Source organism: Polyodon spathula, chromosome 8 (assembly GCF_017654505.1).
Source record: "Polyodon spathula isolate WHYD16114869_AA chromosome 8, ASM1765450v1, whole genome shotgun sequence".
In the NCBI taxonomy this organism is placed as follows: domain Eukaryota; kingdom Metazoa; phylum Chordata; class Actinopteri; order Acipenseriformes; family Polyodontidae; genus Polyodon; species Polyodon spathula.
In genome coordinates, this window is record NC_054541.1 from 35,205,768 (window position 1) to 35,308,981 (window position 103,214).

Consider the following 103,214-nt stretch of genomic DNA (forward strand, 5'->3'; position numbering starts at 1 on the left):
AGGGGTGGCGCTCAATTGGCACCACCCGGGGGGAGGGAGGGCTATAGTTGGCCAGGGTGTCCTCAGCTCACCGCGCATCAGTGACCTCTGTGGTCTGGCCAGGCACCTGCGGGCTTGCCTGTAAGTTGCCCAGGGCTGTGTTGTCCTCCGATACTGTAGCTCTGAGGTGGCTGTATTGTTAGTCTGCAGTGTGTAAAGAAGCGGTCGGCTGACGGCACATGCTTCGGAAGACAGCGTGTGTTCATCTTTGCCGCTCCCCAGTCAGCGCAGGGGTGGTAGCGGTGAGCTGAGCCTAAAAAAATAACTGGACACAACTAAATTGGGGAGAAAATAATCAAAAAATAATAATTGGTGACGACAACAATTAAAAAAAAAAAAAATAGCCAGCATTTGTTTCTTCTGGGCTGCACAGCTTTACAGATTGGTGAACTCCTCACCTTTTCACAAACAAAAACAGCAATATCTTAAAACAGTTTGTACCCCCATGGAACTCACATACCAAAAACAACAGGTAAGTGCATTTTTTTCTGTTGTGGGCGAGACAACAAAATGCTTGGCACTGCATGGTTGCTTTTATCTTCCTGGTTATGTGCTCTCTGTGTGTCATAAGTGCAAGGCTGTAGCAGCCCAAACAGACAGGTGCCTGGAGTCTGCCCTTCCCATGAAAAGGAAACGGCTGAATGAGAATGGAAGGCATCACAGAGACGTCCTCCAGCATGCACAGTATCAGAATGTATGTGGGGGCATACAAATCCACTTGCTCACAGACATCAAGGCAATTCCCTACAGGGGGATTAAATATGTTACCTGGCCTGTTTATACATTAAAAAAAAAAAAAAAAAAAAAAATCCTCTATTTTTTGGTGTAGCAAATCAGCACACGTATCCTAAGGCAATATGTGACATTGGAACTCAACCGTATGTGCAGCATACACACTATAGTTACATGTCATCGTAACAAACTCATGACAAATGTATCAGCATCAGCACAGCTCACCACTCCTTTGCCAGGATCAATGCAGATCGGCCTACATTACAGGTATTCATGTGTGAATTTTTCCCAGCAATTTTTGCTGATGTTGACAGTATCCTTGTTAAAGATGTAGGGCCTTCAGGTATTAGCACACGTACAAATAAAGGTCGATCTTGATTTCTTTTTTTTCCCCATGAAATGTGTAGGGTCATACCCTGGATAAGATCAGTTTACACAGATACGATGATGAGAGGAGAATAATGCCTCTTTATTTATCTTCTTTTTTTTGAAGCCTGGACACATTCAACAAGTCATAAGGTAATATATTATTACAGTACCTACTGTGGGGGAATAAACCAAAGCAGCATCTATTGTAGTCTCGTTATAGCAAATGAAAGATTAAACAATAAAAAAACAAACAAATAAATGTTGTATTAAACATAATTAAGGAACAACTGAAAGAACCTTGATCAGTTTAGCAAACACATTGAAGCCTGCAATTCATTTTCTGATTTAATATTTCTATATTTAATACATTTTGGAAAACAAATCCAACTTAAAAAAAAAAAAAAAAAAAAAAAAACTACCACCGCTGAGACTCTAATTTCATTCCCTTGGCAGTCTCTAGTACAGGATATCCACAGACAAACCGCAATTACAGTTATTAAAGCTATAAAAAAAAAAAACTGAAGTATAAAGGTTGTCGTCTAAAGCTCTAATAAAGACAATTATATAATCATTTATAATCATGCATCGTTTACAGGCATTTCACTTCCTCCTGGAAATGGGAAGCTATTATGTCGTGCAGAAATAGTCGTCACCACATCTATGTACCAAGTGGCTTTCTCATTAGCATCACAGTGATCCAAATATTTCTGTTATGATAATACTCTGTCTGAAGGCTGTTTTTTGGCAGCTGCATTTGACCTCTTGAGCTTTTCCACCCCTCACAGGATAGCAGTGGTTCTACAACCTGCTCTTTACGGTTTTCAATGATAAAATAGTTTGAAAGAGGCTCTTAAAAATGTAGTGGAAGCAGTTAGAAGAGTCATGGATGTCATGTTTCATGTTTTGAGAGCCTGGCATGGTTTGTTTAGTACTGTTATTATTCAATATGCTAGGGCTGCAAAGGTGGGTACATTTTGACCTTCGAAGGTTCGGAACACATTACTGAAGGAAGGTTCGAACCTTCTATGGTACTCATTTGCATAATTTACTGGTGACGTCACCATAACTACTTGTTTATATTTTAATGAAAATCCTATTATTTTACTGGTAATTCATACAAATGGAATAGTTTTGGTCACCTGGGCATTTAACAAAAAGACATTTCTTTCAATACAGCTTACACTGTACAATGCTTTGCAGTTGAGATGATGAATGAAGAAATTAAAGGTTTGCTTCTGGATAACATGAGCTGGAGGGGGAAGGGCGGACGGTGCTCAGTTTTCAAAATTAAAATTATTAGTGTCGGCGTATATTTTGTATGTTTCAATCAAATTCTACCATAGCACTTCTCTTACACTGTCTTGTACACTAGGTATTCAGTACACAGTTTACTGAAGCACTACAACTGCTATAGTTACCCCCAGTGTTTTGCATACTATACCCTGCTCCATACACAGCAGCGGCACCATAGAGTTGCTACGTACAACAATTTGGTAGTGGATTTGAATAGAACATTTGTTTATGTAATATGCATTATACAAATGAAAAGATCATTTTTTGCATGTCAGTGACATTTAATGCAAGATTTATTGTATTCACACATTGTGAAACGAAAAAAATAAATAAATAAAAAACTACCTTCAAATTCCTGGCTAGTGAACGACCCTTTGAACACAGCCCTACAATATATCATTCTAATTTATTTATCTACATCAAGTAATCCTTTTCCCTGCAGTGTGAAAGGCTGTTTTCTTAGTTACAGTAAGTAGCAATATGTGAGGGCTCACAGGTGTCTTCAGACATTATTTTAGGCTCCTACCTGGCTGATTTAATATGTAATTAGGGCATGAATTAAACTGACAGGGATTAACCAAAATAATAATAATAATAATAAAATAATAATAATAAATAATAATAATAATAATAAATAATAATAATAATAATTTGTAGATCAATGAATAGCAAATGTATGTTTTCAGGGAATATTTTGAATATTACCATTTAACTGTTCCATAACTCCACCATTTTACTAAACAATCAAACATATATCCAAACAAGAGAATGTATAGTTACCCTGGAAAAATACCCAGGACAGAAGTGATCATTTAAAATATATAGGATACATTATAATCGCATTATAACAATAACAGAGTTATCTACAGTATTAGCAACACAAGCCAAATAGTGTAGCTCCTACATTGCTTCTGCTTTGGAACCAGTGTAGGTAAAACATCAACCAATATCAATACATGTTTATACAGGAAACCTGCAAAAATTTCATGCTACTGTACAACTGAAAAAAATCAATGTTTTGGTTAAAGCTAGAATCTAAAAACAAAAAAGATTCTCCCTATTCCTGTTGTTCCAGTGGGAAAGCACTCGCCTGGAAACAATAACAACCACCCTTCATGGGTAAATATTTTTTAAACAAATGTGTTTTTAACAAGCTGGAGGTTAAGATATGTTAACGGCCTGTACTTGAATATCACATTTATCCCATGAGAAAAGCTCACCAGCTCCCCCAGGCACAAGTTAAGCATGGAAATGTCTTTTACGCAGTAAGAATCTGACCTTAAAAGAGTTTTTGCTTGTTTGTTTGGTTAATAGAAATGTTGTAAAACTCTCTGAATGGGTTACATTAAAAACAGTTTCAATTAGAATAACACTTTAATACAGGCCAGTATTTTACTCTGGTCAATAAATGGAACCCAACAATAAAGGGATTTTTCCTTATCATGCAAAGCAAGTACCATGCACTCTGTTCCAATGTATATGCCTACACCTTTAAGAATCAACTGAAATAAACTGGTTACACCACAAAACGGAGCATTAAAATGAACATTTTAAACATTTAGACTCATGCAAAGGGTGTTTTTTTTTTTTTTTTTTTTTTTTATATATATATATATATATATATATATATATATATATATATATATATATATATATATATATATATTCTCTTATAGTGACCCAATTGAACATAAAGACTTTTCAATTATTAGTTTAAGAAAAGGCCCTGAAGCAGTCTTAAATTTCTTCACAAGTAGTCTTTGATCTCTAACTGAGTTTATCAAAATATCTTTTTTTTTTAAATCATTGTGGAAGTTCAGTTATTATGCAAACAACAGTACTGCATTGATTAGAGCTATTTTCTGTTCTGTTTGCAGTATCAAAATTAAGCCAATTTTGTGTAGAGAGTATTCGCTGCAGATCTACCATACACTATTTCAGGGTCAGGAAATCCCTTAATTTATGTTTATGAGCTAAATTTACAAGGCAGAGGGTCATTGCAAGTGCAGTCTCTTCCTGGGTAGTCTGGTTAGACATGCAAGCCAGAATACAATCACCACTGGACTTACAAGCCAGGTGTACAGCAACCTGAAGTTAAAGTAATATTTAAAGTTCTCACTGTCACAATACTGTAGATGGAAAAAACACAGCTATTAATAATTTAATAAACTGACACACTTACATGTTGAAATAATTGCATACTAAAATTATTTTCCCCATTAAAAAGTGCCACTGTAGGCAGTATTCAGAGCAAAACCTTAGTCACTTTAAATGTACTTCAAAATGTGTGACTTACAGTATCAAGTTGTTGCATTATCGGATTAATGTTGGACATGAAACACGTGATTTCGATTTTTGATCATTTGAGATTTGGCAATATATTATTTCTTTTTAACCAGTTTAAAAACTACTGGATTTTAGTAATAATGAATAAAACAACATGATGCATAAAACATTTATTTAAAACTAAAGCTAATCTTTAACACAGCTTTATTAAATATTATCCGAAATGTGAAGTGAACTGTAGTACTGTACTTCACAAGCGCTACATTATAAAAATAATACCCATGGTTCACCGTCACCCTCACTGACCTGTAAAGTAAAATGGCAAGTCCCGTTTAGAATTGTAAATGAAAAAGCTGTGATAACATCAGTTGCACCCGGCTCAACGCAAGATGGATTTATGGAAGCTGTGGGTAACCATAGCATGTTCACTTGCAATGACCTCCAGATACACAAAAGTATAAAATGTCTTCTGACATTTTCTTCTAAAGTGACCTAATAAAAGAAGTCACATCCACGTTATATCCACACATGCTTTACATGTATTTCTCTTGGGGAGGGGGTGGCAACACAACAATACCGAATTGGTGCAGTAAATACTGAAAACTTTTTCTGCTCTCTGCAGTACATCTAAGCTGGGATAGTAGCTGGATTTTTACTGTAGATCACAGAAGCCCTGTCAGAAATGCAGATGTATGCAAACAAATGTTCTTTTGCCAAACACAGTAATTATACTATATGATTTAAATAAAAGTATGATTTTGTTTTTGAAAATGTCTTTAAAGTACTGCAATACTCACAGTCATTTAAAGTTTTGATACAGCCAATCAATTTAAAAGTAAATCCAAATCAATCCTGTAATGCCTACATAAATACAGATATTTCTGCTAAGCTATTAATCCCTCTGTCACTTCAGAGAATGCGATGTAAACTGATCACCACCAGCTTCCAACAGCATTTTCAATCCTGCTCAACCCGATTTCACTTCAGCAAACTGTACTTAATTTCATTATATCTGACTAGGCAATGAAATTTCCTCTAACCGGACACTTCCCTGGTTGTTGATAGACTCTTACATTTGAGTTCTCTGCTTCTCCACATTTATCAGTGCATTTATCACAGCATTTCCACCAGCGTGGATTCTGTGAGGGAGAACCGCAGTCTCAATGCGTTATTTGTATTCAGCAGACCAACCTTCACATTCTTTAGTGCTCCTCTGATAATTTTCTATGTTTCTGATAAAACTCCTAACTAGTGCTCTGAAATGCAATAAATCTAACAAAGAAACAAAGTAGTTACCTTTCTGGCCTAATTAAACTCACTTTAAAAAGGGTCTTTGTCCCTTTCTGGACAAACTATTTTAAATTAATTAAGCTGTTAATGTAACCTTTTTGAAATCCAAGAACAGATTGTTTTTCCTTTCAGACAGTTAGGTTAGCCAAAACATACTCCCACTATTTCCAGACTTAGAAAGCATGAAGATAATTAAATCTATCCAGTCTAACCTACTAGCCACCTAAATCCATATAAAATGGTGCTCTGAGTTACAAAAGAAAAAAAAAAGTTCCCCTGTAAATTACTTTACCTTAAAATCCTATACAAAATGAAACTGATATGAGAAGGCCTACTGTACAACTCAACCTTTTCTGAACTAAGTTGAAAACAGCCAAAAATACTTATTTTGTGCTCAAATTTGATATAGAATAATGAGTTGTAAAAAGTTGACAAGTCACACAGCATAAAATAGTACTTGCTGTACCTGCAGAATCTCTAAGGATCACCTGCCACATAAACCCTGTTAAGAATCCCCAATTCTGAATACATATTTTATTTGTTTTGTTGTTTTTTTTACATCCTGTAGATGATTTTAAACCTTGAATTAATGTGCTGTAATATACCATACAAAAGCATCAAAAAATTAGATAGGGTATATGGTATTTAATATAGATTTTATTGTAACAGATACAATTTATGCAGGTGCACAGGATCAAAAGATTCTTACAAACATTTTCCCTTTAGGACAATGTTCTATTTTATTTTTATGTATGTAAATTGTAAAATTTGCTAACGAACAAAGCCACACTATAATCGTTTGGTAACATTTTTTAACTTGGGGGAGGGATGAACCTAGTTTCAATTTAACAGGGATGTGAATGCAACTTATTTACAGGGCACATTACGATGTCATAATCAAACATTTGTTTCATATGTATGGGAAAACTAATCTATGACTTTCAACTCAAACTACAACTGAAAAAAAAAGACATTTTCAATTAATTCTTAACAATAGTGCATATTAAACGAATGTTCATCTATAAAGAGTTCCAGAAAACTGCAGTAAAAAAAGGATGTGTCTTAAAATATTTTCATTTGATTAAGCCGGCAGAAATCTATTGAAACCATCACAAGTTTAATGTACCATGCCTACCTTCAAAATATACCACTTATTTTATTTTTTATGTATAAATTACAGTAAGGAATCTCTTTATAGTGGGTCCAATATCTACTCAAAGCTAATTTCACTACCTGCAAAAGCAAGCGGAAATGTACAAATTACATATACTTGCATGAAAAACTCTACTGGCTACTGGTTGTGACATCATGGGAAAGATGTCAATTAACAGCCTTGTAGCTGGTTTTTACCCTGTGCACCTATTCCTCTCAGGTTTGTTTCAAAGGAAAATCGTTCTTAACGGTCCACTGGTCAAACACAACACTAAAAACAACAAGCACTAAAAAGTTAATTGAATGTTTGCCAGCAGAGGTACAGCTCATTGTAAAGGATAATTAATTTCTTTGTTTTTTTAAGATTTTTTTTTAATAGACTGACCGACAAGAACCCAGCGGGCATTTAGGGTTACCCATGTGAGGCCGCTCACTTTAAAATGACACCGTTCTTTCTTCCCCTTTTGACTTGGGGATCAAAGCAAAATAAAAGTTTACTGTAACGACCCTTCGGTCTCTCTATAAGCAGTTTAATACTGAAATTTAGCCCTATTCTAAATTATGAATGAACACTACTGTATCACTTCTGTTAGGCTTTAATTTCACGTTGCCATCAAAAAAACATTGAGGAGTTAAGAGATGTAAGCATCATTAAAAAAACTTCAGTTAAGAATCATCAGTTTTATCGTCTTATCGGTTCAGAGTTTATCATTTAATCAAAAGCCTAAGTCTTAAACAGAAGCCTAATGTAAGTACTAAGTACAAATATGTCAATGCAGTCATCAATCAAACATAATCATGAAAGTTTAAAATATTTTAAAAACACACATTGCCAGGCAGCTTATTTAAAAAAAAAAAAAGAAAGAAAGAAAAAAAAAGGTTTTACAATCCTAATTACACACTTTAAAAAATAACGGACACTACAATGTTTTTTGTTTGTTTGTTTTTAAAGGTAATACTATAAATGAGAATTTCCAGTGTCTACTTAATAAGCAGGTATATGAGCCAGAGGGAATTTTAACCCAAGTTAACACATATAAATGAAATGAGACTTCTCCACTGGTGCAATGTTCTCCAAAAGCAAGAACATTTGATTAGAACATTCAAGTTATTCTCCTTTAATATTACAACTAAAATAAAATAAGGGGAAAGGCTTTCCTTAAATTAGGCTATTTTTAAATCAACTTATGAACATTAAATGAACAAATCTCCCACTTTAGTTGATTTAACATTATAAGCATGTTGCTTTGAATTAGTTTGGATATATTCTGATAGCTTTAAAAAAAAAAAAAAAAGTGTCCAAACATTTAAAATACTGCTCTTTTTGACCAGTTTTAGGTGCAATAGTGATACTACATTTAATTATATATGGTGCGCATGGGGGAGGGGGGGGGGGGGGGGGGGACACACGACTTAACTCAACATGATCAAGTCTGCCTCACACGAGGTAATTTCACGTTTCTTTATACACATTTGAACATGCATTTTCACGTAAGGATTTGTATCCTGTAATTTTGCTATTTCTTTCCCACAAACATCACATCAAGTGGCTACTGTTTTACATAGGCCAGAAAAAAACAGCTCAAACAAACCAAGTTAAAGGAAATAGGGTCATTAAGAAGGGAGGCCATTAAGTAAAATGTCAATGTTTACCAAAGCATTTCTGATTACAAAATTATAACCAACAATTCCAAGCTCAAAACTCATTTACATTCTCCAGAGTCATATAATGAAGAAAGTCAACTGCTGTTGCTGCATCCCCCCCCCCATTTACCCTGGCAGCTGACCATTCACAACAAGAGTAAGCCCCAACAGATGCCACACTTTCAAAGAGCAAGTACACTATTTAGATGATTTTTTTTTTTAAATGAGGGTCAGAAGCTGAAATTATTTGTTTAACCCTCTAAGCTTAAAGCCCTCTAGGGAGGCAATTCAACTGCAATTGTACATTCTTTCTAGTCCGACAGGGATAAACAAATACTTAAATTAGTTACTATATGGTACTCTCAATTTTTTACAAAAAAAAATTCCATTAAACAAAGTGTTCGTGGTAACTACCCACACCCAATCAACATGTGACAAATGACAACTGGTATAACTACAACATAAAAGGCAATGAAAGATGGTTTCAAATAACATTTTAGATGGAAAAAGATTACAGGACAGGTAGGTGTAATCATCTATCTCTTCAAATTAGTTCCTTGGAAGAATGCAAGCCTTATTTCACTCTGTAACCATGTTTTGCATCTTATACTGTGTTGGATGGAATAATTAAAAAATGTTGTATTTAATTTTTAAAAAATGGATCACAGATTTTTGTTTGGCTTGTCATCAATAAAAAATAAATAGCCCTGTGGAAGCCCTAATTTACTGCACAGTGCGCATTTGACTTAACCACTGGGACCAACCACAGAGCAAAAGCTCAGGACTTCTGCCAAGACACTTATACTGTACATGTTCTTCGATGGAAACAAGCCAGTCTTGTGCCAGCATCACAAAGCTAGACCCTGAGTAGGTCCTGCAGGGTGCTCAATTATTCTACAACCATCTATATATTTGGCCTGCTACCAATGGTTGTTAGGAAACAGAATGAATCAACCAGACAAACTTACTTGCCTAATAAAATGCTTCTATTTATTGAAATTTAGGGTTAGGTTTACTATGGAGGCTATGTGAGAAACTAAACAGGTTTCATGTTTTTTTAATTCTATTTAAACCCATTTAGCAGAAATGATAAAAAGTAAAACATTTTAAATTAAATACAAACATACTGCAACACCACTGTTTACTATCAATTTATTAAAATTTCAAAACAACCCACGTTGTGTCTATATTCAAATTCTGCAATTTCAAAATCAATTATTTAAAAAAAAAAATCTCAGGGTGTCAATCTTTGGTTTTAAATGTAGCTGTATGATTTTTAATATAATTAGAGATTTATGACCCCCCCTCCCCCCCCAAATTAAATATGCACCATGCTCTTAACAGATAAAGTACATGAAGCTTTACATTCGAATACACTTCCAGTTACCAAGAATCTGCAGAATTCGTAAACGTGGTCCTTAAACAGTCTGTCAGTAGTTACTTACTAACTACAATTATGTGGTTACTAGGGCAATGAAGCACTTTGTTCCAGTGATTGACAAGCTTTCTTTAAATGCACGTGACCATTAGATACTCATTGCATTATAAATAATGTACATAAGATTTCCTCATTTCTACCTAAATAATGTGAGTAAAAACATGGCAAGTTTATTTTGGTTATACTATGAGTTACCAGAGTGTACTAAAAAACATGTTGTAGGTTGAAAATTAAAATGAGTCAGAATTCAACGAACAACCTTAAAAGTGAGTCAATATTCAATGAATAATCCTGCTTTTTGATGTGGAAAATATGATTAGGCCTACGTGTAAGGCCAAAGTATAACCTACACTATGATAATTTACAAAGTCTGATTCCATGAAAAAGCATCAAATGTTTGGTATGATTTTTTATTGAACTAGCACAACTGAACATTTAAACTAGTGCAAGAGAGCCATCTAGGTTACTCCCTATGGTAATGCACATTAACTACAGCTCCTTCCTTGTCCATAGATACACAAATACATGTTTTTTTTTTTTTGGCACAATACTAAAATGTGCAGTTATTGTACAAATAAACACAACTGAAACAGTTGGATGCACTTGTAAACAATTCTGCCTTTCATTTTAAAATAGTCACATCATTATCTACAGCATTTTCAGTTATTTGATGTGGTTAAAATTGGTCTTGTTTAAGGATGCTAAAGCACATCTTTATCTATAACTATAAAACAATCATTTGATGTAAATTCTGAAATACAAAAAGAAAACATTAGTAAAATTCAATGACAAGTGTTTTGACTAAATGTCTTTCTCATAGTCTGTTTAAGATTGTGTAATTTCAAAGTCAATAAAGTGCAAAATGTTAAAATGTCCCTCACGAATGTCTGTATTTACTTCAAAAAGAAAAACAGAAGATAATTTGCAATGTGGCATCCAGTTATTTATAATGAAAAAAAAAAACAGTATCTACCACATGGGTTAATTCATTGAGCAAAGATCACAGACTTTTTGTGAAGGAAAAATCTCATTTAATTTTCAAAAGATTATTTTCTTTGGATATAAGAGATGAATGAACTGATGGCACCAGCTTACTACGGACCAGAATGAGGCAGAAATTGTTAAAGCGAACAGCATGGTCTTTACTATTGTATGCAAATCCGATCTTCAAACACCAGCAATCCCGTACCACTTACAGCAGGTAGCTGGATGAAATTTTAAAAGGCTTGCCTTTTTGAAAACAGCTTGACAACCAGAGTAAGCAGTGCTGCTTCCCTCCACCCTCTTCACGCACACACATAAAAAAAAAAAAAAAACAACAACATAGAATTACTGAAAACTCACACATGCAAAATCAATTTCACGGTTCTTAGTCTTGGTTTTATTAAATATTATTATTTTGTTTTTATTTAAAACAAATACTGCTTTAATTAAAAAAAAAACGAGTGCTTTGAAACTTTCAAATACAAGGACCATAATAATAATAATAATAATAATAATAATAATAATAATAATAATAATAATAGCAAGAACGGGTTTGTCGTCTTTGTCAGATTATAAACGGCTAAAGTAAATGCTCAAGAATAGAAACTGTATTTAAGTTCTGTCTCATTTGGACCACAGTATAAACAGCTGGGTTACCTTTAGTATCAATTTCACTTAACACCAACTATTCTTTATTTTGTATGTATTTCTTACTTGAAAAAATGTTTCAGGTTGTGGATGTCAGTAGGAACACACTGCTAGCGACCCCTATTTGAAAAATTCAGGCTCCACTTGAACCAGCAAGTTGAGAAATCTGCCCCAGTCACACATTCAGTTCTACTTAGCAGCACCCTGAGGTTTGGGTCACAGGATGCATGCAGCAAAAGACCCAACATGGTAGTTCAAATTCAGCTGACCTTTGTGCTACAGTAACCACCACACAGCAGGTAAAATGCTGTGGTCTTTCAGTGAGATGCTTTCATTTTTTTGTAATTTTAAAACGTGAGCAGTTTCATACTCACACGTGCAGGGCTGAGGTCAGAAATAAAATGGTTCCAAAAGAATCAGGTTTCCTAAGAGCAGGATATTTAGTCTGGCACGTCCTTAGAATTCCAGAAAACAGTGACAAAAAAACAATAGAAAATGAAATTCAACCACTAGACTAAAAACTAAAACAAAAACACACAACTGTACGCATTAAAAATGTGCCCAGGTCTACTGCGTTTAATTTTTTTTTATGATGCACATTTCTGCTTCAGTACTAAAGACAGTAATATGAGCTGGCATAAATGGCTGCTTGTCTCATGTGTTCAGTGAGAGAAAACATGTTCACTAAAAACTTCACTTTAGGAATAACAAAAAAGGGTGCTCCCGAGTGGCACATCCGGTAAAGGCATTCCGTGTGGAGTGTAGGATGCTCCCTATAGCCTGGACATCGCCAGTTCGAGTCCAGGCTATTCCATTGCCGACTGTGGACGGAAGTTCTCAGAGGGCGGCACACAATTGGCCGAGGACTTAGGCCGGCCAGGGTGTCCTCGGCTCAGCACACACCAGCGACCCCTGTGGTCTGGCCGGGCGCCTGCGGGCTTGCCTGTAAGCTGCCCAGAGTTGCATTGTCCTCCAACACTGCAGCTCTGAGCTGGCTGCATGGCAAGCCTGCAGTGTGTAAAGAAGCGGGCGGCTGACGGCACACTCTTTGGAGGACAGCGTGTGTTCGTCTTCGCCCCTCCCAAGTCAGCACAGGGGTGGTAGCGGTGAACCAGCCTGAAAGTAACTGCACATTCTAAATTGTGAGAAAATAATAAAAATAACTGGTGAACACTAAATAAATACAAAAAAAGGCATCAAGTTTTTTTTTTTTTCATGACTAAACTATTGGTCAATGTAACTGGTGTTTGACTTGATCTTGAAAGGCAAAACTATTGTTTAATTTTATATTTTTAAAGTTCTCCGAACAGCCTTCTTGGCAGTGTAAAAAAGACAAATGAGAAAACTTAGAAAGATCTCTGTTAACACATAGCCCGAACAAAATAAGAGCAAATAAACCTGACTGCATTGATTCCAATCCACTTCTCTTATCTATAAAGATAGAAGTTCAAATTATCTTGACCTTGTCCAACATAAATAAAACTACAAAATACAGATAGCTTCCTCATGAGGGAAATGCATGGAGATAAGGGGGACAGAGATAATACTGTATTAGTATATCAGTATCAATGTCAAAATGAAGATGAACATCTATCTGTAGAGAAAAAAGACTCCCCTACTCCTTCTCATTGTGAAAGGCATGCTTTCAAACAGTAATGACAATTATCTGAATAAAGGTGTCTCTTCAGTCAGTGAATACCTTTACAGGATAAAGGCTAAACGCGGGGGAAAATTTTCTTTTATGAAAATAAAAAAATAAAAAAAGTGAACATTAAATTACTGATTTGATGACATGAGCAGCTTTAAAATAAAATGTTACACGGCTTATGTGGCTTTTAAAAAAACAAAGCCTGTACTTTTTTTTCCTTGCTTAAAACGAAACATACTTTCTAACCATATTTGCTCATACAAGTGGAAAAATATCTACCCATTCTAATTATTCATGCGATCACAGGTTGTACTGCTATTTACACAATTACTAGCATTTTCCAGTTTAACTGCGTAAGCAACACAGTCGATGCTGTGTTACTTACGCAGTTAAAATGTATTTTAGAACACTAAGATATTCTTTTTGTTTTTGTTATGTGTTTGTGAATTATTATTTTTTTTTTAATATATCCCTATAATCTTCAATAGGGAAAAACAAACAGATTTGATAATTGTATTGGCTTCCTGACAGAGGTAGGAAAACATGATTGTTTATGTGCATAAGTGAATGGGAGATGTTAACAATTTAGAATTTTTCTTAGACGTTTAACCACTGTCAATGATATACATGCCAAACGCAGATGTCAGCTGCAGTGTTTATACAGAAGGATGTGTGCAGTGAAAGGGTACTTATTCAATATAGTCTTTTACATATGAACATACATGTTTTACACATGCAATATAATCCACATTAATATTGGTTGGTTCCAAACATTTCCAACATGTACAAAATGTAATGTGTTTAATCATGAAGCTTAAATGTTTCAGGAAAAAACTGAATCTAACATCCCCAATGTGACTCAAAATAATACAAAGAGGGATAGAGACAGGAAAAGCAGTCAGAAAGGGGGTGCTGTCCTGTCCTGCTTAAACTATAAAAGTTAATGTGTTAATCGGTATACGTGTGTAGTTAATATAAGGCCTAATGTTTATGCACATCAAATCAGTAATACAATAACACCGGGTAACACTTTTTTTTTTTTTTTTTTTTTTTTGGTTCCTGGGTAGTAAGTGTTATTTCCTAATTGCTTATGCCTCAAAAGTATAGAAAATGGCTATTATTCCCCACAAACTTTGCTTTTGTGACCAGGACAGTGATATTTTGAAATTTACCTATTTTCCAGAACATTCCAGATAGATTCAGTGCTGAGTAAACTTGGAGTAACTTCTAGAACTTTCTAGAACTTTCCAGTAATATAAATAGTAATATAAATACAGGGGCCTTAAGCCCACCAGTTCAGTTTAGTTCCAGCTGCCTAAGTGGATACATATCTGCATTTTTCTAAGATGGCATCAAGAGGCTGCAATGGTGGCATTCCTGATGGGTCTCCAAGGCGGTTTTACCAAGTTTCCCTGCTATCTTTGCCTTTGGGACAGCAGGGACACCAAGGCGCATTACCACAGGCGGGACTGGCCACAGCGGACCGAGTTCTCTGTGGGGAGGAACAACGTCAAGTGGGAGCCACTGGCGGACCACCGGAAGGTGCTGATGCCACCATTGCACATCAAATTGGGCCTTATGAAACAATTTGTCAGAGCTCTAGATAAGGAGTCAGCAGCCTTCAAGTACCTTCAAGACTTCTTCCCTAAGCTGTCTGAGGCAAAGGTCAAAGCCGGTGTCTTCGTCGGACCACAGATAAAGAAGATCCTGGAGTGCAATGAATTCCCCAAGAAGCTCACTAGTAAGGAGAAAGCGGCTTGGAACAGCTTTGTCGCAGTGGTTCGGGGCTTCCTGGGCAATCACAAGGCCAAAAACTATGTGGAGCTGGCTGAGACTCTGGTGAAGAACTATGGCACAATGGGCTGTAGGATGTCCCTCAAAGTCCATATCCTTGATGCTCATCTTGATAAATTCAAGGAGAACATGGGAGCGTACTCGGAGGAGAAGGCGATCGCTTCCACCAGGATATACTGGACTTTGAACGCCGCTACCAAGGACAGTATAACGAGAACATGATGGGAGACTACATCTGGGGGCTGATTCGTGAAAGTGATTTACAGTATAATCGTAAATCTCAAAAACTACTCACTTCTAAATCTTTTGTAGTCATTTTTGTATTACTTTAATATAAATACATGTTAATTTGGATTCATATGCTGTTTTTTTCTGACTTTATGTGAACAAAAAGACACAAATTCACCCGTTTTCTCATTGGAAATAGGTAAATTTAAAAATATCACTGTCCTGGTCACAAATGCAAAGTTTGGGGGGAATAATAGCCATTTTCTATACTTTTGAGGCATAAGTAATTAGGAAATAACACTTACTACCCAGGAACAAAAATTGTGTTACATAGTGTAATACAACACATGCTTCAAACTGCATTCCATTTGCTTGAAACAGCACCCTCTATGGAGCAGATTTGTGAACCTATTGCAAACCCATTTAGAAAAAATGTTTTGCTGTGCTTTCACCCCACTCTACAAAACACACAATTAAAAAAAATATAGTAATCTGCCACCTTAAATATAATACTTAATGTAGAGTTTATCTTGGGTAATGATCAGTGGTAATTCAAAATTGACTCACATCTCCATTCCCTTAGCGTAAATAATAACAAACAAAAGGACAACAGATAAACACTTCCAGCCTTGGGTAAAAACAAAAGCTTGCTATTCCAAGTTAAGTCGTGTATTACAAGGTAAATAGTAATTCCAGTTTTTTTAATGGATTTTAAACAGATGGGCAAGCAACTTGATGATTTAAATCATGTTTGAACGGTGAGAATTTTAAATAAACAGCACCACCTGCAGGAAATACTTGAAAAATGAAAGACAAAAAATAAAATCAAAATAAAACCCAGCCACACTAGTAGATTATTTAAAACTGGAATTCCTATTTTGTTAACTTTTCTTTTAAGTGAAGTCTGAATCTTAAGTGTGCACTGCATTAGCCAAACATGAGGATCCCAATCATGAACCTGTAACTGTGTCAAAATCGGATCCCATGCCTGGTGTGTCCTACTTAAGCAGATACCAGCAAGGTCCTTTAAAACACCTTAGGTTAAACCCCAGATTTAACAGTCCTGAAAAGAAACCTTTTTTCCACCATCAAAACATCCACTCTCACTTTCTCCAGGCCTGTTACCTTCCAAGGATGAATGGCATATATAGTTGACGCAACCATTTTTCTTTGCAGATTTTCAATGTGGAATTAACCTTTTTCATTGTGTTGTTCAAGGTAACTTCAGACTCACAAAACAAACCAACTACATACAGAAAACAGGTACTGTGGTTCTTGTACATATGTATATTCTCATGATAACAACACATTATAGGGATGTGTAGAACTTTTGGTATGACTGGTGTCCACTGTTTAATTCATTTTGATATAATGCTAAAGAAATAGAGGATATTTAATGCTTTTTCAGGACATATCTTAATACCACAGATGCTTACATCGCAGTAAAAACATACTATATATACATATTTTATGCTGTTTTAAACCAATGCCATTGCACAAGTTAGTTTGTGAAGAACGATATAAAAATAAATATTTTGTATGGTAATTATGACATCATCACACTGAAATCAGTCATTATCAGTCAGAACTGATTACTACTGGTAGCCTACTGATGTTTTTAATTATTATTATCTGTAATTGTATAGGCTTACTAGTCACTAAAATACATTAAAACAAATATACTGGTTACTTTATCTAGTTATTTATCATATTCTATCGTAATGCTGTATGTCATAGTTTTTCATCATACTGGTATCTTGTTTAGTCCACGAATGTTCACATTTTTCTATAAATAAGATTTTGGTAAAAATACTGTAGAACCCTGAACTGATTTAGAGGTATTGTACAGTAATCGATTACTTTTTACAAGGCAATATTACAGAGTAGGAAGTATAGAGCTCTGGGTGTAGAGAAGTGCATTCTTCAGACCCGGTGTTTGAGGTATGACACAGGCCCGGTTTTTGGGATGGAACCACATAACAGTCTCGTGTTTTGATTGGTCCATGTCTGTCACGTAAATATTTTGTCACACGAGTGGAAAAGCTCGCAGGCATTTTTAACATTGCGATCAGAGAAAGAGAGCGAGAGATCTGCTTTCCACAACCTTTCAATTAAAATATAACATAGTATTTTGCTGTATTAATATAACAAACTATGGGTTATTACTTTATATGAATTATCATGTTATGCATGAATGTAAGAATTGTTTTTCTGTAGTGGTGTACTTTTTTTTTCTTTCAAATAGCATATATCTATAATCATTTGCGCAATGTATTTTAATATCAAATACATACACTATTGCAGTTTTGTTACAGGATACATTAGTTTATCTCTAATTTAATCACAGTTTTAAATATAGACTGCCCCTTGTTTTCATTTACTTTCAAATTCTGGGCTGCTTTGCTTTTGATAATGTCCCAAATTCTGGGCAGATTTGGTTTTTAGATAATTTTCAAATTCAGCCCAGTTTTTGGGACTCAGCTGACAGACAAGTTTCTAAGTGATGCATGCACAGTTTACCATAAACTGGATCGTGAATTAATTTAAGAGTAACCCTTAGTACATGAATCAAAGTTAATGTATTTTTTACTCGCCCCAGAAAACTTTTTGTTTTTTCATGAAAAAACTGAATTAAAATGTAATTGTTAAAAAACATATTTCTAATTACAATGAAGAAACTACATTGCACTGAAACATGCAAATTAATTAAAGCAGTCGTTTTCCGTTATTAAAGGCTAATAATAAACCACATTTGAGAAGAAACATGATATTCCAAAAAAAGGTCATCTCATTTGTTTATGTAATGTCCATCAACATATTGTAGCATTTCGAGTTCTTTTTGGGACAGAAATGAAATTGCAACCATGAATAGATAAAGGCTGTTTATTTTGACAATAATTAAATAATAACAAAATAAAATCAAAGTGAGAAAAGGGGACTGGGAGTCAAAAGTGAAAATAAATGATTGCAGTAGTTTTTCTTTTACCCTACCCTTCCCAGTCTTTTCCCTGCACCCCCTTATATGCCCTCACCTTCCGCCCCCTCTTTTGCGCCAAACCTGTACCCCACCCCCACACACATCAACATGTAACCCCCTCAAGCAAGCACCCACCATGCAACCCATGCACACTCACACTACCAGGCAACCCCTGCATGCATACACCCACCATGCAACCCCTACATGCAACCCTTGCACGTATACACACCCACCATGCAATCCCTGCACGCAAACACCAATATAAGCAACCCCTGCAGGCACTCACCTAGCTATACATATCTTGAACAAAACTGATCACTTTACACTCACTGTAAAGAATATGTAGTCACTACAGTACACAGCGCTTGTTTCATAAAATACATACATTCTGCCTAGAGAAGCACATAACAAATGCAGAATTAGCAAGAAACAATATGGAGATTCATTAGGTGTTTTAATTAAAAAGGGTGCAATATAAATCTGGTGATATGGAGCAATGAATCTGCTAGCAGGGGTCTCCAATCCTGGTCGTAGAGGACCGGTGTCCCTCCTGGTTTTTATTCCAACTGTACACTAAATTACTTAAGTAACAAACACGTGCACTAGGCTGAAAATTGCTACAGAGCACTTGTAGCAAATGCGGATAATGAATCCAGAAGCACCTGTCCTTTGGTGGCACAAATCACACTATCGCCTTATGCTTAAAGCCATCACTTTTAGTGCATATTTCTGGAACAGAAGCCATTCAAATGGTTCTCGACTCAGGGGACCAGCCTGAATGTAACATGCCCAGTTTTGTAGAAATTCTTTGCAACAAAAATTTCAGGATGTTCAGCCCCATTCATGTCTATGGCAGTGTTAAAAAACACATTTTCAGTCATATCTCTCGACCCAGAGCACCTACAACCACTGTTTGGAGGGTTCTAGACTCAGGGGACCAGCCTGAATGTAAAATGCCATGAAATTGTAGCAATTCTTTGCGAAAAATATTTTCATTCATGTCTATGGCAGGGTTGAAAAACACATTTTCATGCATATCTCTCGAACCCGAGCACATAGAACCACCACTGAAAGTGATATAGACTCAGGGGAGTGCCCCAAACCACCTCCTAAAGCGGCGCAGTGGTTCACCCAAAAACTTGAGTTGTAACAAAAAAATTTACTTCGCCGAGCCATCCTGGCACCTAGAACCGTGAAAATGGTCACTCCTTGTGCGGGGCCCCATGGGTCCCCGCCAAAAAAAATATCAAGTTCCTAACCTCCACAGAACCTGATACACGCCCGTAAAAAATGTCCATAAACAACCCTTCTCGGGGGTCACATCTCAATTACCCTGGGGCCTAGAACCCGGGTTGAACTTCCTAGGGTCATGTCTGGGGCCCCTCTTTCACAGGGAGCCATCCGTTTTCAAATGCTACATTTTCAACAATTTTTCACATTTTCAGCATGATGGTGTGTCAAGGTTGGATTTCCAATAACTTTTGAGCTCCAGGTTGGCAAAAAAAGTCTAAATTCCGAGATATAATAAAACACCTTTGGAGCAACGCCCGCCACCTAGAGGCGGGGTGGTGTACGAACCCGTGGCCAGTGATTTTCTTTAGCTGAGAGTCATGTGCACATATAGAGAGTGCTCACTAGTTCCTTGCCCCAGGGGTCACGGAGATATGAGGTACGATAAGAGGCCACTCCCTCCCTATGGCAAATCCCATTATAAAAACACTATCGGGGTAAGGCTCGGCAAATGGCGGTTGTGGGTCGTATGAACTCGAAGGAACCCAATTTCTTTAGTTAAGACTGCTGTGCCTCTAAAGAGAGTACTACCGAGTTCGTTGGCCTAGGATTTGTGGACTGATGGGTTATGACAGGAAGACGACACCCCAACTACCCCAACTACTTGGTAAGTGGTCGATATTAGCAGTTAGTAAAATATATTTTATTTTATATATATATATATATATATATATATTATATATATTATATATATATATATATATATATATATATGTATATATAAATTTTTCGATTGTTTTTATAGGGGACATGGCTTACATATTTATTTTTTTATATTCCACTAGTTAACAAATTATATCATTGGAAACAGCGACTTCAGACCTTTCTATTAATATATTGGGTTTTAAATTCTGATTTAAGGTTACCAAACAACAAGCAATAAAAGACACCATGTTCATCTGCATGTCCAAATATGGGAATTCTGATTAGGCGGCATATGGTTAATGGACGTCGGATGTAGTAGCCACTAGAGGGTGCTAAAGATGCGGTGTTGAAATAATAGTAACAGTTAGTTTAATAGTAACACAGTTAGGTTTAGGGGCAGAGATTACCTTAGTGGTAGACATTAAGTTTAGGGGAAGAGGGTAGATTTAGGGGTTAGGAGGCTAGTAGGTACCTACTGGCCCATTCATATTGGATGTTTTGCTTGTTAAAGTCCCATTCAATCGACTGATTCTAATCAGATCGGCTGGATATCCAACAACTTGCAACTCTTTTTGTGCTCCGATTGGATTCCAGCTGAGACAGGCTCCAACCCTATTCACCTCTCTCTAGGAGAGACATCTCAGAATAGTACCCTGTTCCTTTAAATGTAATCCAGCCCTTCTCTCTTTAAAGAGCTGAGGAAATGAAAAAGTCTCTTTTCTTTCTTCCTTCCTTTGGCACTTAGGAGTTCCTGAACGTTTATTGCCAGCTGGTTGAAACTATTATTTCCTCCCGGGCACTGCATAGCATGCAACATGCCTAATTAGAACTACAAAAAAGCACTTTAAATAAAAATATGTTACATGAATTTTATAATTATACAATTAATACTGTATTAAGAGTATAAGTATATATTAAGATTTTCATATTTCTGCTTGAGTGATTTGAGTCACTCTAACAAATACAGTAATGGCATGTCCTTTGTTAAACTTATATATTATTTGTTGTGGTGGGCAACGACATGAAAATTGTATATCGATAGATAATATCGAAGTCTTCCAAAACACAGAAATAGAATAACACAATTGCAACATCATATATATATATATATAGTAACCCGGCAGGGAGGGGGTTAATATCTTCCCTGCCAAAAACATGTGTAAATGCACATTTGTGTGTTCAATTGTTTTATTTTTAATTATCCCCTGCACCTGGCTATCATTGTAAATTAGAGCCAGGTGCAGGGTATTTAAAGAAAGCAGCCTTGTACTCAGGGCTGCTGCTGTGTGGAGGGCCTGGTTGATGGTGCTTTCAACCTTTAGAAAAAAAAAAAAGAAAGGTACTGTGTAAAAACCTTTGTTTTGTTATCTTGTGTAACAGGTAAACAGCTTAGCTGTCCTGTTGTATAGTTTAGGTTCCTGTTCATGTGTAGTTAGTGCTCGTAAGAGCTAGGTGTTTATTTTGTGTTTGTTTGTTTTGGTGTTTATTAAAAATAGCGCGTAAGCACTGAAACTTCCATTTCCTTGTCCTGGATCCTGTTTTAAAGGGGCAACAAACCTGTGTGAGTTGCAATTGTTACATATATTATATATAGAGAAAGAGATATATGTTAATTTATTTACATATGAAAAGCAATAACCTACTTTAACTTAGTGGTGCTTTGCTTCACATTATCCGTGGATAAAAACAAGGTCTTGTTTTACTATTCCACCATCAGCCACGTCAAAGCCAAATTATTTCTAGACTTCGGGGTTGTTCATTTTCTAGCCAATCCATATTAATTGAATCTTCAACTGCTCTAATATATAAATGCTTAAGTACTGTGTAATGCCGAATTTTGCATTATTTTGAGATGTGTTTTTATGTTTTAAATGTACATCTGATTTTTACTGAAAATTCACATTTTAAAAATACAATAATAGCGTAAGTAATCACACTGACAAAATCCATTGAACCGCTGACGCATGCGCGTATCTCAAAATAATGCCAATAGTGCTTAACGCAGCATGCAAATAGTTTGGTAACTAAACGATATGGAAATTATCAATATTGATATTGTATCAAAATATCTATAGGTGCCCATCACTAATTTATCTGGCACCCATAAAAGAATACCAACATTTAACGCTGCCTAAATTTTAAAGTCTATGCTACTGTCAAGCTTTTATAATAGAAAGCATTATATAGAAAAATGAGGACAATATAAATATACAGTAAACTCTATAGGGAATTACATTAAAAAACATTTTAGTCCTGGTTTGCTGCTTAATTGGTACATCAAATGTTTTAACAGTATTTTAAGTTAGTTTAGTCATGAAATAATTGATTCAAATATCCTATATATAGCTTGCAAAATTGCATTACAGTATGTTCTAAATTTTGTACCGGCTTCAAACCCCCTCACCCTTTACAGTACCTTTTAAAGATGTACTCTATTTTAGAGAATTCTGATATCATAGGTGCAGGGTGGTTGTGTGTGTGTTGTACAAATCTAACCTTCACGAGTTCTACCTGCCTTCCTCAAGCAACCTGCCTTCCATAAATGTAGTTTCCAACTTCCCCTAAGCCAGTATACAGACAGGTATTTCAGGGATTTAACTTTTGGCCAAAATTCTACCAGAAACACACACACATGCATTGCACTAACATTTTCTGGTACAGGGAAACTATTACAGACTATAGAAAGAAAAAAGTCTGGTTAAAATGTTTTTTTTAGCAGATTTGTCCCAGATTTTAAAGTAAAACTATTTTAGATATCATTGCTTATGTTTTAGTTAAGTTAGCTTTATTCAATGTTCTTCTAAACACCCAACAGATGCAAAAGTTTACACTAATTAGAAATCATTAACATTCACAATTGAATTCTCTAATGACACCAACATTTGAACAAAAGACATGTATTAACTTGTTTCAGTTTTAACTTGGTGAAACATTGGCTCAAAACTACCATGATTCATTAGCCTAGGTGATGCATGGTTACAGTCAGTAAGAGACTTTAGAACACATTATAGTACAGCAATGGAACAGCTCTGCTAATGCTATGTAAAGCATACCATATTTCCAGTCACCACAAATAGGCTTAAGTATCACACATGTATTTTGGACTTCAGCATTATTTCTGTCAGCAAGGAAGATTCCAAACCTTGTGCTTAACGAAACTACAATGTAAACATGTATCGATGCGGTGCGCCTATACCAAAACCTTCTGTATTTTAAAATAAAGAAAAAGCTAGATTGTAAAAGGAGTGTTGTCATTTTCTTCTCATTGCCTAGACAATGAGAAGAGAATTTTTTCTAGACAAGTTACTTTTAGTAGTAGGCTTTCTAAGCACTAATATATTGCCTGTCACTACACAAGCAATCAAGACTATGTTTTCACAATCTTTATATTTAATTTTGAGGTAAATAAGGATGTTACATCCTTAAACTTTTAAAATTAGACAAATTTGAATACAAAAAAAATTGAAACTTTAACCTGACATCACATAATGGCAACTTTCAAAGGGCAGAGAAAGCCACACTGATTTTAAAGAAATTGTTTTCAGAATAATGATAGTTTTATTTTTTTCTTTTGGTAAAGTTTTAGAATTTTTGAATATGTATATCTATACTTACTATATTTCCCCTTAGAACCCCAAATTAAACCAAGAATCCCCTGTGGCACACTGTAACAAGAGCTTTTTGCCCTGATAATCAGTTGTTTCAGATTATCAAGGTGTCATTTAATATACTTAATTACAGTGGGCTGCAAAAAGGTAACAGTATTATAAATGTGTTTGGAGAAGTCTATTCTATAAGTAGCAGCCAACATACAAGCAAACACATATGGTGTCAAAAGAGTAGTAAAATGAAAAGGAAACAATAATCCCACCTTCTTGTGAGGATACGATTGGTGGCATATAATCAGGAATGTACTCCTTCCTCTCCTCAGCATCCTGGGTACCTGGCTGGGGAAACTGCAAGACGTTGTTCTTGCTGACAGGGAACAATGGGATCTGATGTGCAAAGCCAACTGGTTCAAGATTGTGGACATAATCTTCAAGTTCATTTAGGTTCACTCCCATCAGTTTGAATGCTGGTCCCACATCATCTAACATGGGGTCCGTTCGGCCATCTGGAGAAGAGAAAAAAAAAAATCTAGTTTTATTTAAGTTTTTTATTGATTTTTGTGGAAAACTCCCTACATCGACATTCTCTGAACAACAGCAATCCCCTGGCTTTCATGAAATTTAAATTCTCTATACAGGAAAATAAAAGGTTTACTGTCTGCCAAACTCCAAATGTTACTTATGTAAAACAAGAATGTAATTTTGCCATTCTTAAGACTCAGACTCCAGTCAGTGACTTTATCATATGCTCCCTGTATTACAGATTTAGCTGGGATTGTTGCAGAAATTACCAATTTTTCAAAGTTTTTTTTTTTTTTTTTTAATTTATATTCTATAATATGACATGTGTTAACACAATCTCCATATTCAATGCAATGTATTTGATTATATCAATATACATTGTTTAATTTGACTTTTTTTTTTTTTTTAATTAATGAATAATGTGTGCCATCATACAGACACACTATTTCTGAAGTAAAAAACTAGCCAAAGAAAAACTTATTAAAAAAAAAAAGACAGGAGCTTATTATTGTGGCTATCTTGCGAGGTCCATTGTTGTTTGGACATGAACACACCCCTTTATAGACTAATGACGAGGACAACATAAACAACACACACATACAACCATTCACTACTAGCACCAAACACCGATGGACAGCATCAACTTGTACGGCTTCAGCAGCTACCTTTTTCTGAAATTAAATTCCAGTCAGTGTAAATAAAGAAACTTTCTGGGGTTCAGCAAATACACACACCAGTAGCAAAGTGAGTTAGAGTATAATATTATATATATATATATATATATATATATATTATATATATATATATATATATACACACACACACACACACACACACACACACACTTGGGAATTATTGTTGTACGTTATAATATTGTCATTCTGCAGTGATTAAGTTTCCATGCATCTTCTATCTAAAGCCTAGGCCTCATATTGGAGCCAAGTGCCCACAGATGATAACGTGATGTTCCACCAGAGTAAATAAAGAGGTAATGTACTCACAGAGCTCGGAGTATCGATGGCAGCCCCTGGCCAGCTGATGGATATACCTGTGTAGGACATCGGTCAGAAGATCGCAGGCGGTGAGCTGGACCGAATCCCAGCCGAGAGCTTGGCAGATTTGCGCCACCGACACCCGCAGCAGCGACCGGGAGTAGCTCTCACACATCCCGCTGGTTCTATTCAGGGGCTTTCTCCAGTTAGTTCCAGGTTCCAATTCTACTCCTCGTCCTCATGATGCATTAAATCCAATCGTATTGGAGAAATAACCGGTTAATAATGTTACTGTTGATATTTAAAAGAATAAACATGTTAGAGCTAATGCGAAAGTCGCCATCTTGATTTTCTTCATAAATAGTTCAGATCAATCCATCGCCGAGAAGGTCAATTTTGGGGGGCGGGGGTGCACATGCGCACATGCGCACTGAAGGTCAAACTCGACGATGCTTCAATCAACTTTTCACTCTGACTATGTGGGGGTTCCGTGAGTAAGGGAAGAATTTGCCTTATTATTTTGATGTTTGGAAACTGTACTTCACATCAGTTCACGATAACGGTGGTCTTTGTTTTAAATAAGGTTCTGTAGTTATTTTCTTTCTTCAATTTGTTTTCATCTTTAGATGCATGATTTGTATGCTGCCAGTGAGTATTGTGGTGTTGCCTTACGTATGTTTGCATGTATGCCTGTGTAGTGAATTGAAAATGCACAGCGCGCTGTGTATGAAGCAGCGTTGAAATGTTTGTTTGCACGATAAGAGGGCACTTCATTCAGTAGTTTCTAAGTTGAATCACAAGAAAGGCGCCTCTCCTTTGTTTGGCGGATATAAGAAGAACATAAGACGAGGAGGCCATTCGGTCCATCTTGCTCGTTTGGCCGTTAGTAGCTTATTGATCCCAGAATCTCATCAAGCAGCTTCTTGAAGGATCCCTGGATGTCGGCTTCAACAACATTACTGTGGGATTGATTCCATGGACTTCCCAGTGGCCCATATATTAGAAAGTTAAGTAACTACTTTCTGCCATATATTTAGTCAATATTAAATGGACGCATGAATCGTAGCATTGGCGGCAACATGAATGTTGTGAGAGTTCAGCTGATGTCAATTGCAGTACTAAACGGAATGGGCAAAGGCACGTTTTAGAACGACAGTATGATCAGATTCCGTCTTTGCAATGAGTAATACGAGTATCTAACTGATGTACTCCTCTGTTTATACCGTATGCACTTAACAAGCAGTGTTTTGTAGGGTTAGGGTTTACCCAAATACAATAAAAAAAATAAGTGTTTCCTTGTGAAAAAGATAACCGGATGTGTTAACATTCCAAGGATGGCAGCCCTCCTATCAACCAATATTATTATTTTCACATTGAGATTGAGCCACATAATATGCCAACAACAATGAATACCATTTTTTTTTTTTTTTTTTTTGTGAAATAGAAAATTGTTATTTTACTTACTTTTTTTTTAAACTAAACATTTTCTGTTTTTACAGGTCTCAATCTGGGAGATTCGGAGGTACAATGGTTTGCCTATTTATTTATTAATTAGCAGATGGCCTTTACCCAGGTCGACTTAGTTATATAAAAAAAATGCATATCAAGAATTACAGTGCAATTAAGAGCAAGATACAAAATACAATGACTTCAATCCTAATAAGAGCACGTTCATTGCACCATTTTTACTAAGAGAGTTTCCTCTGAAATTAGCTGTTAGATCAAAACAATTTATACTTGCGGTGCATTTTCAATTTATGAATTCATATAGTGATTAACGTGTAAAAACCTGTTATTGTCAGTGTTGAGCAAGAGTTGGAGGCTAGCGTGTCTACTTTAAATTAATTCTTGTAGCATAAGAGGGTCTACAAAAACAAAACTGCATGGATGCAGGAATTTCACCGTGAATAAATGTAGTTATTGTAACGGTGACTAACTTAAAATACACGTATTTTAACATCCATAAATTGGCAATGTAGGTACCCATTTTATAGTCTTTATCCCTTTTGTGATACAAAAAAGTGTTGCATCATCAGCTTGTTCTCTCCAGGAATAAAAGCTTTTTTTTTTCTAGTTAATTGGTTTAGAACTGTTCTGAATTGTTTAACTAAACTAATTAAAACTCTATCCAGACCCTAAAGTAGTTAATCTCACTATCTGTTAAACATGAAGTAGCATGACCCTCCAGGACTGGGGTTGGCCACCCCTGGTTTAGGATCAGCCCACCTGAACCTCTCATAATAAACTGATGAAGTGCTCAAATAAAATGCATCTTAAAATTTGTAACCAAACTGCCAAGTGTCTGTGCTTTCATTCTCAAAAACAGTTTTGCATCATTTTCTGTCTAGTGGTTTAGGACATTTGCCAGGCCTGTTCAAAGAGATTTTGTCAATTCAGCCACACTGGATGCCCAAATCTGTGTCCCTTATAAACAATAATATTAAGCATATTTAATACTAATATACTCTCAATAAATACACAACCCTTTCATTACTTTCAAATAATGATTTTCACTATTTTTTTGCATGAATATTTCAGTTCATGTGGATTATCCTGCTGAACCATGGCAACATCATTACACTTTGTCAAAAAGGGGACAACTACATCAGCGATGACAGCTTTTTACAACCAGTTTGTGAAGGTCTTAATGCTCTCACAGATTGATAATTTATTCAGATATGCATTAACAATGAAGAAATGGTACACTGTATCATGATCTACTCAGTATACAATTAATCCTTAACATCTGCTAAACCATTATAAATTCAGAGATAAAACCAAGTCAGTAAAGTTGAGCCAATTCCTTCGTTAGTGTACATGGATGAAGGCATTTAACCAAAACACATATCTACATGATGTAAGTTTCTATTTTAATAAGAATGAACAGTAGTGCTCCCTTGTTTGCTATCTGACACAAAGTGAAACACTGACAAACATTGAACTGGTGAAGTAAAATGTAGTACTTTTACAATTGACTGTCACATGGCAGAATTAACCAAATTTGTGAAATATCAAGGGGCACTTTAGATAAAATTCAACTGTGGAAACTTTTGGGCCGATCTGCATGCTTATTTTGAATAGTTCTTTCAGAAACTTGTGTTATAAATATCTAGATGCTCAGTTTTTTGTTCATTTAGGTAAACAAATACAATCACTGTTGATTTACAACACATGTATTTTATGAAAGTCAAATGGGATAATTCTGTGCAAGATGTTTATTCAAAGAATTTACAAAACAGACTGAAGGGTTTCCATAAATTCTTGACAAAACAATTGACCAACAGTTGTTAACATGAATAGCACAAGTCTGGAAAATAACTGGTGTTCCACATTTACCTGTAAAAAGAATACAAATATTAGAAATACGAATGTGATACAACATAAATAACTAAACCGTTAAACTAGCTGTAACTAGGTTGTTTGCTTGATTGTGAAATATGGTTTTACAGAATTGTTTAATTGACATTTTTTGTTAAAATGTATTTTCAAAGACAAAGTTAGACAATCTGTTAATCATATATATTATATATATATATATATATAATTATATTTGTATATATGTGTATATATATATATACCCACACACACACACACATACATATAGATATAATATATATATATATATATTTATATATATATATATATATATCGTATATACATATACATAACATGTACAAAATGTGAAAACGCAACAGCAAGTTTTACACCAGTAGCTCATTGGGTACATACATAGTTATTTACATTTTAAATAGTGAGCAGACAGGTTTGTTGATTGTCTGAGTAGTATTGTTCCTTGGGATAATAAAATACTGAGCTCAAGTCATGTGATATCAAACACCAGGTACTCAGTGTTTGGTATTTGAGTTATTAAAATTGCCAAAATGAGTTGATTAAGAATCTGCATAAATGGCCATTCGAAAAAGACGTGATTTTAACCAACGCAAGAACAGCAAAAGACACGACCATGCCCCGCTTGAGTAATGAAGATTGCCTGGTTGCTATTGGCATAATTGAAGGCAGCCTGCCTGCGAGAGAAGCTGCCCTTGAGAATGAGATGTTCTGCTTCAACAATCAGCAGACTAGTCCAGAGAAACCAGCTCTGCGGGACAGGCCACATCCTGGAAAGCAAAGGGTCACTACACCGGCCAAGGACCATTATGCTGACTGTTGCATTGTTCAGACAACCAGTGGGGTGGTGGAAGTGTGATGATGTGGGGAGGAATCGCCTTTAACACAAGAGCACCACCATACTGCTCAGCGATACAATAAACCTTTTAATTGTGTGGAGAACAGTGAAGATGGGTACCGATATCTCTAGATATAGCTCGATCTCTCTCTCTAACTATTTAGATTCTACAGTAGTTACCTTTTTAAGGGTGGGGACTGAAATTCCTTCAAGCCCTATTTTAGTTGAACATGCAGCATGAAAGTGAGCAATGATAATGGGAGAAAGACACGCATCTGATGTGTAATGGGCAGTCAATTTACAAATACAGTTGTTCAGCAACTTTCTAGTTTTAATTCACTTGTAAGCACTGAGTAATTTGAAAGCAGTCAAGACAGTTGCAATAGGCAATATTGGTATTAGTATATGAAATTAGCCTTATGATAATTAAGTTATGCAAAACAATTCAATCCATGCATTGCAATATTTTTAAATCCATAAGAAGCTATACAATTCTTGTCTGAATAAATAAAATGTGCATATTATAAACAAACAGTTTTGGTAATTAAGTTAAATCCAAGTTATTAAAATTGCAATAACTACAGAAATGAGTCACAGGCTATTTTATACTTACAGAGCAGCAGCACCAGAGATAATTTCAATAAGCTCTTTGGTGATGACAGCTTGACGAGTACGATTGAATGTAAGAGTCAGCTTGTCAATGATCTCAGCTACATAAGGAAAGGAAAAGGTATGTTAGGTACCAACAGTAAATAAGCCATTACAGGTTTCAACAGGTCACTGATCTACAAGCAAAGCACGCAGAATAAATTCTCACTAAAGCCTATGCATAGTTTCATAGCATGTGCATTAACGTAACAAGACATGTCATCGGTATAAAAACTGTACACCACCAAGTATGTCTATATGTAAATTACAATCTGTATGTACTTTATATGACTATGCGCCTCATGGCCCCATGGTCTACAAATCTACTATGCTCAATAAATTCTGCTAAAGAATATTCATAACACGTTTAACGACAATAATGAACTGAAAGCTCAGTGTTACATATAGGCACCACCACACTATCTATACACACACTTGCAGTCAAATTTACATACAAAATTACATGGAAATGTATAATTTCTAGAAATTGCTCAAAAACAAAATTATAGGAAAAATCTTTTGTAGCAAGTTTTGCTTTTGTGGATGAGGGAAAAAAAAAAGTCTACAATTAATTTAACACATTTTTTTGCAAAACTTAAAAAATGCTAATTCAAAAGGTATTCATACCCTGACAAGGAAAATTAAATTAACACATAATTGAGGCATCTTTAGCAATACTAATCTCTTAAACAATTAGGTTTCCAAAGATCCTCAAATGGATTGAGATCGAGACTTTGACTAGGCCATGCCAGAATCTTGATTTTATTCTTCTTTGGCTCAACAGTCGTTATGTAGATTAGATCAATTAATATATTTCTTACTTACAAAATAAAAGCAAAGGAAGAAAACAAACAAACAGTCTACAGAAGATTGTGGCCTCAGTTATTTTTATGTTGTCTTCAATAAAAAAAAAAAAAGTTATTAATTAGTTTTACCTTGATGTTAACATTTGACATTGTAAACATTTTAAATGACACAATTATTCTGAAATAAGTAGTTGGTAACGTGATAAACAATTATTGGGCAGGTGATTACTTATAACTTTGTTGAATAGAAAACAAATACAAATGAAACAATTAGGATGTTTGTCAATGAGCTTTTGTCATGATTCTTTAGTAATTTCTGGCCATTCTTCAATACAAAATTGTTCCAGTTCATTCAAATTCAGAGGATTTCTTTTGTGCACAGCCTTCTTCAACTCATTCCAAAGATCCTCAAATGGATTTAGATCGAGACTTTGACTAGGCCATGCCAGAATCTTGATTTTATTCTTCTTTAACCATTCTGAAGTAGATGTTGATGTTTGCTTTGGACTGTTGTCGTGTTGGAATGTCCAGTTGCACTTTAAACCAATTTTGTACCGGAGGGGTTTCGGATGATTGGCCAATATCTTTTGGTATGCTGTGGAATCCATTTTACCATGCAGTGAACTAAAATTTCCTGTGCAAGTAGAGAAACAGCCCTATAGAAGGATATTGCCACCTCCATGCTTGACAGTTGGTATGGTGGTCTTTTCTTTGTACGCCTCACCAAACTTTCTCCAAACATAACGAACATTAGCGTGACCAAATAGCTTGATTTTTGTTTCATCACTCCACAAAACCTTTGCCCAGAACTCATATCTTGTATTCAAATGCCATTTTGCAAACTTTAAGTGATTGTCCTTATGACGTGTTCCTAAGAGTAGCTATTTCCTTGGCCTGCTACCACTGAGACCTTCACCATGCAATACTCGCCCTGTGGTTGAAATGGAAACCCCAGTCCCACTTGCAGCCAGTTCACTTTGAATATATTGTTATTATCCTTCCTCACGATTCTTCTACTACTTCTTGGTGAAAGAGCCGTCTTTCTTCCAGACCGAGGGAGCGTTGTGACGGTACCAGGAGTCTTGAAATAGCTTGATAAATCTTGTATCTTTCACCAGCTTTATGACAAATAACTTAAAAGGTCTTCAGATAGCTCTTCACTTTTTCCCCCATATTGACTTATTAGTAATGACAGCAATCATCATGCCTAACCATTTTACATTCGCCAGGAATGTTCACCTACAATCTAGAATTTTCTAGACTTTTCTAGAATTAGGTTTTTCATTATACTGAAATCTCTAGCACCTTGTAGACTTTACTGCCATAGCATCAAAGGGTATGAATAATTTTGAATTACATTTTTGGAGTTCAGCCCAAAAAATTGCTGAAATAAAATAACTGTAGACATCTATTTATAACCACAGGATTACATCCAAGCAAATAACTCAAATTACAACCACTTACCCTCACTCCACACGCATCTTAAAACCTTTTTTTTTTTGGCAATATGTACAAACCCCCCCCCCCCCCCCCCACCCCCCCCCCCCCCCCCAAAAAAAAAAAAAATTAAGTCAATCTTACAAGCATTCTTGCTGGCATTGTCCATAGCAGTCATCCTGGCACTCTGCTCACTTGTGGTGGACTCCTTCAAGCTGTAGTAAATAATGTTGACCAAAGCAAACTCCTGGTAATTTCTCAACACGTCCGCATCAATGTCATCATAAATTCCCATGTTTTCTAAAATGATTAACAACTGTTACAAAGTAATACAAAAAGTACCAGCTTTAAAATTTGCATGTACAGTAACTGAAAATATTAATCATACATGGTTCCTTTAAACTTGGCTCAACAGTTGTTATGTAGATTAGATCAATTAATATATTTCTTACTTATAAAATAAAAGCAAAGGAAGAAAACAAACAAACAGTCTACAGAAGATTGTGGCCCTCAGTTATTTTTATGTTGTCTTCAATAAAAAAAAAAAGTTATTAATTAGTTTTACCTTGATGTTAACATTTGACATTGTAAACATTTTAAATGACACAATTATTCTGAAATAAGTAGTTGGTAACGTGATAAACAATTATTGGGCAGGCGATTACTTATAACTTTGTTGAATAGAAAACAAATGCATTTGTTTCCGAAAAGATTCGAAAATACTGTGTCTTGATTCTGTGTATTCAAAGACTTGTAACAGTTTTAAAAATGAATGTTTTGTATTTTGTACTAAACCAGCAGTTTGTCAGTCACAAACAGTTGACAAATGATATATTAAATAATAAAATTTGTTAATCAAATTAATCTGCCTTTTGTTTTACCTGTAGTACCATTTAGTAGAGCACAAATTGTAAAGGGATACAGCTGAAACATTGAGAGAGAAGGTGTACAGTTTAAAAAAAAAAAAAATGTTGAAAACCATCGATCTAAACAGTGACCGATTTAAACTTGAGATGAACACTGCAAGGAAAAGAAAGGAGCATAGCAATCAGGAAAGACCAACAAATCCATTCAATGTCTCCATGCTGGCTCTGGCACTGGGTATGCAAGGATACCTGACTACAAAGGATTGCAATACAAGTCTATTTTTGTCAATCAACTACTCTTACCTGAGTTTGCAATAGTATCAACAGAGAACACAGGCTTCTCATCAGTCTTGTATGAGATAACAGACCTGTTAATGATACACAAAAATGTCATTATTTATTATTATTTTTAAAACAAATGAACAAACATTTTAAAACAATCTTTAACATATCACTTACAAACAGGACAGTGATTCTCACCTGAATTTGTTGTAAATGACAGATCCTTGGTCAAATTCATATCCAGAATTTATCAGATTAGTGGCAATGACTGATGCATCCCCAAAGGTTGGAGGTTTACGTCCTACTTCCTTGAAATTAAGCAGAAGGTGGTCTTTATGAGTCCTGCAAAAATCAGTTTTATAATTATTGTACAAGCAGGTGTTGCTACCAATATGACATGGGTGACACTTAGATGCTATTTTGAAATGAAATGCAACATAGTAAAAAATAGAAATGTATGTTGAAGACAGCCATTTCATTGTTTACCATAAATGCAAAACAAGTAAATATTCCATCTTGGATGCTTGTTATTACTTCTAGCAGAGTCAACGCAGTATAAGTGATAACCAGAATTCAGTGTTGTAAAATGTTTAAAACAGGCAGCTATAGCTTACCCTGGTAGGGAATAGGTTGATCAAATAGAGCTAAAAGCAAAACAGTACTGAACCAGGAATGCAACTTTGACGTAATATTTAATTACTTATGGGTAGTATCCTGGATTTAGCAGACCTAATTTACATATTAAGACTGCAATTAAAAAAGTAAGACATTCTTCTAAGAGGTTACCTTGGTTGTGCATGGCAGCAGAAATCTGTCTCAAATAAGATATTTTAACCCCAAAATAGCAGTCGAACAGTCAATAAAGCCCTGCAAAGGTCTCTAAAATATTATATATTAAAGACACACACAGTGCCTATAGAAAGTCTACACCCCCTTAAACTTTTTTCACATTTTGTTGTGTCAGTGCCTCAGAGTTTCATGCATATAAATTTGGATTTTTTTCCACTTATCTACACACCATACTCCACACTTAAGGGGAAAAGTTTTTATTGAGAAAAAAATTATATATTAAATACAAAACTGAAAGATCATAACTGGATAAGTCTCCACCCCCATCAGTTAATACTTGGTGGAAGCACTTTGTCAGCAATTACAGCTGTGAGTCTGTTGGGATAGGTCTCTACCAACTTTGCACACCTAGATTTGGCAATATTTGACCATTCTTCTTTACAAAACTGTTCAACCTCTGTCAAGTTCCTTGGGGAGCATTGATGGACAGCAATCTTCAAGTCATGCCACAAATTTGATTGGATTTAGATCGGGGCTCCGATTGCGCCACTCAAGGACATTTACCTTTTTGTTAGCCACTCCAGTGTAGCTTTGTTAACTTCCGTCCCCGTTTCAGCTTTCTTACAGAGGGCAACAGCTTTTCCTCAAGGACTTATCTGTACTTTGCTCCATTCATTTTCCCTTCTATCCTGACAAGTGCCCCAGTCCCTGCTGATGAGAAACATCCCCATAACATGATGCTGCCATCACCATTCTTCACAGTAGGGATGGTGTTCTTTGGGTGATGTGCCTTGTAGGGTTTGCACCAAACATAGCGCTTTGAATTTAGGGTTAAAGTTAGTTCCAGTTTAGTTTTGTCAGACCACAAAACTTTTTGCCAGATGGTCAAATAATCTCTCCAGTGTTTTTTTGCATACTTCAAACGGGATTCAAGGTGGGCTTTCTTGAGTAATGGCTTCCTTCTTGCCACCCTACCATACAGGCAGATTTGCTGTGGAGTGCTTGGGATATTGTTGTCACGTGCACACTTTGACCAGTCTTGGCCATAAAAGCCTGTAGCTCTTGCAAAGTTGCCATTGTCCTCTTGGTAGCCTCTCTGATCAGTCTCCTTCTTGCTTGGTCATCCAGTGTGGAGGGACAGCCTAATTGAGGCAGGGTCCTGGTGGTGCCATACACCTTCCACTTCTTAATAATCGCCTTGACCGTTCTCCAAGGGATAGTCAAGGCCTTTGATATTTTTTTTTTTTATACCCCATCCCCTGATCTGTGCCTTTCAACAACTTTGTCCGCGAGTTCTTTTGAAAGCACCTTCGTGCTTATGGTTGAGTCTTTGCTTTAAAATGCACTACCCAGCAGAGGAAACCTACAGGAACTGCTGAATTTATCCTGAAATCATGTGAATCACTAAAATTTAACACAGGTGGAGACATTTTAATTCCAGGCTATAAGGCAATAAAAGGTGAAAAATTTGACAGGAGGTGTAGACTTTCTATAGGCACTGTATGTATGTATGTATGTATGTATGTGTGTGTATATATATATATATATATATATATATATATATATATATATATATATATATATATATATATATATATACACACACACACACACACACACACACACACACATTAGTGTTGATACTATAATTGCTGATAAAGTAGTTTTTAACTAGTGTTTCACATACTTGATGTGTAAATCCATGTTTTTTTTTTGTTGTTGTTTTTTTAAGCTGGTTAATGATCAGGTTTTAAGATAATTTTTATATGCTGAATTAATAAGCCATCAGTAAATGCTGTATGTAAACAAGGGGTGTTTCATGGCTACATCTAGAACATAAGAACATAAGAAAGTTTACAAACAAGAGGAGGCCATTCGGCCCATCTTGCTCGTTTGGTTGTTAGTAGCTTATTGATCCCAGAATCTCATCAAGCAGCTTCTTGAAGGATCCCAGGGTGTCAGCTTCAACAACATTACATCTGCCTATTCTGGAAAGGTTTTCAATAAATGAATTTCCCTTTCTGTATTCTGCTTAATTTACTGTACAGTGATTTTACATTTTGTTTATAGCTATACAGGTAGAGAAATGCATACATGCAAGATTTTTATGATCCAACACAAGGTTTTAGTAACATATTATGCTGCATGAACTCTGACAGTTTGATACTCTGTAACCAGCTAGTTGTAGTCATTGTTTACTTGCAAAGTTTTGATGAGAAAACTCTTTCTGTACAATTACAATGCCTTGCTGGTAATAAATAGCTGTTTTCATGAACCTCTCATTAAAGAGCATCTCCACTCCAGTTACCATGCTGGCAACAACAGGCTGCAATTTGTTAAAATACAATATTCGGTCCTACAGGGCTCAATTCTTGGCCCAACTTTGTATATGCTGCCTATGTTATGCGTAGCTATGGGGTTAATTTTCACTGTTACACTGATGATATACAGCTATATTTATTTATCCCCGAAACAGGGCGGCACCTTGGCTGTAAATATTTTGGGCACCTGTCTTGCTGACCTAAAAAAATGGAGGCTTAAACTTTTTAATGCTAAACTCAGAGAAAACAGAAGTGAGGATTCTGGGATCTCAGAAGCAACAAAGTACAGGCAATCCTCGACTTACGACTCTTTTGCATTATTACCCTGCTTCGACTTTACGATATCGATACGGCATTTATGACATGGCAAGGCATGAGCCATAAGTCATGTGTCCGAACTGCAGTACATGTATTGGTCGTCCTGACTCAGTCTAGCGTTTTTTTTGTTTTGTTTTTTTTTATGCATGCAACTGTTTTTATTTAGAATTTATTTGCCCTTAACAACAATGGCACTGGAACTATTTTTAAAGTGGAGGTCCTGAAATCCATTGAACAAAACTGTAACCCCTGTATATGATGGAAGCCATGCAAAGCAACCCCAGCACCCCTAGTTCCAGTGCCCCTGCTTAACAATGTCTGATAAGAGCAATTGACTCAAAACGAAACCTAAACTGTGAACTCTGTCACAAGATGAGAGGTTTAACTTCAGGTGACCGTAGTTCTGCATACTACGCATATACACTCTGAACACATCATTGGAAAGGCCCTAGTCTGTACTTTTAAACAAGCCAGGTAGGTGTCTCAGTAATATACGTGTAATCACCGGGCTGAGTGTAAAGAGTTAAATAAATATTTGCATGAGTACAACAGAACGGGTCATTTTTGTAAAACTTATCTGGCCAAAGAGTCAGGAACGTAACCCCAATTTATAACATTGTTCCTGTGGGAAAATATGCTTCGACTTACAACGCGACTTTCAAGAACCAATTGTGTCGTAAGAGCGAGGGCTGCCTGCAATACGGTGGCTTCTCTTATGAACTAGCAGACAAATTGAGAAATATTGGTGTGATTTTCGACCCAAATCTATTTTTTGAGACACACATCAGGAACATTACTGAAATGTACTTTTATCATCTAAGAAATATCATCAAATTGAGAAGTATTCTTTCCGATTCAGAAAGTGAGAGATTCATGCATGCTTTTTTATCTTCTAGAATTGACTATTGTAACACCCTATTCTCCGATACTCATAGTCAGATCGACTGCAAATTATACAAAATGCTGCAGCTAGAATTTTAACCAGGACTAAGACGAGATCGCATTACTGCTGTGCTAACATCTCTGCACTGGCTTCCGGTCAGATTCAGGATAGATTTTAAGGTGTTGCTTTTAACTTATAAGGCATTGCACAATCTTTTAATACCATATATTCAAAGATGCCCACTCAGATCACAGAATGCCAGGTTTCTTACTGTCCCACAAACTTAAAAAAAAAAAAAAAAAAAAAAAAAAAAACAGCTGGTAGAGTATTCAGCCAGAGGGCCCCAAACTCTGGAATGATCTGCCTAGCTTTAAGTCGGCAAAACTGGTTCATATGACTAAATGCAATACTAACTTAAATGATACAACAGTAAATGGTTTTAGAAAATAGTTGACAATCATTTTTCTAAAGTCACTGTGAAAAAAAAAAGTATAAATTGTTATCCACAAATTATGAATTACAAAAATTACTCAAAAACGAAACAGCATGTAAAAGACAGAGAAATGATTACCTGTAAAGCAGACCTCTCAGTTTGTCACCAACACTAATTACCATTATCTCCTTCCCAGCACTTGTCAGATTAGCGATCTCACTCTTGATAGCCTTCGCAACATTTGAGTGAATGGCACCACAAAGACCACGATCTGAGGACACTCCAATTATGATGTGCTTGTTCTTGTCTTCAGTGGCCTTGATCTCTGCTTTTTCATACAGGGCTACAAAAGATAAATAAGATACTGGTACATGTGATGTGCATTAACTAACATGAAGACAAAGGTCTACTGCCTAAAACACTTGGATTGCCTAGGAATCAACAACATGAACATTCTTGAAAATTCCAGGTCGGCTAAATGTTAACATTTATAAATGTATATCCCAGAGAAAGAAAGAAAGAAAAAAAGTCAAAGGTAATTAAGTTATTCTGTAACTAAAACAATTGTTGAATCTTTCTCATAGAATGCTTGAGAGACTGGCTGTGGTTCCAGACCTTGGTTTACGACCTTGAGCAAGACCCCTTTTCATTCACCCAAAGTATATCACAATTATTGAAATAATAATAACAGTAATAATAATAATGTGGGATAGGTAAAGTCTGTACCTAGGGCACCAGTTCCATACACTCGAGCTTGCTTCAGTTCTCTTTCAGCCCTTGCATACTTTGCTGCAGCAACCATCTTCATGGACTTGGTGATCTTCTGGATATTCTTGATGGATTTCAAACGCATGGTGACTAGAAAAAAATAAATAAAAAACACATGTGCTTCTTTTACTTTGAACAACTGTACAAAAAACATGGTACTTCACTCCTATTAAACGTTTTTTTTTTTTTTTTTCGTATTTATGGTGCGAATGTCTGACCAAGAAATAGCACTTACTGTCCTTCAATGTAGCCATGTTCCTGACTTGGCCACTGCAAAAAAAAAAAAAAAAAGTAATACTTAAATTGATTTCAAACTTAGAGAATTTGCTTGTTAAAATGTATGACATTTACCAAATAAAATATGCTGGAGCTTTTGTATTTAAAACCTTAATATTTTAAAATACTCGCGCAAATATTGACACTGTATGATGTGTCTTCTTCAACAATGCAGAAGAAAAGCTTGTTTAGGTGACAACCAATCAGACGTTTGTCTATTCGTGTTTACATTTTTATATATCAAACCGAAATGAACTATGTTGTACCAGTGTCGGCTTATATATATATCTATATATAGATATATATATATATAATCTATATAGATATATATATTATATAATATATATAGATAGATATATAGATACGTGCAAAGAAAACTTTGAGCATATTCAGTGTTATATAGATTACTCGGGTAAATAGATTTAATTTGTACCAACGTTACAGCCACATGATTTAGGATTACGGTCCTATTCCGTATACTGTAGTACAGTGTGACACTCATGACCTGTACTTGGGCAAGATCTTTTTTTAGTATAATAACATCACATACTAAAGCCTCTGCCTTTTCATATTTCTTTGTAGTTCGATATTGTCGATAAAGCATACAAGTTTCACCCCTGTAAAACACATTTCATTCAATAAGTATGCAGTGACATTGAAGCGCTACATACATTAAGAAAACAGTCCTGCTGCAATAACAAATACTAACTTCGTAAATAAAAAAAAAAAAGTCAAATCGAGTCTAGTATTATTATATGAATTAAAACAAATGTATTCCTGCACATCTACAGTGAACTTGGTCTAATCTGTACTACTGAAGTTCTGTAGGGAGGCCTGAGGGTGCACATTTTGTCCTTTTAATCATCGCTTTATCTGAACTGCTTGTCCAACAAAACAATCAGATTTCGCTTACAAAACATATACACTCACTGCTAAGTACATAAATAACATATGATGTTGTATTTAAAATGTTATTACCATTGAGGCTGGAAAACCAAAGTGCTGGTTCTGGCAAACATGGTGATTTCGCTGAAGGTCAGACGCCGCTAACTGCGCAGGCGTGAAGAACTCTCCAGCCTGTGAAATATCTTTCTAATCAGATTGTGAAGTCTCGCGACAGCTGGATACTGCGATACCGGAGGCTGGGGCGCATTAAAACATGACGACTCAATGGCGAACACAGAAACTAATGAGATTTTACGCAAAGGTCCTTGTTTGAGATGACGTAAACGTCAATATTAACAAGTGTGAGCAGTGTTACAGTTTTTGGAGAGCAGGCTTTTTAGTTTGTGTTTTATTTTGTTGTGTTTCAAAGTGAAAGAAAATGGGGAAAGCGGAATTCCTATCGCCAAAAGCCATCGGCAATAGGATCAAATCTAAAGGGCTACAGAAATTAAGATGGTATTGTCAGATGTGTCAGAAGCAGTGTAGAGATGAGGTGAGTCCTGTGTTTTCCGTGAACAGATTTCTCATGTATACATACTTTAAGTTTGTTTGGTTTAAAAAAATATCCAGCGTATCAAGACTTTTTTTATTTTATTTTATTTTATTCTAGTAGAGCTGAACTAGAATCTCTTGTGCATTTCCAGATTCTCACATATGGGCATTATTTACTAGTAACCATACGTTTCAGAAACTGCCCTACTGAGCACTTACTTCATGAGAACGTCTTCCTTGTTATGTCAATTTCATAGCATTCCCCAAATATGTAGTTGTAGCTGAAGGGATACAGGTTTCTTCTAGTTTTTATTCTGACAACATTTACATTAAAGTTGCATTTTTACCACTGTGGGCCACTCAATCGTAAAACTGTTTATCAGAACCAAACAATAGTGTTACACGTTTATATTTCCGATCCACGAGTGACGCATTATCATGTTTTGATGTATTTATTAGAATGGGTTCAAGTGCCACTGCATGTCCGAATCTCATCAGAGACAACTATTGCTTGCTTCAGAGAATCCTGACCAGTTTATGGACTACTTTTCAGAGTAAGTGTACATCTACAGGAGCACATTATTAAACTTTTTTGTTTGTTTTTTCAACAGAATTATTCTGTACCCTGTGTATCAGATAGTATACTTAGTAAAATAATCTAAAGGCTAGAAGTCTGTTGCATATTCAGCTTTATTAATCTTGAATAATATAACACTGGATTTTAGTGTATGTATATGTGATCTCTCTCTCTCTCTCTCTCTCTCTCTCTCTCTCTCTCTCTCTCTCTCTCTCTCTCTCTCTCTATATATATATATATATATATATATATATATATATATATATATATATATATAGAGAGAGAGATTTATGCATTTATTTATTTTTTTCCAGGGAGTTCAAGAATGAATTTTTAGAGCTGGTTAGAAGAAGATTTGGTAAGATTTGTTTCATACAGAATCTCCGCTGTAAACAACATCCGGCACTTTTACTTTTCTTTCTTGTTATGGTGTTAACATGTTGTTAATTGATCATTTTAGGAACAAAGAGGGTACACAACAATATTGTGTATAATGAGTACATCAGTGACAGAGAACATGTCCATATGAATTCCACACAGTGGGAAACACTGACGGATTTCACTAAATGGTTGGGCAAAGAAGGTAGGTTTTTTACTCCGATTAATGAAACATATAGTTCCTTTTTTTTTTTTTTTTTTAAATGGCTGAAATTAACCTTCATTTCAAATCTTATGTGTGTTCTATTCTGCCATTCTGTTGTATTGGCAGTAGGCCTAATGATCTGTTCCTGTATGTTTAGGCTACTGTAAAGTGGATGAAACACCCAAGGGTTGGTACATACAGTATATAGACAGGGACCCTGAGACCATTGCAAGGCAGCAAGAACTTGAGAAAAAGAAAAAACAGGACTTGGATGATGAAGAGAGGAGTGCAAAATTCATCGAGGAGCAAGTTCGGAGAGGAAAGGAAGGAAAAGAAGGGGTATAAATCTCTATTTTATATTTCACACATTGAGCAAAACTGCCTGTCCCACAATGTGTGCAAACATAGATCATTTTCTGTAAAATAACACAGAATTGAATTTTCTATAAATATTTTAGCAGGGCTGAAATGTGTGGTCTGCATTTAGGAACAAAGAGGGAAATCTACAACATTTAAGATAGTTTAGTCATACTAACTAGTGCATAGTCTTTCAAGGCATGAGCCTAATCTTAAACTACCATTGTGTAATGCAAATGGTAAGCAGTGACAATTATACTGAAGCTACTGAGCCACTGTTTCTGCAGCAGGAGGCCTGCTGGTGCACATTTTCTCCTTTTAATTGCTTTATCTGAATTGATTGTCCAAAATTACTCGGATGGTCCGTTTTTGTTTAGAAATAAAACAGTTGCATCGTTTCCTTTGGTAAACTTAAGCAACATTATATTACCAAGCTACTCAGCGTTGGCATGGCCCAGTCTGGAAAGATTCCACCTAGATTTGTGGGCGCCTGTACAGTAGGGTTCTATGTGAACTTCAGCGGATGATTTCCCTCTCAATCAGAGGAGCGCAAAGTTCAGCATTGCATCATGTGGGCTCCAGGCTTGGTCAGCAATTTTAATATTTGTTCCCCTTAGGAAACATCATTTTTCACAGAATTAAAAAGAGAAAATGAAGAAGAAAAAGGTATGTTGAAATGTCTGTTTGAATTGTTTGTTTATTTTTTATTGTATGCATCCTTTACTCAGAAAGGCATTCATATATGGACACAGGAGATTATGCAGCTGAGACTTAGTTCTACTCGTTTATTTAAACTGTGCTCGTACAATCCTGCCTGTTGTCCTGTCAGTCACACATTATTTTAAAAGTACTTTGCTGGTTCATACTAGCTTAAAATTTTGTTTAATGTGAAAAATGGAATCTTTTATTTACCTTTTTGAATGCTTCACTTTTTATTGTTTTATTCTCTAGTTGCATTCAGTTTAAACAAGGGACCAAGTACATCTGCTGCAACGTCTTCAAAGTCAAGGTAAGAAATGTGTTGCAGAATTATGTTCCATACACTAATTGGTTTCATGTCATGAAGAGATTTGATAGCTAGTTAAGTTACTGTATGGTCACTATTTTCAAAATGAATAGTGTTTCTAAATTGATGGGTTTGTTCGTTCCTCAACAACGTGTATCTGTCTTTTTAGTACTTCTCTTGGTCCCAGTGCACTGCAGGCTGCAACTGCATCAGTGAAACGAAAGGAAGCAAGCCACAGTTCTGAGTCTAAGGAGAAAAAGAAGAAATCTGCCCTGGATGAAATCATAGAAGTACATGTTTAAAATCCATCCCTGCATGTTATTTATAACACAACTTTTTTGTTATTCTCTTAAACATAAGTAATAATGAATAAAGGACTGTTGCATTTATTTACTGTTTGCTGCTCTAGAAAGAGTGCAAAGAAGAGCGACCAGAATTAGTCCGGGTTTAAAAGGCACGTCGTATGCAGACAGGCTAAAAGAATTGCATCTATTTAGTCTTGAACAAAGAAGACTACACTGCATTCTGATTCAAGCATTCAAAATTCTAACACATATTTGACAGTGCCGACCCAAGGGACGTTTTCGACCTGAAAAAAGAAACAAGGACCAGGGTTCACAAATGGAGATTAGATAAAGGGGCATTCAGAACAGAAAATAGGAGGCACTTTTTTACACAGAGAATTGTGAGGGCCTGGAACCAACTCCCCATTTATGTTGTTGAAGTTGACATCCTGGGGTATTTTAAGAAGCTGCTTGATAAGATTCTGGGATCAATAAACTACTAACAACCAAACGAGCAAGATGGGCCGAATGGTTGCCCTCATTTGTAAACTTTCGCATGTTCTTATTTATGTACATTTACCATTAATTAAAAACAATAATTAGTTAAATTACTCATTACTAGATTTCTTGTTCATTTTAGATGGAAGAACAAAAAAAGAAAACATCCAGAACAGACTATTGGCTGCATCCTGTAAGTATTCTGCAGAAGCACACTAATGCACCTTTAGACTAATACAACTTAAGATTAATTAAAGTCAACTTAGGTCTTTAAAACCTTGCATTCCGGAGATTTTATCAGGTTAAACAAAGTGATTACTGTAAGCTGTCAAAAATGTAAGTTTAATACTATATTGTGGAATCACAGCCATCATATTGTACTGCAGATGTCAATTGAGTCATGAAATCAAATAATATTTTGGGTGTTTATTTATTTGTTTGTTTGTTTGTTTGTTTGTTTGTTTGTTTTTCCACCAGAATATTGTTGTGAAAGTATTAACCAAAAGGCTGGGCGATAACTATTACAAGAAGAAAGGACTAATAAAGGTAACATATAAGCCCAGATGTGGTTTGAGAGTGGAATAAGGTAGAAGACATGCACTGGTGGCTTGTGAGTTATGTACACAAAATGTAAGGTTTGAAAGAAAAAAAATTGACACATTGTTGTAATAATGAATAGGATGTCCAGGGGAAGTACACAGCGATTATAAAGATGGTGGATTCTGGTGACAAACTGAAAATTGATCAGGCTCATCTGGAGACAGTCATTCCAGCACCAGGTAAAAACAATAGTAAAATATTCAGAATAAACAAATACTGTACTAAAGAGTTATTTTATTTTGTATACAAAAAGCTGCCAATGAAGCATATAAACTTGCTTTTATCAAGGCTTGTTAAATGATCATTTTCTGCTTTTTTGCATTATTATGTATGCTGTACCTGTATGGGATTTTAGTGGAAAAAGTAGAGGTTGTGTTGCAGTGTAATTTTGTATATTTGTATTACTAGACCGATTTATCTTGTATGTTTGGTTGTTTTTTTTAATTATTTTTTTTTATATGTAATGTTTATTTTCTCAGGAAAACGAGTACTGGTGTTAAATGGTGGTTACAGGGGAAGCGAAGCCATCCTCGATTCTATAGATGAAAAGAAGTTTACTGCCTTAATAACTATTGATTCTGTAAGTGTTATGAGTGACAGCTGCCATTTTGCCCCTTATACATGTTTGAATAGTCATGTCCCTTTTTAAAGGAAGGGGTTCAGATACTGTTGAAATGTGGATAGTAATGATCTTATAGCTCGTTGTAGTTCACAAAATGGTTCTTGAATGTGTTCTAGTTTATACTCATTGTTTAATGATCATTCGATCTTAAGTATCCTGCAAGTAGCGGATACGTGTAGTATTGTAACCTGCATACCATGGGATATATCTAGGGCTTCAAGTTTTCTGTGGTTTTGTTGATCACATGACGTCCTGTGGCAGTGTGCCCGCCCCTGTGCATATTTATGTTTATATGTTACGTGTTTTGTCTTAATGTTGGTGTATACTCATTGGTACACGGGATATAAATGGGACTGTGTGACACGAGTGATTTAAAATGTATATTTGTATTTAGGCACGAGGATTGCACAACACTTCACATGCAGGTAAAATGTAATATGTGAGCATATTATTACATATACATATATAACCATATATTGGAACAGTGAAGGCGATTGCCCAGCCTGACCTATATAGGGTACGTTTAAGTTTCTCTCTCCTCTCGCTCTCCCAATTAACATTTAAAGAGAGGTAGAGATTTGGAGAATAGAATCCAAAAAGTTCAAGCCCTGTATACATCATAGTGTGAAATGAGTGTGTCGTTACACCCCTAGTGGATTGAAGAAATTACTTTGCAACTGATGCTCACAATGTTTTGATTTTAGGGGCGCTTAAAAGGACGGAAAGTTGATGTCCCATATGAAGATATTTCCAAGCTGGCTTGAATAATACGTTTCACATATTTTCTGAAAGACCTAGACACCATGATGCTATCTTAGCTTTTCAAGATAATAAACTCTACTATGTCAGAGTTATCATTATTTGCACTGAATAATGCTTAACATTGAACTCTTGAAAGTTTAATGTTTCTGTTATCACTATGTAAAGTCTTCCCATGTGTGTGATTGTGGCATGAAAAATAAGTTTATTTACATTTCTCATATTACATTTTTTTCCCAAATACATAATAAAATGTTTTCTCTCACCTACCCAGTGGTGTTTGGGTTACAAGTAGTCAAGATCCAAATCTTTGATTTTAATTGTTTTCCGATTTAATATAATTCTTGCACTTCTTCCTCCTTTTCTGCCATAGCCTCAGTTCAGAGCACTGCACCGTTTGTTAAAATATCCTTAAAATACCTTGTTAGAATATCCTTTATTCATTTCATTCATATATAACTTTTTATATTGAGAAATGCATACATATTTCAAATTGTTCTAGTACTAGTTGGGATTCTTTTTGTCAATTTTGAATGTGCTTACTCGTGTTTATTTGATTTTTTGTAAGTTTGACTTTCGTCTGGTCGATACTGTGAGGGTGCAAAAGTTTTCAGCAGTCTTGTTGTAAAGAGTTATAGCTAACAAATCTAGAATGGTACCAGATATAATTTTATGAAAATTAAAATACATGCTTTCTGTAACATGCAAATGTAGGACCTTTGCTATGACCCCTTTAATATAATATATACTGGAATTCCTCAAAGTCTTCCCAGCAGACACATGGTGCTTCGATACAGCTGGTCAATAATGTTAGGTCTGACTATGTTCCAATCGATGACTTCTATTACTGCTAGGGATTCCAATCACTCTATACAAACACATTGTATAGGTAAGTTGAGAAAAAATAATTCAAACCAGAGACAGTATAAACATATGAATATACATTTTAAACCAACATTCAGAAATCTAATATTGTTGAATCAGTATTGGAATGAACTGAGGTGTTGAATTTGATAAAATGCCAAGTGATTTTTAGATTTGTATGGTTTTTTTTGTTTTGTTTTTTTCCCCCAAGAATAGTTAATATATTCAAAAATAATATAACCCAGTTGTGTACTTTATTAAATTGTAAGATTCATGGGCGCTGTAGAAAGCTGTCAAGATGAGGAACAATGTAATCTTTGTAATGTCCATCAATGAATCCCTTCCCACTGTTGTGAATAAACCAGCAGTAGACATTAGTTCCATATACTTTGTCTGCCCTATAATCTTTTTGCCAGCCTCTGTTGAAAAAAATAGAAAAAAATTAATATTAAAAAAAGAAATAAAAGCTGGACATTTTTATTTGTTGCTACTTCTGAAGTATTGACATTATTTTAAATAATAAAACCAGGTTAGCAGTCCAGTAACAGTACATTCAAGTTATTAACAAATAGCTGCTGCTTTGTAAGATTCAAGCAAATATCCTGTGATCACTGGATCTGAAAATGGAAAAACTGACCATCGCATTCTTGATAATACAACCAAATCACAAGAGGCTTTAATTAAATATATAAAATGCATGTATATATAAACTAGTGTTTTTTTTTTGTTTTTTTTTTTGCTGCAACTGAATAATTTGTTTTTGTAGTAACTGTTGGTGCCACCTGAGTTTGATCATGAGTTATGAAATATATTATAGTTGCAGTACAAAAGCTGTATCTGTACTTATGTATCTTTTCTTCAGCAAGCATAATTTGCATTTGATTATTATATTTTTTTAATGTAGCAACACAAAAAAGAATGGATCTTTTTTTCACAGACAGACAGACTAACCTTTTGATGCTATAGTTAGTGACCTGTCAGTACAATAAACAGAACATTTCTACCCACCCCTCCAAAAAAATTTTAAAATTTAAAAATTGATTTATCTCCCTAGATAAATAGAAATTGGCTTGTTTTTTCTTTTTTTTTTTTTTAAATCTTTTAATAAAAGTGATGGATGACATTAAAATATATGCTAATTAGGAATGATTAATGGTGTGAACCTTTCAAATACCATTCAGAAATAAGTAACCTTCAAACACTAATCAGGCCATGATTCTAGAAAACTTTTTTTTTTTTTTTTTTGTTCTGTCTGACAATGCCGCATGTTGTATGCAGTGCAAACTTTGTGACTTGTTTTTTTGAGTGGTTGGGCCTGCATGTCTCATACCTGGTTACAGCAAGTTTATGTCCCTTGACCTCCATGGTAGCCTCAGGTTTCTTTGGATCTGATCCAGGGTGCACATTGAATACCTTTACCTCGGGTTCACTGAAAAACTGACCTGCAACTCGCAAAAAACAAAAAAAATGAAGAATGCAGCCATAGAGGATTTTTGATACCTCATATGAAACAAACTTATTCAAATAGTACACATGAATTAGCCAGAATGCATCAGACGGCCAAAACTGGCAAGGCTTCCTAACCAGCCAGTATCCAGCCACCTTTTAAAATGAGGTGAAATAGGCACAAAATTGCATTTTAAGTTATGTCAGTAATAGTCCAAAATAGTGTTACCCAGGTATATATATATATATATATATATATAGAGAGAGAGAGAGAGAGAGAGAGAAAAAACCTGGGTAACACTATTTTTGAGTGATTGATGTTAAGTGAATCTGGTTTTGGACGAAGGCTACTTACCAAGTAGTCCATGTACTTCAGGTGAGAACATGTTGGTATGAGGAGTGTAAAATCCCAGGAAGTCCACATTGACTGGGTGTTTCTTCCAGACACGGTGAAGCAGAACCATAAATGATATTTCTTCATTCACGCTGACTGTGATATAAGTGTCTTTCTTGATGGAGATCCTAACACTGAATCGAGAACAGGATGTGTTTGCAGTGCAGCTATACAGTATATTGCAGTTTACGTTTTTAAAAAATCCAACTTTTTCAGCTCACCCATTTTGTGTCATGTTTCCCGTTTCTTCCCAGGTGAAGAGATGAGCATGCTTCCCATTCGTCACAGAGATGCGCTCGGTACTGATCTCTACTTTCATATCCTGTTTTTTGTAGTAAATTGCAATTGTTCCAAAAAATGTACTAGTTTTCGTCTCTTCTAGTTTTTTGGCTCCAATCAGTTGACCGTTAACCACAACACCTGCATATAATCAAAAAACAGATGATTTCTCTTGTAAAACTGTGTTGTTGTTATTTTTCTTTTAAAACACTGACTATGGGTCCTATTCACAAAGTTTGTTAATAAACATTCATTTAGGTTAAACATTTGTAGACTGAATACACTTCTAACCTTTTCTAAAACAATTGAAAAAGCTTTTGTGAATTGCAAACATGATTTAATTAATTAAAACAGGCTTAGAAAAACCTTAACAAAACAGTCATAGAACAGACATTAAGGTTTTGTAACTAAGGTCCCGTGTTTCAGTGAAAAAAAAATTCTAACAACATCAACACCAGATGACAGCATCAAATAAAATGTTGACTTCTGAAGTCACTTTAATTTCCCCAAACCCAAATTTGGTTCTCTAAAAGCCTCAATATGTGTTTAGAAATACACTGCAGATACCCCATTCTTCACCCTTGTTTACCAAAGACAAAATCCTAAATCATTTTTCCAGATCTCTTCCGCAAAGATTTAGTAACATTTAATACAATACCTTAACATGTTTTGTTTAATTAGTAATTACAATTAAATAACCTAAATATTATTACTTTATAACAATTTGAACCTACAATATCAATTTGCCATTACAATGACAGGACGTTGGAATCCTCAGAAAATGAATAGATGATCCATACAAAACCATGTTGTTCATCTTCATTCATCTAAATATACATTAACATACATGTAATAAACCATGTTAATGTCTTACCTAAGTTAGGGTCGGACACCAGATTCAGAATTTTGCCGGGCTCAGAATCAATGTTGAAACAAATATCCTGTTTACACTTTGGCAAGTGAATAATGAAGTGAGGATCGTTTTCAACTGGAATGTGGAAAATCCATGCGTATGAAAAAAAGAACAAGACACCAAGAATGAGGTAATGCTACAAAAGTTTCACATTATTTAAAAAAAAAAAAAAAGTTTATCTAAAGTTATTTTAACTTCTGACACCCGGATTCCCAATGCTGTTCCAGCATTAAAGGTAGTAATATCTTATTTTGTCCCTTACACTGTATAATAAATACCTCATATTTCCACAAAACATCAACAGGGTTAGTCATATTAGTCAAATAATCTATGCATTATTCCTTTCACATAGCTTAACTAAATCTACAAGGTGTGTAATACCCAGTGTGATGCGATTCGGTAGCGCTTCCACCAAAGGAGCTTTAACAGCCAGGGCAGTTGGCTGCGCAGTTGGAGATTGTGCCCAAGGAGGAGGGCCGTTGGTGAGCAAACCTTTCCTTCCCATGACAGAAGAACCTGAAAAAAAGAAAGGCTTTGAGAATTGTGTAGGGAACATAAAATGAGTTCAGTTTATTATTATTATTATTATTATTATTATTATTATTATTATTATTATTATTATTATTACACCATGTAACAATTTTTTTTTTTTTTTTTTGGTTCCTGGGTAGTAAGTGTTATTTCCTAATTGTATGCCTCAAAAGTATAGAAAATGGCTATTATTCCCCAAAAACTTTGCTTTTGTGACCAGGACAGTGATATTTTGAAATTTACCTATTTTCCAGAACATTCCAGATAGATTCAGTGCTGAGTAAACTTGAAGTAACTTCTAGAACTTTCTAGAACTTTCCAGTAATATAAATAGTAGTATAAATACAGGGGCCTTAAGCCCACCAGTTCAGTTTCATTCCAGTTGCCTAAGTGCATACATATCTGCATTTTTCTGAGATGGCATCAAGAGGCTGCAAGCATCCGGCAGATGCATTTTGCTATGTCTGCGGCCAATTTTTGCTATGTCTGCGGCCTGTCGGGGATCAAGACAAACCCTGGGCACCTCATTTCACCTGCGAGCACTGCAAAAAAACTCTGGAAGGTAAGATGGACAATTGTTGCTCGGAATTTTATGTTATAAAATTTGTTAAATTTTTTTAAATTGTAAAAGTTTTTAATTTTAAAATGTTTTACAATTTTAAGTGTTATTAAGTGTCCTTCTTTCATCCATCACCCTGGTGCCACACTGCAATGAGCTCCCCGTACCCACTCCTCCGGAGAGAGAGCAGCCGTCTTTAGAAGAGAACAGTAAGTCAGAGAGCGAGGAAGACGTTGTAGATCCAGATGACAATTTCAGAGGTGGAGTTGAGGAGAGAAACCCATACTACCCCAACCAAAAAGACCTCAACAACTTGATTAGAGATCTTGGTCTCACCAAGTCCAATGCCGAGCTTTTGACTTCTAGGCTCAAGCTGTGGAACTTGTTGGATGAAAGTGTGCAAGTCGTAGATCAGAGGAAGCGTCACCAACCTTTTTCCAGCTTCTTCACCCATCAAGATGGGCTCTGCTTCTGCCACAATGTGACTAGTCTGTTCGAGGCAATCGGAATCATCTGTAACCAGAATGAGTGGCGCCTCTTCATTGACAGCTCATCCAGGAGCCTCAAAGCCGTGCTGCTCCATAATGGTAACAAGTACCCATCTCTTCCCCTGGCTCACTCGGTGCACCTCAAAGAGGATTACAACAGCATCAAGACCTTGCTGGATGCCTTGAAGTATGATAAGTACGGCTGGGAGGTCATAGGAGACTTCAAAATGGTGGCATTCCTGATGGGTCTCCAAGGCGGTTTTACCAAGTTTCCCTGCTATCTTTGCCTTTGGGACAGCAGGGACACCAAGGCGCACTACCACAGGCGGGACTGGCCACAGCGGACCGAGTTCTCTGTGGGGAGGAACAACATCAAGTGGGAGCCACTGGTGGACCCCCAGAAGGTGCTGATGCCACCACTGCACATCAAATTGGGCCTTATGAAACAATTTGTCAGAGCTCTAGATAAGGAATCGGCAGCCTTCAAGTACCTTCAAGACTTCTTCCCTAAGCTGTCTGAGGCAAAGGTCAAAGCCGGTGTCTTCGTCGGACCACAGATAAAGAAGATCCTGGAGTGCAATGAATTCCCCAAGAAGCTCACTAGTAAGAAGAAAGCGACTTGGAACAGCTTTGTCGCAGTGGTTCGGGGCTTCCTGGGCAATCACAAGGCCAAAAACTATGTGGAGCTGGTTGAGAATCTGGTGAAGAACTACAGCACAATGGGCTGTAGGATGTCCCTCAAAGTCCATATCCTTGATGCTCATCTTGATAAATTCAAGGAGAACATGGGAGCATACTCGGAGGAGCAAGGAGAGCGCTTCCACCAGGATATACTGGACTTTGAACGTTGCTACCAAGGACAGTATAACGAGAACATGATGGGAGACTACATTTGGGGGCTGATTCGTGAAAGTGATTTACAGTATAATCGTAAATCTCGAAAAACTACTCACTTCTAAATCTTTTGTAGTCATTTTTGTATTACTTTAGTATAAATACATGTTAATTTGGATTCATATGTTGTTTTTTTCTGACATGAACGAAAAGACACAAATTCGCCCGGAAATAGGTAAATTTCAAAATATCACTGTCCTGGTCACAAAAGCAAAGTTTGTGGGGAATAATAGCCATTTTCTATACTTTTGAGGCATAAGCAATTAGGAAATAACACTTACTACCCAGGAACAAAAAAAAAAAAAAAATTGTTACACAGTGTTATTATTAATAATAATAAAAAAAATAAAAATAAATTGTTACACGGTGTTATTAATAATAATAATAATAATAATAATAATAATAATAATAATAGTTGTAGTAAAATGATCCCCTCCTCAGATTCACTTTTTCAGAAATGAGACATACTCAATTCTTATTTTTGTTTATGCAGAAAGTTACCACCACCTGCGCAGCAGTCCTGTTTGGGACCCTTCGGAGAATCAGCCAGTAGTCTCTCATCTCCACTCTCACTCTCTACCAGCATGGCTGTCATTGGTGTAACAAACTGATGCTCCAGTGCCATGCTCACTATCTTCTGGGTTATTTTCCTCTTCTTGGCAGCTGTTGAAGCCAGTGACCTATTTATAGTGAAACATGTAGTAGTGACTTAATTGTTTCCACAATTACTTTCCATAATATTCTGCAGGTATATATGACATTCTAAAAACAAGTACATGCGACCCTTATTGAAAGGTACAAAAAGGCTTGTTTCCAAACTAACCTCTCAGCTAAAAGCTGGTTGACAGTGATGTAGGCCCAGAGTTGCCTGGCAAACCCAGGGTTCACGTGTCTCTGCAGGGCCAATATCTCATCAAGTTCATGGACATCCGCCTCTGCCTGAAGGGACAGATCCATTGTACCCTGAAAAAAACATAATGAGTGCTCAAACAGATTCATTTTATTACTTGTATTTCTGATTACCAAATCCAGTGGATCTAATCATTTCCACATGAGCAATGCCATGTACATACATCTTCAAAACTCAACATGTGTGATACATACAGAGGAGGCTGTAATAACACTCTGCAAAACAGAATATCCATGAGGTTCAACTCTGCCAGCAACCACAAGCTCCGACCCACTGAAGTACTTGTCAAAACTGTTCTGGGTGACATCAGTTACGGCTTCATCGGGGTACTCGATTAAAATCTTCCTGAGCAGAGGAGAAGAGACTTGTTGGTAGAAATCCTGCAGAGTGCCAAGAAGATAACAGTGTCAGGACACTTAAATACTCACTGGCAAAACATAAATCTGAAGACTATGACACGTGTAACAGGGACAGAGGCTGGGTTACGAACCAGTGGCCACACACCGCAAGCGAGCGTCTTAACAACTATGCAAAATAGTCGGGATCCTCTGAATTTGTGGTTGTAGAACTACACTGCACTGCATGTTACACGCATAAAGCAATGACAAATTAACAATACATTGAATTGCCTGACACAAACCTAAAAGGTTATTGCACGGAGGATCGTATGAAAAAACTATACCAACCCTGTAACGTATGAAGGAAGACAAATAATGGGTCCAATGGGTCCTTAATACGTAAAAGAAAACTATATTAAAGTAATAAATATTTCACTATCACGTTTTATTTCCTCATTGTTGTTCAAATATGGTTAAAGTCACTAACTCTGTCCATTGGCATTACTGTTTAAAACTGTATTACTGGGTTCATGGTCTGATTCAGTTTTAGATAAGAAAACACCAAAACATTTTAACAGGTTAGTGTGCCTGTGGCAGGGTGAAAACCCTACATGTAAATAGTGTGTGTTTGTGTGTGGGAATGTAAGCTTGGCAGGGATGGGGTTGAATCTGTCCTTGTCAACAATCACAGGTGCTGCCAATCTCCAATTAGGTAACCGAGTGCTAACTAGGGAGTGGCCATGTGTATAAAAAGGGGAGAAATCTTTTCTACAGCACCCTCAGCTGCTGAGAGGCATCCTGATTGGCATAAATCCTCTGAGCCATTCCCCGATTCTCCAGCGCAATCCTCTCCAGGAAATCATAGTCCACATCAAATCCGATCCCAAGAGAAAAGAGGGAGAACTCGTCACGCATTCTTTTCTTCACGTTTTTCTGGATGGCACTCAACTTTATCTCCCCTTGTAGTTAGAGAAAAAGAAAAAACCAGGAATATTGGTCAACACACTATCAATTAATGTTAAAAGAGATTCAGATGTAGAATACAGATGCCAACTGAGCTTCAGTTACATTTTGTGCCTTATCATTAAGGCCTAGGGTTCCTCGACTAAAAACTGAACCACTTGGCCTGGTTGATAATGAAAACAAAGACCTTAACATTAGAACAAGATCCTTCACCAGTTCTTAACTCATTACAATACTCAGTTGATGTATTAAGAATGTTGGGTTCATTTTTTGTAGATACATAAGACTTTTTTTAATTTTTTTTATTTTGTATTACATTGTTGCATGGCATACAAGTAAGTGCATTGCAGTTTTACATTTACTTATGTGCTATTTATGCAGGTTGCAATGTCAGTATTATATATATATATATATATATATAATATACGCTATTATATATATATATATATATATATATATCATATAGTATTTGGCATGAGGGTAAATGTCATCTATAAGCAAACTACAAAAAAGAATGAAGAGCATTGAGCTTACCAACGGTAGGATCTCCATCAGAGACAAGAATAATCATAGAAACTGAGCGAGGGTCTGTGACTCCATAGTTCATGGCATTAGATAGCATGTGAGTGGCTCTTAGAAGTGCCTCATTAATATTAGTACCTGAATCAAAGGAGATTACGAAAAACTGTTTAGATGGTATTTCATTGAGGGGCTCAGTGACTATCCAGTTAAATTGACTGAGTTTGACCCAGCAGGAGTGTGTTTACTTATGAATCAGGAAAAAGGTCCTTCGTTGACTATTTTAATGAATAAATATAAATTTGATCTAACTATGTGTTATAAATGTAAAAGCTTGTTTCAGTTGAGATGTGACTGGAATGGATCAGTTTCCAGATATTGCAATAAAATGCTGAATATCTGTATAGGGTAATGTGTTGGGTTACTATTAAAATAAACGTATTAATACACACCACTGAGTCTTCCCTTTGCTGTTTTAACATGTTCCGCTTTATTCAAAGTAAAAGTATTTATTACTTTCATTACAAGTTCAGCACAATGTGTATTCGTTTAAGTTTAGGTGTGGTGCTTGTCACTTTGTTGGGGCCTGAGATCTGATTTGTGTATGTAGAACAGTAATTCCCATAACTACTCACCTCCATTAGGCTGGATTTCCTGGATGTACTTCTTCGCTTCAGAAGTCTGGATGGAAGTTGCTGGAACCAACTCGTCACTCCAGCATCGAACATTGTGGTTAAAGTCAATGATACTGAAGAAGTCATCATGGCCAAGGTCATCTAGGATGGTCTGCATTGCCTGAACAGTCTAAATGCAAAGGGAGAAAATCATTGGTATTGTAAAGCATTATATGCTGCCTGCTGTACGTTAGCTATATTTCCTATGAGTTCAAAACAGTCCATCATATGCATATATTTAAATTATCATTGTTATCTGTTGCAAACCATATCTTAAATATTTAAAACTCTGAAGTACTGTAAAAGCATTTAAGTTTATAGCAGGAATGCAGAAATACCACATCTGTTCACTCGGGGGCAGTATACAACTAGACTACAAAGTAATATATCTTACTGTTAAGTGCTTTGGAAGACTGCCTTGCATGACCTTAGAAAACTGGCATATGCTCAGGGTTTAATATAAACAGTTCTGGAATTCAACATGAACTGGTGTTTAACTGATTTAATTATGTCAGTTGAATATAAATGTATATATTTGTTCACAGGTTAAAGGCTGCATTAAGTAACAGCTTGTAAAGTGCAATCTTGATTTTTTTCAGTGGTGCAGATGGTCTAAGGTGAATCCACTGATACAGAAGATAAGGTCCTGCCTTTAGAGTTAAAAAACAAAAACAACACTTGGTGCTTAGCAATGTATTTTGGGCCTCTTACCTGTTTCATCTTTAATCCCCACATAGAACCACTGATGTCAATGACAAAAATTATGTTCTTGGGAAGAGGTGACAGATTGATGGGAGCAAAAAAGTGCACAAAATATCCATTGGAGACCTATGGAAAGATGTGAATAAATATAATTTTTGCAAATAAGCATGAGTTTGCATATGTTGTACACAAAACATTAACTATTACTTTGAATCATAAATGTGATCTACCCAGTGTTAATGTCCAGACACAATCTATAGCATTCAATAACTCTCTAACGTTTTCAAAAAGAAAACACATGTTATGAATCCAAGTAAACTTACCTGTAGATCTCCACCATTGTCTTCTCGGATCACCTCATATTGCACTGTAAAGACTCCATCAACAGCAGTGGAAGAACAGTTATGACATTTACGCTGCTCATGCAGAGTCGGCTTAAAACAAACATGCGCCTGAAAAATCAGACATAATACATGCTGTCTTAATCACTTTGGATATGACACAAAGCTAGTTATGGACTGACTTAAAGCATAAGGACCCTACTTTACAGCTTGTGCAAAGGCGAAGTTATGTTTTTGGAGAGAAGTAAACGAAGGTTAACTATGATGCAAGCAAGTTGCTTTATTTTTTTGTTTGTTTGTGGTTTTTTTTGGTAGTAGTCTATTACAATTGTTTATACATCTAAAAGGTTTCCTTGAATGCTTCAAAACACAATGTTAAAAAAGCTATAATGTACTTTTTGGTTCATTTTTTGCATTAAATGTCTGTAAATTTATCAAAACCTAAATACGGTTTCACACCTGTGACTATATATTAGAAGAGGAAGATGTTAGTAAATTCACAAAATGATAATCAGTGGCAAATATTTTCAGCAGTTCAGCAGTTTTAAGGTTAGAAACTTTAAAAATTGTGTTGTTTTTTTTTTTCCTTTCCTACCTTCTGGTTTGAGGTAGTGACTTTTACGAGTCCTTCAAAGTGTTCTCCAAGGGAGTTTGGTGCTCTAACAAAAGCAATGCCTTTCGGTTCATAAATGTAGACATCCACCTATGAAAAACAACTCTTCAAATCATACAGCACTCATTTTCATATCAGACATCATATGTGTACACCTGGATTGATAAATGTACAACAGCAAAAAATATAGCGTAAATGTACCTGAAATTGTGGAACAAGTTTGCCAGGTTGAAGGTTAAGATTGTATTCATAAACTCCCAGCTTTCTCTGCATCATTTCCTCGTAGTGTATTTCAAACTGGATCTTACTTCCTTCAGGGACATGCACTTCAGTTCTGAACATTTCCATGTCATTAGAATTTGTTCTGAAACCATCAATTGGGAATTTTAGCATGCTGCCAGTATATATTAGTATTTAATTTTTTACCTCATTCATATCCTATTAATATAGATACATAGGACTTTTTACACTTAACTTGTTAAATAACATGTCCAGCATTATAGCAGAATATTAAACTTTCTTTCACCTTACTATTCCAGCAGCCTTCCCCCTTGCCCTAGCTTTTGCATAGAGGCTTCTAGCAACAGTCTTTTCCTTAACAGAACCAATGAATGTAATTCCATTCACATTCCTGCAAAGAGATATAGAGAACTTGAATTAAATGCAACATTATAGGAGGTTTGTTCATTGAGAATTCATACCCACACATTTTAAATTAGCAACAGTGTGCCAGATTTACAACTGCAGTGTTTATAAATAATTTTGCACTTAAAATGAGAGTTAAGCAAATGAATCAATTTTTAATGAGGTATTGGGAAACCAATGAACTCACATAGTGAAGTTAGTGATGAAGGCACTTTTAGGTATTTGCATGTTGAACACCACGCTCTGTGCATGCTGGGCTGTGTTGACCACTCTACTGCAGATTGTGGTGTGAGCAAAACGGGAGGTGATTCTGGCCTCCACTTTATAACTGTAGATGTGGATTCCATCTCCAGTTTCTACCTAAAACACAAAACAAATGTAAATCTCTGATCATTATTTATACATTTATACATGATGTTATTTAGTGACGTTCTAAAAAAGGATTCCTATAGCTTGATTTTGGTTTTTCTACCAAAAAGCACTGGTGAACTAGAGACTTGTGGCACACAATTACTCTTTTCTTAACATAAATCCGCCTGGTTTACAAAGCCTCTGCACAAGATTTCCATTACACGAGAGTAGATGTTAAAACTTCATGCTGATTTGAACTCGGCTCTCGCCAAGATAAGCACCAACTAAAACGAAGCTTTACAGTAAACTAATGTGATCCATCTGCATCTCCATTTACGTTTCTTTCCATCTGATGATGTAGATATCCTTCTGCCTGGTGTTGATGGTTGAAGTGTAATGCTGGCTCCAGGGATCAGATTATTTTGCCTCCCCAGCTGTACAGCAATTAGATTTGTTTAAGAATCATCAATGATCACTTACAATTTGACTCAAAATCTCTACTGACATAGCCAGCTTCATGGTCAGTTGTAAAGCAGTCTATTTATTTGTTGGAATTTCAAACCAGGCCTGTTCTGTTTTAGCATAAAAAAAAAAGAAAATCAAAAAGCCAGATCCCTTATGTTTTATATGGATCATGAGAAATATTTTCATCAAAGCAAAAACATAAACGGCCCTCATTTTGAACTTGTTAATGATCTCAGCCTCCCACTGAAAATATCCATCCCCTCTTTTAAATGTATTAAGGGTAATGCAATGTGAAAAAACATTCACCAAATGTGATTATCTTTGATGTGACAACTTGAAATAAAAAAATAAATAAAAAATACACTGTGGTAAATACGACCCCTATTGTAACTGACACAGACAATTATTTAAAGGCTGAATTGTGTTATTAAAATAATAATTAAAACAAAAAAGTGCTTAACACTTAAAACCCAAAAACTAAAAAATATTGAAAGGAAGCAAAGGACTCAATTGAGGTTTTCATGAATCTGAACAGTAGATTAAAGCAAAGGGACATTGAGGACTTTTTTATGTTTTTCTTTTTCACAGTGAAGTCAATAACCTGCCAGTCACAAGTGTCTCTAAACAAAACAATTGATTTCTAGATAATCTAGTTATCAGAGCCACAACATTCTTTCTGTCTCAAAAACAAAATGAAAAATACCTCAACTTCTTCGTTTTCTACTTCATCAGCAGTGAATATACTTCTCTTGAAAATACCAAAGACACAAATGTTAAATCATGCAAAGAAATATTGACTTTCAGTAGGTTTATAACATACAAGGAACTGTATTTTTTTTTTAAATTGCTAGTAAGCATATATCCATTTAAAAGAGGAGAGTCAAGAATTTGGCACAATTGACACATAACACTTCTATGTTTTAGGTCATTTAAAAAAGTAGAATCTTAAGTTGATACAATATGAAATGTTATTAGGAAACAAACTAAATATACAAAATGCATTTCAAACACAAAATGTATTTCAAAACCACAATGTGTTAAAATATATATATATTTTTTTTTTTAACAAATTGTGGTTTTGAAATAATTGTATATAAACATTGATGTGAGTATTTAAAACTGAATTCAGCTACTCTAATAAAGAGCAATTTATATATTTTGTAAATGAAAGTGTTAATGCAGAAGAATACAATTATTTTCAATTATTATTTACGTTTGCATTAATTGACAAAAATAATGAAATTACACATATTGGTCTGAATTACTTTATTATGTTTGTAATCAAACAAAATACTTTTGTCCACTTAAATTTAACCTTTTTATTTGCAGATTTAAGAATGAATAAATTGTGCTGCAGAAGTATGTCAAGCCTAACTTGAGTCTTGAATCCATTTCAGACTATTGAGTTACCCTGGACTTACTCGGTTTCTCTCATATCTGTTAATCAGCTTTGGTGGAGCTTGGCCAGAAGTCTTGATGCTGCTTTGCTTTTCATCTTGTCCAAGTCTTGTATCCTAATATATAGAGGACCGGTGTTAATGCAAATCTTCCTATTCCTAAATAACTAGCTTCATTTCACAAACAACTAGTTAACCTTTTTTTTTTAAATACATTAAAAAGAATCCCATAACTTTAGGTACATTTTCACTTTTTTTTTTGTTTTTTCCAGACTTCAAAATAAAATCATTTCTCTGGGAAAACTATTTGTCAGCATATATTACATAAGTTTCATGTAAAAACAGTAATCCACGTTTTCATATTAGTACCTACAAACTATATATTATAACACAAATTGCTTACATAAAAATCTCCAATTTCTTCAACAAAAAAGTCCAAACTACTTGCTTTAGACACAAATAATAGACCTATAAAACACACAAGGTGCCTCATTTTGCCCGCCTGTCTGCCTGCAATGGCAATACAAACAGATTGTCTAAGTTGGGGAGTGCTCCAAACCAGGACAAGGTAAATGAATGATGAAAGTGAAAAGTTGCCCTAAGGACTGAAGAACAATTTGCTTTAGACTACAGCCAATATTTGTTCTGGGTCACATTCTTAAATCTTTGAAATTATGACAGAGATTGTGCAACTATGAATGGCTTCTGATGTTTGCCAGCAAATGTCATAATTGTATAAGCTTGCTTCACTTCTAGTAACTGTCTTGTTTTCAGCCGACTACATTAACTTTTATTTATTAAAAAAAAAAAAAAAAAAAATCTTCTATTCTGCTGACAATGAAATTTTGTAAAATGCATTTAAATATTTTTTTTTCTTTTTTTCACATTCTACCCCACAACTTCCAAGCGAAAATAATATTTTATTTTATTTTAGAAATTTGTAGAAAATTAATTAAAAATAAAAACTGAAAAGCTTGGTTCGATAGGTGTCCACCCCCCTTGTAATAGCAATCCTAAATTAGCACAGGTGTAACTGATCACCTTCAAAATCACACACCAAATTAAGTGGCCTCCACCTGTGTAAAATTGTAGTGATTCACATGATTTCAGGATAAATTCAGCAGTTCCTGTAGGTTCCCTCTGCTGGGTAGTGTATTTCAAAGCAAAGACTCAACCATGAGTACCAAGTGCTTTCAGAAGAACTCCGGGACAAATTTTTTGAAAGGTACAGATCAGGGGATGGGTATAAAAAAATATCAAAGGCCTTGAATATCCCTTGTACCACAGTCAAGACGATTATTAAGAAGTGGATGGTGTGTGGCACCACCAAGACCCTGCCTAGATCAGGCTGTCCCTCCAAACTGGATAACCGAGCAAGAAGCAGACTGATCAAAGAGGCTACCAAAAGGCCAATGGCAACTTTGCAAGAGCTACAGGCTTTTATGGCCAAGACTGGTCAAAGTGTGCATGTGACAACAATATCCCAAGCACTTCACAAATCTGGCCTGTATGGTGGGAGGGGGGCAAAAAGGAAGCCATTACTCAAGAAATCCCACCTTGAATCCTGTTTGAAGTATGCAAAAAAACACTCAGGAGATTCTTTGGCCATGTGGCAAAAAGTTTTGTGGCCTAACAAAACTAAACTGGAACTTTTTGGCTTAAATGCAAAGCGTTATGTTTGGCGCAAACCCAACATAGTGCATCACCCAAAGAACACCATCCCTACTGTGAAGCATGGTGGTGGCAGCATCATGTTATGGGGAGGGTTCTCATCGGCAAGGACACTGCAAGAAAGCTGAAACTGGGATGGAAGTTCACCTTTTAGGATGACAACGACCCAAAGCACACCGCCAAAGCTACACTGGAGTGGCTAAGGAACAAAAAGGCAGGCCTAAATGTCTTTGACTAGCCCAGTCCCAACCTAAATCCAGTCAAAAATGTGTGGCATGACTTGAAGATTGCTGTCCATCAGCACTCCCCAAGGAACTTGACAGAGCTTGAACAGTTTTGTAGAGAAGAATGGTCAAATATTGTCAAATCTAGGTCTGCAAATTTGGTAGAGACTTATCCCAACTGACTCACAGCTGTAATTGCTGCCAAAGGCGCTTCCACCAAGTATTAACTCAGGGGGGTGGAGACTTATCCAGTTATGCTCTTTCAGATTTGTATTTTTAATATATAATTTTTTTCTCAATAAAAACATTTTTCCCCTTGACAGTGTAGAGTATGGTGTGTAGATAAGTGGAAAAAATCCTCATTTTAATGTATGAAACTCTAAGGCACTGACACAACAAAATGTGAAAAGTTCTTTCTATAGGCACTGTAACTACATGTGAAACATCCATTATGAGTTATACTAAAAAAACAGTTAATTACCAAAAGCCAAGGAAAACAAGTGTGTTTTAACTGTAGATTTAATTTGTTATACAGAATCAGAGCCTCTGTAAGAATATTAATAAACATTGCAAACCAGTTTAAATTATGGTAAATGCATAGTATAACCTTAGGAAAAGCATGTTAACCTGGAAAAAGTACAGTGCAAAAGTACTGTGGCAAACTTTTATATGGGTATTGAAAGACCTGATCCCAATAGAAAGTGGATGATCACTGGTGTGGTCCAGTGGAGAATTGTGCATCAACTGCCCTGGACACTGGTTAAGCTTCCTAGTGAATAATTTAAATAAGATAGAGATTTTCATTGTTTTCTCATTTTAAAATAAATGTTGTAGAAAAGTATCTTCTTGTTACACGTTAAACATTTGAATCTGAACTGTTCAATCAATCCAGTGTAATAATAATATACAGTATGTTTCCCGTATTTAACCAACTGCGATATTAGTGACCACCACTAGGCGCCACTCTGTGCATGAAACAGTGGCCGACATTTGTTGTAGAAGTGTCTAGTACATGGGTTGGTGCTGGGTGTTTGACACCAGAATGAGAAGATGTATTTAGAGTTAGGGAGATGGTTAACACAATCACACAAACAGTATTGTAGCATGCTCGGGGGTAGGGGTCAGGTTTGGTAAGTGACGCAGTTTAAACAGGACATAAACCCGATATCTGCTCTTGCAAGGGAGCCCGGCTCTTTTGTAGAGCGGTATCGGTCTTATGCTTCAAAGCAGGAGGTCCCGGGTTCGGTTCCACCCACCACCTGTGAGAAGCCACTGCTTGCAGGAACCGAGGTTTGCCACATTGGTGTGGACAGTGGGATGCAGGTACCTGTAACCTGCACTTGGAAGCCTGTAGTCTGGTGAGCAAGTCCGAGGGCGAACTTGAGGCTGACAGGGGAGAGTGTAGCATGCACGGGGCTAGGGGTGAGGGCTGGTAGGTGACGCAATCATTCATAACCCATGAAGACATAGGTCCAATATTTGATCCTGCAAGGGAACCAGGCTCACCACAGTATTCGCTCGTACTTAAGGGTGAATCATGAAACTATCATTTTCTGAGTGAGTTAAAGTTGTGTATTATTTAGGGGTTACCATAAAGATGTTTAACACATTGCGGTACTCTTTACATAGGACACTCTGGGTCCCCCCCCCCCCCCCCCCCCCCCCCCCCCCCCCCAACAGAAAATGAATGTACAGGTGCAGATTAAACCCCTAACAAAAAAAAAAAAAAAAAAAAAAACTTATCCTGATGTATTTGCACGGTAATTTTGCAGTGTACTTTTCATGCTCATAGTATGCGCTTAACACGATTTAACACAGCTGAATTTTATTGTTCTTTGCATCAGTACGTGTTATCCTTGCTTGACTGTGCTTCAGCATGCTTTCAAAGTGCTTTTATTTGTTTTCCATTACTACTCGTGTTATGCTTTCACCATGACAGCCCGCCTTTAGCATTATCAAATAAAATGCAGGTAATTTATTTTGGAACAATAGTGTAGGCTAACGTTGACACGGAAAGGGGTACAGAAAACATTCACATCTAGAAAGACAGGGGGAACACCAGTTAATAAACGCCACTGTGTAAACGGGTATCATTAAGTTTCTAAAAAAGAAACTAGATCCCATAAGCAATTCACACGTACCCAAACTTGCCATACTTCATACTATTGGTTATCTATTGAGATACACGCTGTGTGAACGGTTAATTCGGTGTCTCAAGTGTCCTGTGCTAAGTTTCATACGGAGCACTTAAACTATGCGTCTAGTGGGCGGACACTTGGAAGACTCCTTTAATATGGGATTTATTTCACTTTACACCCATACACCACGAGTCCTGTTCAGTCAGTTACATGCCTGCTTTTCTCTTTTCTTTGTTGAGGTTTTGTAATTGTACTTTTTCTTTATTAAATATATGGTAATGTCCTCACGATGATTAGAATTATTTTGCTATTTTGTGTATGCCCCTCAGTCTTGGGTGAAGAGTATGGGAATCTTGAATTTAATGATAATACTGATGAGATTTTCATCGACCTGGAACCATATCCTGTGAGGTTTTTTTTTTTGTTGTTGTTGTTTTTGTTTGTTTGTTTATTTTTCTAATACCTGCATTGATCGATATTTGCATCTCGGTGAAGTGTTTGTTTACAGGAACTAATATTTTGTCTCGTTTTTGTGTTATAAAAGGTTGGACACCGAGTTCCACGGCAAGTTAACAAATTGGTAAGTAGCGGAAAATAACACAATCCCTGAATTGCAGTGATGTTAATTCATTCAAGGTCATTTTACTGACGAGGTATTGTGCGATTTTATTCTGTGGCAACTGCGTAACAGCAGTGCAATGCATTTTTTTTTCTGTTTGGCAGTGTTACAGTAAATTGAATATAATGACTGATATACTATATCATGTCAATTTAAATCTTGTCGTTTAACTAGTTGGCTGTCTTAATGTTGGCAAAGTTGAATCCAGACTGAAATTCACCATGTGCATGGTATGCAAGCCTACAGTGAAAACTGTAATGTGTCACACATCTTAAAACTGGTTGTTCTTATTCTTGTAGGAAAGCAAGCCTCACATAATAGATTTCAAAGTGAAAACCACCATTATTTCTCGATATGCATTCACTGCTGTTTCCTGCACCATGATCAACAGAGTCTCTGCTGCCAAGGAAGGTGTTTTTCAGATCCAAATCCCAGCGGCAGCCTACATCTCAAACTTTACAATGTGAGTACTATACAGGAGCCACAATGGGACAGATTTACCAAGTTCTTTCCTCCAAGTGCAATTTGAAGACTTAAAAGGGTGTCTACTATGTTCATGTGTTGAAATACTAACTGCATTCTTTCTGATATTTCAGGATCATTGGTGGACGAGTCTATCCCAGTGAGGTGATGGAGAAGGAGAAAAAGTTTGGGGGCAATAAGAAAGAGGCTAAGAAACCAGGGAATGGAGCCAAAGCAGGCAATATGTGAGAACCAAACACCTTTATTTGAGTTTAATGGAAATCGTATTTATTTTTCGTATTTATTTTCTTACCAACGATATATATTATATAAATAACGCATATATATATATATATATATATATATATATATATATATATATATATATATATATATATATATATATAATATATATATAAAATATATATAAAAACAGTTATTGGTAGTTTTTGTAAAAGGACCCAATACAAAAAATAAGATGTTCAAGAATGTAAGTGACAATCTTTTTTGTAGGAATATGTTTAAGCTAGAATGCAAGAATAAAACTCAAAGGAAACTAGGTTTAGTTTTGTGCCTTAACAGTACATCTATGCAGACAGTATTGATTCATGTAAACTGAACTCAAGAAGAAAGGATTTCATAGTGAGTTCTTAGTGGTGTCTGTATTTTCTCTGCCTGAGCTTTTTAGATAAGGAATGGCAGCTTTATCAGCTGCTGAAACTTCTGAACAGTCAAAGTGCTATTTCTGCATGTACATCTACAAGTATTAGATTGTTATACAGGAAATAGTGGATGACTGGAGGACAATAGGAGAACTCTCACACTGGAATACAAGGGAAGAAGTGTGAATATTTTTAGCTCTAGATTTCTGGTTTGATTCTAGACCCAGTTAATAGTAAGCAACCTGGTCAATCTTTAAAGACCTAAAGTATCTTAAATGGTACCCTATGTTTCCAAAGGACATTTCCAAATGGTATGTAAATAACGCTGTCTTGGCTAACAGTAACTGAGAGTGTTGTGTAATGCACTGTTCACTTATAAAAGAGTACCATGATATGCCTGCATGGTAATTTTGTAGTTTACCATGGTTACACTTTTACACTCTGCTTTTCCATGTCTGTGTGCCTTCAAAATACTTTTACTTTGCTTTTACCATGGTATACCACAGTAAACTTTTGTGAGCGCTGTTACAGACACGTTTGACCCCTGCTGGTGAGACAAGGTAATAGGATACAAGCTTGGAAACAAAACACATGTCCAGTGGCCATCAATCAGTTTGTACAGTTGTTTGCATTGAAACTTTGAGCTTGGTGGTTTGAGTTCAGTCTATTATACATTTTGAGGCATTCTAGATTTTACTGAGTATTTAAGTAGCAAACCTGAGTGTTTCGTCTTCACACTGTGGCTAATGTGTGGCTAAAATACAGAATGGATAAAACTGCTAGTAAATGTGAGTCTTATTTCCATCCCTGGAACCAGTATTAATTCATTTTTGGTTGCAAAAAGTTGCAAGACGAGATATTACACATGCTATTCCAGGTCTGTAAAGAGATTTCCAAAGGACAGGGTGCAGATTAAAACAGCATCACTTTCTCAATTTATTGTCACGTCTCTCTGAAAGTTCAAGCAGAGATAGAATGCCCGGCTCAAGCCCGTAGAGAGATGCCATGTTAGATGAATACGGATGGCTTGAGTGTATTTCCGTAGCAATACATGAAATGTAGTTTTAAAAAAAAAAAAAAAAGATTTAATCTTTCAAAGCCTTTAGAATCTTTAACAATGTGTTTTTTCACATGTAGTGAAAGTGAGATGGAAACATTTCGGATTGCTGCCAGCATCCCTGGAAAAAAAAAGGCAACCTTCCTATTGGCCTATGAGGAGTTATTGCAGAGGCGCCTGGGAAAATATGAACATGTGACCAGTGTGCGCCCCCAGCAACTGGTCAGCAAGCTGTCAGTGGAGGTGAACATCGTGGAGCATTCTGAGATAACCTTTCTCGAAACCCCTCCGTTGAGGAATGGGAGGACACCCAGCAGTGTAAATACAGCTAATCCTAACAGTAAGTAGAAATCCCTTATTTATGGTACATATTGATGGGTATACATGTATCAGCTCAATACAGTTAGCCACAGTGCAGGACACCTATTTTATGGAAATCCTAATCCTGTGTAATGTTAGTTTCATGTCTGTTTCTCTGTACTTTGGAGCAGTAACTTTTCAGGAATCTAGGGTCATAAGGAGAACTCTAAAAGATTAATAAACTTCTCATAATGAAGGTAAGAGAGCTGGTCCACCTGGTAGGTGTAGAAGGTCAATTCAAATTTCTCTACAAGGTTGCAGCAATTGACCTCTTTGGTGACTACATTAGCAGTCTCCTTACATTTCTTTTGATCAGTTTCAGATAAGCTGCTTTGGCTCAGTATCCAGTTTGTCCAGCCACCAATTGTGTTGTACACCACATGTTGTCTCACAGGTTTTTTCTTTATTTACAGGTAAACCAGAAGCTCCTCTATCTACTGTTGTCAACCGGACCAAGACCACATGCAAAGTAACCTTCAGCCCCAACATTGTGCAGCAAGCAAGAATAGCACGGAATGGCATGCTTGGAGACTTCGTCGTTCGATACGATGTGGAAAGAGAGCTGGGGATAGGAGATATTCAGGTAAATTCTTTGTTGAAGCCATGCCTAATGTCCACTACTCTTGACATAACTTTTAACAAATGAAAAAAAATATTAAGGGTATGTATCTGACTAATTTGTCATTGAACCCTAAACTTTTCCGCAACATTTCAGTCTTCACAATGAGCAACAGAATCTAATTCTGAGTGGGCTGATTTGAACCCTAAGAAAATGAAGCCTAAGGAAGCATAGTGGGTTAATTCTCCTGCTGGATTCAAGCTTGGGTTTTATGGACATCAAGCAGTAGCAGCCAAGCTTAAATAAAGCCTTAACCCATTTCAAGCTGAGACTGCTTTTTATTTTATTAATGGATTTTTCTGTGTGTTTACTACAATTTTCTTGTACTAATGCCTTTAATTGTCTGGAATGTCATCCAAGGACCCATTGTAAATGCACACTAGCAACTTAGTGTGCAATTAGATAATGCTTAGAAATAAAAGCCTATGCAGCTACCATGTACAAAGCAGATTAACTGTAAAATACCAACTATTTTGAAGGGCTTACCCAGTTGGTTAAAGATTGTAATGTTGCCAAGCAACTGTTCTTTATCGCATGATCTAATTTTCTGATAGAGTATGAAATGTATGTGCAGAAATGGTGAGGTAAAATGTCAATTAAAATTATTTTGAGACAGCTCAAACACAAATCAATGTTTTTATGATTTGTAGTTTACATGAAATAATGTTTTTGGTTCACACAATTCTGTTGATAAAAACAAAGGTTTTTGTAAGCAATATAAACTACATTCCTAACATTTCTTTTAGGTTTTAAATGGGTACTTTGTGCACTACTTTGCACCAAAAGATCTGCCTGCTGTTCCCAAGAATGTTGTTTTTGTGATAGACACTAGTGCTTCCATGGTTGGAACTAAAATTAGACAGGTGAGTGATCGTTCAAGTTTGTGGGTTTTCAGATGTGTGTTCCAATTTGGAATGTCCCATTATGTTTTTTTTCCTCACCGCAGTGAGTCCCCACACAGCACAGATGTTCTGAGGGCGTGTGAGAGTTCTCCGATCTCACAAGCCTAAAGCCAAATCACTTTTATGCAGAGCATTCCAAAGCAGAGGTGGGCAGGCTACCGATCCCAGAGAACAGAGACCAGCCCTGCCTCTTATCCACTTTGAATGTGCTCAGTGTCTGGCCTGTAGGGTTCACTGTTGCGCACTGAGGAGTGGCATTCCCATTCCCCACCCCGGGAGCATCAGAGCCAATGTGACGCCCCCCCCCCCCCCCTCGGGGTCCCCAGCAAAGTTCGGCCTCTTTGCACAGCCTAGACATGAACTAGCGCCGTCCAAGCTGTGTGACTCAACCTGCGCTCCAAGTGGCAGAGCTTTGATTGGATGAGCCACTCAATGACCCCTACAGTGAGCATCTTAGCGACTGTACAGAAGTATAAATCCTGCCGATTTCCCATACCTCCTGTTCACCTGCAGGGGAAATAATGTGATTAGTTTAGATCCTGATATAAATAAAACATAATCTAAATATAGCATAATGTTTATTATTTTTTATTTATATTATCTGTTGAAAAACATACACTATATATATATATATATATATATATATATATATATATATATATATATATATATATATATATATATATAGTATATATAGTATGTTTTTCAACAGATAATATAAATAAAAAATCTTACAAACTAATCACAACAATTCCTTTTGTTTGAGGACTTTAGCTGGGATTGTGTAACAATAAACACAACGCACACGCACACAAACCTCTTGAGAGCAAAACAATACATGCAGTTAATTTCCTGACAGCAGAAATCAAAGTGCCCACGACCCCCCCCTCCCCCCCCAGTTCCCTGTAACTGTAGCTTATTGTCGTTTCACAAGAATTTACTCTTGCTGCTTTCTCCTAAATCATTGCTAGCCAATTCTTTGTAGAGAAAAGTTGTTTTTTTACATTACTTAGAGAGCTCACCCACCAACACCAATAATATGACTTCTTTCACCTCAGGTGCTCCGGTCTTGGCACTTCACATGCTCGAATGAGAAAATGCAATAGGAATCTCAGAGCAAAAAGAAACACATTGTCTGTCATAGATTTCCGATAGCCGACTTGCTGTTAAAAAGAGTTTTGTTTCCAGGGTTTCTGCTCCTTTTCAAATCCAAAAGAAACAGTTGGCATGTTGTTCCCAGCATATATGGGACTTTGTAGCATAGCAGGACATGGCTGTTAAACAAGGGAGTCCTAATAAGCTGTGGCAAGCCAGCATTCTGTTACTGCTGTCATACATAAAGCTTTTCACCCTATCCCCTGGAAGCTGGAAAAAAAGTTGGGGTGAAATCTGTAAAATTGTTGACCTTCAACTACACTTGAAAAAGCCATGTGATACTAACAGGTACAATACAAAGCAGAAAGCCAATAGCTGGAACAGATCGGTGAATTTTAAGTAAATGTGGAAACAGAATTGCAAATCCTGACCTTGCCTTCCTACCGAAAGACTGCTCAAAAAAGAGCTTAATACACTTGGAAGTGTTTACTGGAAACTGAGATTCAAACAGATGTTACAGAAACACATGATTACTGCAATTTTGAAATATTTGATAAACTGGCACATTCTAGGGTAAGCCTCAGGAGCATGTGCTGAGCTATTTAATGTTCAGTGAAAAACACAGCTTTGTTGTTTTAACTGTATTTCTACTAAATATTAGTATGTTTACCAACTTCCTGTATATTAACATTTCCAATAAATATTCCTTCATTTAAATCCCTTCATTATTATTTTTTTAATGTTAACAAATTTTACTTTGGATTGATGCTGGTAAAAGGTACCAGACATGTTATAAATAAAAAAATAGTATTCCTCAGACTGTCGGCCTAGAAACGTAAACAAGCTTAAATATTTCTTAACAAGCTTCAACTAAAGGGACAAATGTTACATTACTAATACTCCTTGACCTCCTTTGAATTTGCTAAGAATAGCTTGCTGAAATTGTTGCAGTTGAGCCAGGAATTTTGACATGTCCTTAATTTACAAACAAAGTAAAAAAATTATAAAAATACAAGTAATATTTCAAAGGCCGAAACCAATTTGATACTTCATTGAAAATATGTGCCGGAGTTTTAACAACGTCTTTTTGTTGTGGTTTCCTGTAGACTAAAGAAGCCCTCTTTACCATTCTCATGGACCTCCGACCCCAGGATCACTTCAATATTGTCAGCTTTTCGAACCGCATCAAAGTCTGGCAGCAGGGAAAGCTGGTACCTGTTACCCCAGATAACATCCGGGACGCCAAGAAATTCATCTACCTCCTCAGCCCCACCGGAGGTAGAGAATGTGTTCACTGCTTAAGCTGAACTGTTTCCATAGTTACCAGAAGATGCATTGAGCTTGGTAAAAGGTTATAGAACATGTAAGCCTTGTAATCATGTTGAGATTACATAAACAGATAAACATTTATTTTTCATACAGGGCATAGCGTGTCATAACCAAGGTTTTAAATACATGTTCTGACTTTTCATTAGCATAAGAGCATTCTCATAAGTATCTTACAGAGTATTTTTTTGTTTTCCAGACTGTGGTGAAGCCCATTTATCTTTCCACAATTATGTTTGATGGAAGTACTTAGTTTCCTCTTCCCAGTCACTCCGTGGGTTACATATAAAATGATCCTACCTGACTCCATAGAATTGCTTATCAGTGGAATGCTCCTGTGTAGCCCTTAACACAGCAATGGAACTTCTAGTGGCATGTTCTTAACCTGAGAGAAAACAAAAAGAGAATGTTATGCTGCTAAGGCATTTGTGGTTATCACAGCTTTACTATTGGCACAAGACTTGACCTCCAGAGCCTAAACATTACAATTAATTTATTAAGGTGTGTGGAGCTGTTCTAACTTATTTCAGTTGGTTTGTAGAACAGTACATTTTAAGGGTGTTGGGGATTTGTAGTAAGATACTATTATCAGTGCAGCACATTGGGGGAACATTTGGGGCAAATGTGTTGCAAACCAAACAGTTTGTGTGTGGGCAGGTATTACTAACAATGTGGGGACAAAATTTGAGGAAATGTCCTCACAAAGATAGTAACCCCTGAAAATACGACGTTGTGGGGATGTCCCCACTTTATAAAAAAAAAACTTTTTTTAAGAACTAAATATGCCTTTAAAAAAAAACTAAAAACTAAAAGTGCCAAAATATTTAGTTTGTTGTCGACTTTCACCCTGTGTGTTTTGTCTGACTGGAGTTAGAAATAGTAAATTAAAATATAGTGAGAGTCAATGAGAAGTCCCCACAAGTATAGGAATACAAACATGTGTGTTTGTGTGTGCGTGTGTGTGTGTATGTGTGTGTTTGTCACACCTATGACCTGTTTCTATTTTGTTTGTCTTTCATAAATTGGGCCTCCTTTTTATTTTAACGAAGGGTAAAATCACCCAGTTCTGTATTTATTACATGTGAAAGGTTGTCCTCTTGTGTTTCTAGGCACTAATATAAATGGAGGCATCCAAACAGGAGCTATGTTACTAAGTGACTACAAGGCCAGTCTCAGAAGGACTCAGGGGAGCGTCTCCCTGATCATTTTCCTGACTGACGGGCGGCCCACGGTGGGAGAGATCCAGTCCTCCAACATCCTGAACAACACCAAGGAAGCGGTCCAGGAGCAGTCCTGCCTCTTCAGCATTGGAATCGGCAATGACGTCGACTACAGGCTGCTGGAACTCATGGCGCTGGAAAACTGTGGCATGATGCGGAGGATCTACGAAGACGCGGATGCGAGAACAATGCTTAAAGGGTTTGTATATTGTTCAGGCAGATTCCTAACCTGAGATATCAAAAAGCTAAGAAAAAGGCTTAAATATTAAAGCTATTTTGTGAGCAAAAAAAAATTAATTAAATTTAAAAAAAGAAGTCAATATGTTCTCAGCATGTGATATAAGTAGTGTTAGGTCTAAGCACCTATTTAAAGACAATTGATTATTTAGCCAGAAAGATTCATGCAACTTCATTGTGCTACAGGTTTTATGATGAAATCGGTACTCCACTCCTGTCGGACATCCATATCGATTACACCGAAGACACTGTGGAATATGTAACCCAGAAACTCTTTACCAATTATTTTAATGGCTCAGAAATTGTGATCGCAGGCAAACTGTCAGATCAGATCACAGACTCTTTACATGTCAGGGTAAAAGCCAGCAACAGTGATAAAAGCATCGTGCTGGAGACGAACGTACCACTACACGATAAAGCCAAAGAAGTAGAGAAAAACATCAACAGCTTGGTGAATACAACTACAGAAAAGGATTACATTGAAAGGCTGTGGGGATACTTAAGTGTTAAGGAGCTTCTTCAGTCTCGGCTCAGGAGTGGGACCAGCAGGGAGCGGGAGACCCTTTCAGACCAGGCTAAGAATCTCTCTCTGACATACAACTTTGTTACACCTGTCACCTCAATGGTAATAGAGCAGCCTGACATACAAATGGACAAGCCCAGAGAGGATGATGATGATGATGATGATGATGATGATGATGATGATGATGATGATGATAATCCGCTGGATGAAGAGCACAGAGAAAAACCACAGAGTTTACACAGGAACACAAAACAACCAGGTAAAACAATGATACACATATACAGAACATTATTATTATTATTATTATTATTATTATTATTATTATTATTATTATTTAACAAATATCCATAGGAATATGATGTAGTGAAATATTCTGGGTTTTTTTATGTCACAGTACATTTTTGTGATAAGATTTCATATCAGGTAGGACAGTGTCACAATGAATTCTTACCTGCTGATGGAAATGATGGCAGTCTGAATACGACCTCAGATTGAGTTATTGTAAATGGCAGTGTTGTGTGATAAACAGCATTTAAAGACTCTGTCCCTGTCGGTGAGATGAGATGAGGTTAAAAGCTCTAAAACTCTTAAGAGATTGAGATCAATGGCAAAAATAAAAAATATATCACAACACGAAAACACTGCTAAACTTTAAACATCTTTGTCATTATTAATTGACATTAGTTTTATTATTGTTATATATATGTTTCAATAATGTAGTTCATTAATAAGCATTTATTATGTACATCAAACTACTCCCACGCTCTCAGTGCACAATGAAAACCTGCATTGGTCTATAGGATGAACAATGCATTGTCCTCTTCCTCCGTCTCTGTGCTCTTATAAACCCCTGCTGCTATATATTATTTATTTAAATCTATATATACTTTTTAATCCCTAGATGTTTCCATGAAGAAGCCTGAAAAGAAAATAATTATTTCAAAAACATCAGGTAAGGTTCCGATATGGTATGCTTTGTCAAGTGTTGTTTCAGGAGGTTTGAACTCATTGCCTGCTACAAAAAAAAAGTGTCTTCGGTGTTTTTGTGCTTTTATTCAAGACATTTATTTCCTTCAGTTTAGGACTCTTGTGTAAATGTTATGTGTTGCATTATATAACTCAAAACACTGAATGCCTAGTAATTTAGTCCTTTACTTGAGGTTTTATTATCTGCACGGAAAATGCATATCCCTGAAGATGGGTATAATAGTAGCGCCTCTAAGCACATTTTTGCATTTTACTTACATCTAGAGATCCACAACCAAAATGTGAGAAACATTTTTGAAATGCATTAGAACAAGTTCAGGGGATGTAGATGCCTGTCAGTCTGTGTTTACATCCCACATTCATGTTTATGTGTGCATGCTGTACAGGTAGGTAATGACAATCTACTTTTTCTTGATGGCCTTGGCAGAAAAGTATGTTACTGGCATTCTTGGCTAAAGGAATACATGTACACAAGGGCAATAAACTCTGGTTCAATACACTACTCAAAAAGCATTTCATTAAATAACAGGCTTTAAATGAGGGGTCCTGTGGAAAAACACAATAGCTTTACAATTCAAAAAGGAAAAACACAATAATTTGAATTGGTAAAGTTGCTTGGTAGGGATTTAGCCCTATCCAAAGTTGTGACACCCATTATATTTTCAAATGCTAGTTGATCTATACTTCAAATCAAAATTATACTGACGCCACCACAGAAAGGCTTTACATATGAATACATATTTTATTTTCAAATCAGGGCCAAGAAAAACTTGAAAATGCTTATTGTTTTTCATCCTGTTTTTTTTGTTATTTATGTGTAAACAGTAGTGGCATTTGTTGTAGCAATAGTTTGTTCAGCACTGTTTTCTTTTTTTTTTTTTTTAATTACAGGGCACCTGTTGGGTAATGTATATTTTAAAGACTTATCTTCCCAGGACCAGGAGATCCTCTGTACTGTGTAGTAATGCATGTATAGCCTGTAATTAACTGGTTAATTGTCCTCAACCTTCAGCTGATGGAGACCCTCACTTTGTTGTTGATTTCCCCTTGAGCAAGATGGCAGTATGTTTTAACATCAATGGAGAGCCAGGAGATGTTCTGAGGCTTGTATCCGATCATAAAAACTCTGGTAAGCATAGTAATAATGAAAGCAAGTTTAAATACCATTATTATCTGAAACCTAACTTGTACCCCTGTTAGTTTAAAATTCTAGACAGATCAGCACAAAACATTAACATATTTTAGCTAAAAAAAAAAAAAAGAAGGAATTAGAATTCAAGCATTGTTGGTTTCTTTTAATTGAGGAATTTAACTTTTTATATTGTGTTTTATCTTTACCACCTTATATCTATTTATATCCTCTGCATAATCCCCTTTATTTGTATCTATTTTTGAAGGTGTTACAGTAAACGGGAAGTTGGTTGGAGCTCCAGCACCTGTCAACAGTCACAAAAAACAGCGGACTTACTTCAGCACAATCACAATAATGGTCAGCAAGCCACAACGGTCATACATTGAAATCACCCCTCGCAAAGTCATCTTGGACAGTAAGGACAGGATGGTCCTTCCATGTGATAAGACATCAGCCGTGGAGAGGGATGGCTTGGCAGTGTCAATCGCTGGGAAATCCAACATTACTGTGACAGTGCAGGGATCCATCAGTTTTGTAATTCTAGTCCATCACTATAAGAATCCAGCTCCATACCAAAGAGACCACCTGGGATTTTACATCTCCAGCAGCAAAGGCTTGTCCAGTGATTCACATGGGCTCTTAGGTAAGTCGTATTTAGCATTCCATACCGTCCTGATCCTAAAAGCAAACAGGAAGACTAAATATAGTCGTTAAAGATCAGTCTACTCCTAGCAAAGGGACTGCTCAGCTTGATATATTCACACTTCTACACATCTTTATGATTCTATCTATGAAACATGTTGCATTACAATCAGTACTTCAGTCTCAAATGGTCTATGACTTGGTCAGTAGTCCTCAAATTTCTTTGGACATGGGCATATTTGTTTATTTCTCAAAATTGTCCAGGGCATGACCATGTTTCCCTTTTCACATTTAACTGACAACGGTAGTTATTCCATCTTAAAGTAAAAAGGACATTATCCCTTTGCGGTCCATTTATTCAGCGCCTGTCAGACGCGTGAGGTCCAATTTATTTTACATGCGCTGTTTAAAAGTAATTTTATTCAAAGTAAAACAGGTTTAAAAGGCCATCTCCACCCCCGTGCCACCCCTTGTTCGCTGTGTTTATCACATACCTCTTCATAGTCGTGCATACTGATAAATCATCTCCTGATCACTCGTTTTATCACCAAACTCCTCAATAATGCGATCCAAGTCATTGTTTTATTACTATAACATCTCAAAAAGCTTGGCAAATGTCATTGATATTCTTTGAGCACTGGATGCGGAAGCAGCTATCTTGTTTATGTCCGTGTCATGTCTGTGGTGAAGGGACTATGTGTATTGCTCAGATCTGCCCCTTTTTTCAGTCTCCAGAGAAAAAACGACTGGTGATCTGTGCTTGACATCTTTTTGATGGTGTCCGATATTGGACCGTAAAGAAAAAATTGTAATGTCAGACCTGGTCCGACATAGGACCGCAAAGGGTTAAAATACAGATTTATTGAATGGCAAAAAAAAAACAGAAATTGTGAGCACAGACTAAGTATATTGTATACAGTTCCACTCCCAGTCCGAATACGTTAGTATTGTACAATTCCAGATTATGTCAGCTGCAGTCAAGGGCACAACACTATGGTCTCACGGGCACAGCTTTGAGGACCACTGGACTAGGTTGATCATGTGACAGTTTGGGCCAGTTCCTTTTTGTAACTCGCATGCCTATGCACTAGAGTGTATTTTACAGAACAGACTTGAATTGCGATACAAGTTAAACAAACTGTCCTAGTAAAACTGTTGAGACATGACACTACTCTGAACTTCAGTTTATCTGCGTGGGTACCTGTTATACATGTTTTTAGTAGCTTTTACCATGAAAAAGGGTATACTTATTTTGTCATTTTCACAAAGACGGCCGGAGTGGGGGACGTCAGACCAGAAACAGGAACCAGGAAATAAACGACAGAGAGGTGGAGTTTGGTGGAGCTGAGCGAATGGTCTCGCTTAGCATTTAATAGTGCACAGACAGACAGAAAATAAATGGTTGTAAGACAAACAAAAACACAGGACACGGCACTAGTAGCCAAAATAAACAGACAAACAAAACGGACTAACACTAAACAAACATGGTGAGCTGATATTTTACTTATTCTTATTATTACCTCCGTCTCCAATCCTGTTCTCCTTATTATTACCTCCGTCTCCAATCCTGTTCTCCAGTCACCGAACACACAACCCCGAGTGAGTGAAAACATGCAGCTTTTATTTAGCTGTACCGAGACTCGATTGATAATCAGTCATTCAATTGGAGTCGCGGTACAACTGCACGTGAATTGACAAAGTGCAATTCCCTGTGCTCACATATTATTACATTTTACTTGCACGTGAAGTGCTGAGCAATCCTCGTGCCTAAATACAAATATACATTTTAAACAGTCATACAGAAAGTTTCGCAGGGGTACCATTTGTTGAAAGGGTTACTGAAACAACAGCAATTGACACTGTGAGGATGCCAACTTTTAAAATGAAAGAAGTGTTGTAGAAATATGAATACTAATCCTTTCAATGTACTTTCAGGCCAGTTCCTGTATCAGGAAGTCAGCATCACCGAGATGCCTGTAAATGTGACCACACATGAGAGCCTGCTGAATGGGTCTAAATCAAACCAGGAGCCCCAGAGTCCCAGCACAGCCCTGAAGCTGAAGGACAGGCTGGTGCCTGCAGTGAAGAAGCAGAGAAAGATACACAGTGGCAGACATCAGGTGGACTGCTGGTTTGTGAAAAACAATGCAGCCAAGCTCATCGATGGGGTGTATCAGGACTACGTTGTATCACACCTCTTTGACACCACAACCGGATACGACACGTCCAATGAACTTTAATCGCTTGCCTGGTGCATCATCTGCATGTCACTGTAAAAACCCTGAGACAACGGATACAGGAACTTTAATTGCTGCTGGTTATTACTGTTGATATTAATCAATTCTATTAGGTGCTCTGCTTGAAAGGCATGTCCTGAAATACTTAAAGGGGAACTAAAAGTTGCTTTATCTAAATGCACTGTGCAGTCTTCTTTTTAATAACTTATCTATCCTATACTGCAGCAAGTCTCATGTTCTTCACATCTTAATGAAGGAAAAGCAACTTAGTAGCAACTACAATGACCAATTCATTAAATGCACCACGTAAACAAGGATAACCAGGGTAACAAATATTGCACAGTACTATTTTCCACAGATAGGGTTTGCACTGTCAAATCTTTTTTGTTTTTTTCCCCCCAGTTTTATTTTGTTTGATTCAAAAATAGGATCAAGACATGCCACAAATGTTTGAATGGAAGTTGGTATACAGCCCTCGGGTCACTGTAAACAAGTTTGTATATACTGGATAATGACCTATACAAATTAGTTGCCTTTAATAAAACATTTCTAATATATATATATATATATATATATATATATAATCATCATTATATATATATATAATGAAAATCATTAGCGCTTTCTTTTAGTCCGACTCTGAAAATGTTTTAATCTATCAAATCTCTCTCAAGAAACTAAAGAAAACACCTTTATATGATTGGTAAAACAGTTTGTAAACTTTGAAACAAAACCATCCAGCTGTTTTATAGATAAAATTCTAGGGCAGGGAAAAACATGTTTATTATAGGTATTATTAAACAATTAACATAAAGCCTTGAAAGGTTAACTTCACGTATAGGTGGTACAAAGTTCAGGAGCGCGCCAGACCTAGAGGATCAGAATTGTGCACTCCTGTGCTAGCAGCACTGCTGTCAGCCATATCAGAGTGGTCACAGAAACACAGGCCACCGAATCATGCACACTCACATAGGACATGCTCAATTATTAGAATGCAGTCAAAACAACAAATAAAAACAAATCAGGTTACTTCACAATGCTGACTTTTATTATTATCAGTTTCAATGGCACTTTTGGCACAGAACTGGCACTTGGGAATAACAAAAATAAAAAATAATAATAATTAGACACTACATTTATTTTTAAATCAAAATAAACGGTTTGAAATGTATTTTCCATGTTTCCAATAACAGCAATATAAAAAATATATACATGTGTACACAAATGTAATTTGATTGTGGTTACTATAGACAACATTAACACTAATGCTGTGCTCCAATCTATTTAGAATAGATTGTTCGTGGTGGTGTCTGTGATGAAAACTAAAATCATTGTGCTACAGTAAGGGAAGTACATTTACACTTTGTTTATTTACTCAACACTTTCAAAATCAGCAAAATGTAAACCAGATGTTCTCAGTTTATGAAAAGGTTAAAAAATATTCATTATTTTTTATTGCAACAAAATAGAGTAATTGAATAGAAAATGAATAAGAATGTACAAAATAATTTGAGAAGTGTTCTATACAGTGCTTTGGCTTTCATTAGCTGAAACACATACAGTATTATTTTCATTTGTTAACACGAGGTAAAGACCCCCCATTTCAACCCGTTATTACTTAAACAATTGGCAGACTTGGAGCTAACTCTAGATCTCTATGGCAGAGTACACCAATGAAAATTGTACTGTCAACCTGCATAAAACCACCAGACTATACTAGTGTATTTAGGCATGAAACAAAAACCAATAATGGCACATATACTATAATGTTATTTTAGAATTTGATATGGTTTTGGTCCTTAAATGGAACTGAATAGGTACTTCATTGACCATGGATAAGCCTGTAAATATAGTACATGACCATTGCAGAAAGGAAATCCTAAAAAAAATAACTGGTCAGTGATGCAAAGTTTTCAGCTTTAAGTCACAGTAGAAAAGGTTCATGGTCTGCATCTGAAAAAAGTCACCTGTCTAGACTGAATTCACAATATACATTAACAGAAATTGACAGAATGTTATGTAAAATACAGACTTAAGTTTTACATACATAGTTGTTTTTCAGAACATGGAATACCCATGTTTAATATTGTATGTTCTTCAGTCAACAGCAAAATATGTACTTAAGCTTAACTACCAATCATACTAAGTACAATGTCAGGCAATGACAAGGGACATTAGTTATGATGGAGTGTTGAAACAGCATTCAAAAGGCTGCTCTTGCCTTGCCTGAAGGAACTACATCTACACTTGCTGACAGCAAGAGTCTATTATCTTTATCTTGCTGGGATCTTGTATGAAGTCTCCGTCGTGTCCATCAGAGAGCGAGTCAGTGTCATTACCAGCAGCCAACAGCACCTACAACAACGAAGGAGATACAATGACATTTGACAGTCCAATTCATTTGTTAACGTACTTAAAACAGTTTATGGTTATCTACTATTGCACACAACTCGAGTTCAGTACCTATAACCTAATTGCTAACAAAAAAAATAAAAAAAAAAAAAAAAAAAAACCACTACAATAACTTGTAAAACTAAAAAGAATTACCATTGTGTTGCAGTTGGGGAAAAAAAAAAAGACAGAGACCATTCTTACACCACCAAGTTACAAAATGCAATCAATCATGTGTGCTAAAGAATCTCCTTATCCAGCTTCAACAGAACAGAATATAGACATATTTAAAATACTGAAGTGCAACACATGTACGCACACACACACGGACAGGCGCTTCCTCCATCCCAGTTAACAGAATATGCATCTCTAGCAGGGAGGGAGTAAAAAGTAAACAAAACAATTATGATTACATGAATTCACCACTTCAGTTATATTTTACACATCGTTTCTCATCTCTAACTCATTTACAGTCATCACTCAATGTGAGTAAGGGCTTAGAGCTTTGAATCAATGTAAAATCCTTTTTTTTTTTTTTTTTTTTTTTTTTTTTTAATTCATTTGATGATTGTAGACTTAAGAAAATATGTATACACACATACACAAAGATTACTTTAATCCCCAAACTTCCCTGTGTTATAGCAGAAAGACATTTGTGCTACCATGCCCATTGCAAATGAAGAAATGTTGTGACCAGTCTCTTATAGCTCTTAGAAGTACTAGTGTAACCCTACTGCAATAAAAACATGCTAAATCAAAAATCACCAAGTGTTTCCATTACTACAACAGAGAGGAATTCCTCCACCTTTTAAACAATGATATGGAATAAAATTATTTCACACAGCCCAATTTATTTAGGGTCATGTTCCAGAGAAAATGTTCCCTATAAATGGTAGAGAATGGATCTTTCTGACTCAGTCTTTCTTGGCCTCGGTAGCTAAACATCTGTCTCAGTCGGGTCATGAATCCAACAGCTAGAAGGTTGCAGCCTGGAAGAGCCATTTCCTGTGCTGGGTGCAAACTGTATTCAGCAGCATGCATTTCATGAAGCTCCTGATTCACATAACAGGTGTGAGAAGAATCATTAAATCCACTGGACTTGCCAAGGGACTGGAAAAACAAGCTTCTTTACTCAGTGGACTGTAGTGAAAGAATTATGTTTTTACTACAATAATGCTTATTTTTTGTACTGTAAAAAAAAAAACATCAGAGTATAAAATATACCCATATACAAAAGTTTTTGGATTACCACCCTTAACTCATGAGAAATGTGTTAACATTTAAAAAAGCAACATAGTAGAGATATGAAATGAGTTATCTTTGTAACATATTATTATTGTTTTGATTCACTTTGTGACACATAGATCAAATGTGGTACGGTATTATGGTTTAGTGTCATTAGACATGCCCCACAAGAAATTGTGTGCAGAGCCTGAGAAGATTCCATGGCCCACAAAACTGGTCTATTTTAGCAAGACATCTCATGAGATTTGAAGCTTTATAGCTAAGTAGTTATGTTAATAATGTCATTACTTGCATACTTTATTAAGCACAGAAGGTAAAGGTTGTGACTCATGAGACCAATAGTACCATGCCAGCACCACAAGCTTCTCATAACACAAACCTTACAGTGTAACCCACTCCTTACAAGGAATTCCACTGTACTCATTGTATTAGTCACCCTTCTCTGCTGTGAATAATGGTATATACAACTGCTACTTGACAACAAGTTGCACATGTTTCAATACAGGATTTTCCTTTCTTTGAGAGCAAGGCCTAATCTGGGTTTTCTAAGCACCTCACCTGTGTGCATTATTGTAAGCATGGTTGCTTACGCTGAAGGAGTCAATGAGTTACATACATGCCTTTCATTTGCTACTTAGCATCCCAAGACTGAACACAAAGACTTAAGCCATATACAGCAATGTCCACATGTTTTGCATCATCCTATAGAATTACCTAATTTTGCTTCATAAAGCTGAATGAAACCTCCCGGATAATGTTACACTAACATAGTGAATTACATACTGCTTTGCAGTTTTCCCCATATACAAAAATTGACATGTTAAAATCAAATATGAAATACTGTACTACTATTGTTGCTTCCTGTAGACTTGTGATATAATTAAGTTTCTTCGATTACATAAAAAAATAAATTTTTCTAAATTATCTCCATATAGTTTCATTCTTTATTGTCTCAATGTAAAATTCTCTGTCATTCAACAATTTTGGCCATAGCTGTACTTCCCTTAACACTCCACTCTGTGAAAACACACAAATGGGAATATGTGGTGTCCTTAGGCCAAATCACTTGCAACCAAGGAAAGATTATTACAGTGTGTGTGTATTTTTTATTATATATATATATATATATATATATATATATATATATATATATATATATATATATATATATATATATATATATATATATGCACACACACACACACACACACACACACAGTACTGTGCAAAAGTTTTAGGCAGGTGTGAAACAATGCTGTAAAGTAAGAATGCTTTCAAAAATAGACATGTTAATAGTTTATATTTATCAATTAACAAAATGCAAAGTGAGTGAACAGAAGAATAATCTACATCAAATCAATATTTGGTGTGACCACCCTTTGCCATCAGAACAGCATCAATTCTTCTAGGTACACTTGCACACAGTTTTTGAAGGAACTCGGCAGGTAGGTTGGCCCAAACATGTTGGAGAACTAACCACAGTGTGGATTTAGGCAGCCTCAGTTGCTTCTCTCTCTTCAGGTAATCCCAGACAGACTCGATGATGCTGAGATCAGGGCTCTCTGGGGGCCATACCATCACTTCCAGGACTCCTTGTTCTTCTTTACGCTGAAGATAGTTCTTAATAACTTACGCTGTACGTTTGGGGTCGTTGTCATGCTGCAGAATAAATTTGGGGCCCAATCAGATGCCTCCCTGATGGTATTGCATGATGGATAAGTATCCGCCTGTACTTCTCAGCATTGAGAAGACCAATAATTCTGACCAAATCCCCAACTCCATTTGCAGAAATAAAGCCCCAAACTTGTAAGGAACCTCCACCATGCTTCACTGTTGCCTGCAGACACTCATTCATGTAACGCTCTCCAGCCCTTCGGCAAACAAACTGCCTTCTGCTACAGCCAAATATTTCAAATTTTGACTCATCAGTCCAGAGCACCTGCTGCCATTTTTCTGCACCCCAGTTCCTGTGTTTGTGCATAGCTGAATCGCTTGGCCTTGTTCCACGTCAAAGGTATTGCTTTTTGGCAGCAAGTCTTCCATGAAGGCCACTTCTGACCAGACTTCTCTGGACAGTAGATGGGTGTACCAGGGTCCCACTGTTTTCTGCTAATTCTGACCTGATGTCATTGCTGGACATCTTCCGATTGCGAAGGGAAGTAAGCATGATGTGTCTTTCATCTGCTGCAGCAAGTTTCCTTGGCCGACCACTGCGTCTACGGTCCTCAACGTTGCCCATTTCTTTGTGCTTCTTCAAAAGAGTTTGGACAGCTCATCTGAAAACCCCTGTCTGCCTTGAAATTTCTGCGTGGGAGAGACCTTGCTGATGCAGGGTAACTACCTTGTATCTTGTCGCTGTGCTGTCTTGCCATGGTGTATGACTTTTGACAGTAAACTGTCTTCAGCAACCTCATCTTGTTAGCCGAGTTTGGCTGTTCCTCACCCAGTTTTATTCCTCCTACACAGCTGTTTCAGTTTCAGTTAATGACCGTGTCTTCAACCTACATATTGAATTGATGATCATTAGCACCTGTTTGGTATAATGGTTTAATCATACACCTGACTATATGCCTACAAAATCCCTGACTTTGTGCAAGTGTACCTAGAAGAACTGATGCTGTTTTGAAGGCAAAGGGTGGTCACACCAAATATGGATTTGATGTAGATTTTTCTTCTGTTCACTCACTTTGCATTTAGTTAATTGATAAATATAATATTAACATGTCTTTTTGAAAACATTCTTACAGCATTGTTTCACACCTGCCTAAAACTTTTGCACAGTACTGTGTGTGTGTGTGTGTGTGTATATATATATATATATATTTTTTTTTTTTTAAAAACACACTTTGCCTTTGCTTTCAAAAGAATACAAACTTGCATTCACTTTATGGATTTTAGTTTTAGAAAATAAAAATACCGTACTTTGCTTAAACTCCAGTAATAGGAAGAGAACCAGTAAGATTTAGAAAGGAACCTCAGCAACACAATACACATATTAATTTCAGTTTTTGGCTTGGAGTAACCCAAGACAAGACCCGTTTCCCTCAAATGCCCAGCTGAATTTAAAAAAAATAGTTTGTCATCAGACTCAAAAGGATTGCTGTTACGGTAACCAGACAGAACAAACATTTCAGGGCTTGTTTTGAACAGCAGAGTTTCCCGGGTAGTTGGTCAGACTCTCACCTCTGACTCTTCATCGACTAGCCTTGTTGAAACCTCTACAGATTTACTGCTTTCTGGACTCTCTGGGGTCGTCTTGTTTTTATATTTTCTCATCAGCAAGCTGTCCACAACCCAAAACATAATTGCCTAAAACAAAATTGAAAAAAAAGATATATTAAACGGTCTGTGCTCTTATACACCCTGTACACAGCAACATAATTAACTTGTTTTCACAGACTTCTGGAAGACAGACAGAAGACATTGTAATCATTAAGCTGTTAGGGAAATGAAACACAATTCATATTTAGGTTTGACATTGAATTTTTCTTCCCATTTATACAGCGATACATTAGTAGTCATGATTGCTTTAGAAATTAATAACAGGCTATATTTTTACATTACTGTTTTATCCCTTTATCGAATACAGTGAAAGCCACTTGACCATACCCTTGTATTCATTGGTCAATTGAAGAGCTTTAAATGGCATCTTCTTTTGAATCCCCCCCCCCCCCCCCCCCCCACCCACAAAAGACATGCAAAACTTATCTGCTGGACTTGCATTTCCATGAATCCTGTAATGAAGACACCTATATAAGAAAGGCAGCTGTTGCTGGGAGCTTGGAAGGTTCGCTTAGGGATGGATAATCTGTCCCATTGTACAGCTACCAGGACTAACACTATCCTGAAGGCATGAATACCTTTACTCACATTGACTATGAAAGGCACAATCAGCATCACCAGCACCAGCTCCAGCTGTGGATTTGGGATGGAATCCAACAAAACTTCCTGAAGCTGGAACACAGAAGAATTTTGTTGATTATTGGCTTTGTCACAAAACAGAGCCCTCCAGACACAGAGGTCACAGCAAAAAACCCTTCTCCGTTTTATTAATTTATTTTAACAATTTCCATCTCTCAACTTACAGTCAATACATGTTTGTCAAGTGTAACATCAAAAACACAGATCAGACCAATTCTGAATACACATTTGCAAAAACTAAAAATATAATCTAGTAAAGTATTATGGTATTCAATTAGCTAGCCTGGCGGCAACGTTTCCAGAAAACCGCTGGGTTTGGTTTGTCATATTTGAAATTTGAAACTATTACAAATAGTGAAGAGGCATTCCTTTTCCTTAAGATTTGATAAAACCTCTCAACATCAACATATAACAACTGTATGTATCGGTGTTAAATATTTTAGTTAGTTTTGATATCCATCATATAATTCTGTAAGGGGTGTTTTCAAAGATTCTTACTGCAAAGGGTAACTTTTACTCCTCAGTGCTCGTCTCCTGAAAAAAAGGATCGTCTCATTCCACATGTGAACGTACATGTCTGTCAACACAATTGGGGGGAGGGGGGGTGGTGGGGGGGGGGGGATCATGTTGGGTGTCAGGCAGGCCTCTAAAGTACAGCCATGCTCTATATTTTATTCTGACACATTCCCCCAAGTACTTAACATGCCTAGCTCCAACACACTATTCTACAGAAGATTTTCCACCCTCCACCTCCCCCTCAAGCTTATTCTTTGGGACTGGATTTGTTGCAGTCAATTTTCTAACCAAAATGTATGCTAAAAGGGGTGCTCACATCAAGCATATGTCCAAAACACATCATCCATACCTTTATGTTAATACTTAGAAAATAATTTGTTTAGCATTATTTTACAGTTTTAACTAAATGTACCTGCTCCCATTAAAAAAAAAAAAAAAAAAAAAAAAACACTTTTTTTAAAAAGTTGTAAACATCAAAAGGCTATCACCCTTACTTACTTTGGTCCAACCAGGAATAAGAAGAACAAGACTTATCACAGTTTTCTCAAAGACCATGATAAGCATGTACAGAGCACACTGTCCAATCCATGCGGCTGCCTGCGGAGGGTCACCTGTTGAATTAATTCAGATGCTCAGATGTGAGGGATGTATATCCACAGATGTAATGAATTGGGTTTCTCTGCAATATGTGGTGGAATACAACAGGCAAAGTGTGTACTCCAATTAGCTGAAAGATCTACATCAGTCCATAATATTGGTTAGTGTTAACCAATATTATAGACTGAAGATATAAAGGTTAGAAGAGTTGCTGCTGCTTCTAACAATTTAAACATTTCTTACTGACATTCAGCATTTCCTCCCAATTGTGAAAATTGAACAAACTTTACTGCAGAAAACAAACATCATTAATCTCACCTCAGAGTAAGGTTTCCAGAGATACTTGTACTTTTTTTTTATTATTATTATTTCTTAGAAATAATTCTACGACCAGGCATTGGGAAAAAGAGATGATGTTGTCCTTTTAAAATCAAATTACTTGTGACGATAATTGATTTGAAGAGTTGATACTGTTCTGTTCTTCAGGTGGTTCCAAGCAAACAATCACACAATGCTCAATGCTGCTTAGTTACACAATCTCATCTCTGACACATTCACAGCTAAACAGCTGCTGAGAATTGCGTTTATGATTACTGCCTTTTGGGTCTGGAAACCATGTTGTGCTAGTGATATCACTGGTGTTTAGGGAAGAATCCTGGGACGAAGGCTTTCTTTTTGTTTCCAATATTTTGAAATCAAAGGTTTGCCCTCGAGGCTCCACATTTAGGACCCACTTCGTTTTATCATCACTTCACTCTGTATTCCACAATAATTACAAAGAAAATAATGAAATGACTAAATCTATGTGTTTTTTTCCACCCCTGTTGTAATTTTCTTGCTTTTTAGTTTACCTACCCTACTACTAGTGCAAAACCATGCCACCATCACTGCTACTTCCAGATATTTCAGCGGTGGAGGCAATTTTTTACTATAGATATTCAGTTAAGACTTGTACAGACTTACTTAAATCTTATTGTCATGTCATGTTCACAACAAAGGCTATGCCCAATTAAAGCAATATAATAGGATGACAGAAGTTCTCTCACTACTGTACAAACTAAAGGTGAGAAATAGTTTTAGAACTCCTTACGCGTCAGAAAAAATGAATCTGACATCTTTGGGGTCCATAATTCTTGTAAGTGTCTGGAAATAGCTGGTTTAAGATGCCTTAAAACAGTAAGTTCGACTGGGTTTAAAAACTTACAATGGGGGTTAATTCTTGATTTAAATAAAATATATTCTACATGGACCCAGTGACCTATATAATAGAATAATACTAACTTTCTCACACTGAAACTACTGTTGTACTATGGACCTGTAATTCCACATGTTGATAGCAGGGCACCTAGCAACCAAAGCTATTACAGATTCAGAGCCGTGTTCTGTAATGGAAAGATTTCAAAATATATTAAAATAAAAAAAAAATGGAAAGCATTCAAAATACAATACATTAAAAAAAAAAAAAAAAGATGAAAATGCAAATGAACAGGTATTGTTTCACACTGATCTTTGACCTGACCAATAGATTCTGTTGCTATACGAATACCTAAATGGTAATACAGTTTTGTAATGTTAATTCATAACTATATTTTCTCTGTTGGACAGCTTACTGTCATTAGTGACATTTTACATACACCACCCACTCAATATATTGTGGATGTTGGGGTACAATATAAATCCGCTATATATCGAGGGCCGCGATATAGCGAGACCCATAGAAAAACAAATAGGCTAACAAATACTGTACAACCACTCCCTCGTTTTATCGGGGGTGTCAAGGTCCAGTATAAATCCTCTATGCAACTCTCATTTAAAAAACAGCAACCCGCTTTAATTCGTACAGCGGAGGGTAATTGCTTTTCATCAACAATTAATTTCACGAGTCTTCCTCTCATTTCTCAAATGCACAAACCCGCAGCATTGAAATAATCCATTCCAAACAACATAGGAGGCTTGTTGCTAGGGAGCTGATGTCACTGCATTGTGGCTTTTGCAAGTGCATTGCTGCCACAAGTGAACACCTTGTTGGCTACAATAAAAACCGTTTCAGCAAGTAGATATTTTATTTGCTTTGTGTTATTGTGCAATAAGTGTGTATGTGATAACAGTACGATATTAATGCTTTGTTTTTAATTGTTTTGTATATTGTTTGTGATGTGCAGTACAAAATAAAACAAATAGTAATTCTAAGTTCCTATGTATATTGCAGCGAAGGCATATGCAGTTACAGTAACAATTGGGAGCCAACTCCACGATCGCAATAGATTCGAATCCCAAGTATAGCGAGGGGCAATATAACGAGGGGCGGGTGTATTTCACTATTTGTTACATTATAGAAACTGTAGTGGTTCATTTATAAAAAATAAAAACCTCAAGTTAAAAAATAGCTTTGTCATTTAATATTACATAAACAAAAGCTACAACACACAACATAGTGATTTGTACACATTAGCCAATTGCAATTTGGCTTACTACCATGTATTTATGTGCATATTCCAGATGTGCTGAACACTCTTGTCTACTATAATACTCACTGAGGAAAGTGATTATTTATGCTAATGGAAAGTTCTGACGCTAAGGAACATCTGCTGGTGTTACAATGAGGTAAGGCTAGAAATGCAGCATACTGTTGACTAGGTGAAACAGACCCAAGTTAAACCAACAGCATTTTGATACATAGACATTTTGAGTGAGTATTTCCATTACATTGTAATGGTGTAATCACACAAACCTAAACCATTTTTTGGATAGTCTGCATGTCTAATTAGCAATAAATATACAGACCTTTACCTTTTACCCTACGCCACAAACTACAACGAAGGCAGTACCAGTTACCATCTAAAACACTTTGTTATGCTACAATTTGCATGTTTAAGCATTGTACTGAAGCATACATAAGGGCAACTGTTTCCTACTTATTCAGCATAGTACATTGGATTAAGAAACACCATTTATCAAACACTCAGCTTTTACCTTTACAAAGTTAGTTAATATTCATACATAAAGATCAAAGGTTTTCATGAAACTGTTAGCCAGCTTATTTCCTTTAAACTGTGATTAAGTGTTTACCCAGGCTAGCTCATTCCTCATTTAAACAATTTTTTATAGCAGGCGTCACAGTGGTAAAAATAGTACCACATCAGGATCCTAAATTAAGATGCATACAATTTATTTTATTTTTTAATGATCTGACATCCATACAACACCTACAAAGCAGGCAAACATTACAGAAGTCACCCCACTGTGCAAAAAATTACAAACAGTGTACAAATAGGCAATTATTGCTTTTAATTCCATCCCCATGTGTGGTTAAGTTTTCTTCAAAAGACGTTCACAGCAGTCAGTACTTTAACTTACTTTGAAATTGACTGGTAGTCTATTCTAAGAATCTGTGCTTTTCATAAACAGTATCAATGGCAGATCTGAAACCAGACTCTCTCGTCTCAGTATCCAGAGAACAAGCCAAACAGCCCTTTATAATGCTATATAAGAACTGAATTAAGAGAATGAAACTGAATCTTGCTTAACCATGCCCACATTATTCACCTTTACATGTCACTTCTCAGATGAATTAAGCAATTAAGATATTTGCAATAACATCTGGCAGAGGACTACTTCTGACACAACAGAATAACACTGATTTAATGTGGTTTGAGTTCTGTGGGAAAGGCCTGCAATGGAAAATCTCTGTGCCATGTCTGTGCCAAAATATCCCATTTAGTTTTGTTATGCAGAAAAGCCAATACAACACAGAATTGGTAAACGTGGAAGCTGTGTTCAGTCTTTATCAGATATCTTTCGTCAGATATCTGTGCTTAAACCAAAGCACTGCTGCTGTATAATCTTATTCTTGGCAAGAAAACAAACAAACCAACCCAGAATACTGCTAATTCTCAAACCATCTGCCCTTGCATTAATATACCAAGCTTGTTATCTCTTGCAGTACAGGCACACAACCATTCTCATTTCGTTATAAAATATTGAAATGTCTACACTGCTTAATAGAAACATGGATTAAAATATATTTTACATATACAGTGCCTATAGAAAGTCTACAACCCCTTTCAATTTTCACCAATTCTTTTTTTTTTTTTTTTTTTTTTTTTTTTTTTCCCCCATTTATCTACACATCCTACCCCACAACTTCCAAGTGAAAAAATATTCTAGAAATTTGTAGAAAATTAAATAAAATATTGCAGAAATTTGTAGAAAATTAAAAATAAAAACTGAAATAGCTTGGTTGTATAAGTGTCCACCCCCCTTGTAATATCAATCCTAAATTACCTCAGGTGTAACCAATCGCTTTCAAAATCACACATCAAGTTAAGTGGCCTCCGAAATTGCAGTGATTCACGTGGTTTCAGGATAAATTCAGCAATTCCTGTAAGTTCCCTCTGCTGGGTAGTGTACATCAAAGCAAAGACTCAACCATGAGCTCTTTGCAAGAGCTACAGCCTTTTTTGGCCAAGACTGGTCAAAGTGTGCACAGGACAACAATATCCCAAGCACTCCTGGTAGGGTGGCAAGAGGAGGCCATTACTCAAGAAAGCCCACCTTAAATCCTGTTTAAAGTATGCAAAAAAACCCAAAAGACTATAGCTATGTGGCAAAAAGTTTTGTGGTCTAACAAAGCTAAAATTGAACTTTTTGGCCTAAATGCAAAGCCTTATGTTTGGCGCAAACCCAACACTGCACATCACCCAAAGAACACCATCATGTTATGGGGACGTTTCTCTTCGGCGGGGACTGGGGCACTTGTCAGGATAGAAGGGAAAATAGGAGGCACTTTTTTACACAGAACTGTGAGGGTCTGGAATCAACTCCCCAGTAATGTTGTTGAAGCTGACACCCTGGGATCCTTCAAGAAGCTGCTTGATGAGATTTTGGGATCAATAAGCTACTAACAACCAAACGAGCAAGATGGGCCAAATGGCCTCCTCTCGTTTGTAAACTTTCTTATGTTCTTATGTTGTTCTTATGAAATGCATGAAACTCTGAGACACTGACACAACAAAATGTGAAAAAAGTTCAAGGGGGGTGGGGGGGGGGGGGGGGGTGGATATATATTCCCCCAAGGGGTTTACATGCTTTGGGATCCGTAATCCTGGAATAATGTTACTTAGAAATGTTAACATACAACATACTGAATTACATACCACTTTGCAGTTTTCCCACATACTTAACGAAAAACTGACAAATGGAAAAATGTAACATGAAAGTCTGTACTACTATTATGGCTTCTGGTAGACATTTGCGATATTGTTTTGTACATTCTTTGATTACATGATGTTACATAAAAGGTATAAATTATGTTTATTTATTTAATTAATTACAATGTCTCAATTCTCAAATTTTAGATGCAAAAAAAAAATTGTCATAGCTGTATATACTGAAATGTCCAACTAACATTTGGCAGACAGTGCCCTCTGGTGGTCCATGTAAAATCCTGAACATGTCACACATCTATTGATTGCAGACTGTTTCCTGATACACTTCACACTGTTCTAGGGATGGGATGGCATCAAATTTGCACGGTATTAGTTAAAAAAAAAAAAAAAAAAAAAAACTGTCATAACCTTAATATCACGGCACACAGTACATCATGCAAGTTATAAAATAAAGGCTTAAATGAAGAAAGACTAATGTAAACCACTTAAATTACTGTAATTCACAAAAATAAAACCAACAAATCACACTTCCTCTCATGGAATGATTTAAACATTTGGTATTTAGTATAAGAAGCGTGTTTGCAATTGAAAAAAAATGTGTTAACCGGTGTGTAACCGAATTATGATAATTGTGGTGTAGAATAAAAGGAACGGTATTAATAATGTAATGTACCTAAACCGCAGTAAACCAAAAAAACGGTATACCGACCCATCCCTAAAACCAAAGGTATTTTCCCCTTACCATATTCTCCGAAGGTTAGCAGTGTGAACTGCTTATACTCCACGACACAGGAGATAGCTTTCACTCCAGCCCAGATCAGCAGCATCCCCAGGGTAGCATCCAGCAGGAAGTTCATCAAGTATCTGGAAGTAAAGCAGTCAAAACACCTAACAGATAAACCTATAATAAAACAGTAATATTACGTAGAATATATACTTCTTGATAGCTGGTGGGTAAACTTTACCTTTAGAAACTGTCCCCATGTTTAATTAAATTAAGTATATTTGTCAACTGTAAATAGCACTGGGATGAATTTTATTTTTATTAAAATTTAAACAAATGTTCAAATATTCTTAAATGTTGCATTTGCAGGAAAGCAAACATATAATTTGTACTGTGTTGCAGTTAAAAATCTAAGGAGTAAAGTAAATCCAGTACCCTTTCAAACTTCCTTTTAAAGAAAGGACAAACGATACTCTGTACAGTTGAATGTGTGTTCTTTATTGCAGACCTCATTCATGATTTGGTTCTTTGCATGAGATATTTTTGCCAGAAAATACATTAAGCACTCAAATATTTGAAATAAAAACACATACCGTATCTGTAAATAAAAAATTGAAGTTAGCAGAATGATAAAAAAAAAAATATATTCACCAAGACCTACATTGACTGTACAGCTACAACCAAAAGATCTGCATTACCCCATAGAATTAACTAATTGTGCTTCATAAAGTCAAATTAAACCTGCTGAATGTTACTTTAACATATTGAATTACATACCGCTTTGCAGTTTCCCATAGTACATAACGAAACACTGACAAATTGAAAATAATGTGGCATTTTAAAATCTAACATGAAATATTGTACTACCATGGCTTCCGTTAGACTTTTAAGATAATTTTACAGTTTTAAATTTTTTATTAATTTATTAATTTTTTAATTTGTCTCAATCCTAAAATTCTAGGCGACGCAAACTTTTGGCCATAGCTGTATAACGTATAAGTAAAATTATAAAATGACAAAGTCTGCTGTAAATCCCAGTATTGTGATACTCGCCATAACATGTGTTTTTACCACATCTGCACTCTAACCAGTGAGACATCATCCTCTGTGAACACACTTACAGTGAACATGGGTCTTCCTCTGCAAGGTTTGACAGGAACACGTTTGCAAAGTGGATAAAAAGGGCACCAATAGCCTGCTTAGATGTGTCGTAAAACCTGAGAAGAAACAAAATATTTAATTTTAAAAATACTGATATTAAAATTGGATTATTTTTCACAATCAAAAAACATTTCTAAAAAAAACATAAATAAAAGAAGTCACAAGTGTACTTCTTACACATTCCTGCTGTATAGGCCTACTCTAGTAAAACTGTCCAAAACCCATAATACAGAGGTGTTCGGAGTCATTGAAATAACCCTATTCAGCACATGGGTGTGTTAGCAAGGATGGAGCGTCTTGTGTTCTTCACTTGAAACCAGTTGATGCACATGTAAAAATACAACAAAGAGATGCTGCTATGAAGTCCACATGGAAACCCTGAAGAGCCACCCATGTGAATTCCTTGGTCTGCTATTGCCTGTGCCATTTATTGTATTACAGTTGAAACAGCAGTTGTGTGGATTTGACTCAACCATAGGCTCTGCAGTTCTTACAGGTAGCATTCATTAACTTCAGTTAACCATTCATTATACAAATTTTTATCATGTCTTCCTTTGCCTGTCTTTACTTTTAACTATCGCCAGTTTAAAAACCTGTCTAAGGTTGTTAATGGCGACAAATACTGTACTTACCAAATTCTCCATGGCCGTCTCTCCTCTTTGGGTTCTCTGAACCTTTTTACTGAAATAAAAATAAATTGCAATGATAGCAAGATCAGTATCTTCTGATTTTATGTAGAAAATGCAACACTGCATTTTTTTTCTTTTTGCATAAACTGTAATCAATCATAAACATAGATTATACATCTTTATCACATTCAATTTCATATTAGCCTGGATTTAAATGTAATCAAATACTGTATGTGGAAAACAATTCAATAAAATAAATTAATAAATATTGTTTCACAAACAGTAGGCCTACGTCCCAAGCTGTAAAACACCTGGTGAGATCTTTTGTGAAGAGTAATTGCATGTTTTTAATTAAGCCATTTTTAATGCTTAGGCCTTTGCACACTGGATCTGATCATGCATCCTATTTTAATGTGCGTCTAAGAAAAAAACGATCGTGTGCATTCCCTATTGCACCTTCACACCAAGTCCGTAATTGTCGTACGACGGTGATGAATCAATTTTGGAATCAAAACCAGTTCAATTTGACGTGTGTTAATTACACTGACCAATGACACGTGGATTCTTGCAGTTCCCTGAACAAAATGGAAAAACTAATTGTGTGTGTTGCCAAACAAAAATTACTTTGATAAATCCAACAAAGACATTGAAAAAAAGAAAAAACATGGAAAGACACTGCCGTGGACTTGAAAAAGCAATTATGAACTGAAAGCATACATAAACACGTGGATTTTGTGCTGTATAAGTTATTACAAGCATAGACTTCTTATTTCAATTGTAGTCAAGGAAGTAAAGAAACAATGGCCTAACCTGGAGACACATATCAGAGAAAGAAGCGCGACAGGGCAAAAGCTGTCAGGGCTTAACAGTCAGAAAAGAGGGGCAGTATTAGAGTGGCGCAAAATGGATTGTGACACACAAAAAACTGTTTCAAATACGGTACGCTTTGGCACAACGGCCATTCGCGATGCGCATAACCCTCTGCACTGAGAGCAAACCTTTCGAATATCTAGGCTCTAGTGTGCAATGGATTGATGCACGACGGAACGGATCCAGTGTGCAATGGCCTTTATAGGGAAAGTTATCTGAATTCTATCAACATACAGTGGGTAAATCAGCATGTCCAAGATTCTCAGGATCTCTAGAGGATCTTCTCATTTAACCATTCACTAATAGACCTTATGAAGCAGGAGGTTTCACTTTTTACATTTTCCTTCAAAAAGACTGTACTTAATGTTTTTTTAAAGAAAGTGTATGGATATAATACAGGGCTACCAAATAACTAACAGCAGATTGTATTTATACTTGAACATAATGATATAGCCCTATTCAATTATACATTAAATGGACTGTGCTGTTTTTCTGTACTAATGCTTCATTAACATAGCTTTTACCAGAGCTCATTTATTTTTCTACCTCAATGTGAGCTCCAATTATGCATCAATGCAAGTAGATGATGCTGGAGTGCATTCAGTGTGGAGATCACATGTGTTTTATCATAGTTTAAGCCCTGTAATGGATTGTAGCTAATTACAGAAACATGCATCTATAAATCAGTTTTTCAACAAATCCCAGGGCCATTAAAGCAATCTCACTCAAACATAGACCTGTATTTGTGCATATTGCCTTCATCAGTTTTGCTTTGAAACCTTCAGATGCAAGCTAGTTCAATATTTATCTTCTCTCTAACCAGTAACTTTCCAGAGTTCGCATCTCATGGATTACCATAAAATTTAGAATTAATAATAATTGCCAGGTTTAAAACAAAACTGTTACCCACTGACACACAACTTTTCAACAAAGTTGCTGAGATGTTTAAATTGAGTTACGATGTTGCTACAGGGTTGTGTATTAGCAGCTTCTCAATGACCGCATGAAGCATGTGACGTTGCTGATGTAATATAAATGCCGGTCTCAAATAATCGCTGGGTCTGCTGGCAAATACTGCAAATAAACGCCAGAGGCATTTAACTGAAGTTTTACTATACCTACGATCGTTTAGATTATAGACCCATTAAAAAAGGTATTTATTCCAGAAGAAAAAAGTGCATTTAAATAAAAGTTCAGATAGAGGACAATGTCAACAGGAACCTACCGTGTAAAAAGGAACTTTTACAACTGCTTTTAAAACAGCAAGCATAAGAATATACCAACTCCCTAACTTAACTGTAGTCTACCAGATTCCCCCCCCCAACGCTGCCCAAATTGCTGTACTATATTAATACCCGAAACTGCACGTATTTTTGTATGTATATAAATATACCGTTATATAAAAATACATGTTTAAAATATTAATAAAATAGCACTTATGCCTGATCAACAGTAACCTTTTTTTGCCTGCAATACTTAGAGCTATACTGTGTGTACTTCATAAATACAGAAATGATTATATCTTCTGGTGTTAACAAAACCTACCCTATGAAACCACATTGATACAATTACAATGATGTGCATTATTTCACTTCTAATGGGAAATGACATGCTGTGTACCAACAGTGACAGAGTCCAGTAACAATTCCCCACAAGATAGGGACTAACAAGGAGCAGCAAGTTACTGGAGTGTTGCGTGTTGTATCCAGTCTGTCACGCCTCATTACACTTAAAAAGAGCTATTTCAGCCTGTGTAAATCCCACTTATGGACTCAATAAAACTGCTGAATAAAGACAAAAGGCTCACCATCATACAGAAATAATTAGTAGCTCAATGTGGAATAAACTCCATAGCAAAAAGCCCTTGTGGCTTCCAAAGAAGTGCTGGATGCTCCTAAACATATTTCTTTTACAATTTCCATTTCAATTTGACATTCAAGAAATCAAAAGGAAACTACTATTCTTTACAAATAAATAAATAAAACATGGGGACTGACAGCACAAGCATATACTGAGATTGTGGGTGCAAACACAGTACCTACAGTGGAGCTTGCCAGCAAAGGTTTCTTATAAGCACTGCACAAAAAAAGCCAGGCTTGTTTGAGCCAAAGTATTGCCTTATGTTTACATGAGTCTTTTAGAAATTAAATTAAAAGGCATCCTATAATATAACTTATTTACTGTAAAAAGAATGAAGATATTGAAAAAATGATATCTTTCTAAACCATGTGATGACTGAGCATTTAAAAATGGTCACATCACTGAAAACAAGACAGTCAGCTGGTCACACTGTGAGGTTATACACCAATTACCACATTATACAGTACAACAGATGTCTGTTGTTCCATTGTATCCAATTAGATATAGTATATGCAATTGCTGTAATCACAAGTCACTGTATACATTTACCATTGCACTTCCACAAATATTACAGGTTTCAACAACACAAATCATTTGTTTGGAAAAAACAGCAAGCATTTCCCCAGATAAACAAAAAAAAAAAAAACAATTTACCTGAATTCCCCAAAATCATGAGCAATGTTTTACTGTACATGAAATTTCTTGCTAGCTTCTTATTACCCTTTATGTGAATGAAAACGGGATTTGTTGGAGTTCCAGTTTGCTAACATTGCCTCAACTGGTAGTTTCATGTACAGGCCCAGACACTTTACCCCCTACTTGGGTTTATGTCATTGATTACTTACTTAGCGGACACTACCATGGTCACTCAGATGGGATCCAACTGCTTTTAAATCTGAATCTTGTTTTCTACCACGTTTCAGGTTGTTTTAAAAAGTTATTGCAGAATGTCATCAATGGAATTGGATTTGACAAACTTATGCGACCCAACTACTTTTCAATAGGCTTCTGGATCTTGGTTGACTTACGACTAGATTTCATTTTTATTGAGAAAATGTCAAGTTATCAATGCTGGTAGCACATGTAGTATGAATGGCATCTCTTTAAATGCATAAGGCTTTAAAATTAAAGGCTGCTTTGAATTAAACCCACAGCAACTGACAAAAATTAAGCACCCTTCCAACCAAGCAGAAACTTAGGCTAAACTAGGCAGACACTAAACCCACTTTTGATCAATTCAGATTGATTTTGTTCACAGCAAACAAAACAAATATATCACCTCCTTGTAACTTTGTATGTGAAGTCGACTTTAACATTACAATACCATTTGTTTTCAGATTTTTACTATTGCAACCCGCCCCACCCCATATGTGCTTTGTGTTATTTCTACATTCCACAAAGGCATTGGAGGTATTTTTCGGAAGCCCTTTTTGTACAAATTTACCGTTTGTTTGTTTTAAAAAACAGGTCCTAAAAGTATTTACTGTTTGTAATAACTCAGATTGTAATGGCATTCCAGTAGCATGATTGGTCACCACTGATAACTTATTTTTTTAAAGAGCCAATTTCTCTCTGGGAAAATCTGCGTTTCTAGCCTAGCTAGTACAGTATTAGCTCTGGTAATTATTGGCAAGGGGTCTTGGCGTTATGCCTAGGCTCTACGTTCTTTTCTAGCCACCTCGTTAACGCAACGGGTCACCAAGCATCATTGTATATCTCAACTTAGTAGTTTAATTTGAATTTTAAACAATTGTTAATACTACTGGGTCATCAGAAATTCCAGGTTTTCAAACCAGAAACTACTTCACAACAAAGCAGTCCTGTGCATACCACGCGGCCCTACATCCTTTATAGCAGCACTAGATGTAAACAAAGTAGTACCACAAACAATACAAGTTAATTGACAACATCCACGCTTAACAAAAACAAAGGAATATAACAATATTACAAAACACATAATATTCACACAAATGAAACGACCGTTAATATCGCAAAACGTGACTGTCTTTGTTTCTTTCATACTTACACATCAAAGTGCTGAAAGCAACAATCGCTAGCAGACCCTGGATAAGAACCCCGAATCTGTCCACGAGGGCCCCGTTATTACATCCATGGGGCTTGGCGTTGGTCGCATTGTTTGTGGAAACGACAAATAAGCTACTATCAAACATTCTTCTGACTAGAAAGAAATCTTTAAAATTATAAACAGCCATCGTACATGAATCTATCTCTCTCTCTCACAGACCTGTGCAAATAACAAAAGAAGCACCGCAACAGTTGCGTAGCTTCAGAAGAAAGTTGCAAGCTGCAGAGCCCCCGTGAAAAGACAGCACAAACTATTTATTTCCTGCTTTGCAGTGGTCGCATTAAATTAGGAATCCAGTTTACCTCGATAAATCAGACTAACAATTTCCTAAAACACTGATAAAATCAGGCTGGATGAAATCCACTGTCTTTGTTTTAATTTGCAACAGGCTTAAAAGCCAATTTCTGACGTCATCTCCTGTTACCAAAATCACAAAGAACAGATGTGAGATGCTGGTCTTGCTTGCTTTAATTCTTTGCTCGATGTCTTGTTTTGACGGTTGAGGTTATGGTTTAGCCTAAAAACAGCTTCGTATAAGATTGTACATCCTAATGAAGAACCATCAAAAAGCGTTATTTAAGTTGATTTTTAAATCTAGTGCTGTTGTTGTGAAATAATAAAAAATAAGACATTTATATGGTTATTCGACTCTAATATGGAATTTGTACCTTGTTTATGTATTTATGTATTTTTTGTGAAACTGTATATATAATTCGTTACGGAATTAACAATTAGGAAGCCGCCTACAGGTTTCCAAAGCTTTTTGCTCGTACGTGGTGCAATGGTACAAAACTAGTATACTTAGGATGTCGCTGGCGCATCCTTCTTGTTAAACGGAGTAGCCGACCAATGGAAGGATTGTTTTGCTTGAAAACATTTGTATTAACATTCATCATAGCAACAAAAAATAGGCCTTGCCATTAGTCTAATACAATGACTTACCATTATAAAACTGTATATAAAATAAATTATGTACATTGACAGAGTATAGTTCAAAAATACTACCAACTTTGCACAAGAGAATAGGCTTAGTAAATCTGGCCTCAAATGTTGGTTTTCCTACTGAATTACGAGTGAGCAGTTTGGGATAAAAGAAACTGTTTGATTGGTTTAAAAAATTAAATCACAAGTCATCTTTTTGCATATGCTTAAACATTTAAGTGTCATTTGACTGATATCCACATAAATACATTAGAGTGTCCTTCTATCATTTAAGAAACATAGCAAAAGTTAGATCATTCTTGTCCTTGGATGATGAAAAGAAATTAGTACATGCTTTTATTTTTTCTAGGTTAGATTACTGTAACACTTTATTCTCTGCAAGTCATGCTATATCACACCTACAGCTAATGCAAAATGCTGCTGCTAGAATGCTAACTAGAACAAAAAAAGGGCTCACATTACGCCTGTGTTGGCATCATTGCATTGGCTTCCTGATTTTAAAATCCTATAGCTGGTTTTTAAAGCACTGAAAGGACTTATCTCCACACTATTTAAATGATATGCTAATTCCTTATCAGTCTGAATGCACTCCGAGATCTGCAAATGCTGGCCTTTTATGTATTCCAAGGTTGCGTGTCCCCACACTCTGGAACTCATTACCCTCTTTTATCAGAGATTTACCTTCAATTGCAATCTTCAAATTGCGATTTAAAACATGCCTTTTTAATATAGATTTTCCATAACATTTTTATGTTTTATTCTGAGTTTTATTGTTACTTCTGTTTTTAATAACTGTACTCTTTACTGGTATCTTAGAATTGATTTCTTCAAAAAAACCCTGCTCCACAGTTTAACCTCCTTAAAAAAATGTTTGAATAATGTATGCCAGACAGATTGGCTTGATTGAACTGGTTAAGTTTCACACAAGAGAATAATCATAGTACCCACATAACTGTTATGGGAGTGCGCTCAGAAAACTAGCAGCAGCCTTTTCCCCAAAAGGGATTAAAAATTCAGAGAAATATTATTGACGGACAGTCCAATGATTATTATTTCTTTTGACTAAATCAGTTACATCTGGTACATCATGTATATTGCATCTATATTGAAATATTATACTTGTCGTATATATGGCGTATACTTAAATATTGCATGAACTAAAGTAATTGTAGCTAGCAAAATAATAAATTTTTTCTTAGCTGTGTTGCACTTCCGTTAACTACATATGTCTCAAATGTGCAGTTGAAACACATGCTATAGCAGCAGGTGTTTTAGTTTTATAATATGATATCTGGTACTACATTGGGTTAAAGGAAAATTGTTTCTGTGTCTTTTTCTTAGATTAACTGTTTGCACAAAGAATGTCATTTGGTCAGCGCAACTTAAGGGCAGGGTCAGTCGCTTTCTGATTATACAAATAGCTGTAAAAACCCATGTAAACCGGAGTAGGAATTGTGCTTGTGTCTCACAAGATTTCAGCAGTCAAGATCCTGTTTAACTGGCGGAATCTCACGTTATTCCTCAGCAAAGCCGTTCCAAACCACACACACACAAAGAGAGAGAGAGAGAGAGAGAGAGAGAGAGAGAGAGAGAGACGTTTGCAGAAGTATTCACCCCCTACCAATAATGTCATATTTTGTTCAATTACAAATAGAGAGAGAAAAAGAAGGCAAAAGACACTGCAAATATAAACCTCTCGTATAGCCTATTATTAATGTTTGTGTAAATTGTGTAAATGCATGTTGTTAAGCACAACTAACCAAACTTTTGGCCTCATATTATTATTATTATTATTAGTAGTAGTCGTAGTAGTCCTATTTAAATGCCTAATAGGCAATCGTCACCTCCAGTCGTCATTTGCGACGGCTGGAGAAAAATATTCAAATTAGCATCCTCGTAATAGAGGATGCTAAATAGATAGGCATTTAACTAATTTTAACAAAAAAAAACGGTAAAAGGACTGCAAATTAAATGTTCAGAGAAAATGGGGAGGTGGTACAGAGCACGCCCCCTAGAGTCCACTGGTCGACAAACGATTCCATGTCGCCAGCAGACTCCACGTGGGCGTGCTCTAAATTAATCCTTGATCGGAAGAGGGCCCTGAACATGGCCCCACAGTCAAAGAGACCTTCCTCGCTCATCTTACACTTCTTGGTCTTGTAAATGGCTAGTTTAGCAACAACCAGGAGCAGATTCACAAGGAGGTCTCTAGTAGTAGTAGTCGTAGCAGTCAGTGTTGTAACTTTTGTTTCAAAAGTGGGGTTTCTATAGCTGATGCATGCATAAAGATTATTCTATCTGAAATAATGAAAAAGTGAGGGGGGACACGTCCCCTGTGTGCCCCATGTAAATTACGCCTATGGTAGTAGCAACAGTCATAGTAGTTGGAA

The 103,214-nt window shown here is 36.2% G+C and overlaps 6 protein-coding genes across 10 annotated transcripts in view; 2 read left to right on the top strand and 4 right to left on the bottom strand.

The window, feature by feature from the left end:
• The window catches only part of LOC121319854 (transcription initiation factor TFIID subunit 3-like), a 69,516-nt gene extending 43,587 nt beyond the window's left edge, over positions 1-25,929 (bottom strand). The window contains exons 1-2 of the mRNA XM_041257744.1: positions 25,589-25,929; positions 24,329-24,571 (exon numbers count right to left, since the gene is read on the bottom strand). Coding sequence (XP_041113678.1) covers positions 24,329-24,571; positions 25,589-25,754 — 409 coding nt within the window. The 5' untranslated portion in view covers positions 25,755-25,929. The remainder of the gene's footprint in view (positions 1-24,328; positions 24,572-25,588) is intronic.
• Positions 25,930-28,779: 2,850 nt separating this feature from the next.
• On the bottom strand, positions 28,780-40,675 carry LOC121319857 (ATP synthase subunit gamma, mitochondrial-like). 2 transcript variants are annotated; one of them, XM_041257749.1, is made up of 9 exons: positions 40,571-40,675; positions 39,552-39,586; positions 39,275-39,406; positions 38,687-38,891; positions 34,003-34,146; positions 33,826-33,890; positions 32,801-32,956; positions 30,379-30,475; positions 28,780-28,915 (listed from the first exon to the last, which is right to left on the bottom strand). In XM_041257749.1, the coding sequence occupies exons 1-9, from the start codon at positions 40,609-40,611 to the stop codon at positions 28,912-28,914; spliced, it is 879 nt and encodes a 292-aa protein (XP_041113683.1). In that variant the 5' UTR covers positions 40,612-40,675; the 3' UTR covers positions 28,780-28,911. The 2 variants fall into 2 exon arrangements, with proteins under 2 accessions (XP_041113683.1, XP_041113684.1); XM_041257750.1 differs by lacking the exon at positions 28,780-28,915 and having other exon boundaries at positions 30,375-30,475.
• Positions 40,676-40,720: 45 nt separating this feature from the next.
• Positions 40,721-47,145, top strand: LOC121319856 (DNA/RNA-binding protein KIN17-like). 2 transcript variants are annotated; one of them, XM_041257748.1, is made up of 14 exons: positions 40,721-41,030; positions 41,489-41,583; positions 41,921-41,964; positions 42,067-42,189; positions 42,347-42,528; positions 43,164-43,212; positions 43,498-43,555; positions 43,722-43,842; positions 44,477-44,527; positions 44,812-44,880; positions 45,014-45,113; positions 45,414-45,514; positions 45,951-45,981; positions 46,261-47,145. In XM_041257748.1, the coding sequence occupies exons 1-14, from the start codon at positions 40,917-40,919 to the stop codon at positions 46,284-46,286; spliced, it is 1,164 nt and encodes a 387-aa protein (XP_041113682.1). In that variant the 5' UTR covers positions 40,721-40,916; the 3' UTR covers positions 46,287-47,145. The 2 variants fall into 2 exon arrangements, with proteins under 2 accessions (XP_041113682.1, XP_041113681.1); XM_041257747.1 differs by lacking the exon at positions 45,951-45,981.
• Positions 47,146-47,411: 266 nt separating this feature from the next.
• LOC121319855 (inter-alpha-trypsin inhibitor heavy chain H2-like) lies at positions 47,412-61,179 on the bottom strand. Of its 2 annotated transcripts, none has more exons than XM_041257746.1 (21): positions 61,005-61,179; positions 60,626-60,718; positions 59,908-59,952; positions 58,576-58,748; positions 58,270-58,374; positions 57,945-58,107; positions 57,726-57,833; positions 57,113-57,241; positions 56,799-56,915; positions 56,049-56,217; positions 55,429-55,554; positions 54,709-54,890; positions 53,788-53,973; positions 53,507-53,646; positions 53,191-53,363; positions 50,593-50,727; positions 50,173-50,286; positions 49,241-49,439; positions 48,981-49,153; positions 48,510-48,621; positions 47,412-47,598 (listed from the first exon to the last, which is right to left on the bottom strand). In XM_041257746.1, exons 1-21 carry the CDS (start codon positions 61,092-61,094, stop codon positions 47,451-47,453), a joined length of 2,880 nt encoding a protein of 959 aa, XP_041113680.1. In that variant the 5' UTR covers positions 61,095-61,179; the 3' UTR covers positions 47,412-47,450. The 2 variants fall into 2 exon arrangements, with proteins under 2 accessions (XP_041113680.1, XP_041113679.1); XM_041257745.1 differs by having other exon boundaries at positions 53,188-53,363.
• A 3,647-nt stretch (positions 61,180-64,826) lies between these two features.
• On the top strand, positions 64,827-79,236 carry LOC121319858 (inter-alpha-trypsin inhibitor heavy chain H5-like). 2 transcript variants are annotated; one of them, XM_041257752.1, is made up of 15 exons: positions 64,827-65,040; positions 65,179-65,214; positions 65,553-65,716; positions 65,850-65,960; positions 67,515-67,774; positions 68,208-68,377; positions 69,160-69,276; positions 71,517-71,688; positions 72,846-73,155; positions 73,380-73,975; positions 74,618-74,668; positions 75,595-75,606; positions 75,716-75,832; positions 76,101-76,478; positions 78,413-79,236. In XM_041257752.1, exons 1-15 carry the CDS (start codon positions 64,924-64,926, stop codon positions 78,715-78,717), a joined length of 2,916 nt encoding a protein of 971 aa, XP_041113686.1. In that variant the 5' UTR covers positions 64,827-64,923; the 3' UTR covers positions 78,718-79,236. The 2 variants fall into 2 exon arrangements, with proteins under 2 accessions (XP_041113686.1, XP_041113687.1); XM_041257753.1 differs by lacking the exon at positions 75,595-75,606.
• A 504-nt stretch (positions 79,237-79,740) lies between these two features.
• Positions 79,741-100,292, bottom strand: LOC121319859 (store-operated calcium entry regulator STIMATE-like). Its single transcript, XM_041257754.1, has 8 exons — positions 99,823-100,292; positions 95,070-95,118; positions 94,398-94,493; positions 93,295-93,416; positions 87,286-87,398; positions 86,221-86,304; positions 85,534-85,659; positions 79,741-81,069 (listed from the first exon to the last, which is right to left on the bottom strand). Exons 1-8 carry the CDS (start codon positions 100,007-100,009, stop codon positions 80,956-80,958), a joined length of 891 nt encoding a protein of 296 aa, XP_041113688.1. The 5' UTR covers positions 100,010-100,292; the 3' UTR covers positions 79,741-80,955.
• Positions 100,293-103,214: the final 2,922 nt, after the last annotated feature.

Excerpts from the sequence above, each read along its gene's own strand:
- LOC121319855 (XM_041257745.1), bottom strand. The coding sequence starts at position 61,094 with ATGAGGCACCTTGTGTGTTTTATAGGTCTATTATTTGTGTCTAAAGCA. Across the intron at positions 57,242-57,725 it reads TCACTACCTCAAACCAGAAG|GCGCATGTTTGTTTTAAGCC; the intron begins GTAGGAAAGGAA and ends CTGATTTTTCAG. Across the intron at positions 50,728-53,187 it reads ACAGGACTGCTGCGCAGGTG|GTTCTTCTGTCATGGGAAGG; the intron begins GTGGTAACTTTC and ends TCTTTTTTTCAG.
- LOC121319859 (XM_041257754.1), bottom strand. The coding sequence starts at position 100,009 with ATGGCTGTTTATAATTTTAAAGATTTCTTTCTAGTCAGAAGAATGTTT. Across the intron at positions 95,119-99,822 it reads TGCTTTCAGCACTTTGATGT|TAAAAAGGTTCAGAGAACCC; the intron begins GTAAGTATGAAA and ends TTTTTATTTCAG. Across the intron at positions 86,305-87,285 it reads TTATTCCTGGTTGGACCAAA|CTTCAGGAAGTTTTGTTGGA; the intron begins GTAAGTAAGGGT and ends TCTGTGTTCCAG.
- LOC121319856 (XM_041257747.1), top strand. The coding sequence starts at position 40,917 with ATGGGGAAAGCGGAATTCCTATCGCCAAAAGCCATCGGCAATAGGATC. Across the intron at positions 41,965-42,066 it reads GCTGGTTAGAAGAAGATTTG|GAACAAAGAGGGTACACAAC; the intron begins GTAAGATTTGTT and ends TGATCATTTTAG. Across the intron at positions 44,528-44,811 it reads CAGACTATTGGCTGCATCCT|AATATTGTTGTGAAAGTATT; the intron begins GTAAGTATTCTG and ends TTTTTCCACCAG.
- LOC121319857 (XM_041257749.1), bottom strand. The coding sequence starts at position 40,611 with ATGTTTGCCAGAACCAGCACTTTGGTTTTCCAGCCTCAATG. Across the intron at positions 39,407-39,551 it reads CATGGCTACATTGAAGGACA|TCACCATGCGTTTGAAATCC; the intron begins GTAAGTGCTATT and ends ATTTTTTTCTAG. Across the intron at positions 34,147-38,686 it reads CTGAGAGGTCTGCTTTACAG|GACTCATAAAGACCACCTTC; the intron begins GTAATCATTTCT and ends TGATTTTTGCAG.
- LOC121319858 (XM_041257752.1), top strand. The coding sequence starts at position 64,924 with ATGATTAGAATTATTTTGCTATTTTGTGTATGCCCCTCAGTCTTGGGT. Across the intron at positions 65,041-65,178 it reads TCGACCTGGAACCATATCCT|GTTGGACACCGAGTTCCACG; the intron begins GTGAGGTTTTTT and ends GTGTTATAAAAG. Across the intron at positions 76,479-78,412 it reads TGATTCACATGGGCTCTTAG|GCCAGTTCCTGTATCAGGAA; the intron begins GTAAGTCGTATT and ends ATGTACTTTCAG.